At 34.6% G+C, this 116,561-nt stretch overlaps 2 protein-coding genes across 8 annotated transcripts; one reads left to right on the forward strand and one right to left on the reverse strand.

The window, feature by feature from the left end:
• Positions 1 to 302: 302 nt before the first annotated feature.
• Positions 303 to 20,140, reverse strand: LOC306861744 (palmitoyltransferase ZDHHC17-like). The gene is made up of 17 exons (XM_079404179.1): positions 20,010 to 20,140; positions 14,996 to 15,099; positions 13,566 to 13,688; positions 13,211 to 13,288; positions 11,211 to 11,355; positions 10,810 to 10,874; positions 10,570 to 10,732; positions 9,402 to 9,527; positions 9,179 to 9,321; positions 8,978 to 9,078; positions 6,322 to 6,446; positions 5,466 to 5,528; positions 5,224 to 5,317; positions 4,885 to 4,968; positions 4,103 to 4,260; positions 3,841 to 3,935; positions 303 to 3,057 (listed from the first exon to the last, which is right to left on the reverse strand). The coding sequence occupies exons 1-17, from the start codon at positions 20,070 to 20,072 to the stop codon at positions 2,919 to 2,921; spliced, it is 1,869 nt and encodes a 622-aa protein (XP_079260305.1). The 5' UTR covers positions 20,073 to 20,140; the 3' UTR covers positions 303 to 2,918.
• A 2,676-nt stretch (positions 20,141 to 22,816) lies between these two features.
• osbpl8 (oxysterol binding protein-like 8) lies at positions 22,817 to 103,446 on the forward strand. 7 transcript variants are annotated; one of them, XM_079403876.1, is made up of 24 exons: positions 22,817 to 23,110; positions 43,154 to 43,244; positions 55,432 to 55,468; positions 61,141 to 61,281; positions 81,279 to 81,349; positions 83,000 to 83,080; positions 83,198 to 83,299; positions 83,692 to 83,895; positions 85,956 to 86,040; positions 86,132 to 86,291; positions 90,073 to 90,298; positions 91,888 to 92,072; positions 93,270 to 93,351; positions 93,436 to 93,534; positions 93,615 to 93,711; positions 93,789 to 93,887; positions 95,139 to 95,236; positions 95,442 to 95,531; positions 95,778 to 95,914; positions 96,883 to 97,068; positions 98,471 to 98,627; positions 99,890 to 99,992; positions 100,067 to 100,172; positions 100,802 to 103,446. In XM_079403876.1, the coding sequence occupies exons 2-24, from the start codon at positions 43,200 to 43,202 to the stop codon at positions 100,932 to 100,934; spliced, it is 2,724 nt and encodes a 907-aa protein (XP_079260002.1). In that variant the 5' UTR covers positions 22,817 to 23,110; positions 43,154 to 43,199; the 3' UTR covers positions 100,935 to 103,446. The 7 variants fall into 7 exon arrangements, with proteins under 7 accessions (XP_079260002.1, XP_079260003.1, XP_079260008.1 ...); XM_079403877.1 differs by having other exon boundaries at positions 22,824 to 23,110; positions 98,471 to 98,558; XM_079403882.1 differs by lacking the exon at positions 55,432 to 55,468 and having other exon boundaries at positions 22,831 to 23,110; positions 98,471 to 98,558.
• The last annotated feature ends 13,115 nt before the right edge of the window (positions 103,447 to 116,561 follow it).

The following is a 116,561-nucleotide window of genomic DNA, read 5'->3' on the forward strand; positions in this document are numbered from 1 at the left end:
TTTTGAGTCCAATTTCCCAATTATAAGTACCATAATGTAAAACATTTTAAAATAAATTTTAAATTAGTAATTAGAATTTGGGGAAATGCTATCATTCAAATAATGGTCCTAAAAAATTAGGTTAATTTTCTTTATGCAGAATATTCCTTTTTGAACCCTCTACTGGCGTTAATGTTTCAAACAGTAGTCATTGTACGAGCATCTACATTTAGGAAACAAACATGTTACATGTAAAATAAACCCGTGTTTGTGCACTTTGCTTCTGCCGTGTGGTGATATTGAAAACTAACGCACAGGCCTTTCACCTTCGAAAGTTTTATTAATAAAGCCATTAAAATTGAACCATGCCCAATAAGTTACATCTGAAGCAGAGTAGGGTGACGTCCTGATCTCAGCTGAGGCACTGGAGATGAGCATGTGCTTTTCACATGGTGGGAAAACAGCCGGCCAAACCGTAAAGGCAGAGGAACAACAGAGTGAATATATTCTCTAAAAACAGTGTCACATGTATGAATGAATGACCGTCACTGTGCCTAATCCCAAAATTACAGCACAGGGCCCATCGACCGCGTCTGCTCACGTCTCCTTCTCTGGCATTTACAGTTTGTACATCCAGTGGTACAACAAACCCAGCAATGAAACATACAAAAGAAACCCTTTAGCCTGAATATTAATCAACGAGAATGGGACATTCAGATATAATACATCTGCAGAGCTCCGATTGGTCGCAGAGCATGAGGGACACGCAAGAACGATACACACATCGGGTTTAAAATGTAAAAACAAACAGAAAAGAATAAATAAAAAATAAAAAAACCCGGTTGCAAATACTGAACATTCACTATTTACAGACGGGGGGCGTCTTTCGGATGACAGGGTGATCACTATGTCCAGGCTTTACACATGCAGTGGAGACTTGCAAGGTCAAAGGTCTATACACAGCAGTGCCAGACGCCACTAAAAGCTACAGTCATACACTTTGATAGTCAATTTTTTTGTTTTTTCGCTTTTTGGTAAGATTAAAAAAATTAGGAGCAGCTTCAACTAACACAGACGAAAAAAAAAAAAAAAAACGAAAGTCACTCACAGAATAATGAATCTAGTTCATTTATGTACAGATGCACATTCTTTACATCAGTTCATCCTGTCAGCTGCTGCCACACCAACAGGAAGAGGAAATGGGGAGAGCAAAAGGGGGAGGAGCTTCCTCTTTTTACGTAAACATGAAGATCCCTCGGCGACACTGGGGAAACGAGCTTGCTTCAATAACGACGAACAAAACGAAGATATAGATCAGTGCATTGTAGGCAGACGAATAATGTCGCTGCCACACAAAAAAAAAGAAATAAAAAAATGTATAAGACAGAAGGAGCCCCTCTGGCGTGTTAAACGGCATCTTTAAGTTCATACAGCTATCAGGTCCACTTAATGGCTATTCAACAGCATTTCAACTTTAAATGTATGCACTTTCTAAACTACTCTACTCATAGATAAATATAGAGGTTCACATACGAGCGTGTTATTTCTTGTAAATGCAGAGGGAACCTGGATTAATCTCATAAATGCATCAAGAACGTGTCCAGGTCACATTTCAACCTAAAATGTGAACAAAACATAAGTGTGTGCATATGTGGATATATATGTTCTGCATTATTGTAACGTTATATTGATGTAAATTCAGCACATTTCTCTTTCCCAATGCTCATTACCATAATGCGGTTTTGTTGTAATTCTCATTGCAATATAGTATTTTTTTATTTTGCATTAAACAATGGCTATAATACAATGATTTAAAAAATAGCATAATTTAAAGGCAGTATAATATAAATACTTTGATATTTAAATACAGTAATGAGGAGGTTTTTGTGCATGAATGGTAATGAGAATTATGGAGAAAATGTATTTAATTTTCATGAAAACCACAATAAAATGCAAAAACAGGCTTCATTTTCTCTAAACAAAATATAATCCAATATTTTTTTTCTCTTTGATTTTTGGGTGAAATATGACCCGGCTTCATCTTCTTGACACGTTTCGTAGGGTTCACCCCACCTAAACTATTAAACATGCTGCAAATATAAAAACCCAAATGAAGACATGTAAAATGACCTCATGATACCATAATAACTCTTCGAAAAATACTACATTAATAGGTTCAAATAAATATGTTAAGTCACATTATTTAAACAGGGCATCTCTCTAGTCGTATGAATGCGTGTCAATAGGATGCCTGTTTTGATCTGAGTCATGATCAGACGAATCAAGGCAGCTTAAAGGAATCGTTCACCTACCGTTATTTACTAATCATCATGTCGTTCCAAACATGCGTATTACTTTCTACTCGTATGGAAAAGAGCAGCCTGAACATTCTGCTAAATATCTCTTTTTGTGTTCCACGTAAGACAGTCAGTCACATGGTTCTGATGCGACATGAGGATGAATAAATACTAATAAAAGTCTAATTTTGGCCAGAACAATTCCTTAAAACCACAAACGCTATTATCGCCTGATGCTTTTGCTATGCTAATTCTCATTCCTACACAGAGTTCCAGGTTGAACCAGGACTTGCGCACGACGAAGATCCGATATCACTTTAAAAGCAACAAAAAAGGGGTCACAGGAAGAAAACCAAGGTTAAAACGAAAAGCAGTCGATGTGCGAAACAAAACACAAACGTCTCTGCTGACCAATCGAGGATCCGCCTCTGTCTTTAAACTCCTCCTCTTCCTGCATCTCTGGTGCAGTGGGCGGGTGGAGTTGGTGACGGTAACCAATGACAGCATGCGTTATCCTGACTGGGTGAGGTTTGCAGTCTTGGTGAAGGAGATGGTCCCGGTTGAGCAGCACTTCAAGAAAACCTCTCCCCTCTTCTCCCTTTCGCTCCGTCTTCTCTCACGCTTTGTCGCCCCTTCACCGTGCTACACCAGCTGGTATCCTGAGCCGGACGTCTGGTCGTACTCTATTGTGTGCTGGGAAGTCCAGTCTACCACCACGGGCCGCAGCAGACCGCAGCAGCGCAGCTCGAAGAAATCTATGAGGTTCCTCATACAGCCGTGACTGAAAACAGAGGAGCAATGTTAGGGGAGCAACTTAAAAACAACTCATTCTGTCATAGTTCTGACTAAACCGTTCAGTTTAGCAATTTCAGTTTCAGTCATTTTGTTAGGAGGTTGTCATTTTTATTACTTATTATTCAAATAATTCTAAATAGTTTTTTCCCCCCCCATTTTAGTTTGTTTTTAGTTAATAATTTTAGTAGTTCAACTTATTATCTGAAAGTGTTATTACTATTTTGCTCATTAGCTTTTAGTTGTTTTGAACAGCATTTCTTTATAATGTTTTGGTTAAATGTATTTTTTGTGCATTATTCATTTTGAAATTTTTATTAGTCATTTGTTCCAATATTTGAATAGTTTTAATTGTTTTACTCAATATAATATAAAATGAACTAAAACTTAAGTAATCTTAGTATTTAAATGTATTATTAATGTAAACTTATTATCTGAAACAGTGTTATTTTTTCTATACCCTTTTTCTATAGATATTAGCATTATCATAATGGGGGACTTTTTGAATTAAAACATTCATTAGAGGTAATTCGCTTAATCGAATTGTATCTTTCTATAAATTATGGCATCTAAACAAGCACTAGTAGGTATATTTTCAAACAGTAAGTGTATATAGATTATATTCTACAGACTGTATTGATATATAAAGCATGCCTCTATAAAATATATTTAAGGTCACGGTCACTTGACAAACAAACCATCCTCCTCTATGTTCAGTGCCGTATAGATAAGCTGCTCCCAGCTCAACCTGAAATGAGTTTTAAGGACTCACTTGAAAGGGCTCTCGATGGACGTGGCTGTAACTTTAAAGTGCTTATATCTTCTGGCGTTCATGCGCTCGTTTGTAGTGATGCCCAGAACAGCGATCTATGGAGGACACATCAAAGATTCACATCAAACCACAAAAACTGTTCCAAACCCTAGTGAGCCGATTCAATTTCTACAGGTTAACATGCAGACTAAAACGGATTCTCAAGACCTAACAAAGGCAGCTTTCTTGCTTTTGTAACAGATCTGGATTGAGTGTGTCTTACCTGGTAGAGCTGGCACATGATGAGTACAGCGACCCACATCAAGTGAAACACACTGTTGATAAACATCCAGAACATCCACGGCGAGCAGGTGGCGATCTGGGTGATGTAGATCCAAAAGCCGTCTTTAGTGTAGCTGGTAGCACAGTGAATCCTCCAGTCTGCAGAAACAGACCACAATCACGTTCACTTCATCAATATTATACATACGTATGCTACTAATGCAAAAAAAAAATCAGGTAACAATAAGGTCTCATTTGTTAATATTAATTAAAGGGATAGTTCACCCAAAAATTCAAATTGACATCATTTACTCACCATCAAGTCATTCCAAACCTGTATGAGCTTATTTCTTCTGTTTAACATAAAAGAAGATATTTTGAAGAATGTTGGTAACCAAACAGCTGATGGTACCCACTGACTTCCATAGTATTTTTTTCCATACTATAGAAGTCAATGGCTACCGTCAACTGGTTACACGCATTCTCCAAAATATCTTCAGACAATGGTGACAAGACTTTCATATTTGGGTGAACTATCCCTTTAAAGCATTAACTAACATGGACTATGAATGAACTACATTAATGTTAACAGATACAACTTTGATTTTAATAATGAATTAGTAAATGTTGAATCTAAATGCTGTTTAAGTATTGTTCATGTTATCGAATGAAACCTGATTGTAGAGCGTAACAAAAATGAATACTATTTTCTTCTGAAATTGATCTACATGCATTTATCATCTCATTGATAGTATAAAACTATGCAAACCCAGGTGTACTTACAGCAAATGCATCCGTATATCATCCAACAGATCATGCACAACAGGAAGAACAAGTAGCCCATAAAGTAACGGTGGTTTCCACTTCCTGTCCGCACACAACGAGGAGAAAAACAGACAAATGAAAGGAATGAATCATATCTGCCGCTTTACATTCCCTCAACTATCTACCTTTGGCTCAAATTAGTCCAAGATTTGGATTATGGGATGCTAAATGGGCTTTCTTCACAATAGTGAACAATTTCCTGGCCAATCTCTGACTTTTCATGTTAATGTCAGGTGGAAAGCATGTGAGGCGGATGGTTGGTGGGACTTAATGTGGGTATATGACTGAAAAACTCACCTACGCAGTTGCCGACCCACGGGCAGTGGTGATCAAACTTGGCGATGCATCGATTGCAAACAGCGCAGTGTTTCGATCTGATTGGCTTCCGTATCTGTGGAGAACAGGCCGTTAAAGTGAGTGTTTTATGCACAGGCACCTAAATGGAAATTGCAATGCAAATCAGACTGTTGAGTTATCATCTTGCCAAAACTGACTGTGTTCAAGCAGCGGTGTGCAGAATGGAAGAGAGTCATAATTACCAAACAGGTGCTGCAGAATATGCTGAGATCCAGACAGCCTGTTTCTGCCAATTCAACTATAGTCTGAAGAGAGTAGAAGAGAAAACAGCAGAGCATTTTTACATTTTCTGAAGAAAATCAGAGTGGTGCTTTCCTGTGCATAAAGCATCAGTGTTCCGGATGGTTGCTTACTGGCACAAGTTAAAAAGCCCTGAATCATACCACTTGAAGATTTGGAGAAATGTAGCTTGCTCACCAATGGATCCTCTGCAGTGAATGGGTGCCGTTAGAATGAGAGTCCAAACAGCTGATAAAAACATCACAATAATCCACACCACTCCAGTCCATCAGTTAACATCTTGTGAAGCCAAAAGCTGAGTGTTTTTAAGAAACAAATCTATCAAGACATTTTAACAAATGGCCAAAATATACATCAATAAGTTGATTCTCTTTTGTCCTCACATCAAAATCCACCTACGTATTTATTTTGAACTGTTTTGGCTTGTAAACAGTTCTTGATCAGTGCATATTTCCCTCCTGATTCAGACGAGACAACATTTTCACTGGAGAAAGCAATATTATGGATTATGGACTTGTATTTTGTCCAGAAGCAACATCATCATGATGGATTTGTTTATTATAAACATGCATCTTTTGGCTTCACAAGACATTAATTGCTGGACTGGAGCGGTGTGGATTATTGTGATGCTTTTATCAGCTGTTTGGACTCTCATTCTGACGGCACCCATTCACTGCAGAGGATCCATTGGTGAACAAGTGATGGAATGCTTCATTTCTCCAAATCTGATGAAGAAACAAACTCATCTACATCTCAGATGGCCTGAGAGTAAATTTTATAAACAGTTTGAGATTTTACCTTTTTCTTCTGCTCCTCGGATGCTTTGATGATACCAGGGTCGGACTTCCAAGACTTGCCAAAGTTGTAGAAGAGAGCCAGACTGTTGAGCAGGAAGGGCAGGTGGACGGTGACGAAAGGGAGATGTGTGGAGAGTTAAGGAAGTTATGTTTAATATGGCACAGCAAAAGAATCAACAGGGTTAATACTTTTTTTGGACCAATTAATTGAATCAGACTGTTTTGAATGTATCGTTTAAAACCCACTGATTTAGTGAAAAAAAACTATTTAAAAGAATGATTTAATCACAAATCTTACGACAAAAAATAACTGAGCTAGTAGTCAATCAAACTGTGATCCTCTTAAGTCATGCAAACTCATAGTCCTAAGAAACTTCACTAATTTAGTAAATTAGTGAAATGTACCGTCTCTCATCCCGTTTAAACAGAACATACAGTTTGACAAATTACTTTTTGAATTGAGACCGAAAGTTCCGAGGAAATTGAGCTGTCACATTTCAATGATTTTTAAAAAAATGTAACATTTCCTGTTTAACTTGTGGCTTTGACATCTGGATGTAACACGAGCGTCTCCATCAACCAGAGGCAAACTATGTCCAAAAAGACATTGACAAATGCAGAAAATCTGTTTCTTCTGTAAGTGGGTCGGTGGTTTCGCTGAGCTGCATAAAGGCAACAATTACAGCAGGGAAAAAAAAATAAAAGCTAAATCCTCAGAGGAGATGCTCTATTGTTGGATGATAAAGGGGAGAGGGAAACAGATCCACCCAGAGCTCTCAGTCTGATTTCAGTGATTTCAGCTGCAGGGTTTGAGCGCATTGTTTCTATTCCTGAAGCACCTGGACACACGGCGGTTCTGTGCACACTAAACATCACTCCACAACCTCCAATTACAGCCACACGAACCACATTTCAGCAGCTTCATTCGAGATGCAGATCCAGACATGAGTCATGTCTTGAGCGGTTTGCTCAGGAGATGAGAAAATGCTTCAGCTTTGGGAAGAAATCCTATTTTACCAATAATGTTTGACAGCACCATAACCGCAGAAATGCAACATTGTCATTACCAGACAAGAACTTGGCTTTCTTGTGTTTGCACTTGCTTTCTCTCACACCTAATGGTGGGCGTCATGAACAGAATCTTATATCACAGTAGAAGTAATTATATATCACAGTCATCATTTATAGCACAATATAGTTATCTTTGCTGGAAATTCAACAAAAAACTGTCTATATATATTGAATAACTATAAATGAGTAATGCCAAATGTTGGACAATCCAGAAAAATAAATACATCACACATGGAAAGTGCTCCATCTTATTTGATTATTACTTCTTGATAAAATTGATGGGCACAAATTGATGGATCAGATTACTCATAACAAAGACCCCTTACGAAAATGTAAATCTACTGACAGTGTACTGACCCTCTGGCTATCCGAGATGTAGATGATATTGTTTGTTTATAGGAACAGATTTGGAAACATTTATTATTCCATCACTTGCTCACCAATGGATCCTCTGCAGTGAATGGGTGCCGTCAGAATAAGAGTCAAAACAGCTGATAAAAACATCTCAATAATTCACAAGGAATCCACAAGATGTTAACTGTGGATTATTGTGATGTTTTTATCAGCTTTTTGGTCTCCTATTCTGACGGCACCCATTCACTGCAGAGGATCCACTGGTGAACAAGTGATGGAATGCTACATTTCTCCAAATCTGTTCCTAATTGCATTTATTATTTTGCAAAACCTCATTTTGTGTCTCTCTCTCCTGTAAATAATGTAAAGCTTCACTCCGCACCAATAAGCGTATGGACATATCTACCAGTATTTGACACATTTCTACCATTGCACAATACATACTGTCAAGCCGCCCAGACCTTCTCTCACCCACACTATATCACTTAAAGTGTCAAATTCACTAAAATTATTGTGCGAGTCACTCCTGATAAGAATTTTCGTGGAAAATTAGGCATATTAGAAGATGATGCATCTGCCTAGAATTTTACACTTTAACACAACTTAAAACAACTTATCTCCAGAAAAACCCACTCAAGTTGGCGTCAGTAAACCGTGGGTGAAAGAGGGATATTTTCATCTCTTTTTGTTTTCATGAAGTGTGAATGGATGAAAAATTCAGATGCTGAAGCATACTGCTAAACTTCATATTTCTATCATCAGTTCCTTTCATTAAGTCCGTCACACCAACTGAACATTTAAACAAAAAAGCTTCTCTACCAGATCATTTTCAGATCTTTCAACACTGAAAAGTCAGATATTGCCATATAAATTGGGTCACTTCAGCAACCCAGTTTTAAGTTTCATGCCGGGAAAACAATAAAGACAGAAAAAGAAGGCGTTTTCAAAGGAAGATATACAATTCTTTAGCTCTTGGCTGACCTGGTTTCCTGCTGTCAGCGCTCTTATACGCATGTTCATCTGAGTCAACCAACATATAAATGGCATCTTTTATGCGAATTAAATCATTTTTATTTATGTGAATCACTGAGGCAAATGCTGGATTTGCTTTTGCTGATAAATTATGTTTTGTCAGAAGAACTAAAAACAGTATTCCGATTAAGTGGGTTGAATCAGCCTAACTGAGTTGCATCAGTTTCTTATCAAACTGAGGGAGCAACTGAAAAGGATATCATTCCAGAACCAATAAAACCAGGTGATGTACATCCAGAACTTAGTGGCCAGATAGATGCCCAGAGGAAGAGCACTATGCATGGAGTGATCGAAGAAAGCCCTAGAAGCAGAGATCAAATATTAGCGATGATGCTTCGCATTCACATCAGAATGCATTAAACGGCTGAGTAGCACCACAGATGGGTAATACGGCGTCGTACTTGGACAGAAACTGCACGATGAGCCACACCGCTGCATACATCGCACCCTTGATGAGCCAGGAGTCAATGTCCAGATCGGCAATAAATCCCACCAGCCAGATCACCAGGAACGGAGTTCCCAACATCACCTTCTGCCTGAACTCCTGTAGACGGACAGAGAAACGTCAGAGTGCACACAATACATTGTGATTTCTCCTTAATAGTAATTGATCGGTTGCTCTACCTTGTCCGTTTTGAGACGTTTCAGGTACGAGGGACTATCGTAACCTTTGGCTTGTCTGGCCTCCTGCAGATGATTTATCATCCACACATTTTTCCTCTGTTTGGCCAAATCCAGTGGTGTCTCCCCCTGCAACCAACAAATATTATTAGATGTCATGTACACCAGTCATCATTAATTAAATCTATAACTATTATACATTTGTGTTCACTGAAATAAAGCCAAAATAAAACGAAACTAGTAAATAAAAAATTAAACAAAAATTTAAAAAGTTTAAGTTCAACTTTTAAAATTACTAAAGTTGTTTTTTAATTACTAAAATAAAAATAGTTTTATTTTAGTTTTACCTTTAGAAATAAAACTAAAAGGTAAAACTAAAATAAAACTATTTAGAAATATATATATATATATATTAAAAAATCATACACGACAAAAGCATATAACCAAATTATTAAAAATAAACAATTTAAAATTAAATAAGAAAATACAAAAATTTATAAAAACTACAATAGTATATAAATAATACTACAATACCATTAAGCAGAAATTACACTATTTAATTTAAAGATATAACATACATTTAATAATTACTGCAATGTAATTAATTTGAATTTTAAATCATATTTACTGAAATAATTTGAAAATGAATTCATTTAAAATAATTGCTCATAAATAAGTAAAATAGACTGATTTATACTTTGCATAGCAACTTCTGATTCTGTAATACAATTATACTATTTTTCCCAAATCAAGAAGTTTAAAAATACAAAATAAAAGGAAGTAAACACTATAACCGAAAGTACGCGCTGTAATTTGTTAAGTCTGTGTGCACTAGGAATCATACTTTCACTAATTTTACATACAGCACACAGCAAAAAAGCATTTGTATCCGTAACAACTGGAGTTAGCGAGGTTTTGTGGCATTAAATATTTATTAAATATTAAAATACTTAAAAAGGTTTTACAGCATTTGCTGCTCAATTATCAGACAGAACGGTTATATAAAGAAGACATTAAATGGATAGAGAAGCAGAATGGTGTCAAAATAAAAGTTCTGCATTTAACACTTAGTGGCCAAAAAGAAAACTTTCTGGCCGATGCTGATAATAATAATTAAAAAAGTACCACCAATCTACACTCTTGATTTCAGTATGCTAGTGTAGGACTTCACCTTGATGTTCTGTGCGTCGACATTAGCATTGGCATCCAACAGCAGGCTGATGACGGTAGTGTTTCCAGCCAGAACCGCCCAGTGCAGAGCCGTGTTCTTATGATACTTATCACCCAGATTCACCGACACGTTAAACGTCAGCAACAGCCGTGTCGGGTCAACACTGCAGAAATCCCATCTAATTAACTTTACATCTCGCAACGGCAAAAGAATAAATTTCCTTTCACAAAACACACGCACCTGTGCATCCGATAAGCCGCCCACATCAAAGGGGTCATGCCATTCTGATCCATCATATCCACATCCTGGAAAATATGACACAGAGAAGACTTAAAAGAAAGATCAGACAGGGATCAAACGCAGTATCATCTTTCCTAGAGGTCAAACCTCCATGGATGGAAATGTCATAAACGCCCCCTGCAGGCTGAAAATGGAATAAGAACAACAAAATGCATGATAAATCGACTCTTTGGCATGTTAATAAACAGTATTGAGTGATAGGGCTGAGTAGCTCCACCCACAGTGAAATCTCACTGGCTCAAAATCGCAATCAAAATATTTTGATTGGCTGTGACTGCCAGCTTTTGTTTTGATGAGATCAGCACCCGACAGAGCGTTTTCTAAGCGTTAAACAAGTGTACCTGTCCTTTGGCAATGAGATACGCCACAATGGAGGTGTGTCCAAACTGAGTGGCCAGATGCACACAACTGCATCCCTCGCCATCGATGAGAGAAGGATCAGCGCCGTACTTCATTAACTGCACCACCATGGAGAGATGGCCCTGTCTAAATGAGAGAGAGCAGAGTTTTAATTAAACATCACACACACACTACATTCATGCAGTACTGGCATACTTGCACAATTTTTGCAGTGCGCACACTATGCACATTTTTGTATGCACTGAATAACTGGATAACCCATCACATCGCACAAACTGAGCACAATGCATCCCACAATGTAATGCACTACTATTTTACTACAGGGTTCCTTAAATCTTGCCCTGGAGAGCCAATGCGCTGCAGAGTTTAGCTCCAACCCTGATCAAACTCACCTACCTGTGATTTTCTAATGATCCTACAGACATTGATTAGCATCCTCAGGTGAGTTTGATTAGGTTTAGAGCTAAACTCTGCAGGAAAATGGATCTGTTGGGCCAGATTTGAGGATCCCTGTTTTAGTATAATATACAGGTATGTACTATTATTGTATTTATTTGTTTTACTTAAAAAAATCATTTTAAATTCATCTTATTTTTAGGTGAAGTTTTAGTAATTTCTGTTTTGTGTTTGTCATTTTTATTTCTATTTAGATTTCATTTAATAATTTAGTTTTTGCAATTTTACACAAAATAAATTTCAGCTAATTTTCTTTTCCGCCCTTCTAATATTTATATTTCAGCTTTATTTTAATTAAATATTTATTAATTTGAATTTAAGTTGCAGTAATATTGTTTTGCATTGTCATTTTTATAAGTTTTTATATATTTCTATTTGGCTTTAATTTAGTTATTTCAGTTTTAATTTTTATAAATTACACCTTTAAACTTTTTATTTCAGATAAGTTTCCTTTTTTCACAAGTTTCGCAAGTTTTTCCATCTAATATTTACATTTAATTTCAGCTTAACTTCAATTACTTAAAGATGGTTTAATTTTAGTTTAAGTAATTACTGTTTTGTTTGCCATTTTATTAGTTTTACTTTTTTATTTAAAATTTACTTAAACGTATTTCAGTTTTAGTTTTTGTAATTCAACTTCAACTTTTTATTTTAGATGATTTGTTTATCTAATATTTACATCAAATACACATAAGATAAATGACAATAGCTGTGCTGTGATTTCGGCTATACTTGCATATAAAATTAGAGAAGCAACATAATATCAGAATGAATCAGAATCCACGTTTATTGTTGAGTGTTCATGAGATGATATCTGTGTTTAACTGAAAGTGCTGCTCCTCTCCGCCACTCGCTGAACAGAGCAGATACACAGAGAGAGAGAGAGGGGTGTGCATGTGCTGGGACAGCAAGACCTCACGCTCGCGCGGCAGTACCAGCGAGTCTCAGAAACTAAATAAGGTTTGGGCAAACCCTAAAGATTTGTCGATAGGTGCTTTTTTGAAGAGGGGGGAAAAAGTCGCTAAGTTGCCAACACTGTGTATCTCCATTTCTCCAACTACAGGCTTTGGCATGGGTCAAACAAATGGGGAAAATTTGCGCTGCGTTAATCACGCGGTAATAAAATTAGTGCCATTAAAATTCATTTGCGTTGACGCGTTACTTTGACAGCACTAATTTCTACTTAAAATTGTTTCAGCTTTAGTTAGTGTAATTTGAGTACTTCAACTTAAAACATTTTATTTCAGCTAATTTTAAGTTTTTCATCATTTAAGTTTTTCAGTTTTTATTTAATTTCAGCTTTATTTCAACTACCCTTCCATCTCCAGTGAGACGAACAAACCAGAAAATTTGACGAACAAACCAGAAAAAAGTTTTAAAAAATCTGAAATACTTTCACAAATTAACTCTATGAGGTCATGAACCACATTTGTTCATACTAATTAATTAAATAGCAAGCAGTATACAGTATATACTAGGTGGTCTGCAATAAGCATTATGCTGGTATTTCATTTCAAACACACACCTTGTAGCCCAGTGCAGTGGTGTAGAGTTGAGATCTCCTCCCAGCTGGTCGACTATGGCACCTTTAGATATGTAGAACCTAAAAAGAGTGGACCGACAGACAGCATTCAGGAAACGAGGGAAGGTCTAGGATTTATCTTACAGTTGCAAAAGAGAGCAGCGTAAAATGAATGACTGCGCCAGAGCAGGCGCTTATTAAGAAGAGGATATGCACACAAAGCCTCGTAATGGGAATTTCAATAATAACGCTATCCATTCCTCTGTGAGCGCATGTGTGTGCTGTCTTAATAACGTGAGGGAAAAAAATCCAGGAGAGAGCGGAGAATATGTATAAAATGAATACGAGAGAGACCTACTTGACCAGGTCTATGCGGTTGTTGATTGCCCCCCAGTGCAGAAGTGTGACATTTTCTTTATCCGGCTGACGCACGTCATATCCGGCTTCCACCAGCTCACGGCATCGCTCGAATATCCCGTACCTGAGCACAAATACACCTCAAATTACACCATAAAACATCCCTGAACAGCAACTTTTATCCATTTTGCCAACATTGGTGTTCACTTTGTCAGATGTTTTTAATTAGTCTTAGTCCATGTGTCAAATGTCCTTTTGATTTGTTTTCATATTTAGTGAACCTGTCAGGTTTCAGTTGACTAAAGGTCCTGGAATTTTAATCTCGTTTTAGTCAAAAAATATAAACAAACAATCTACATTGAAATCTTGTCTCTCAAAAGCTAATTAATTCCAATAATTCTGAATTATATTCATGTCTTTCTATCAAAACATAAAAGTCTTTGTATTGTGGCACATAGATTGTGAAAGTGCATTTGCAACCTCAATCATAAAACAAGGTTGTGTAGCACTTCGTTTGCCAAAAAATAAAAATTTATTTAATTTTCACTAAAAGATTAAAGATTAAAAGATTAATTAAATGAAAGTTTAAGCCTTCGTTTGATTACCAGTAAAATTAAAATACACAGAATAAAAAAATCATATTGTAAAATAAATGCATAAATTAATTAAGTTTATATAGATACATTTTTATGAATTAATTGGACATGCTCTTTCAATTATTAAAATTTTATTAAACCATTAAAATGGAATCCAGAAAAATTCTAATGCAAAACACAGAATTTGGTAAATATAACATTTCATAGGGTCCTAAAAATGACATTTTTGGTAAATTTTTAATCAATTATTATGTTGTGTAAGTTTCATGATTTTTCATTATTAAACATGACTTCTGATTACTAAAATTTAATGTAACCGTTAAAACAGAGTCCAGAAAATTCAAAAGTAAAAAAAAAAAGTAAAAGAAGAGATAAAACAAAAAATTTTAACAGAAAAGAAAATAAAATAGAATTTTGAAAAACAATTAAAGATTTCATAGGGCTCTATAATGGGGGATTTAAACTTTTGACATCTGGCAACCTCAAACATGAACACTCTTGGAGGTCTATATTTTATTTCCTCTTTTATGTTGAAGGCAAAATAGAGAAATTTTGGATATACAGAGTTTTTATTAGTCATGGGAAAAAATAATTTTTTTTTTTGGTTATAGTTTTTGTTAATAAATTTAACACTGGCCAGCAAACACAAAAAACTGTAAAAAAAATGGAAAGTCTTTTGCGTTCACTGATACTATAGAATCATGTTGCTCATCTGATGTGGTTTTGACGACATGATCATCATCTAGTTGTAGTAGTTTCTGGGTGGGATATTTGTGATGGTCGTAACGTTCCGGTGTGTGTGTGTGTGTGTGTGTGTGTGTGTGTGTGGACTCACTGGGTGGCTTTGACGATGTCCCAAGTGCTGTAGTCGTCCACGTGGCTCTTGCGGCTGACGCTCTCGCTGTAGTCATGGTTATAGTGACTCTGGGGTTTAATTTCCTGTGGGAGAGAATCACAGTCAGTTCATCTCTATAGAGCCATCAGATAGACGGATGAGTGATGAATGGCACTGAGGATCCTAAACTCAACATGTCATACATAAGGTCAGTCTCCATGGTGATGACGAGCTTAAAAACAAACACACACACACACACACACACACACACACAGAAAGAGGCTTTTAAAGGCGCCATATCATGGAAAACAGGATTTTCTTGCTCTTTGATGCAACTAAATGTTTATCAAAACTGCGCGATTAATCATATTTCAACCATGATCGCAATTTTTGCTTGTCTCGATTATTTAAGCATAATCGTCTGTGATATTTGCGATATATCCAAACATGAATCTTTAATACATCATTTTATTGTAAGAATTTTTGTAATTTATATGACGAATTTCACTGTTTTAGCTCCAGAGAGACGCTTCTTAAGGTTTTACCAGTTTTCATTATAGTTTTTTTTATGTAAATTATAAATATAATGAATCAAGAAACTACATAGTCAAATAAATCCTGCTTATGAATTGACATTTTCCTTCTCTGTGCTTACATGAAAGTGCAAATGTGCAATATTGCTAATTAAATGTAAAAAAATTAATCTGAAATCAAAACAATCATGATTAATAACTTATTTTTGAGCAAAATAATTGTGATTATTAGTGATTACGTTTTCCAGAAAATCAGTATTTATTTATTAATTTTATTTATATATACACGTGTGTATGTGTATATATATATATATATATATATATATATATATCGGTCAACAGCAATTCACATTATATTTATTATACATATTTAACAAGTAGCCTACTGAATACTAGTATTCCTGAAAACATTAAAAACTAGCAAACTGAGAATCATATTTTCACCAGGTAATGTTAATTTTACATACAGTACAGTGACAAATGACATAAATATGACATATTAGCCAACTGGATGGAGCGCGCCACTTTTAAAATAAAAACTGGCAAAATATTGGCCGATATATCGATCAACAACTATTCATATCATATTTATAACGTATACTGTATGTTTACAGTATGCTAGTATTCCATTAAGAAAACGTGGTGCTAAATGTGGCATAAAAGCAGGGTAGAATAAACCGAGGAGCTCTCTGCTAGCAGATGTGCACTTAATCCAAATGCATAAGTCATACACATAGCATAAATGCTAAGGATGTAACAATTCACTCAACTCACGATTATAAATTACATGTATCCTTTTATTATTGCTTGGACAAAATGCTGCACATTTCTTTGTGAAATTGAAATATAACACTATCATAATATACTAATATAGCACTCTTTTGTTGGTTTTGATCGCTTATATCAGGGGGCGCCCAACCCTGTTCCTGGCGATCGACTGTCCTGCAAAGTTCAGCTCCAACTCCAATCAAACACACCTGCCTTTAATTTTCACGTGATCCTGAAGACCTTAATTAGTTGAGTTGGAGCTGAACTTTGCAGGACAGTCGATCGCCAGGAACAGGGTTGGGCGCCCCTGGCTTATATTGTCCTCATTTGTAAGTCGCTTTGGATAAAAGCATCTGCTAAATAACTAAATTTAAATATAATGTAAATAACAAAACTAAACAGAAATTTTAAAACAAGCCCCAAATCAAATAAATAAATAAGATACATAAAAGAAATCTCTTCATATAAACAAAATAAGGCTTTTTCTGCGCTCTATCCATTTAAAATGAGAGGCAACCTCTGCATTTTAATCATGAGCCAAACAAAGATGCTGCATACATGCAACGTGCCATTTTTAATCTAAATTAGATTGTATAATTTCGAAATCTGAAGCGAAAACAAAATGGTCTGACTTCAGTTTTCTGAAAACTATACATAAATATCTGAATAATAACAGAACCGGCAGACGAGCTGAATGCGACGCAGATTCAGTCTCTGCCAGCAGGGGGACTGCTCTTATGAATATGTATTATACAGAGGCAAGGTCAAAAGATAAAATACCATCTAAACTTTTCTAAAGACAGTAAGTTCCCCTCAGACATGCATTCATATTAACTTCACTAATTGAATCGTTTCACCATTTCAACGATCAGAGAAACAAGAGCAAGACGTTTCAGTCCAGACCGCCAAACAGAACTGATCAAATGAGCAGCAGAGAGAATCAGCATCACCGGCAGGCCTTTATAAAGATGTCTGATTGTTTCATTCAATAGTTTTGCGCCTGGGATCAGACAGAGCAGTTGGTCTAATTCAATACTAATGTTCCTCCTGCCAGTGAGGAAACGAGCGGTTACAGCATCTGTGGGACCATGTGACACACACTGGCTTCCTATTAAAACAGGAAGACATTAAGCATTCATCTCTGGAGAGCGTGTGCTTTATCAACAGCTTCTGTTAATTACGTTAGCCATTTACATCTTTAGTTCATGTCAACATCCGTAACGACATGTCTGGACTGAGCGTCAACAGCCATCGAGAAATTATATTCACACTGTCAATGCAATGCCACAGATATGCATCACACAGTACCTCGAAATTAAAGATATAATATTTTTATCTCAGAATAAACCATGTTTTTCATGACTAAACTCATTATTTGTAGTCAGATTTCACATTTCTTTGTCTATTTTTACATATAAAGCCACAAAAGCAGAAGTGCAAAAGAAATCAAACCCACAGGTCACTACGTAGAAATACAGCAGAAAAATTCAATGCCACAAAGCTAAATTTGTTGCACGCAAACAGTGGCATTTCCTCCAACAGGACGGGCATCTCATCGATGCACCAGTCAAAAGTCACAACATCATCTTTGCAGAAAACCTCAGGTCTGATCTGATGGGTGATGGTAAAGAACAGATGGCTGGCTCTTCGCTATATGACTGTGCGGCCCCAAAGCCACCCACCCAGGTGACAAAGGGCCAAAGCATCTGAAAGGAACGAGATCCTGTTGACTTTCCTCTAGCTAAAAGCATTGATTAACTAAAGACAAATGCACAGATTGCGTCTTTCATAGTAGAGGGGTTTCCTTCTGCTCTGGTGGGGTTTTCGCAGCACAATCAATGTTTTTTGTCATATTTTGTCATTTGGATTAATATTTTGAAATTTGAAATCTATTTTAATTTTATTTAAAGTTTTCGTAATTTTGTTGTGTGGTTTTGTCATTTTTTTTTAAAAAACTAACATTAGTATCATTGCAATACAACTACAATATATTGCTTTTTTTTTCAACATCGAGATATAGAATAGATGAGTATAATAGTTTTTTAATAGATTTTATTAATATATTTTCTATTTTTTATTTTCCTTTTAATTAAAGTTTTGCTGTCATTTTATAATTTTTTATATATTTTTTAAAACACTAACAAGACATCTGTTATTTTAATATATTAATGATACTGTACACTATTTACACTTAAACTATTCTTTAAAACCTATATACTACATATATTTTAAATCGATTTTTGCCATCTCTTTTTAAACATGTCTAGGTTTCTTTTCATTATTTAATTTTTTTTCAGTTTATTTATTTACTTTTTACTACATCAAAATGAAAAATGCTTCCTTGATATCTATCTGAAGCAAAACAAGTGTAACGTTTTAATTGAATTACATTTATCAACTTAACATTTTACATTTTAATCTTAGTTTTAACTTTACTAATCCTGCTTCCAGTATGAATGTACGTTAGGTTTTACTTCATGTCCCACATTTTTTCCACAATCAGCAAAAAAGCAACTGGAACAAATGCTCCATATTATAATATAACCTCTTGATAATCCATCACAAATCAAATTATGAGGACAGCTGAACTATTCATCTCCAACGGCCACATGCAATCTCTTTCATGGTTTCCTGTTCTAGCCTTGAAATCAATCACACAAACGTCATAACATTGTCTTCAGCTAATTTTGAGCAAATATTATGTAATATAAGCATTCACTACTGTTATTAAATTGTTTTAAGTCAGCCTTTGCCACCATGCTTGCTCTGCAGATCAGTATAAGCATTGGTCATTTAAAACAAAACATTGGTTGACTACACACACTGCAATAAAAGGTCTGCTGAGATCTTCCTTTCAGTCCAACAGGACGTTTCCATTCACTCAAACTACATGTGTGTGATCAGCTCTATGGTCAGTCTGCCTGGGCATGAATAATTTACTGCATGAGGTCTCATATGAGCAAGCTGTCTCACTACACACACCAGCAATGAGCTCAACTCTGGGCCTGCAATAAGAAAAAGTGTGCATTTTTGAGGTGTCATGTTATAATTTAGTCATTAACCTCAGAGAGGTGTCCTGTTTATTCATCATCCATTGCACATATAAAACTCTAGGTCTGCAAGAATTACATGTTTCATGCAAACCTCCCTACATCAACTGTCAATGTCATGTAAATCACCTGGTAATAACATTTAGAGAAAATATAAGAGCTGTAATATATAATATAAATATAAGACAGATGTGTCAATCTCAGTTTCACCAAAACGCACTCCGACAGACTTCTATAGTGTACTAAAGGCTTATTAATAAAACAATATGGCACAATCAATATTCAAATCTGAGGGTAAATCAATGCAAATGATTGTGAATGGTGTGTTATTTAAATGCAAACGCAGCACAAAACACTGGATATCTCCACAAATATACTAATGTCACGTTTGTCACTGCACGATATGGAATTAAAACACACCTCTGCCTTAAAATATGATTAGACATGCGATAAAACGACTACTACAAATATAATCTATGAATGTGAAAAGCTAGCGTTAGCTGCAATGCTATTACGCAGCAGTGGGGGGGATTTAACGTTAGCCCCTCTCCTTCACTGTGAGAATTTAGCGGGAGAAATAACGCTTTTACTAGCCCTGAAAACACTCCGGCTTCGTTTAGGATCGCTGCCGTGCTGCAGCTGGATAAAGGCTGTATTTTTTACCTCAGGATGGAGGATCGGGACGCATCCAGTTTCCTTCTTAAACTCATCCAGAGCGTCCGCCATCTTGCTGCTCGACCACGCGGAGCATCACGGGAAAAAAACATTTAGGGGGCGATAAACAGGAGAGAAGCGCGCGTGCACGAGGAAGCAGAGCGCTCGTGCACGTTAGATGTGACCCTGAACCACAAAAGCATTCATAAGGGTCAATTTAATGAAATTGAGATTTATTCATCAATGGAAAGCGGATAATATTCTAATAATATTGCATATTACTAATAAAAAAAACTTTACAGTTTGATTTATTTACAGTAGGATATTTACAAAATATCTTCACGGAACATGATCTTTACTTAATATCCCAATGATTTTTGGCATAAAAGAAAAATTTACCAAAAAATATTACTTATGACTGGTTATAAAATGAACAGAATAAAATGCTTTCGTATGTATATTATATTATTATATATTACACTAGTAATAACCTATAGTTATTAGTTAGTAGTATTAGTTATTAGTAATTGGCAAATACCAAATTATCACACAAAAGCTAGTTTTGAAATACCAATAATATACTATTGTTTTAAATAGCACAAATATAAAAGCAAGAGCTGATAAAAATGTAAAAACTGTATGTATTGAATGCAATGTAAGTCGCTTTAATAAAAGCATTTGCTAAATGCATAAATGTAAAATGCAAATGTAAAAAACAAATTTAATGTAACATTTAGATTTATTTTTATTTTTCCAGTTTTTCCAGAAAGTGCAAGTAATTAATGAAATCTGTATAAAATATAAAGTTGGTTTTGCTATGATTATACCAGTAATGGATATTGTTTTAATCATTTTTATAATTTTTTTTTATTAGTTTCAGTTTATGTAAAATAGCAATAATTTGTGTAAATTGCATGAAAATGTTGAAAAATGAATTACTACAATGTTTAGCGGACAAAAAAATGAATAAAATAAAGTATTTCCTGTTTTATAACCTATAAAACCAACAAATACATTCCCAAATATCAAAGAGACACCAGGAATTATGCAATTTTAAAAAAATCTAGAATTTTTACCCTAAATCTCCAAGATTGATCAAACAAAAAAACTGTTTTAAAACCAATAAATACATCTCCAAATACAGATATGATGAATGGTCATAAACTAATATTTTCCTTGGGTGTTTTAGGATAATTAGCCTACAAGACCAAAACAAATCCTCAGTTTGCAGATCACAGAAAGAGCAATATGTATCAATGCAACAATGCATAATTTAACATGTATTTTAATTTTCTCAGACAGACCGAACCCTCGCTTTATCCCAATCGATGTCATTTAATTCCTGCTCTAATAACAGATGCTATTACTGTCGATACATTACATCATCGACCTACATTATCACTTTTTTATTTTCATTTCTTTTAATTATTATTTTGTATTTTTTTTATTTTATTTAGAAATATATACTAGTCTACAGATCTGAACAAGTTCAACTGTAAGCAGGTCCATGTCAAATTTGACCTAAACAATGAAACCAGTTTACTTTCTTTTTTCTCTCTCTCTAAATATTTTGCTCATTCGTGGAATGCAATGCGGTTATGTAATAATTATGCATAAATACCTCATATTACAGTCATGAGAATTACTGTACATACACACATATATATATATATATATATATATATATATATATATATATATATATATAGTATGACTTTTTATTTCTCCTCTTTCCTACTGCTTGTTTCACTTCTGTTTCAGGTTTTATATAATAATTTCTAACTATGTGTAAGTTGTGTTTTTTTAGCATGTGTGTTTGGCAGTGTTATTTTTTTAAGGATTACTGAAACTACTGTCATTTGATTTGTATTTGTTATTTATTTAAATTTTAGTTAAATTATGTCTGAATTTATTATGTCTGTATAGGTCTTTAATTAAGTTTTTATAGTGATATAGTGATTTTAATACTTCAACAAACTAAATGGAAATGAAATAATATTTATATTGAATTTATAAATGTGTATATATATGTGTGTGTGTGTGTGTGTGTAAAGAACCTTTTGTTCTTTAATATTTTTAATTGTTTGTAGCTTTTATTTTTTGTTTTTCATTTAAATTTTATAATTTTGTAGTATGCATTTGTCATTTTTATTTAATTTCTTTATTTTTAAAATGTGTATAGGGGAGTATTTTAGTTTTGGATCTATTTTAGTTGTTTTAATACTACAATTGATTGCTTCTGTTTTCCTCATTTGTAAGTCGCTTTGGATAAAAGCGTCTGCTAAATGACTAAATAATAATAATAATAATAAATAATCATCAAATGCTTTATTTCCTTGTTTTGACACTCATTACAACACGGTGGCAGCCTTGGATTACTTACATTTTTCTAGTCTTTTCTATGTTTAATTTGTATGCTGTGTAAAACCAAAATAAAAGTAATGTGATAGAAAATGTCAAATCAGGTCCAAACAAAGAGTAAACTGCTAATATCTGTGTAAAATATTTTATGATACTGTACTGTACATGTCATAACCGTTTTTTTGTTACAAATAACCTACATATGATAGCGTTACATGATCATTTTGCGGTTTCACAAACCATTAGACTTTTAATTTGTTTTTAAAGACCCTCCGTGTACGTTAACAGACTCCGCCTGACGGCCGCCGTCAAAACAGCTGATCTGAGATCTGTCGGAATCTTTAAGTTAAAGTGACGTGATCCTGCGTTCCATCTCAGAGAACTGATCCTAGACCTGCTGCTTTCGCGTGCTTTTTATTTGTAACCCAATCGAACGTCGATCCCTCGAGCGCGGCAGGCAGAACTCAACGATCGCAGATAAACAGTCTCACAGAGGAAGGAAGACAGACGAGCGGCTGTATCGCAATTCAGGGCTTTTATATTGCATCAAAACGCGTTTATGGTTCACATTTAAAGCGTTACTGCGCGAATACCTGTCAATATGCGCCAAAACACGTCCGAGAAGTTTTAACCCATTTACTGATGGACTGACAGACGGATTCTCCTCAGACGACGCAATCTAAACAATTCACATTTTACCTCATTCTCTCAAGCAAAAGCCTCTGTTTTCCCTCAGGAGGACAATTAAGGTTAGTGCTTATGTTTTGTAATTCTGTATTTACACACATATAACCCGTGAACTGCTCTCTATGGGCTGTGTCCCAAAACCTAGTGAGCTCCCTATCTAGACAGCATATTTGTTGTTGGGAGGGAATCATAGATTCAAGCAACATATTTGAGCATTATAGACTGTTTCAAGCTGCCTATCTAGATTGTATATGGGTCACCAACAGCGTATTCACCATTACTACACAAAAATATATATCAAGTGCCAGTGTTTTGGACACGTCCATTATTGTAATACCATGGTATCTAAAATGAAACAATGATCTGGTCTAGTTAGGCAGCCCACTAGGTTTTAAAAGGCATGTTGCAGACACACATCCTCCATCATTTAGATCAGATTTCATGAGTATTTTGTACCTAAATGTCTTATAATCCTGATGAACAGGCAGAGTTCAGAGGTTTAATGCAGTGAGCATGTATGTTATGTAAGCTGACACACTCAGGCTGCTTTTGATGTGTTAACCTAAACAATCATATTTATCTATGCAGACATCCTTTTTAAATATTCACAAGAGTTAGGCAAAATACCATTGTTATGAAAGTGCGATCATAATAACATAATAACAAAAAAGTCCCATGGTATGACTGCACAGCATCACAATTGTTATAATATCAGATTTTATGCAATTTTACGAGATCCCTTAAAGTAACAGTTTGAACATTATATGGTAATATTGCAAAATTTTACATTTCATTCAGTGTTACTTGCTATATCTTTGTGAAATTTTCTTGCAAAGTTTTTTTTTTGTACTGTAGTAATTATGATAATTTGGAGGAAACATGATACATTTCTATCACTTGTCTGACTCAAATATATCTGGTGCAAAGTTGACCACAACATGTTGATTTATTGTTTTATTTACTCTATTATTAATGTTTTCATTGTGGTAAATCTCAAATTATCATAATAGTATTCTAATAACATATTATGGTACTACATTATAGTAATACAGTAACTAAACAGCAGCTTCACGGAAGAATTACAAGGTTTTAATTACATGAATTTGACCATGAAACATACTCTGATTGACACTGTTTAGCCTGTATTGTTGTTTCAGGCTCTGATGTCTGCGATTAGACAAGAAAAGATACACAACCGCACCAAAATCTTGTGTTTCTGTGTGTGTCTTTGACCTTTTGCGTAAAGGTTTGTTTCCACTTTCCCTTTTAGAGACAGATTGGTGTTCAGAAACCCGTGTGCACTTCCACATAGCTCTCTGTGTCGCTTTGTTGAAGTGAGCTTGTGAAATGTTAGGTGTAGCACCTGTTTCCTAACAATGCATGTATTTTAAGTTTAGCAGTAGCCACTGGTATCTAAACATGTAATCCTAAACCTGTATTGTTAGTGTGTCATGCACCTCTGATGTCAAACACTGACGTTTGAGATCTAAACTTCAGAAGCACATGATCTCTATGTCCTTGTCTCTGCATTATGCATCTTAAATTCAAAAGATTGTTTGGTTCGTATGAAAGCGTGCACGTGTACAACTCAAACAAAACATTATGAGAGACAGTGATCGTCATTTGCCTGTCAAATAGAGTTTCCATTCCTGTGTTGTTGTGCATTACTGACGCTGCTGGTGTGTTTGGCGTCTTATTTTGCATAGTGTTACCAGCTGAGGACACAATCCAGGTTGATACGCCATTGTTGTCCAACTATTTCTAAAGATGCAACTGCAAAATATATCTATTTTTTTATACAACCAATCAGTGTTGGGTTTAATGCATTATTAAGGAACTGTATTTAATATTTTTTTCTAAAAAGTAAAGTAAGGGATTACTCCTAATTAAAGTACACTTACTTCTGATGTAATTGCATTACGTGCTGTATAGACTATAGAACAATTCTGTGTGAAACAATAACATCTAACATTAATATTTATTTTTTCAGTTCTAACCTCCCTTAGGTACTTTGAGTTCAATAATAATTTATGCAGATTTATAGTATTTATATGAAAGAATTAAAGGAGCATTTCATGTCTACATTTGTAATGTTCAAGTGACCGAGGTTGATTGGGGATTATTAATAATTACCCTGTTGAAGATGTAATTACTAGCTAGTAATTGATTACTTTTTAGAGTGACTTACGCAACACTGCAACCACTTATGCTTCTGCTAAAAGATATTAATTATTGAGAATTATTGTTATAATGTCAGTATTGCTGCAGTTGCATTTATTAAATAATATAATATGTATTTATTTAACATTATTTATATAAAAATAATAACTTCATTATAATATAAATAGAATATTACATAATTATATTATATATATATATATATATATATATATAATTTTATTGTATTTTAAGGTTTATTTCATGCAAAAAATTAATTTGTTTTTATTTCCTAACAAATTAGAGTTAATATTTGGTTTTCAACAAACATACTCAATCAGTGTAGCCTGATTCATTATTCTAAGTTTCTTTGTTAATATTTAATCTTAATTGTAAAGGCCCAGCGTACAAATTCACAGTTTTTTTTGTCCGCCTGGTCACGAAGCATGTGCTCAGGTGCAAACCCTCTGCACCCCGACAGAGTCGCGACGCTTCATTTATATTAATGAGCTGTCCTGCTCCATAATCTCTCAAAACTGCCTTCATTTTTGCCTGAATACCAGTTCAAATGGAGTTTTAATCGTCATTAAATCCATCACCTTCATTATGGCTTCTCTCGTGTCCTTCACAAGGCTCTGAATGTCAAAGCTGTGAGGGGTGTTTGATATCCAAAGCATACGTTTCCTGATTTTGGAGGCTGAACGGAGTGTAATACCAGCCTCTGTACCTTGAGAAATGTATGAATCGATGTGCTTTTTGAGAAGGATGCGGTTTGTGTGTTATTGTTTAATGGGCAGATTCATAAACATAACGTGACATGCGACAGATGAAACAGAGATCAGGTGAGAACAGTAACTGTTTCTCGTGTGAACGGCGTGTCATGTTGATATCGAAACTCTTAAAACAGGAAATGCACAACATCTGATTAGGACTCTTCAGAGATGAAGGGTTTAATGTAGGGCTGCACGATAAATTGAAGTGAAATCGCAATCGCGATTAGGCAGAAGCTGTGATTTTCATGCGTATCTTTCAGTGAAGCACGGTTCTGTGATCAGCAGTAAATCTCCATCTGAAGGTCAGAGGTCGCTCTGAATTTACACCCCGAAGAAGAAACCCAGGAAATGCCAATCGCTGCAGCTGAATAAACAGCAGATTTAACTGCTTTCATTGATTCAACGTGACTAATAAACACATGACTACGACAATATATGGTTTATCCGAGTTCTTATCATCATAATTTTCATTATAATAAAGTATATCTATAATGCAATGCTAATCAACAATGCTAATACTATGAAATATGTTGCGTGCCTTATTCTGTGTAAGAAGCCACGTCATCTCACAGAAGGATTTATTTCAAACACTCGACTGACATTATGAAGTGAGTTTGGAGTAAAAACATGTTATGAAATGTGGTATTTTCACGTGCTTTCAGCATTTACTACACAGAGCCGTAGTTCACTGAGAAGCTACGCAAACAGCTGTCATTATCGCGAATGATTTCATAATCGTATGATTATATCGTCTGCAAATTTTTTTTTTTTTTTTTCGCAGCTTGTCAGAGAACTGTGGCTCTGTGTAGTAAATGCTGCTCCATCTGAAAGCACGTGATGGAGATTTACTACTAATCACAGAACCGGCTTTACTGACGAGATGTGCGTGACAATCGCATTGGATTAATTGTGCAGCCCTAGTTTAATGTTATAGAAAGGTTCTGATTTACATAAGATTTTTCTGTATAATTTGAGTGCCACGTGCCTGTGCGAAACGTGTTGACACGTTTGCGTTGTGCTTTTATCCAAAGTGACTTACAAATGGGAAAAATCTGTTTATCATAACAGCCAACAATATTTGCAGATTGCAGTGCAAAATGGCAGAATGCAAGTAAGTATAAACTTGATTAGTGCAGTAGTGAAGGGTGTTGTGGTTCTTAGGGCATTGCTGTATTGTTGCTAGGGTGGTTGCTAAGTGGTCAGTTATTTTTATTTAATTATTATTTTTTTTAATTATTGTATAATGTCAGTATTTATAGTTGAATATTTATTTATTTAAATGTTTTTTTCTTTTTTATTAATTTTGTTTGCACTTGCCTTTTTCATTTTTTTATTACATAATTATACACTTTTATTTGTTTTATTTAGAAAATGTGAAACTATCTCAATAAAATATATTAAGTTTTTTGTTTCATATTTTATTTTATTTCAGTTTGTTTATTTTATTTCAAGCAATGCAAATGTTTTTTATTTTTCTGAATAGTTTAATCTCTCTCTCTCTCTCTCTATTTCTCTCTCTCCATATATATATATATATACACACACACACACATATACAGTGTGTAATATATAAATATATATAATTTTATGCATTTTTATTTTAGTTTTAGTTTTATTTAGAAATTGGGAAATTCTGCATTGGAAGCTGACTAATATTTTTTTCATATTAATATTTTTTATTTCTTTTTTTTTTTTTTTCAGGCAACAAAAATGTATCTTTTCAATTAATGTAAATAAATACATGTATAACCACACACACGCAAACACTCCCATACATATACACAAATATCAGTTTAATTATATTAGACCTAACATTTCCTAACATGAGGCTAAATATGGGATGTTTCTGTAGCACAGCTCCAGGGTCATAAGTTGTTTGATTTATGATTAAGCACACAGCATGTCTTTTCTTGAGTCAGTCAGTCTTGTAAAGAGTCTGTGGTGTCATCTGAGGTTAATGGTGTGGACTTTCCTCCAGTGAAGTGAGCTTGTGTGGACAGAGCACAGTAAGAGCTGAGATGTTAGTCAGGAGTGAATAATGTGTTTCAACCTCAATTCTTTCTTTTTTTATGAACCATATGGTCTCCCATATGATAAACACAATTAAAACAATTAAGAATAATGATAAACACAATTAAAACACATGTAGCACCTCAATACCATGGTAAAAATGTAACTATATGGTTTTTAGGTAGCCTATTTGTATGAAAAACAGTAGTCTAAAAACTTTCTGTATAAATGCACACATGCTATAGTATATTAATCACAAATACATACACTATAATTATAAACCATTACTCCTGTAATAAAATGTGAATATCCCACATTTCTGCCACAATACCATGGTGCAGTGATTGTTACTACATCCATGGTAAATGATGGCTGCAAAGCCTTCTGGCTGTCTCGTTGCACACAGTGTTTCTCCTGTTTGGCTATAAACTAGTCATTTGTGTTCAGCGCTGAATTCAAGCGCTTCACACTGGATCTCACAGCGCTGTTTAATGCTCGCGTGACCGAGTAAACGCATCTGCTCTAGTGAGTTCGCGCTGTGTGCCGCGGTTCAAATGAGGCGCGCTGTTTCATTCCACTTTTAGCGCATGAACATTATATTGAACATTTATCGAACTCTTCATATCGTTTTATCAAGGAAAATTATATCACGATAATTATCGGTATCGAATTATCGCCTAGCCCTATTATAATGTGGTGAAAAGGAATCTTATTAATCTTATTTTATTATCTCCTTTTTGTCTTCATTGTTGAGGAATGGACTTTATGGTTTAGTAAATCTGTAAACACTTAAAGGTGAAGTGTGCCATTTCTGTGCCACTATAGTGAAATCAAGCGGAATTGGACATAATAAATAAAAATATTAATAAAAAATGAAAATATTATTAAGCAGCTGGGTTAATTTTTGTTTATATTTTCTTATATTTAACCTTTATTTAACCAGGCAACTCAATTCAGAACAGGTTCTTATTGTCAATAACATCCTGGCAAGTTATAGTTATGTTTTATTTTATATTTTGAGATTTCTTTTAGCCTAATTTATAATATTTGTTTTAATAGTATAGTTTTTTTATTTTTATATTATAGTATTTTTTCCAAATATGTGCTCTTGTCTTTTTTCTTTTTGAATTCATATTTATTGAAATTTTTGAAACATATATTTTGTTTTACAGTTCTACAGTGTGTTTGTGATTTAAAATGCGTTTTTCATTTTAGTCATTTTTTTAATTAGCTTTTTATTATTACAATTTCTGTTTGTTTAATTTATTTCTTGTTTCAGTTCTTATTTATTTAAATTTAGCAATTTTAGTGCTTCAACATTTTAGTTTTTCATGTATTGTTTATTTCAGCTTTATTCCAATAATAACCCTGGTCTTGATGAGTTCCATGAGTTTGGGGTGAAGGTCTGTGTTCATATGACCAACTGCAGATGGGGAGAGTATTTAAAACTTTATTTTTTCTCAATTCTGTTTGGTCACACTAATGGTGTATAAATGACTCTCTTACCTTGTTAGCAAAAAAGTGCCAATAAATTACCTGCATGATAAATGATTCCAAACAAAACACAGAGACGTTCCTTCTCCAGTCTCTGTGTGCCATGGTCGTGTCCTGACTGGTTCATCTGTGTGTCTGAGAGAGACATGTTGCTGCAATGCACTTTTAATTATCTGTGTTAAATATATCGTCATTGAGGGCTCGGTTGAGATGCTTGAAAGAAGAAAAAACACTCTTCTATGTTTTATAATTAACCTTACCTTAAACAATTTCTTTTGGTTGTTAAAAGTAGGTCAAACTACATGAGATGAATCTCAGTGTTAGCATGACTGAGGGTCGCGCTGATGATTGGTCCACATGTTAATTAGGTTTGGTTTGGACTGAAGGAATCCTGCTCTCCCGTATGGCACAGATTCCCAGCTGAGAGCTGTTGTTAGGGGCTCCTGGACGTGTTCTGTGGGCTGAACTAAATATAGCTCTCTCACAGAGGTGAATGTTAGGTGAACGCACAGAGAGAGGAGGTGCACATTCAAAAATAAAGCATTGATGGTTCCATGGAGAACCTTTAAAAATTTTAATTCCACAAAAGGTTCTTTAAAGTGACAAAAGGTTCTTAAGATTTTAAAAATGTTCTTCATTTAAAAAAAAAATTTTTAGCACAAAGAGCCATAAATCAAACTTGACTTAGGATTAGGGGCCTAAAATGACGCTTTTCTCACTTTTATGAACTGATATTGATCCTTAAATCCCAAGAATCGATCTTTGCTGTTACTTTTGATATGAAACAAAGCTTTCAAATTCGAATTTTATTACAAAAGTCAAAGAATAAAGACTGATTTGACACCCTTTAATATGTCGTGACAGATTACTGTAGCACCTCAGTTCAAGCGGCACGTGAACTGATCATCTCTTTCTCTTTACTACTAGTTATAGCAAGAAATAAACACGAATGAACATCAGAAATTGTTCAAATAAACAGAACAACAACAAAATGTTTCATGTTTGATGTAATCGCTCTATATGTGTTTTTTAACCACGGAAAGACAACCTTAAAACAGCTTGTAAACAATTTCATGTAATCCTACAAAAAATCCATTAAATGTCCATAGTTAGAAAAATTAAGCATTTTGGTAAATAAATGCACTTTTATATATTAACTTTTTCTTAACCTGTACCTAATTATTTAATGTATGATTGAATAAATATGTAATTAAAATGTTAAATTACATAAAGTTATGACATCCAGTGTTTAAATGTTTATATTTAAACAACAAACAGTAGAAACATAATTGTATCATTAAAAAATTATCATAATGAAGTTTATTCTAAAATAAATTGCCTTATGTGCATATAATTTAAATGTTTGTTTACAAATTACTTTAATAGTATAGTACTGTACTTTTTTCCTTGATCAATTGATATGCTGTACCTAATTGCCTGTATATCCAAATTAATCAATATCGAATCAAATTAAATCAAGATCAGAATTAAATCAAATCACGATCTTGTGAATCAAAATTGAATTTTGAAATTTGTCTCTATACCCATCAAACTATATTAAACAAAAAATAAAATAAAAACTACTAAAATATTTTTTGGAGTAAAAAAAAAAAAAATCTAATTCACATTTCAATGCAAAAATAAAACAAAAAATATACATTAGAAATGAGGATATGTTTTAATGGCAATTTTTGATTTTTTTTTTTCTTTCTTTCTTTGTTTTAACCCTACTTATGTGATATTGCATGGCAGGCCAAATCAAAGGTCATCATTTAGCTTGGTTTGTGCTACTCTCTTCTATGGCATCACTGTGAAACTATCATTTTTTGGAAAGAAAAGACCTGCTAAATGGGCTCAATCTCAACTTTTGGTTCCACCAGAATTTTATACAACATAACAGGACAGAAAATGCAAAAACGGTGCACAGTTGCATTAAAAATAGGCCGCAAAGCAGATGTTTTACGGAGCAATGAGACGGATGGTGCCTCTGAATGCATTACTTTGGGTGCGGTATGACTGCTATTCTACGCCCTCGTCCTCCCCTTCAGCGCTAAATAATCAAGTTTTATGTGGCCTTTTAAAGACACAACTGACACATAGACACAGAGGGTTGATTGTTGTTCTCGCCGTCTGTCTTTGTGAGATTATTGCTTCGCCTCGAGCAGAGGTTTAAAATCTCTTTAATTGAAAACTCGCTCAGGCCACTTTAAGACACATTGATGTGTGAATCTTCACTAATTGAATATCAAAGGATGAAGAGGCTGTTGTTTAGAAGCAAATCTTCGTAAGTATTTGCAGCTGGTGCCCTGAGGTGCTGGATGTTCGGCTTTTGTGTGGCTCTTATTACATAATTCAATTTCCTGGCTCCGTTATTAAATGAAGTCAACCTTTTGTTGCTGCTCATAAAAATGTCACATGGTGGTGTCACAAGACATCTTTCTGTCTGTCAGGGTGGGTGATTTGTGTTATCTGGGTTCATAACTCAGATTCTCGGTCTGGTTTTGTTTGTGAAGTTTTGTGGAAATTCACGTGAATGCTGATATTTACTTTACTTGTATGAAAAACCCAGTCTTTAATTGCTGTTGTGCCGACTTAAACTTTTAAAAAGCTGTTTCTCTCACTTCAGGCTGAATCAGTTTTTGTTGTGTGCCCTTTCCTAGTTCTTCTTTTCTTTTGTCTTATAATTAATTGTTAGTCAAGCATCACTTTTGGATGAGTAAATTTTCAGCAAATGTTAATTTCTAGATGTACTATTCCTTTAATATTCAGCTTTAAATCACTAACCCTGAGATTAAACAAAAGTGATTATAAGTGTGAGTACATTTCAATTTCGCATGAACTGTTCCTTTAAACATTGTTCTCCATATCTCATCCCCATTTTGTTCCATTTTTGTGATCACTACAAAATTAGTTGCAGCAGTTTTGATACAAATCTTGATCTTTAGGAAAAATGACTCCTCGTAGTCTCTCAGGACAAAAACACTAGAAGATCTTGGAAGTTAAGCCACTTAAAGTCATATAACAGTTGTCTAGTGGTCCATGTTCATTATAAGATTTAGATTTAGTCGACACTTGTTTATCCCTCAGTTTAGCTGTTGTGTCTGCTCTATAAATGCTTCAGTGGTGGGATGCTGTAATACGGTAGTTTTTGAAGAACAATTCACGATAAACAATCAGGGTGTGTAAGTGATGAGGTTACATCATGGAAACCCGCTCGGACGTGGGCAGAGATTTCTCCCTAGTAACACCGATCTGACCCGCTAATCTGTCTAAGCCTGGTGCTGAAAAGAGAAGGAGAATGAGAAAGCAGGAGAGAGTGACGGCGACGTGCTGACAGGCCGCAGCGGCCACGAATCATCAGCTCTGTGGAGCGAGCGGCGGCTCACACTGAGAGGTTGTAGGTTCAAGGGTTAATGCATGGACCATCAGCACTGGGTGCTTGAGAAAGATGTGATGTTGCTGTAAATCGCTATAGATAAAACTGAAACAAAAAATAAAATTAAGAAATAAATGTATTTTGTAATTGTACCATGTTGTATTTTTGTAAAAAATGTGTACGTTTTTGTAATGAATGATATTTTTATATTTAAATACATTTTATACATATATAATTCAAAATTTATAATTCTAAATAAAGATATTTATTATAATTTTATATTTTAATAGAAAAAAAGATGTATATGTAATATTTAAGGATATAAAATAAAAAAATAACTTATGCATTTATAGTTTTATATTATATTAATGCTAAGATAAATGAAATAAAACGTTATATATAATTATTCATATATAAAAAAATTTATTAAAAAGTTCTTTATTTCAGCATTAAATAATTATATTATTTCATATAATTTAGATTTCAAAATAGATTTGAGTAAAAATTGTGTATATAATAATACAATACAATATACATGTATATTTCTATATATAAGATTTATTTATAAAAACAAGCATGTGTATATAAAATGTACTATTTAATCATATAAAAACTAACAAAATAAATACATAAATCACACACACCATGGTTATGATGTCATGAGCTCATTAACGTATGAATTTTTCTATTTACATATTAATAACTATTCCAAATTTAGAAACGTATAATGTTGTTTAATTTTTAAAAGAGGTTAGCCAATGTCATTTACATACATAATTCTCAAAGTCCCATGAACAGCCTGATTAATTGTAAACGTTAAAGAGATGAAAAGGTTTTATTAGACAGTTGAAGTGGTCTTCAGGGGAGCGATGCTGCAGAAATGACTCATGAAGCATATTGTCAGACTGTGATCTGAATGAGCGTGTGAGCCGCTGTGCTTGTGTGAATCTGTATGTGTGATACGAACCGGTTTGTTCAGTGTCTCGGGGGGATAGATGAGTCGCTTGAGCTCACACAGGCAATCTGTATAGAGACGCTTGAAAAGAAGATATTTTTACTGAAAAACACACCATTTATCTACTGCTGCCACCTGGAACAGACACACACTTGTTCTGAGAGGAACAGCACAACAGTGGATTGTAGAGTTGATTAGAGTAGACTTATTAAAATGTCTGTTACTGAAATAATCGCTCTTATAGTCTTTGTATGGGGGCTTACTTAGAGGGATGTTTTGTCAGCTGAGCTCTTTAGACGTAAAATATATTCTTGAAGTACCCAATGAAAATTTTAAGTTGGTCACATAGTAAGCAAGTAAACATATATATATATATATATATATGTATATATATATATATATATATATATATATATATATATATATATATATATATATATATTCTTTTATTTAGAATTTAAAAATTCTGTAATATAGGGCTTCATGCCTAAAATTTATGTTGCAATTATTTTTTTCATATATTGTAATTGTGATTTGAACTGTAGTATGGCATTTCATCTCAGATGAAAACTTTATTTCTATATCAGGGTTGTTATAGATAACTTAAACTGAAAATAAAATTAAAACCATAAAAAAAAAATGTGTTACTTGAATGCAACAAAAGTAGTCAATGTACTAAAATAACTAAAACGGAAATAAAAATAAATAAAAGGTCAAAAATAACAAAATTACTAAAACAAAACTAAATTGCTAATTGGCTAACTAAAACATAAAATTAAAAACTGATTTAAATTAGTATTAAAACCAATATTAGTATCTCTATCTTAATGATACTAAAATATCCTAAAAGATAAATATAAATCATATACTGATTTCAGTTTTATTTAAATGTATTGTGCAAAAACAAAAACGACTAAACATGAAATGTACAACAAAATAACTTTAAAATTAAAAGAGAAAGTCTAAAAATAAACACTGATTGTATTATTAAAAACAATAATAGTATCTCAAAGATACTAAAATATAAATAATACTGAAATTTCAGTTCTTTTTCAATTTATCTTGCAGCCACATTTTTTATTTAAATTTTTTACATTTATTTTTAAGAGTTGTTGTGGCTTTTAGTCCGTATCTGTTAACTTTAAAGCCATCCATATTGTAATGCACTCCTAAAAAGTCACTTTGAGCAGATGATTCATCTTGCGCTTCAGGGCGTATGCCTATTTTTATCCAGTAAATGCTGTAGAATATGAATATAATGAGATGTTTTTTTTCATACCCTATACGTCTGAAAATCCAATTTCAAGCATTTAGGGTTTTGAAGATCATGATAAACATGAATGCGCTGAAGTATATAGTGCAAACCGAATCTGTGAAACTAAAGCATAACCCTCCTGTTAGAGAAGAAAGCCTCCAGCTGCAGAGAAACTGGTTCATGCAGATTGAATCAAATTAGACCGGCTACCTGAATGTGTTTTCATTCTCCGCCGTGGCAGAGGGTTGGACAGTTTCTCTCCCAGATTTGACGTCTCTCATGAGTTTGTCACGTATGTTCTCACAGATTGAATGTTAGCGTGTAGGTGGCAGTGTTGACGGTCACAGGCTGACGCCTAGATTTGCACTACAGCCGCTCGTGGGAAACTTACAGAAGGCTTTTTGCTTTATTATTCACTGTGAAATCACAAAGATAATTTAGGAATTGGTTTGATTCTGCTCTTCTGGTTTATTTGGCCCATTGTGGTTTTACTTCTACAAACAGATTTTCCATTTCCAGTTTTAGTATCTTGATTCCCTTTCTTCCGCTTTTGTGGTTTAATCTTAAAGCCTGAATTTAATTCATTGTGTTTTTAAAGCCTTGTTCACATAAACCAGTGGAAACCAAACTTGGTTTCCACTAACGAGTCGAATCAGGTGCGTTTAATAAGGGAAACATACAAAATGTGCAGAGATAGAGGTGATCTAGAAGCGCTGACCTAAAGCAGCTAATCCTTCATGTGTAATGATGTTATTTCTACACACTGACAGGGTATCAATACCTCAGATCAAGTCTAAATGTCCTTGAAAAATTGCTTTGATGGATCAATAGGAAGAAACAGACTCCTGGGATATTTTCTTTGTCTACAAGGTGCTTAAAATAGCTTTTTATAGTTAAAAAAGAGCACAAAATTATAATGTGGTGTGACTTGAGAGCATTAAAGGGGTCCTATTATGCTCCTTTTTACAAGATGTAAAATAAGTCTCTGATGTCCCCAGAGTGTGTATGTGAAGTTTTAGCTCAAAATACCCGACAGATTTGGGACATTTCCTTAGACAATGAAACTTAACCACAGTTACCCCGTTTCCACCAAGGCAGTTCCAGTGCTGGTTCAGAGATTCAAACCGGTTCTTTGTTTTTTGACACTCAAAGCACCAGCTCCGAACGGTTCGTAAGTAGCACCAAAACATTGCTGGGCTAGAAGGAAGAACCGCTTGCGTCAGGAGCTGGGGGTGGGGTTACCGTGACCAACAAGACGAACAGAAACTTTGACCGCCATATTTGAAATAGCAGCTAAACGCTAACATGCTTGATTCGCCGTGTTTGGATGCCGATGTAGGTTCGCAAAGCCATGAACATCAATAGCAACGCAACGTCCACCATTGCTGATAGTTTCTTTAGGCTTGTCCGGGATAGATCGGCGCTGCGTGGACCGTTCGGTGCGAGGCATATCGGGGTGCTGCGGGAGCGACTGGAAAGCAGACGGCTCTTTATGCTTTTGGATCGCTCTCGCGGTGCTTTAGTGTGTTGTGTGCCGATCGATCGATCTGCGTGGCGCTGATGCACCTCGAACAAGCCTGTTGTGCCGTGCTAGTGAACCGAAACATGAAACGTATTCAGTGACGTAAGCCCTGGCTCTGTATTGGCTCTCTAGCCTGTGGAAAAGCAACCGGTTCTTAAAGGGCTCGCCAGTCGAACCAACTAAGCACCGGCAATAGCACTGGCTCTGAACCAGCACCTGGAACAGCTTTGGTGGAAAAGGGGTAAGTGTCCTCAGTGGCTCAGATGGAGGGAGTCTATGGAGACTCCTATGTTCGTAGTGCATCCCAAAACACAACACTTGAAATGCCTCTTTGGCGCTGACATTGTACTGTATATCTCCAGCAGCTACAGCAAGTAATCAGTAATGGCAGAGTCGGACTGCTGCTTCTCACTCAGGGCTGTGTCTATGCTTATAGGGTAGCGTCACAAATGGGCGGGACTTTTCCCCCTCGGTGACGTGAACAGAGGGAGAATCTGAAACAGCTCGTTCTGAGAGAGTGAGTGGATTTTTACCATTATAGGCTGGTTGTTTTCACACACTGCGGCCACACAACTGTGTTCAAACACCTTATAAAAGTGATTTTTGCATAATAGGTCCCCTTTAAGCAGGGCTCTACACTCACTTTTCTATTTAGGAGCGCTTGTGCTCCTAATTTAAAAAATTTAGGAGCACCTTCAAATCAATACTCAAAAATTCTGATCAAAAATTAACCTTCTCATTACGAGGTGATATTTGACTCCTTAAAGTGATTTACAGGGAATTTAGTTTTTACCTTTGTAATGGCATTTTTCTAACTTTATTAAGATACCAATCAAATGAAATCAGTATTTAACCCTCTGGGGTCGGCTGTATTGCTGGCGATACCAGCTCTGTTTTTTTAAGATCAGTGCAAAAGACACTAAAAATACTCTGTTCATTTTGGTCACACAAATAAGTGTTATACATCAATCGACACTGTTAAGTGTCTACTTTTTTGTGTGTACACTCACGATTACAACAAAACTTTGTGGTTTTGGAAAAAAAAGAAAACAAACAGGGTGCGCTCTCTGTCTTCTCTGCGAACTGCTTTTAGAAACACGTCACTAAAATGAAGTGTAACTCAGCAAATGCTCAACACAGAAACATGGGATTTATATCTATAGAAAGCTTGAAGTTTTTTTGATATGTGATGCATTATTCAACTCTGCAAAAACATGTAAGCTCCCTCAGCACAAATACAAAAATGCTGACTGGTTCAGTCGCACTGGTGCTCCTAAATATTTTTTCCTAGTCGCACGCAGTAGTTTTCAGTCGCAAATGCACTGTAGAGCCCTGCCTTTAAGTTATTTTAAGAGTTTCTCTAATATAACTCCGATATGATTTGAGAAGTTTAATTCATTTTCATGAATCAGTTTATTTTGATCTGTTTCAGTGAATCTGTTCAAAATATTAATCATGATTTTTTTTTGCATTATCACAAAAACTAATTCATAAATGTCTGGCATTTTACAGTTATATATGATTTTTACATGTTTTAGTAAAAATGTATAGAACTACATGTTATTGTTTATTGCCATACATTATTATATTGATACATTTAAATAAAATTATTAAAAAGTCTTCCTTCAATTTGTTTTATGAAAACATGCCTTGATTATTTTTAACTACATTTTACTGTATTTAACATTTCAGTGGCTTTGATAAGTGGCGGTTGTTTTTAATTATATATGTTTTTACATTAAAAAAGGGCATTTATTTATTATTATAATTATTTCTTTATGGTTATGGATGGATGGATGGATATATATATAGATAATTTAATATATAAATAGTTTTATAAAATGCCTTGAGTATTTTTAACTACCCACCGCATGCATAAGAAAATCTGAACGAAACGAGCAGAACAGGTGTTAAATAAACAGAGAGGCGTTTAGAGAGCTAAATATTCCTCTCCGCTCCTGTTGTCTGGACCGCCTGCGGCTTCAATCGCTGTTCCCAGACCAGCACAACCCTCCACAGCCTTTCACCTCACCTTTCACCTTTGTGTTTCACTGAACGCATCGAAGTGTCCTTTGATGCTTGCAACTCTTTCCATTCCCTTTGGTCTGCAGTGTGTGTGTTTTTGTGTGTTTGCGGACCATTATCTCTGGTGGATGTGATATTTGTGTGATATCCCGAGCCTGCAGTTCAGATTCATTCAGATTCAACAGGTATGAATGTAGTTTAAGAAGCATGTCGGCACACTGTTGTGTGCCACTTTCTGGTTGTCGTTTGCGTCCTGCTGGTGTGTTAATGTGACAAGGTCACTCTAGTCTCACACATACGGTGTGTTGACTAGTCAGTAAGCTGTGAGTCTGAGACGGGAAATGGCCGATAGAACAGTGTTATTTTAGTATTCATATACTGTTATAGTTAACATTCATATTTTAAATTGGCTTCTATTTTATATTTTGTTTAGTACTTTGCATTTAATTTTTGTAAACATTTTTAGCTTAGTTGTAAATTTTAGTTTAGGTTATTTTCAGTTTTATTTTAATTTATTTATGCATTTGAATGGCTTTTATTTTTACTATATATAATAATAATAATAATAATATATTTTTTGTTTTAGTTTTTATTTTATTTTATTGTTTTTTATTTATTTATTTTATTTTAATAATATTTTGAATTGTCTTATTTTTATACACTTTTTTATTTTTGTTAAATTTGTTGTCGTTTTTAGGAAGTTATTTCAGTTTTACTTAAATTTTCAATTTTATTTTGAATAATATTTTGAACTGGCTTTTATTTTTATACTCATACTTTTAATTTTAATTTTGTTAACTTGTCATTTTAGTAATTTATTTAAATTTTGGTTTATTTTAGTATTGTTTTTATTTCATTTATTTATTTCATTTTGTAGTTAGTAATTCTAGTGAACATAAAATTTGAAATGTTCCTTTTGGCAGCTAAATGAAATAAATTTAAGTTGTTCATCTAATGTTTTGATTTATAATATATTTTATTTCTGCTTTGTTTCAATTAACAAAAATGTTTTGGTTTCCAAAAAGTTTATATATATATATATGTATATATATATACACAAAAAAAAGAATATATATATATATACATACACACACACACACACACACACACACACACACATAATAAAAAGGCAAGAAGAGCTCAGGTCAGTTAAAGGGTGTAAATCAAGCCTTGTCACGCTACACTGTTACAATTTCACAGCCCACAAGGCCTCCTGGACAGTCTCTATTTTCTCTCCCTCGTTTTTTTTCTTTCCCCTTCAATGACCTACTTTGCTAATTATAGATCAGAAGTTTCCGCCAACGAAAGTCTGAACAGTTGACAGGCCATGCGTTGAATCAGGGTCTGTGCGGCACCTGAGGACGTGTCTGTGTGTGTGGGCTGCTTGATTGACGGCATCATGGTCGGATAAAGAGACCGTTTTAACCGAGAAGAGCAAATTATCTGAAGTACCTGTGTGCCATCGATGTTTGCACTTCAATTAAGAGCTATTTGTGTCAGATATTGTCAAGAAATATGCTGGAAAAATGATGAGAGTTGTTAAGAAATGGCCAGTCATTTTGCAAAACAAGCTGCAGTTGGCCAGTCTTCAGGTCTCGTTCTGTCTAAGTGTCCAGTTTTCTAACAACAAATGTTGAGTGAAATTTTTTTGATTGTGTTTAATTATGATTAAGATGTTTGGATAAGCTTAAATCTTAAAAATCATAAAAATATTTAGTCCTAAATTTAATATTTATATCTTTTAGTTTCATATAAAAGTATTAGCCATATTGATGATACCGTTTTAACAAAGTGATTAGTTTTAAAAAACAAAATGAATAAACTAATATAATCCATATTTGCCAGTTACACAAATTAACAGGTAATATTTCCCTATATGCTAATAAACTGAATGTTTTAAAATGCACATCATCAATAAATCCAATATTTTACTGAATAAATGAAATTGTTTTCACAATGAATACATTAGATTTATGATGATTATAAACTATTTGCATACATGCATTTTTTAAATAAATATCAACTGAAGGTTTTTTATATATTTTATTTTTTCACTTTGTGTAGTTGCCATAGAAACACTTCTTATTTTTATTTAGTTTAACCTGATGTATTAAGATAATTAACACTAAAAAATCTATAAATATTAATAAAACCTTTATAGGCAATAATAATGACTAAAAAACGACAACATACAGAAAAATTACAACAATGAAAAAGGAAAATACAAAAATTCAATATGTTAATAAAAACTGTAATAGTGTATAAGTGATACTTAAAATAATCCCTGTGCAAAACGTACCTGTTTCTGCTATGTATCACATTGCTTTTGTTAGTTTATGTTAAAACTGTGTAATGCAAATGGAATGAAATTTTACATGCAATTCGAGGGTCACATGACGCTTTCATGAGCCAAGACGTACATTAGCTGAGCTCCGTGTAAATAACCTGTAATTTGCTGTTTTTCCTCTTCTTTTCTTGCATTTGGGGTAGTTTTTTCGTTAGTCGTTGGTCTGGAGATGTCACACAGTCGGAAACTCGCTTATCTTTCACCATCATCCTCGCCAATTAAGAAGAAAATAAAACCAGCGGCCGAGGAAAACAACATGGCGATCACTATAAAGCGATTTGAGGACATTTTGAAGGCTGATTTAGCAGCGATGCGCACCGAATTCGCCTCTCACATGACGACAATCCAGAATATATGCTCTAAAGTTGACTTTTTAATCGGGGAACAGAGAGAGCAGAAAAAAGTGATCGGCGAACACATTGGCCGTCTGGATGCCCTCGAGCAGCAGGTGACGGAGTTACAGGACCGCAGCAGACACAGTAATCTCCGGCTGCTGGGACTACCTGAGGGGACCGAGAAACATGACCCGATCGGCTTTCTCGGTCTCTGCCGGTCTGGATCCCATCACTTGCGGGCAGAGATATCGAGATCGAATACTCCAGAGCTTCAACGGATCACTCCAAACCGCGAGTGTTTCTCTTCAAGCTGTTACGCTACACTGAGAGGAATTTGATTCTTAATGAAGCGAGACGACGCAGTTCTGTAAAAGCGGGTGATGGTGCGATGTTGAGCTTTTTCCCCGACTTCTCTCCCGCGACGGAATTGAAAGAGGAATTGAAAGGTCTGCAGACCTTTCTTCAGTATCCAGCTACGCTGAAGATCGTCATGAAACCAAACTAATGCACTCACCGGACGAAGCGCGTCAATTCCTGAGCTCCATTCCCTCTCCTCATTCTCCTGGGATGGACGTGGCATAAGGGTTTGATAATACCAAGTGACTCGACTTCTGATTTACTGATCTAGAATGATCTTCATGGGACGATCGGCTACTGGCAGTTCTTCATGCTAAGAAACTTGGTATCACTAATGTACAGTTTTCAATGTACATGATGCAATTATTTACAGTATGTTTGTTTTCTCGTTATGGAGAGTATACGTCCATTTTATTTATTTTTTTAATTTATTGATTGATTGATTTTTTTTACCCCACTTTATCACTCGTGTGAATTTGAAGTTATTCTGTTCTCTTATAATAGGGCTAATGGCGGTGTTCTGAAGAACTATACTGGCTGTCATGTTACTGTCACTGATTAAGACAGGGGAGGGCGGCAGCCTGGGGTTTTCACCCCAGTCTACAAAAGTTTTTAATGGATTTAATGTTAATGGAAAGGCAGACTTGAGTTAATTCATTTGCAGTGGTATTCCTTTCTCTTATTTTTAGTTCACTTATTTGTTTGATAGTAATGACTGAAATTAATATACAAAGTTGTAATATCAATGGTTTAAATGGCCTCCATAAATGTACACATTTTTTGGGGGGAACTGTTGCAATGAAAAAAGGTTGAGATTGCTTTAATCCGGGAAGCTCAATGTGGAAGGATGATGTTCATGGATGCAGTGGTGAATGTTATGAGGTGGTCTCTTTTGCTGCGACTGTGTTTTGATAACTGTTAGAAGAAATTTAAATATTTCTATTTTAGACCGAAATGGTGATGATGCTGACAGAATTGCCTGTACATCCCTTGTGAAAAGTAATTCTCTCCACTGATAATTCTGTTATTTCTACTTAAGATATTTACTCTTTTCTCCTCAAACAATCATACAAACCCACGACAACGATCTGGTCTTAGGATATCAGTGGTGACTTACAAACTTTATTTTCTGATCAGATTTGGGAGAAGAGCCCAGATCATCGGATGATCCGTTTGGGATTTCTGCATGGACTTTGTCTGTCCCCTTTGGGGCGCTTCTGTGTGCGTGTGTCGCCTTCCCCATGTGGCGGTTTGTGTCCCTGGGGGGGGCACTCGGTGCATGTTTGCATTTAGTTTTTGGGGATATTGTTAAATCTTTTGTTTCTTCTTTTTGATGTGTAGTTTGTTTTGGATTTGTGTGTGGTTTGGGTCTTTATTTTTTCAATAAAAGCAATTGTTCACAAAAAAATATTTTTTTTTACATGCAATTCAAAAACAGAAATCCTAGTGCATGCAGCGTGACTCAGTTGTTTGAAGTAAATATGTTTGTGTCTCCGCAGACATGCAGAGCTGTGAACAACACTGACCGGCGGTGTCTGGACAAACATGGAACCTTGTGCTGAGTCTCAGGGAGATCCTGAGAGAACTCAGGTGAGTGATCTTTCTCACACACACACACACACACACACACACATTCATGTGGATATAATGAGCCATTAGAGCTCACACAGACCCGAACCAGCCTTAACATTGACAAGAACAAGGCTGCTGACACCAAACACACTTTAAAATCACCTCGCTCACACACTTTCTGTCCCATTAGCGACTACAAAAGACAGAAACACACCTCAGCTGTCAGAGCCTGTGAATAATGAACAGTACAAAGCACTAATGCATGCTGGGATACTTCTCATTGTCACAAAATAATATTATTAATAAAATTAAAGGAGATTAAGCCAGTTTTTTCACATTGTGAAGTCAGTTTTATTGATGTTTAAGACCTTTTTTTGAGCCCCTATTGCTTATTACTGTTAAAAATTTATTGCGTAAAAATGAATAATTATTGGTAAAAAAATTATTGTTAGAATTATAGATAATAATTAAATGAAATATTAATGTATTTAAGATTATATATTTATTTTTATACATTATTATAAATGTATTAATTTAAATATTAATAATATTAATATTAAACTATATATATATATATATATATATATCTCTTTTGCACTCGCGTCCACATGTTTAGAAAGCCATGTAAAATGAATGTAAGTTCAACTTTTAAAAAACATGTCTCGAGATGCTTTTTCCCCATCCCACTGCATCTCATGTTTTTAAATGAAAAAAAGTACTCTTTGTGATTGTTTTTCGGTCCTTTGTATTAAACTATACATACACACATGATGCTGTTTTGTTTCTAATTGTTTAAGCAACTTAATTAATTATATATGGTTTATAAACATTATTTTAAACATTATGCACTTTTTTCAAAGATAGTCGTGTTATTTTATTGCTTTGAATAAACACGCATTAGTAATATTTTGCTCGATGCGCCGTTTTGTGGCCTCAGGAGAGAAGCCAAAAGCTTTTTTTCCCCCTAACTGAAATCATGCCTTTTAAATTCGAATATAATTCGAATATGGATAATATTTAAATACAAAATTCGAATTTAGTTTTTCAGCCATTTTGACAGCCCTACATTTCACTAGTCTTCAGTTTCATCAAACTGACCCTGTGTCCTCTGATGTGTTATATGTGTATGTGTGTGTGTGTGTGTGTGTGTATATATATATATATATATATATATACACACACACACACACACACACACACACACACACACACACACACACACAAACATATATATATAAGGAAGCGCAGCATAACTTTACATCAGATGGAGAAAGACTTCGACTCACTAGTTGACAGGAAGCCTCTGCCGCTCGTTTCCTGTCTTTGGAGGCGGATAGACACAAACCCAGAGCAGCTTGTATCCGACAGCAGATGTCAGCCATGAACAGGATGTTTCGACTAAATACAGATGCACAAACACTAGTGGAAATGTGAGTTTGAGTTAGAAATACAGCAGAGAGACTAAGACGTTCACTCATCGTGACCTGCTGCAAACGCTCTTCAAAAAGTCTCACATTTATGGGAATTAATTTGTTTTTCCATTATTAGCACATTGTGTGTAATTACAGCTACTTAAGTTTAGGGTCTTTAGAGACCACCATCGATGCACTTCTGCTATTTATAGTCTGTCAATATCTCCGTATTGTTTCACTAATGAGTGCCGGTATAAAGTGAAGCTACATTGTGAATTAGTTCAGAACCTACGTGTTTTCTTAATGCACAGTCTCTATTTTCTGTAATGGCCTCATGATGTGGTTTAGAGCAAATAGTTTGTTTTCGAATGGATGAATGATGAATTATTAATACACAGATGATGGAAACTGGAAATGAGTCATGATGGGTTGGTGTAATTATCCAGATGTCAACTCAGGGTGGTTTATAAATATTTATCTAGTAGCCTAGATTTGAACATTTTGAGATGAAAGGCTAATAATGAAATCATTTATATATTTTAAGAGATCAAAATAATTAAGTATAATAATTTAATTACATGAATAATAATTAAATTAGTTCTAATAATTAATAATTAAATATAATAACTAAAAATTTAATTTCATAATGTAGCATTAAAATAAAATTAAACAAAATAGTCAAAATAAAACACTATTATTAAACACTGTATTTATATATATATTTTTTTTACTTGCATGTCATGTAACTATTAACTGACGTGAATGTGTTGTTAGGAAATATTAACTTTAAAATCTCTTTGAGTAAATATTTAATGTCAAAGAGATCTGGCTGACAAAAAAAAGAAAAAGAAAATTGTGAATTGCAATATGTCCCCAATGATAAAAGAGATTTTACATTGATTTAAATAGATTTTTGATTGATTTTCACACTGTTTTCTCTGAATCTGAACAGTTGATTTAGACCTACAGTTTAGACCCGATTTCACTCGTAACTTTATACTAAATGTCAGGTTACTGCATTTTGTCTTGGATTTGCGGTATGTCCTTATTTAAGATAGCTAGGTAAAGGTGTGTGTGTCCAGTTCACTGACTGACCAGCTGTGAGAAACATTGAGCAAACAGACGATTATCTAATGATCAACAGACAGGGAAGAGAAGCAGGGAGGAGCTGCGTGTGAGATGGAGGAGCGTGTGGGAGAACCAAGAGATTCATGTGTGTGTGTGTGTGTGTGTGTGATCTCTGTGTCCACGCAGACACTCCAGCTCGCTCACGGTAGGCTAGCGCTCCGTTTCTATCTGTTACTCGTGATAAATCCAGACGGATGATGGATGGCTGGGTGTAGACGGCGTTCTGCGTTGATATATGAGTGTCTTATTGGATCTTGTGTGAGTCTGTTGGCCTGTAGACGTGCAGATGGGAGTGTCGTGTGATTTGTGATGAACAGTTACTGAACTCTGATCAGCTGTGGGCTGCGGTAATGTTGCAACTTTAGATGCTGGAGTTTTACTATAGTGACAGCATTTGCATAGTGTGTGTGTGTGTGTGTTGTGACTGCTGGACACAAGACAGCTGTTGGCTAATCTGTGCCAGTGGTTTATCAGTGGATGTTCAGTCAAAGCATTATCAAACTGTTCAGAAAGCAGGCCTCTGTCCGTTTACAGCTGTGTGTGTGTGTGTGTGTGAACATCTTCACTATGGAAAGTCCCTTCTCATGCCATTGTGACCCAGTCTCACAGCCTGTGTGTAAATACAGCAACAGAAAACTAGATTTGTACATGTTCTGATGAAAATGTCAGTGGGGTTTGCCATGATGACATGATTCCCTTTAAATACGAGTGATAAAAATAGCGTTGTGCTGAAGAAATGTAAATATGTACTTCTCAGATTTATTTACCACTCCACCTTAACAAATAATAAGTTATTTGACAATTAAATATCATTTTAATTATTGATATATCATTTAAAAAATTCTGTAATTGACATTTTTTGTGATATTGGAGTATTGTAATATTTATTTGTTTGAGAATGATATATTTTTTTTACTTTTTCTTTTCTACTTTACTTTTTTATATGTTTCATATATGAATTATATACAGTGGTGGCCAAATGTATTAGACAGGGTTTCCGCGGGGTCTTAAAAAGTCTTAAATTGAGATATGGCTGAATGTGACGATTAAACTTCAAAAGGCTATGATTTCATTAAATAAACATGAGCGCTGAAAGTTCAAAGTCCGGTGCTGCGCTGCTTTGTGTACTGCCTTTACCGGGAAAACCGTTATATTTGTGCCAAACGCGATACATGCTGGCAGAGAATAATTATCGTCCTTGATAAAATCCCAGAAAATATCAAGATATCATTTTTTGTCAATATCGCACAGCCCTAATTCATGTTATTTAATTTATATAATAATTTATTGATAATAATTGTTTAAATCTATATAATAATTAATACTTTTGACTTATCCATTTTCTTAAAAATGCTTTTAAAGGCTGAAATGTAAAGTTGATCATTTTATAAACTTTTTGTTTTTGTGAAAACTTGTATCTGAATTGTAAATTATGCTTTCATTTTACAGTTTAATATGGTACTATAGACATTGCCTTACCCTGCTCATATGGTATTTATTTTATTTGTGCAGGTCTTAAAAAGTCTTAAAAATCCTGCAGAAACCCTGTTAGAACGCTTGACTTATTTAAGTTCAGGTTTCAGTTGTTTTTGTTGAATTGGCCATTACAATACTCATAAAACAAACTATTGCCAGAACTGCCTGCGACAGAAGGAATCTGGTGGTGATGGTGCAGTGGATAAGACACATGTCTTTGGTGTGAGAGACCCGGGTTTGAATCCACTGTGAGACACCAATGTGTCCCTGAGCAAGACACTTAACCCCTAGTTGCTCCAGAGGCGTGCGACCTCTGACATATATAGCAATTGTAAGTCGCTTTGGATAAAAGCGTCAGCTAAATGAATAAATGTAAATGTAAATGTAAATCTGCTGTAACATTGAAAATGATGGACTGTCCCCTCAAAGTCCAGACCTCAACCCCATCGAGCAAATTTGGGGCGAGAAAATATAGTGACACTATGCCAGAGAGATGTGCTGCTGTAATTGCTGCAAAAGGGGGACATGCCAAAGATTAAAGTTAAAAGTGAATAAAAACAGCACGACTCGCTTCATCTGATATTTGTTGTGATCAGAGCAACCATCTGCATGTTTCATGAACATTATGAAATTAAATCATATTTTGGAGGCATAAAAGGTCAATATTTTCAGATCTGTCAGGTGTTCTAATCATTTTGCCCACCGCTGTTTATATAAATATTGTTAGTTTTTTACATTTGAGAATTATTTTTTTTATATATTATTTAATAAACTATATTTACATTTACTTATTTGAGAGTTTGTCTCATATTTGATTCAGTATATCATAAGTATGTGAGCACTGTCTCTAGCCTGCTCTCACTCTCAGGCCAATGTCTAATGTAAATGCAAAACTGGATTTGTTTATTTTCCATCGTTATTTGTCCTGCTGCCGTCTGTTTGTTTCTTTGCCAGTAAAACTTCACCTTTCCTCCATCCCTCTTCTTCTGGCATCTTGTGTGTTTGTCACCTCCACCTCTTCCTCGTCAGCTGCGTGTGATGCTAAACGTCTGTCATTAGCAAGTGTTTGCTGACTCCTCTAACACCAGCTGACAGACGTCATTCGTCCATCCGATGCCTTTGCCTTCCCAGACTTCATTGATATTTTCACACTCCTGAAGTGGACGGAAAGAGGTTCGGTGACATTACCGTCCCATCGCCTTCACAATGTTCTCTCAAACAGAACACAATTTCAGGGAGATTTGAGGCTAAAATGTAGTCTGCCACACCATCTGAAACGGACCGGCGGTATATTAATGCTGACCGGAGAACAGTGAGACCACCGCGGAGGTAATAGGATCCACCCCAGGACCAGAGTGGCCCATTACCAGCCAATGAGGCGCATCTGAAAGCATCCCAGTGATGGACTTATACTCTATACAGCAGCTTTACCTTCCTCTCACCCTCTGTTCTCTTTCTCCCATCACTTTTTCCCTTTCTCTTTTAGCATTCTTGTTACAAAACACTTATTTGCTTATGTAACATGAGTTTTTGACTGTGAACGAGTCACACAGAACTCTTTGCAGATTATTTTCAGCATAATCTACAGCATTTGTTTCATGCTGGAAATTCATTTAGAAAATAGTTTTAGTGCATCTCTCAATTTGTTTACATGATTATTGGAATATTGATATCTAGTGAACAGGAAATGCATTTATAAGTAAGCAAATAGGGCTGTGAAAAAAAGATTAAAAGTTCATAGAAATATATGTGTATATATGCATATATGCTTCGTGCTGGTGAGGAGATAAAGTTTTCTTAAAGTTGGCAATTTATATATACATTTTTGTATGTATATATATTTTAGAATTTGAGTTTTTATATATTTTGAGAAATCAATATATTTTATATATTATTTAGATTGTTTTATATATTATTAAGAATGAATAATTAAAAAAAATGTATATTTATATTTAATATATAATAATATTAAAGTAAATAAATAGAAATTAAATAATTAAATATCTAAAAGTAGGCATCTGTGAGTCTGATTTTTGTAATTAAGGGTTTTTATAATTAACACCACAAATTAATAATACCAACATATAGCAATACTACAATAAAAAATATATATATATATACAGTTGGTCCAACTTTTTAAAAAAAAGTACAAAATCAAAATGCTTTTGCTGCCAGGATTTTTTTTTGATTTTGTACATTTTTAAAAGTTGGACCAACTGTATTTTAGTTTAGTTTAGTTTAGTTTAGTTTAGTCTTACTATATGTTGGTATTAGGAAGGAAGACCTAGAATTAATGATAATGAGCCAATTTTGAAACCAAACCGAACATGCAACTCGATTCGACCGCGACTTTAGATCAATATACTTTGTACATGACTGTCCCATAAACATTGTACCTTGCATTATGGTAAAGTGAAGAATAAATTGGCTTAAATTTATGTCTATATCTGTGCAGTTTTTCCTGTCACAATCGTTTTGTTTTTAATATTGTGTCCCGTTACAAGTAGTCCTTTTAAAAAGCTATTTTTGAATGCATATCTTATGCAGACAGCCTAATTATCCATGGCTTTTGTCAAGGGATGTGCAAAAATCACAAATTTCAAAACCAACTAGTCGGTGGTTTGCCTGAATGACTGCAAACCGAATTTTGCGCATTCCTAAAAGCTTTTGTGAGTCACAGTGCTTTAAAAGCGCTTTAATTTTCTTTAATTGCGCCCTCAGGACTGACTGTACCGCCTCCGGATGAACACTGCAACTCTTTCTAGGTGTTTTATAAAGCTTCAGCTCTGACTGTTGATGTTTCTGTGAATTTCCCAGCCTTTTTCTGTTGTTTTGTGACTTGGTGTTAAAGTCATGACAGTGCTGATCCGGCAGAAACGCCATGCTGTCGAGTCCCGGCCCGTCGACTGTGTTTGTACTCGAGCAGACACCGAATGCTCTTGAGTGTTTCGCATTAATCTCCCATGTGGATTTGCTGGAAAACACCCGAACACATCAGCTGTCGTCTTTGTTTCGCAAGCTGCTTGACTCATCTGAATTCACTCCCGAAGAAATATTAAACAGGCTGTAAATCAAAGTTTCATAAATTATTGGCAGCCGAATGTTAAACAAAACCACTGAGCCGAGTCTCAACAGCACTTTGTGGCCATTAATGTTAATCAGTGAGGTAAAAAATGCATTTGTTAAACATTATTCATTAGTCAGTCACATGCATCTTGAATTGCATAATAAATATGCAAGGTTGCAACATTCATTGCATGCATACACATCTGATCTTTATGCACACTGTGTGCGTATATTGACTTTGAAGCTCAGCAGAAACCATGCTGATGCAAGGCACCATGGGATTGATTGCATCGATGCTATTTGGATTGGAAGATCATTTAAATTCTCTTGCATGTCCATTTATTTTATATTTTGGTTTATTTGATCACGTCTCCAGCTCTGTTTGACCACATGCAAATTCATTCTGCAGAATTATGTTGATTTTCTCTCACATTTAGTGCTGCAAAGTGAATTAATAGATTCTGTGTGGCTGCTGATGAGCAATTCAATTGATTTGTACTTCCAGACAGAACCGTGTGTCATCACCATAATTTAGCATCAGACCAGCGCCGCAGGAGAACTAAATCTGTCCTGGAGGGACCTTGAAAATGTCTGTTTTGATTTATTATGTAGTCTGACTACAAACACTGTCATTCAAAACTTTGAGGCCAGTGAATGCTTTTGAAAGAAGTGTCTTATGTTCACCAAGGCTGGCTTTATTTCACAAAAAGGCATTATAAATTGTGGAATATTATTATGATTTAAAATAACTGTAATGTAATTTATTCCTGTGATCAAAGCTGTATTTTCAGCATCATTACTCCAGTCTTTAGTGTCACATGATCCTTCAGAAATCATTCTGATATGCTTATTTGCTGCTCAAGAAACCTTTCTGATTATTATCAATATTGAAAACGGCTGTGCTGCTTAATATCAGGATTTTATGATGAATAGAAAGTTCAAAAGAACAGCATTTATTTGAAATAGAAATATTATATAACATTACAAATGTCTTTGCTGTCACTTTGGATCTGTTTAATGCGTCCTTGCTGAATAATTTCTTTCAAAGAAAAAATGTCTCCAGTCATATCTGTGGCCTAATAAAAGCTGTTTAATTCTAGTTGGTAATGAACCGCCTCATGGGTGCCGACATCACATGACCAGCCTAATAATACTTGCTGTAACTCGCTAACCCTCCTATTATCAGATGCTTTTACTCACTGAATAAATGAATAAAGGCTGGCATTGAATCGTGCATTTCGACAGTGGTATTTAAACGGTTGCTTTTGCATGACGACTCTCCATATCATAACTGAGTGCAACGTTTACTGTTTAAATATTATAAAATGGAAATATTCATAAATAGCCAATGTCTTTAAAAAAGCTTTCAGTTTGTGATATTTATAGCAGATTACCTGTAGAATGTGACCTGGAGGAAATAATCAAGGTTTGGTTAAATAGATGATCGATACAGTATCTGAGAGCTTTCGAGGCATTCAGCGGGAAGTTGTTGCATTTTTATAGTTTTAGCACTCTTTTTTTGGGAAGCTGAATAGACAAACATGAGCAGTGCCATTAACACGGATGCTGGAGGAAACGGAGCAGACGTGGAGTTGTTTAAGGATTACCAAACAGATGCTTTCCAGGCTGCGCTATGAAAACATGCCGTCATCCGTGATAGAAACAGCCCTTTCTTAAAAAAAACTGAGATTGGCTTTGTTTTAGATATGTAGTATGTGTGCTTTATATTAAAGCTTTCACATTTTGTGTTCACATTAAATTGCCAGACGGTCTACTGCATTTGCTAAAATGTGAATTTGGGACATATATATATATATATATAGCATATCCCACAGCCTGTGTTATTTCAGTATGATCTATATACTATTATAATATTTTGAATTAGTTTTAGTTTTTATATTTTCAGTTTTCATTTGAATTCAAGTTTAGTCATTTTGTTGTATTGCCATTTTTAGTAGTTTTTGTTTATAATATAATATAAATTTGCCTTACAACATCAAACTAAAAGAAAAAGGCAAGTTCTGAAAGTTAGAGTAAAAAACGAAAATAATAGGGTTGGAAAAGTCATCAGTCTCCTGATTTAATACTTCATAGAGCTTTAATTACAGCCAGTAATCTTTTTATTAGTTTGCTGTAAGGCAAAATTTGCAAATAAAGCTGGATTTTTATTAATTTTTTTATTGTATAATATATATTTATAATATAAAGTAACTCTTTCAAACATGATTTTCTATAGGCACTGTATAGAGCATTTTCCTGTTAGTAAACATTGTGATGTTTTTCTGTGGGCGGAGCTTAGGTGGAGGTAGAAAGATTCCACTGACCGACCGCTTCACTAACTCTAGCTATGAAGTCTGTTTAGCTGGGTTTTTAACAATAACTGGAAAATTTACCTGCAGATGTAAGGTCACTCACTGTCTGGGACCGCGATTGTTATTTGAAAAGGTTCATTTTAACAGACGAAACCAGATTGGCCGACCCGCACATGCTTTTATTCAAAGGATGGAGGATCTGACAGTATTCCCTCCGGTTGAGTGACTCACATCTAACGTGTATAGTTAAGACAAACTCACAGTGTCTATCTAGTCATGAAGATGTATATATATTTCAGTTTCAGCAGGCAACTATTTTTACAGCTAACTTACATTTATTATTCCAGCCACAATTACTCATAACAATGTATATACAATTACATATGATTAAGCATATAAATCAGTTGTTTTACACACATGCACACAGACATTATTTCACACACGACATGGTGAGATGCATAAGAAATCTTTAGACGTGCCCATAACATACTTTATTGAACCTTTTCTGATAAGAATTGTGTGCTGCAAATCGTTTCTGTCCAGTCCGCTCGGTTTTTTTGTTTTTTTTTTGTCTGGTAGTAGCAGCAGCGTTAAAATTTCAATATTTCAAAATTCTGACTTTATTCTCGCAATTCCTAGATTATATCTCGCAATTCTGATAAGAAAAATCAACTCTCTTTTGAGTTTCTATCCCACACTTCTGCCCTCAGAATGGACAAACTCGCTATTGTTGAGTTAAATCAAGTTATAAAGTCCGAAAAACAAAATATAAAGTTGCAAAAAAAGTCTCAAAAAAGAAATGTGAGACAAACTAGGAAACGTTTTATGTAAAATGTTATAGGTTTAAATTCATGCTGTAACTGTAGGGCAAATATAATATGTTCCCAAATGAACTGCATATGTGAATATCATGTAGACCAATTGTTTAAATCAAATTTATGCTTTAAAAGTAGATTAATCATAGCAGGTTTCATTCATTAGTCTGTCCATTTAAACATCTGTGTTTAGCTTCAAATGGCGTTTTTGAAAGATTTGCATTCTGATCCTGACATCCAAAAGCACAACAATACATTTTATCTCTTATTCCGTGGATTTTTCCCGTTTCTCTCCGCTTGTTACCGTGTGTTTCTGCCACCAAAATGTGCACGCAGCTGCATTTTAAATATTTAAATATATTTTACATTTTCTTTCAAATTTTGAGTAATTTTGTGTGCTTTTGTCATTCATGTTTTTATTATCTTTATTATTATTTATTAGATTTTTTATTCATTTTAATTTTAGTCATAGGTTTATTCATTTTGTTGTGCTTTGTCAGTTTTAGTAGTTTTTTTATATTTCTATTTAGCTTTATTTTCTGAATAGCTGTCATATTTTCAGTTTTCATTTGAATTTTGGTTATAAGTTTAGTAATTTTATGAAAATTATAAAAAAAGAATTATAGTAGTAGTTTTTGATTTCTATTTAGCCTTATTTTATTTCAGTTTTAGTCATTTTAGTACTCCAACTAATAAGTAATAAAAATAATTTTTAACCATTTTAGTTTTTTTTCACAATAACAAAACTGCCCACAGTGCAGTGCAAAGTGAAACAGGCTTTTGGATTGATTCAGTGTTTTTTTCGTACTTAATCCCAGTAATGCTGAAAACAGCTTTGATACTGTCATAAGTGGTCAAACATCATAAATCCTTGAGCTTTTCTATCCGCTCTGACTGTTATTAAATTATATTTGTACAGAGCTAAAACATTTTAGCAGATTAGGTTCGCTGGTTTATCGTACATTCAGACAGACTGACATGATTAGTCTAGTTAGTTTTATGTTCAATATGCTCCTTTTTTATTATACAAGCAAATGAACAGCAATCCACATGATTTGAGGTGCGGTTTAAGTGTTTGTTCAGATCACTTACCCCAAGTATGATGCTTTACAAACACAGCTAATAATGTTTAAAGGAACTGGCATTAATGGTTCAACACTGTATAAACTGGTCACACACATTTCTGTATAGATTTCATTCAATTACAGCCGTCCATAGAGGCTCTAAAAGCTTTAGTAATCCATCAATAGCCTACATGACCTTAAACCGGCTTCATTTGATTAAACGGGACTCAATGTGGGTGCCAATTACTCCGGTGTGTTTGTTGTACCGTTTAATTGACAGATGTGCCGACCAATCAGAATCCCAGAGCTTTGTATTGTCGTGGCTTTGATCTCTGTTTACTATAATCTTTGCCAATCCACATTGTCCGGAGTGTGTGTGTGAGAGAGAGTGTGTGTGCGTGTGAGAGAGAGAGTGTGTGTGTGTGTGAGAGTGTGTGTGTGTGTGTGAGAGAGAGAGAGTGTGTGTGTGTGAGAGTGTGTGTGTGTGTGTGAGAGAGAGAGAGAGAGTGTGTGTGTGAGAGTGTGTGTGTGCGAGTGAGAGAGAGAGTGTGTGTGTGTGAGAGTGTGTGTGTGTGTGTGAGAGAGAGAGAGTGTGTGTGTGTGAGAGTGTGAGTGTGTGAGAGAGAGAGTGTGTGTGTGTGCGTGTGTTTGGCTCGTCTAACCCTCCCTGATTTTCTTCTGCTTAGTATTTTGTGCTCTGTTCAGTTGGATTTTGTTGCCAGTGTCTTATGTGTCCTTATGTGTGTGTCATTTTTAACTAATGCTGCTTTTCTTTTTTTCCCTGTTTGTCTTTGTCTTTTTTTCATGCCATCTGTCTGTCTGCTGCCAACGTGTCCCAACGCACAAAATCCCACCAACACCAAAACCAACACTGCCTGGTGGACCCTCGCTGTGTGTGTCTGTCTGTGACGTGTGTGTTTGTGTGTGTTCAGCATCATGCAGAGAGCAGAGAAAACCCTGTCACCCCAGGTAAGAAGCTGACATTCATCTGTGTGTGTGTCATCTGTGCTTCTGCGTGTCAAAGTCTGCATAGGCACTATGTTCGCGAATGTGATACTTAACGTTATATCCTGTAAAGCATGCTGTTTTTATAGTATGTGGAACAGAATCAACAATAAACGTTTTCTTCTTTCAAAACTGAATTGTTTTATAGTCACATGAACTTGCTACAATACATATTTTACAATTCATAGTTTAATTCATTGAGTGGTGGCCAAATATCATCTTGGAAATAAATTGTCATTTTGAATTATTAAATTAATTCAAATTAAATCAAATTTAAATTAATAAAAAATTGACAGCATGGTTGGAAGTGAAATGTCAATTTTTGGAAGTAAATTTATATAAAATTTATAAAGCTATATTTATAATTTATTATGCACAATTTCATCAATATACATTTTTATAATGTTTATATATGTATTATGATTGGAAATGAAAGATAAATAAATTTAGATAAAATGTACACATTTATATATCATTTATTTTACATAATTTTGTCAATTTATGTTTTTTATAATGTTTATATGTGGCAGCAAGATTGAATATGAAACAAAAGTTTTGGAAATAAATTTATGTAAAATGTATACATTTATATATAATTTATAATACAAAATTATAATGTGTAATTCATCAATATAGATTTTTATCACATTGTATGTTAAAATATATATATTTAAAAAAATCAACTTCTTACACACACACATCATTTATATATTTTTAATACAAATATATATTTATATGATATGTATATTAAATTAAATTCCAAACATACTCTCTATATGTGTGTGTAGACAATATTAAATTGTCTGCCCTCATATATTTTGATTGTGGCTGTGCTCCAGGTTGGTTATAGGCCTACTTCCAGTCTAGATTATTACCTTTCTGTCTATAAAAAGGGTTTTCCAATGAGAAGCTCCAATGATTTTATTACAAGGGCTCAGAATATTCGGTGTCTCTGATGTGCAGCAAACACGAAGCAAACATGCTCCGATGCTTTAAAGTCTGACATTGACATTTAATTTCCTATATGGTTTTTGACATTTGTGTGCAAACAGCGGAAGCGTAGATTAATGTGAAGCAGAGAATAGAGCTCGCGATAACTCTCAATTTGAGATCACGCGGCTATTTGGTTAATTGGCTCATTAGTAATCAGTTTCTTCACAGCCTCAGTGATGAGGATGAAATATTCATATTGCATCTCAAACGAGCATCTCTAATGAATGATTAGCATAAAGTGATTCAGCTCTGTCACTTCAGCTTCTCCTTTATTTGCTTTTGCATCAAATTAAGCGACCAACTCGTGTGTGTGTGTGTGTGTGTGTGTGCGTGCGTGCGTGCGTGTGTGTGTGTGTGTGTGCGTGTGCATGCGTGCGTGCGCGTGTGCGTGTACGTGCTGTTATACACGTGTAGCAACACAAGTACACACACATGCATATATTCACTAGAAGTGTGTATTTCACCCATGTTTTATGCTGCGTCATTGTGCAGATTTTCTCATGCATTAAATTTCCTCAGCTGCACAAACACACGCACACACACACAGACACACACAGACAATCAATAGTGACAATCAATTTTTGTAATCCTGTTGCAGTGCTGTAAGGTTGTGTGTGATGATGAAGAGATTATATTTGAAACAGTCATGTTAAACACTCACTTTACTCTGTTTTTAAAAACAGCACCTTCAGATTGAGAAAATAGATAGTAGTATTACAGATAACAGTTATTGCACAATACCATGTAATGATCTTATCTGTTTTTATTTATTGTGTTGGCCACTAGAGGGGGCACTGTACAACAATATGTGCATCAGTTAAACTAATGTGGAAGCTCATCAGTTTGCTCCAAGTACTCCAGAGTGCAATCTGGACGATTGGGACAGGGTGACACATTGGGGCGGGGCACATCCGTCCACCCCCAATTCCATTGGTTTATAACACGGCAAATCTTATTGGTGTAGACCCGAGAATGCTCGTTCCTTTGTTTACGATTTTGTAATTGATTTGGCCATATTGCAGAAATATTATGTGCTAACTCTCATCATAGAATCATAGGCCTATCTTAATTATTATCTGTTTAGTAACCATGGTACTTTTAGTCAGATGAAGTCATTGTTTACATTGATGACAGCACCTCCTGGTTCTTCAGGCTGAATAGCGCTTCATTCATATTTCCTTGAGGATCGGCAGGCCACGGATCAGCACTAAATTGGGATTTTATACGCAAATTATTGTATTTTAGAGATAACACGAGCATAAGCGGTTGATTTTACGTTTTAAAGCACAACCGTGTTTTGTTGTTGTTTAAAGAGATGAGTTACGTTGCTCAATGCATCACAAACTTGTATGTTAGAAATAGCTAATAAAATGTTTTCATGGTGTTTCCTTGTTTATATCTTAATAAAATATGTGAGCCTAGTAAATAATTGTCCGTGACATCAGATATTAAAAATCCAATTATTTCTGTATCCACGCCCTCATTGCGAGTTCTAATCTGTGTACGAATTTAGATTTAGTTATTAACACTTGATCATTGTAGCCATATAGACATGCATAACTATCAAATAGTAAATCACTTGGAGGTGTAAATCTGTGCAACAGGTACATGAGCACCTTTAATGAGTAAAAGAGACCTTCTCTATGATTAATACTTTTTTATTAAAAACTATAATAACTACTAAAAATCAACTAAAATTCCTGGTTCTTTTAAAAAGGACTGAGCCACAAAACCAGTAATTTAATTTGTGCATATAGTCTATAAAAGTATAATTAAAAATGTTGCAGAGAAAATGAACATTTATTGCTTAAATACACACTAAAGCACATTAATAATAATAGATTTAATAACAGCTGTTTTAGTAAACAAAAACATTTAAAATAGGCCTATATGCAAAAAAAAATTTTTTATTCCCATTATCCACACATAAAACCCCAATTCACGCTGATGGACTAGTTGGTATTATTGTCTTATTTGTCACCGCAGTTGTTCTTTAAAATAAAACCATTTGCAGGTTTGTCCTATGTCTTACTGAACTACAGTGTATTATCATCGTCAGTTTTTGCTTATCCACCGATCCTAAAATAAAGCTACATATAAATACACATTATACAAAACAGCTAAATCTCAAATAGTGGATCATTTTTTATCAACATTGCCCAGCTAAAACTGCTCAATGTTGAAGTATGTCTGCTTTGTGTACTGTGAAAAGTGCAATAATATCTGACTTCATTTAACGTGCAACCCACCTGTTGAGATTGAGGACCACTATTTACATTCATCACACAGAAACATAATTAATATTTCTCATAGGTGAGGCTATTTATAGCATAGGTAGGACTATATCATGGCCACGAATTAAGAATTTGTTCCCCAGACTTAATTCGTGAGTTGCACATATTAGCTCTGTTCTGCCTGAAGTACTCGGAGATGCCGCCACCAAGTGTTTGATAGGGACTTAATCTTAATTCATCATAAATAAAAAAAAAAAACCCCATTTGCTAATTGATTCTAACTAAAATCGCTGTTGTTAGCACTTAATATTTCTGTAGTACAGCCAAACAGCATAGATCATTGGTAAAATCGTATATAAAAGAATGCTCATGAGCAAACGTCTACACCAATAAGCTCTGCTGTATTATAAACCAATGAAATTGGGGGTGGGCGGAGCAACACGTGTCGCCCCGCCCCATCGTCCAGGGTGCCCTCTGGAGCTACTCGTTCGTTCAGACAGCAAAAATGGTGTATCTGACTCAAATGAAATCAATAGAAATCCGGTGTTTATAAACCCAAACCTTATGTGGTTTTAAATCCAAAGCAAAAAAAAAAAAAAAAAATCGATAAAATATCTCCATACTTCCCCAGTTGATGAATTATATTAAGAATTGCAAATATTTTTTGTATTACGAGTTTTCTGAAATGTTATGTGCAATAAGCAAATGATGCATTATCTAATTACATATGTGGGTTAAAGATGAAAAGGGATTTAAGTATCAAATCAATAAAAGTTTATTAGAATTATTCACTCATCAGAATGTTCTTTTTAAATGATTTTTTTCTGGGCAAAAATAAACACTATTATAAATTTTTACCATGATTTATAGATGACACCCACTAAAATGTCATCTTGTGTAACAATAGTTTAAATAACAATAAATCTTGTCAGATATCTTTAGAGCAAGAGTCATTGGATAACATTACAAGACTCTTAAGGATCGCATTGCAGCTCCCCAAAATACTAATTAATCGTCATTTTAAATCTTTACAAATATATCCTTCAGACCACTATAGGTTTAACCCATTTGTCATCTAATTTAAAATTTAATAAAATTTTGTTAATTGACAGCATGGTTTTGTGTATTTTAATAAGTATGTTACATTTTTACATGAATATTTCTGTTATGCTGAATGACGATTATTATTTCACCCATATTTTGACATTTTATTTTCACAAAAGTTATTTGAAACAGTAGATACTTTACTTCTATGTATATAAAATCAAATTGGGACGTCTCGTCTTTGACCCACATACTAATTTTTATACATTCTAGAAAATTAATCTGAACATTGGATAAAGCCAGGTTCAAAATTCTTGTTTCATTTTGTTGACACATTAGAGTTAAAGGTTTTTATAGAAGGGACTCTTTTTAACATTCTGTAAATAAAATAAAAAAATGTAATGAAAAATAAAATGTTGTATAAAATCAAATAAAACCACTTGAATGTTTCACACAGTTAATGTACGCGTCTCACAGTCTGAAGCGTCTGTTATAGCAAATCAACACATGCTGTTGTGAATAATTAAGAGAAACGTCTTCTCATAGGATAAGGACACGCAGTCATCAGTGTACTATAGTCCTTTTCCACGTCACAAATTGTGACGTCAACACGATGTAGATTTTAAACCCGGAAGATGAAAATACTGCAAAAAAGCTTAAAATTAACCAGTTTTCTCCAACTGTTAAAATTATCAGATGCTAACATTAGCTGTTATTTTTATGCGCATTTTGTAATATCGCATAAAAAAAAAACGCTGGATGGAAACGCCAAGATGTGCATAAATTAAAAAAAAACTTATTTATTTTTATCCGATAAGAAAAATGTGCATAAATAAACTAAAATGGAAACACATTTACTGAATAAATTCCTCCATGTGCATCGAAAAAGTCAAAGCATGTATATGTTGTTATGGTCATTCTGCCTGAGCAAAGTCTGTTGTCAAAGTATTTCTGTGTAATTGTCTTACACGACTGCGTTCCCAAACAGCAGGCATCCACCTCATCGTGTTTCACCTGCTCGCTCTGAGGTGCGAGTAATTTATTATTAATTATTATATTAAGTGGCTTCTCCTAGTTTTCTTAATGATATTTAGTGCCAGTTTATCAGGAAGCGACGTTTTTGTTCTCTTGGACTCGTTGGATGGAAACGGTGCTTTATTCACAAATATTTCAATTTATGTGATGTTCCAGTTTTGCACATAAATTGAATTCAAATCTTTGGATGGAAACATAGCTATTGTCTTCTTTGATGTGCAACACAAACACTACTGTAAAAGTAGTCTGGGGTTTCATGACCCTTTAAAATCAGATTCGGCATCAGTTGTTTCATGAATGTCTTCTGTTTATTCATCTTCTGTTCCACAGCTGCCTTAATGCCTGGTGACGATGCAGCGCTTCAGACCCCGGGAAGGATGAGTCAGCGTGGGAAGGAGGCGGGGCTGCACACGCCCAGTAAAGACCTGCTCACAAGCCCCTCCCTCAGCCCGGGCGTCAGCTACAGCCACGGTAAGAGATCAGCAGCAGATCTCCACAAGCCTCTATGGCCTGCAGGCTGTGTGGCCGTAACGCTTTAAAGGCCAAATCTACATGAAGGTGAAATCTGATCCCAGACCTGTGCAGTTTACATCAGCTTACATCAGCAGAAATGTGGTTTGAGAGGTGGGAAATGTTATTAGATTGAGCTGGAAGGTAAACAACACTCGTCTTTAAATAATAATTGAGGAGCAAAAAATCTTGTGTAAAATAACTTGTGTTTGTTTGCTGATTTTTATTGTATTTGTTATACTTGTATTTTTTTAATTGTTTTTGCCATGAACATAGCCTAAGATGCTGACATGTCATTAAATAAAATTATACTACTACTACTATTAAATCAGGTGCAATGTGTTCAGAAGCAGTTATTAAGAACGTAAATAGGATTGATTTTGAGTTGAGTGCTGACACGGTGACCAGTTTCACCACTAGAGGCGGCTGAAGTGTCACGAAATCAGACCAGAACAGAGTTTGTCGAGGATTGTGTGCAATCTTTCATTGTTTTGCTTCTAGTTATCAAGAATGCGACTGCCCTGGGTTCCCACATGCATGGAAGACTATACAGCAATCTTAAAAGTGCAATTTGGAAAGGTCACACATTTTCTGTAGTGAATCAATTTTCTTTGAATTATTTTAAATTAGATATTGCTTTTTGAGTGTTTCATTCATTGCCCCCATTAAAGTCAGCAGACGTTTTTATATTATTATGTTAATCTATTAATTACAGTGACTGAGACTGGCATACAATCAAGCAATCTCTATAATCAAGCATATACTATATTATTTTAAATATTTTAACTGTTTTATTTATCAATTTAATTTAAATTATAAATTTCAATAATTATATCAATAATTATGTATCGATTATAGTTAATAATGTTTGTGTGTGTATATAAATAATTTAATGCAGTTTTTTTGTTTACATAATATATATGTGTATACTGTGTATATTTATTATATATGTTTATATAAATACAAACGTATGCATGCATATATTTATGAAAAACATGTTATGTTATATGTTAAATATGTTTAGATATAATATAAAATATAAGAATATATATATATGCATGTAAATATTTTAAAAATATTTACTGTGTGTGTGTATTTATATATACAGAATAAATATACACATATTTTGCAAACAAAAAAGTTTTATTTTTGGATGCGATTAATCATTTGACAGCACTAATATAATTATACATATGTAGCTTAATAGATATAATTGATTAGTTTGATATAATAATTTATAATCTTTTTTATCATTGTTATATATTGTGTATGTGTATGAATGTATATAATTTGAATAGCTGTTTATTATCAATAATTGTGAGTGTGTGTGTGTGTGTGTGTGTATATGTACATTATTTCAGTAATTGTTAATTATTAATAATTATGTATTGATACGTTTTTTCCAATATAATTTTAGACTTTAGACATCCAAAGTCTAGTTAATTAGTAAAGTGATGCAGGTCAAAAGGTGCCTAAACCCTGACAGTCATGTACAGTCAAAGTTCAATATTGTGATGTTATGTAAAGTGTCCATGTGATATCATAATATCCCTGTGTCATATTTACAACCACCTGTGATACATACACACACACACACACACCAGGCTCACATCGCTACACTGCAGTTATTAAAGTTTTCTGAGGATTTTATCATGATGATTTTAATCTGATTAAATGCACCACATTGCTGTTTTTAGAGCTCGTCGTGGTCCCTGATTTAATCGCTCATGTTTTGAGACTTGTTTTCAGTTGCTCTGCAAGGCTAGATGCTGACACACGCGATCTCTTCTCCACAAAACCGCTGCTAGCCAAAACCTTTCAAAGCCATCGGACCTCTCGCATCTTGCCAGGTCTCCATAGCAACAGCAATTTCCCCTCTCCATCACTTTGAATGCACATTCACCCTTTCTTTTTAGTCTGGGATGAAACACTCCTTTTGGGCGTGTTCTGTAGCTCAGAGATGTATAATAGAAAGTGTCTTTGCGAGTTCATCTTGCAGATGTGGGCCACGTTTCACTCAATTATTCAGTGCCAGCAGCGGCAACCCGACACGAGACGCGCCGCAGATTTCTCCCGGTGAGAATGCACCCGGAATAGCATCAGTACGGCAAACGATATGTGCACAAATCCTCTTTACTAGCCTCCTTGCATTGTTTGAGACGAGAGCAGGTGTGGATTTAACATGGATTACATACAGCAAATGAGGTTAAAACGCATAGTGTGCAGCTCAGCCAATCAGAAGCTGCTTTACCTACATGTTCCGTCATACCAGCCAATCAGATGCTTGGTCATTTGCATAAGGGAGGACGGGTGTGAGCATGCCTTTCACATATCGTCCTCTGTTTGGGAATATCATGGTGGTTTTGTGGGCTAATGAATGTTTGTGAATGGAGAAGGTTGGACGTAAAACTCCTGAATGCATGAGTGTGGCGGTTAATTGATTAATTAATCTTCTTGCACACAAGGCAAGTACTTAGACTAGTGCTCTAATGTTTAGTTAGTGCGTATTTAGTATAATTAGATGAGAATGTTGTGTCCTCCTACGCTTGCAATAGTACCTGGTGAGAACAGAATTCAAGCATAGTTTCATTGGGCATTGGTAAATCTGCTCGTTAAAGTGGAAAATTGTGGTTGTTTTGTGTATCATTACAAGTAGTTTCCTAAAGGGGAGTATTCAGCTTAGAAGATGACTTGAGATGGGTTTCTTAGGTTGTTTGGGCGGTTTGTTTAGTAGCGTTAAATGTACTCTGACTCATTTAAGCTTATTCGTTAGGCTGCTAATCCAGGCTCATAGCCAGGTTGCATAAGGCTTCCAAAGCCCACCTTTAGTGCAGGTCTTGAGCGTATTGTGTCTGAAAGCATCTTATCTGCTGCTTTTGCTTATTTTATCACTCACTTTGAGTCTTATATTTGAGCTTCTTCAACCAACTTCATCAGGTACTTCTTGGGATGCTTGTTAAACAGTATTCACATTGTTTTTGTAAATAAATTCATAAGCCACAATTTATATAAAAAAAACTTTTTTAATCAATGTACGATACCATTGAGCTGATATTAGAGTACGTTTTTTTCATTCATAAGTATTGATATTGCATGTATCAGCTGATTTAACATTACTGTGCCTGATCTTGTTTTCCTTAAACAAAATCCTAATTTGCTGCTTATTAGTAGTTAGTAAACTAGTTGTTAAGTTTTGGTATGGAGTAGAGATTAAGGGATCTAAAATACGGTCATGCAGAATAAGGCATTAATATGTGTTTTATAAGTACTAATAAACAGCCAAAATGCTAGAAATATGCATGCAAATAAACAACTAGTTAATAGTGAGAACTGGTCCTTAAATTGAAGTGTTACCATAAACTTTGCTGTCATCTAAAGTAAATTTTTAACACTTAACACTAAAAATATAATAACATTATTAGATGTAATCTGTAGCAAATCTCAAATATAATTAATTTTTTATAATATTGTGATGACTAGCATTACTTATACTATTTAAAATGATTAATTGTAGTTTTTAGTGCTTTGTTTTTTAATTATATAGATAAAATCATATAGAATTTTAATACGGACCACTTATTGTTTATATTACGTTTGATATTACATTGCATGCTATTTAGAAATTTTGATTATCTTTGTTCTCATCTAAGGCTCACTTAATGGGAATCTTTAATGCTAAACATGAATAATTTAATATTTTAAAAATCTAATCTATATCAAATCTCAAATTATAAAATATAAATTTTTCATACTATACATTATAATGTTGTGATGCCTAAAGTAGAGAATTTAAAGCAATTTAGTTTAGTTTTATTTTTTATATTTTAGATATAATAAATTATTTAACATATAATAATAAATTATTTATATTACATTATTATGCTTTTAAGATCATGTGAAACAAATTGCCATGTGTGTCTAAACTTTAACTGGTCGTCATTCATTATCATCGTCAGCTGGGTAAACTACACAGTAGAACAATTATTTTCCATTTATTGGAATATGTTTTACAAGGAAACACTATTTCAGTCTTTCTACATCTTTAATTTGTGTTACATGCCAATTCTTTGTGATTACTTGTGAAATTTACTAGCATTTTCTCAGCATTTTTTGTTTTTCAGTGTAGTCAGCCACTAGTTACAGAATCATCTTTGTGAACAATACAATGGTCTGGATCATTAACCACTCTAGTTCAGTTTAACCTGATGGGTTACTCATTTAGTTGAGTGGGAAACAGTTCAAACCGTAACTGAATACCCACACCTGTTTAGGTTACTACAAACACACTCTGAGATACTGTTGCTAGGGATGAAGCACAGAAAACTGAGCGAATGAACAGTGAACACTTGTTTATGAGAAGGAAACAAAGGATAAATAACACTGGTTTCTATGAATGAAGTTTAGAACGAGAGACAAAGGAATTAAAGGAACTTCGCTTGAGTACAAAGCAAACATCGGATGGCTTTTTATGGAAAGATTAACATGCTGTTGACCTCAGGTGTTTTTCCATATAGTTTGTGTGTATGTGTGTGTGTGTGTGTCTGTCCATCCGCAGCAGATAAACAGACCCCTGTCTCCACTGCCGTCATCAGCGCGAAGCTTACGGCTCACAGCTAAAGTGGGCATGTTTCCCACCCATCTTTGGCTGCTGGAACGTCGCCTGCCGTGTTTGAGTGTGCTCGGTGGCTTTACAGATTACCAGCAGTGATACCCGCTGAAATTAGCCGCTGGCACGTCACTAGTATTACTTCATTCAGAGACACAATCAGCCCTTAAAGACTCTCCTGATGGGCACAAGACCAGATGGCTGGAGTCCAGTAAACAATTAAACAGCCAAATTATCCCAAACTGACTCCTATGGATGGATAGATAGAGATAGATAGATGGATAGAAAGGCAGATCGATAGATGGATAGATAGATGATAGACAGACAGACAGATTTAGATGATAGACAGACAGATAGACAGATGGATAGAAAGGCAGATGGATTGATAGATCGATAAATGGATAGATAGATAAAGAGACAGACAGACAGATCTCAGTCTGGTTTTGCGCTCTTTTAATCGAGGTCTCAGGTTGTTAAATGCTTCATAAATGAAGCATAACTTCCATTCAGCACAGGATAATGAGCAGTAGGCTTTGAATTATACATCCGCCATCGCATCTTAATTACTTATGTTAATGAGGGCATCATTCACAGCCATCCTGCAGTCTCATCTGCTTCTTTTTGGTGAGGCTGTTGCCTAGCAACTTCAGAGTGACATCAGCAGAGCCCGGGAGGAACGCTCCGATTGGTTACAACGCCCGATGTGAATTCCGATTGGATGGAGAAAAGAGGAATCTGGAGTGTTTAAAAGCTGCTTGAACTTCTTTAACCTTTCGTTTGACTCCTCTGGAGCTCTTCTCCAGTTCATTGACCAAAAACAGGCTGAAATTACAGTACAAGCCGTACCAAGAAACAGGCAGCGCTTCACTAGAAGTCCCAGCGGTCTGCAGGCCTCCTCCTGTGAGTTACTTGTTGACATTTCACTCCAAACAAACAGCTTCTAAATTGACTTGAAGGAAATCAGTTTTCCCTTTGGATCCTACTGCGACTAAACGCTCCTTTGGAGATGCATTGCTTGTTAGTGCTGTTTTGCTTACTGCTATTGCATGGTACAAGCACTCATAGTTAAGTTGATTCCCAGTACTGTGATTTCCATTGCATCACTGAATGCATTATGCAGATTTTGGCCATTATGCATATGTGTATTTAATTAGTCCTGTTTGCTGATGTAAGCTTAAACTTCAGCATGTGATGTTTCTTGTCTGTTACTTTAAGTCAGTGCTGTTTGATTTGGCTTTGTAACGATCCTAGTTACTGTAAGTCCTATCTGAGTTTTCATGAGAGCTGCATCTTCACGCAGCTCCAGCTTCTCCCAGAAGCCTTTGCAGTGTCAGATTTAGCAGTTCATAGTGTGATCAGGTTGGATGTGTGTCTGTATCCAGAGATGCCAATGGCTTGATTCTGTTTTCACGAGCGCTGTTAGAGAAGCAGGCGTGTGTATGTGTGTGTGTTTATGTGTGTGTTTTTGAGATTCAGTGTCCTTCATAAAGCATTCTCTGTGAGCGAGCTGAGAGACCGAGACAGAAAGAGAAAATCAGATCTGAGTCATGGACACATGAAATGATTCACAAACAGTCATAAAGTGAATCTGACAAAACCTTATTCATGTGTTAATAGAAAGGCAGATGGATTGATAGATCGATAGATGGATAGATAGATAGATAAAGAGATAGATAGATAGATAGATAGATAGACAGACAGACAGATCTCAGTCTGGTTTTGCGCTCTTTTAATTGAGGTCTCAGGTTGTTAAATGCATAGTTCAAAGTATATTTTGCATAAAGCCATCAATATTTTTTTTGTGTGGCATTTAAACGCATTAAGGACAATTTTCATTTCCATAATGCATACAAGTCTTATTCTTATTACTGTAATGGGAAATGCATTATTTAAAGTATTTATACATCATGATAGTATTTATTGTATTGGCATCTAATTTATGCTGATTTCTAAAATGTTATAGTGCTGTTAAGATATAATAATAATCATCATATTAACATTATTAATAATTTATTCATATTCATATGGTAATTTATGATATGCATTTTATATGTAATATGTAACTTATTATTACTATATTGTTTTTGTTTAAAAAATATATCAGTATATAAATAATAATAAATGTATACATATTTATATACTGTGTGTGTGTGTGTGTGTATACACACACACACACACACACACACAGTATCTCACAGAAGTGAGTAAACCCCTCACATTTTTGTAAATATATTTTATTATATCTTTTCATGTGACAACACTGAAGAAATGACACTTTGCTACAATGTAAAGTAGTGAGTGTACAGCTTGTATAACAGTAGGGATGTAACGGTATGAAAATTTATCACGATTATAGTGACCAAAGTTATCACGGTTATCAGTATTATCACGGTATTGTTAAAATGTGGAGATGTTCAAAAAGTATCGACACATAAATCACTTTAGTTTTATATTTAAAAATCAACAAACAGCAAATAAATTGATTCTGATTCTAAAATGACTTTCTGTTTGCATAATCACTAAAACAATAACATTACCAATGATGTTCGGATTTTAAATGACAACTTGACTGACAACAGTTTAATAGCATGTTCAAATATCTAATGTAAATGGGATTTACATTAGATTGGGGCAGTCGTGGCCTAATGGATAGAGAGTTGGACTTGTAACCCGAAGGTCGTGGGTTTGCGTCTCGGGTCCGGCAGGGATTGTAGGTGGGGGAGTATTTATTTATCGTGAGTTATTCAAATCGTGGTAATCGAATATGGTTTTAATGATAATTAAAATATGAAACTGTAATACTTACCGTGGGGAATTTTATCATGATTTATCGTCAAACCAGTAATCGTTACATCCCTATAGTAAATTGGCTGTCCCCTCAAAATAACTCAACACACAGCCATTAATATCTAAACCGCTGGCCACAAAAGGGAGTACACCCTTAAGTGAAAATGTCCAAATTGGGCCCAAATTGTCAATATCTTGTGTGGCCACCATTATTTTCCAGGACTGCCTTAACCGTCTTGGGCATGGAGTTCACCAGAGCTTCACAGGTTGCCACTGGAGTCCTCTTCCACTCCTCCATGACGACATCACGGAGCTGGTTGATGTTAGATACCCCACAGATGCTCAATAGGGTTTAGGGCTGGAGACATGCTTGGCCAGTCCATCACCTTTACCCTCAGCTTCTTTAGCAAGGCAGTGGTCGTCTGGAGGTGTGTTTGGGGTCGTTATCATGTTGGAACCCCCTGCGGCCCAGTCTCTGCTTCAGTATGTCACAGTACATGCTGGCATTCATGGTTCCCTCAATGAACTGTAGCTCCCCAGTGCCATGCAGCCCCAGACCATGAAACTCCCACCACCATGCTTGACTCTAGGCAAGACACACTTGTCTTTGTACTCCTCACCTGGCTGCCGCCACACACGCTTGACACCATCTGAACCAAATAAGTTTATCTTAGTCTCCTCAGACCACAGGACATGGTTCCAGTAATCCATGCCCTTAGTCTGCTTGTCTTCAGCAAACTGTTTGCGGGCTTTCTTGTGCATCCTCTTTAGAAGAGGCTTCCTTCTGGGACGACAGCCATGCAGACCAATTTGATGCAGTGTGCAGCGTATGGTCTGAGCACTGACAGGCTGACCCCCCCACCCCTTCAACCTCTGCAGCAATGCTGGCAGCACTCATACATCTATTTCTCAAACACAACCTCTGGATATGACACTGAGCACGTGCACTCAACTTCTCTGGTCGACCATGGCGAGGCCTGTTCTGAGAGGAACCTGTCCTGTTAAACCGCTGTATGGTCTTGGCCACCGTGCTGCAGCTCAGTTTCAGGGTCTTGGCAATCTTCTTATAGCCTACGCCATCTTTATGTAGAGCAACAATTCTTTTTTTCAGAGAGTTCTTTGCCATGAGGTGCCATGTTGAACTTCCAGTGACCAGTATGAGAGAGTGAGAGCGATAACACCCAAATTTAACACACCTGCTCCCCATTCACACCTGAGACCTTGTAACACTAGCGAGTCACATGACACCGGGTAGAGAAAATGGCTAACTGGGCCCAATTTGGACATTTTCACTTAGGGGTGTACTCACTTTTGTGGCCAGCGGATAAAAGACATTAATGGCCGTGTGTTCTTATTTTGAGGGGACAGCCAATTTACACTTTTATACAAGCTGTACACTCACTACTTTACATTGTAGCAAAGTGTCATTTCTTCAGTGTTGTCACATGAAAAGATATAATAAAATATTTACAAAAATGCGAGGGGTTTACTCACTTCTGTGAGATACTGTAAATATAGATAATATAGATAAATATAGATAAAATAAAAAAAAATAATAATAAAAGTCATGCATCATTTTGCTTAGATAAATACTATATATAAATATTATTTATTTATTATTTTTATTTAAATTATTCATACTATGTATTATTAAATGTTATGGATAACTGTTGTTTTTTTGTTTAAATAATTTTTATTATTTTATATTTTCTGTGAAACACACACACATAATGTTTCACATAATAAAACTAAATATATATACACACACACACATACAATAAATGAAATATATAAAACAAAAATAATGTTTAGTTTTTTTTTGTTTTGTTTTTAGATGAATAATAAGCTCAGAATTCACCACAAACATAATGCAATCAGATCAGAATCAAACTCAAAAAAATAACAACAACATGCGTTACAGGTGTCTAGTGATGTCGCAGCTCAAAGCTTTTTTTTTTTTTTCAGTGCCGTTCAAGAATGTGAGCCGCGGCGCTCTCTCTCTCTCACACACACACACAGTGGCTGTAGAGCGAGAGGGAGGAGCAGGAGTGAGTAACAGAGACAGAGCGTGAGTGTATCTTCAGAGCGCTCGGTCAGCTGTAGTACTAGCGGCAGTGGAGTATGTGTGTAGAGCAGAGCTGAATGTGTGTGTGGTGACCGTCGAATTACCGTCGCAGCCCCTCAGCCTCACCCTCTTCAGGGTGAGGCCGCCCTCATGATGAAGCAAGATGGGATCCTGGGCCGCCGCCGGTTCTCCACCTGTGGAGGAACCATCTCGGGCCGCCCGGCTCATCCCGACGGACGCAAACTCATACGCAACGCCTCGTTTGGGGGCTACAATGAGCTGTCTGTCTGCTTGCCAGGTGGGTCCATCTCAGGAAACTTTTACGTGTTTTATTTGTTTGGCAGGTAGTTTCGATCAATGCATTTGTGCCAGGATGGGTAACTGTAGCCGCAGCCTATGAAGTTTTATTGTTTTGGCAGCTTGCTGTCGACTGAATGGGTGTTTGACTCCGGACGGCTCTCCAAACTAAAGTGCTTCCATTAACTCACAGCATCTGTTATTCAGTGCATCACTGTCCTTATGTTGCATTATGTTCATTTCAACCTTCAATAAAACATCTTGCTATTTATTAAATGCTAATTTTTTTCAGTATTCTTGTGGATGGGAATCGTAAGGAATTTAACTATTACGATTTAAAAAGTAAATAATTTATCCTAACTATATAGTCAGCAATATAGTAAACAAAAAGGTTATTTTAGTGTATTGTTGAGTATGTAGTTACAATAAATTACTTGCTAATTATTAAAAGAATAATGAAAACATTAAAGCAGAGCCAAAATTGTAATAGTATATATTATTTATAAAAACAATATATTTTTTTTTATTAACAGTATATAATAATATTAATAACACAGACATAAAATATATGTATAATTTTAGTAATCTACTTTTTCATTAATAATATTAATAAAAAAATAAAATTTGTAAAATTCATACTGGTTTCATGGTTTTGTTAATAATATTATAATATTGTATTAATATTTATTATTATTAATATATATTGGTTTTGTGTGTTTTATTAATAATATTATTCTATGAATATTTATTCTTATTCATAACATACCTGTATGATTACAATGTTGGTTCCACGTAACGTCTTTATTATTATTTAAATAATGAATAATTTATCCTTTAATTTAATAATAAAAAAGACAAAACCAATAAAAATGTTCGGTAATATAGTTTAAAATATATTTTTAATATATACTTATTGAATTAATATTTGTATAATAATACAAATATTTTATTTAATTATATTTCATTTAATGTTTTATAAATGTATTGTAATAATTAGGGTAATTAATTGCATTGGGTAATAAAGTATTATAATTAAGTAATGTACGCAATAATGGTTCTGTTTATTTGAAGTTTCTTGTTGAACAGGACCGATTCAACCAGCCTGAATTAGACTGAATGATCAGTTTGAGACTGATTTTTGTCTATAAATATAAATTGTCTTTATATTTAGAGTAATTTACTACAGTGTTGTAACTACATTACCAGAAGAATGACATTCAAGAACCAAATCATTTAGTTCCAGTGTTATTTAAAAAGTCTAAATGTTCCGAATAAGAACCGGTCCTCAGTTCCGTAGTTCTCTGGACCCTCATTTGATGGGAATCATAAGGGTGGAAATAGAGTAAATCAGGTCTGTTTTTGCTTTGTCGTCTGCTCAAGCTCAGTAGATCGAGCTGTTCAGCAGGACGCAGATGTTTCTGCTGCAGATATCGAGCAGTTTCAGCTCTCAGTGAATCTGACTCATGTCAGCGCGGCCTGCGCTCCATTTATCCCTCATGATTATGATTGGAAGAAGAGAGGGATGCATTAAATGCTCTTATTTATGCTCTGGATGTACCCGACATGCATGCTTCAGAGAGAGTGTTTTTATTTTAAAACTCATATCTGTACGATTACCCAGCATTTTCATTATCCTTATCCTTTTTTTAGCATTTTAATGGAATTGAATGAGCAGATATTAGCTAATGGACCCAGAGTGCATTGCATTGAGGCAAATCTTGTGTGCGCGTCACGTTCACCTGTTTGAAAATCAGCAGGGTTCGCTCACAGGGTAATGGCTTTGATTTAATACTGTATCGCTCACATCCAGCTCGATGTGTCATTATAGTGGATATAGTGGATGCAGAGCTCGAAAGCAAACGCTCACTTTTTTCATTTTTTATTCATTTTTCCATAAGCCTAACTAAACAAAACCTATAAAAAGATCTATACATCATCTGAAAGCTGAATAAATAAGCTTTCCATTGTATTTCCATTGTACAATGTATGGTTTGTTAGGATAGGACAATATTTGGCCGAGATACAACTATTTGAAAATCTGGAATCTGAGGGTGCAAAAAAATCTAAATATTGAGAAAATCTCCTTTAAAGTTGTTCAAATTAAGTTCTTAGCAATGCATATTACTAATCAAAAATGTTAATGTAAATATATAAAAGTTTTTATATATTTACAGTAGGAAATTTACTAAATATATTAATGGAACATGATCTTTACTTATCCTAATGATTTTTGGCATAAAAGAAAAATCAATAATTTTGTCCCATACAATGTATTTTTGGCTAATGCTACAAATATACCCCAGCGACTTAAGACTGCTTTTGTGCTCCAGGGTCACATATTACTAAAAAATAGAATATATTTTTAATACACATTAACAATGTTTATATATTTATCATCAATTTACTTTGTTTTAATCTCATAAATTTTAACTAACTGAATAATGATTGTTCCACAACTATCGCTATATTTTAACCATATTCATGCTTTTCCACTGAATAGCTGTAATTGTTTTCACAGTTGATTTATGCTGATTTTATATTTAAAAAAAATAAATTTCTTAAATTAAATTAATTTTAAAAAAGTTTATTTTTGTGTTTTTAATTATTTTATTTAATTATAATTTTTTTATTTTTTTGCAAAAAGCTTACCTATTTCTTAGGAGTTTCTTAAATCATATGTGTGTGCGTACTCTTTTTCTTTTTTTTTTTTTTTTTTTTTTTTTTTTTTTTGAACAGCTAGATTATGTTAGTATGTTATACTGTTGGGCAGGGCTTCAATGTTATCCATTGCAATTTGATTTAATGATGAAAAGTGTCCTTGATGACATCATCTGACAAGGAAAGTTGTAGGTGCAGCAAGTAATTATATGCTGTTGAAAGGTTATTATTATTATTTTTTTAATTTGAGTAACATGCACAATAACACCAGAAATATGTTTTTAAGAAACTGTTTTTGTGTCATATTCAATTCACATAGCTACTTTCTCCCACATAACCAATAAACACTTTTGTTTAATGAAGTTGACAGAAGCATATGTCATTGCGAAACCTCAGAGCACTTGATTTGTCTTTAAAGGTTCATGCATTTTCACCAAAACTGATTTTGAAGGGTATTTTTTACTTCCGGAACAAGCTGAGCTTTATTATCCCACAGATTAATTTTTCAGCGTGCCGCTCCGGATCTGCACTTTACTGTATGAGCTTGCAGATAAGCACAGATATGTGACTAATATTAATAGACGCTGTGTGCAGAAACACAGGTGCATTTCCCGTCCTGACACCTGTGCGCTGACCGGATGACTCGCCATAACACTGCATTTATCTTACATGCTGCAAAGACGTGGCGATTGTGCTTTATTCTGCATTAATGAGGTTGTGATGCTCACATTGTCAGGTGTAGAGGGTAAAAACGAGAGTTTTAACTCTGTGCTGTTCTGAAAATCCTTTACCAAATTTCATGTTCCCAGGTAAAAATGACCAGCCTTTTAAATAGTGCTTGTAAAATCTCTTTTTATGCTATATTATTAGCAAATCTTGGATTCAATCTTTTTGTCACCTTGTATTCTTTCTTTTAGCACAGGTTTTGTATTTCTTTTTTTTAAATGATTGATCGTAGGCCTCATTGATCTAAGCTCATGCACCTCAGTTTTTGAATGAAAAAATAAATATTTTTGCACAATTTTGGCAATATTCACTCAAAACTGAGGTGCTTGAGCTCATATTTGGTATTAATATAGCATAATGAGTTTTTTTCTTGGTAGGCCATCCATTTTTGACCAACACCACAAGTATAACAGGGTGTAAAAGTGTGAACATGATTTTAGAATATAGCATAATAATTATTATTATTATTAGTAGTAGTAGTTGTAGTTGTAGTACTATTTGTTGTTTAGTATTTATTTATTTAATAATTATATATTCTTTAGTGATTAGACAACCAAATTGCAACTATTATGAATATTTAATAATTACAAAAATAACATTATTATTATATAAAATAGCAAATAATTTATATTATGTTACATTATATTATGATGAAAATCAATATCGTTGTTGTTATTATTAAAAAATATTACAATGATAAATAAAAATGATTACAACAAAAATTGCAACAAAAAAAGTCCAAAAAATTTTGTTAATTTTTTTTGTAACAAATTTTTGCCTTACACCACCAGTGTAACAAGGTGGGAAAAAGTCCCAAAAAAGTACAAAACTTTTTTACACAGTTTTTTGGGGAAGTTGTTATACCCTGTGTCAACAAAGTCAGTAGGTTTTAGTCCAATGTGATGACATTAACTAGCATTTTGAAGAAATGAAAATCCTCTCCGGGTCCAAATGATCCGAACACAGCCGTTTAAGTCTGGTTTTAGTGTGTAGAATCACTCACATGAAGTATGAAGTGTTAAACAGATAGTTTGTCTGTTTCTAGACGATGCTCTCTGCCCTTCAGATGGACTGAAGCTCGTGAGGGTGACCGGGTGGAATTACACCCGTCTCTGCCAGTTTGTCGTAGTCAAGGACGCTGCAGGAGTGTGGAAATATCCCACACACACACACACACACACACACACACGTCACTGTCTCACCGCAGACAAACACAGATACATGCATTCATGCTCAATACTTTCATGTGTTTAAAGGGTTCAGGCTTCATGTCGGGGTCCCGATCACCTCATCTGGGTTGTTTTTGTTTGCATTACTCAAATATAATGCAGACACACAGGAGTCAGTGATCACGGCAGTGATAGTTTTATCTGTGCTTGGACTCTCTGTCCGTCTGTCCGTCTGCAGGCACGTGTGCTGAATGTTTGATAAGCAGGTGAACGTCTGCAGTGCTGCTGTCTGAAAGAGATCTGGCAGTGCTTTTTAGTCCGAGGCTGATGATCAGTCTGTCTGTGAGCTCCTGCTTTGTGTGGATTATTACTCACACAGCGTCATGGCTTATTAAACACACAGTGTCACCTCTCGCTCTCTGTTATGACAGACAACAATTACAAAGGATCTAGACTCAGAGATGTGTTAGAGGATGTCAGTCTAATATGCAGAAAAATCCCAGTATGCAAAGACATATTGTCACGGTGCACACAGCAGGGAGGAACAAGTAACACGCAGACGAGGATGTAACTCAAATAATAACAGTCTTTAATGAAGACCACAAGGCAGGGCTGACACAGACAGAAACACCGGGGAGTAACGAGTAGACCAGACGACATTACACTGAACAGACAGGACTATAAATACACAGGATAATCAGACCAACACGGCTGGACAAGAATTAACTAATGATTACATTTAACAAGGACAGGAAACAAACCAAATATGGACACAAGAGGCAGGAACACATGACACACACAACAGAGGACTGACATATGACTGGTAATTTCAAAATATTGCATTATTATACATAATAATATAACATTTTCATAATACAAGTTTTTGTTTAACGATTTTTATTTAATATTATAATATATTTATTTATAATAAACCAATTCATGTTGTAAATTAAAACACCACAATAATAAATTAATTATACTACAATAAAAATCATTATTAATGTTATTATTAAATATTCATAACACAAGGTTTTTTTTTGTTGTAGTCTAATGATTTGTAATTTAATAAAATAATTGTATTATTATAAATTACTACAAAAATTAATATGAATATCATTATTAAATAAATATTCAACTTTTTTTGTAGTCTAATGATTTTTATAGTCATTTGAGAAAATGGAATAAAACAAATGATTAATCTGTTCTTCATATCCGTTATCAGAACAATTACAAATGATTTGTTTTGGTAAAAAAAACAACTGTATTTTAGACTTCCATCAGAAGTGCAGTTGTGCATTTTTAAATGCATTGTAAATGTATTGAGTTTTAGAGATGTGTTTTATGAATAAATCTAAACTGACAGGGAGGAGGAATTTAAAGGTCGATCATGCTTGTTTTTGGTTTTAAGGAGAGACATGAAGTCAGAGATTGAACATTACTCTTGAATCTCACTCATAAAAAGTGTTGCTGCGTCCCAATTCGCCTACTTATACTATGCCCTAAAAGTATGTACTCTTTTTGTGAAGGAAAAGTACATTCTTTTGAGTATGTAGCAAAAGAGTAGTCGAGATTTGGGACATACTACTTCGTCATAGCTGCTTCTTTAACGGGCGCTCTGTTGCTTAGTTACGTCCTGTAACTGTTTAAACTGCCCTGTCAATCATCTTGTGACAGTTAACATCATCCTACCGTATTGGAGCCACATCATGCCGAGATCTCTGCTCATGTGTTTGCATAATGATGATGCATTTAAAAGTTTATGACCAAACATATCATTATAAAAGTTCACGATGTTGCTGCGGATAACATTAAATAAATATTTTTTCATCAGGTTAGATATTGATTATTTATCACTCAAACCCCTTTCTCTACCTGTCCGTCGGTCACGCATATCTGCCATGTTTGTAGTTTTTTAACACTTTTTATACATGTTTGTAGTTCTAATCTAATCGACCATCCGGGAATCTTTGGCACATACTATTTTCGAATACTATTTAGGATGCTGTGTGTGTGTGTGTGTTTTCACTTTTATCAATAGGATAGTTTTTCCAGTTCCAGTCAGATTTTGAAGTAAACATCCTGATACTCTTGAGCCTGTTGTTAAATGAAAGCATGGTTAATGCAGATTTATGCAGCGCAGAATAGGTCGCTAATATGCTAATAGACGAGTTATGCTGATGCTCTCATCAGGTTGAGGACATGTGGATTTTTCTGCGTATGATTAACATGTTTAAGAGCTCTTGAAGTGGCTTGTTGTTCCGAGATGAACACAATGCTTGGTCCGGTTTATGGTGGAGAAACGGGAAACAATAGACTTGATTACCCGATCGATGGGTCGTCATTTACATCCGCAGTTCACTTGATCCAAAAACATCAGGTGAGACTATAATGCTATAATCTTGAGACTTGATGAAGAGACTTGAAAACAGTCCCATTCTGTCAAAAAAAAAAAAAAGCACAATTTTCCTTTATTAAAGTCTCTTACGTGATTCATATAGCAGGAAAGAGTCGCCTGCTGTTATTAAAGTTGTCAGTGGGTCTTTTTAGCAGATATACTGAAAAAAACAATTACCGTATTTACTTTGAAGGAATTTCTAGCTCAGAAATTGCTAGTGAATTTCACAAATAAACAGCAAATAACACATTGAATTGTGAAATTTTTAAGTAAAAGACCTAAATAATATTTCCTTATAAAACATACTCCAACTTTGTTATATTTACATCTTCGAAAAATCATTTTTTACGCATTTAAAATGTTGCAGTCTTTCTCTTCAGGGGAAAACACACCAAAAATATACATGTTCTGCAGGGACGTATGCACTGTTTTGTCTAATAAAACTGCTTTCTGGACCGGGAATGCCTTTAAATAACAAATAGCACTTTATAAAAAGGTTTGTGATTCATCCCGCCCATCCTAGAAAAGTCAAAATGTCAGTAGACCAACATAGAAATCTACATTTATTAAGCTGTTTTATGGGGTCTTCAATCATAATTTTTGTTAACTTGTAAACTTTTTTCTTCCACTCCAGCTAGACAAAGCCGAGACAATGACTCTGTCGAGTAGAGATGTTATATAAAGTGACAGTTGTGCTATACTTGTCTGAGAAACTCACTAGTCTTGACAGAGTGACATTGACGGATCGTCCTTGGCCTTATCTAATGAAACTCTTTTAGTTTTTTGCTAATGATGAAGTGTTATACTTTCCTCAAGGCCTTAGATATGAGACACGTCCGTTCTCCCATCACAGCACAGTGAGTTATTAAAACACAAACACATATACTTGCAATAAACATAAACTGAAAAAAGTATAAAATTAGTTTATTTCAGCTATATTTCAGTTATATTTATATATATTGTTTACACCTGTTATTTTCAGGTTTAGGAGCAGTTTGTGTTGTTCAGAGATCAGATGCAGTGGCGTGTGTGTGTGTGTGTGTGTGTGTGTGTGTGTGTGTGTGCGCGCGCGTGCGCGTGTGTGAGTGTGTGAGTGTGTGTGTGTGTGTGTGTGTGAGTGTGTGAGTGTGCGAGTGTGTGCGAGTGTGCAAGTGTGCGTGTGTGAGTGTGTGTGTGTGTGCGTGTGTGTGTGTGAGTGTGTGTGTGTGTGTGCGAGTGTGCGAGTGTGCGAGTGAGTGTGTGCGTGTGAGTGTGCGTGTGAGTGTGTGTGTGAGTGTGTGTGTGAGTGTGAGTGTGTGTGCGTGCGTGTGTGTGTGTGCGTGCGTGTGTGTGCGTGTGTGTGTGTGTGTGCGTGTGTGTGCGTGTGTGTGCGCGCGCGTGTGTGTGTGTGTTTATGTGGTTTATGAGGACACAAATTTGTATAATGACATGGGTATGACAGAGGTATTATAATATGAAGGTGGTTTATGAGGACACTGCCTATGTCCCCGTAATTCAAAAGGCTTAAAAAACATACTAAATGGTGTTTTTTTGAAAATCTAAAAATGCACAAAGTCTCCTGTGAGGGCTAAGTTTAGGTGTTGGGTTGGTGTAGGGCAATAGCACACACAGTTTGTTCAGTATAAAAACCATTACGCCTATGGAGAGTCCCCATAAACCACAAAAACCAATGTGTGTGTGTGTGTGTGTGTGTGTGTGTGTGTGTGTGTGTGTGTGTGTTCCAGCTGTTGTGAATCTCTGACTCACGGCACTCAGTCACACAGATATTTTCTCAGGGTCGCGGGACTGAAATAATCCCAGATTCTGCTCCATCTGAAATCAGCCTCGGCTCTTGAAAGAAGCAGACTCTGAAAGCCACTCTGGGATCAGAATTTATACCTGAGAGTAGATTTAACTTTGAAAATACAGGTTTTCTGATGACACAGACCAGAGTTGATGAATATGGAGCAGGTGTAGCTGATAAAATACTGAAGTGTCTCTGAAAGTACCACTACTTACCAAACTAAATATATTGTTGTTATTTTTATGTATTTATTTTTGTTTTGTTGCTTTGTTTTTGCTGGTAAAGATAATATTTTTAAATTATTGTATATATTTAAAAAAAATATATATATACATTATTGTATATAATTAATTGTATTATATAATTACATTTGCCATGATTATAGCCTTTGATTCTGATATGGTGTTAAATAAATAAATAAACCACTATTTATTGCATTTTCTGCGCTGACACTTGTTTTATATTAGCAACGTGTAAGCAACCTCTCATGAATCATTAGACTTGTGGATGATATCAAGAATTGTGAAATTTCACTGGTGTTGGTATCATGAGAATCCTTCATGTATATTTGTGTGTGTATATGTATTATCACTAATATTTGTTTCTATTTCTTTTTATTGCATCATAACATAGCATGACATATTCAACCTTATTTGGTGATGAATTTTACACAGAAAGGGATTTTTTTTTTAATACATATTTTTTATATGTACAGCAGTGTTATTTAGTATCATTGAGATACTATTACAGTTTTTATTAATATTTTGAATCAGTTTTTTATTTTATTTTACAGTTTAATTTTAAAGTTACTTAATTACTTAGTTTTAGTAATTTTGTTGTGTTATTTTGTCATTTTATTAGTTTTTTTATTAAGATGTTTATAGTTTTTATTAATTTAAATTTTTATTTTTAGTAATTTTAGTACTTCAAATGAAACTAAAATGAGAACTATTGCCCTGGCAACTAGTTAAAATAAAATTTGCTTTATTACTATATATTATTATTATTATGATTATTATTATGTTTTTGTCAATTTTTTTAGATTACTGGGCATCAGGGTTATTATAATTAACTAAAACTGAAACTGACATTAAAACTATTTATTATATTTCAGTTCATGTTTTTCAAGTATAAAAAATTATTTTGGGACAAATAAACACATTTATTAAAAATAAATAAATAAAAATGGCAAAAAAACACAACAAAATGACTAATACTTTAAAATTTCAATTAAAATGAAAAATATAATAAAAACTCTAAATATGAGTATTATTTTATGAGAAGTATATTGATGATATTAATGACATTAATACAGTAAGTGGGGGGGGGGCTCTAGCACACACTGATTATAGCAATATATGCACATACATTATAAACATGATGATTTGTGTTGTTCACATCTGTTATTCTCAGATAAAGGCTAAATATCAGCCTAACCTGTGGAGCTGAATCATAATGTCTTGTGTTTGCAGGTTTTGATCGTGGCAAAGACGAAATCCTGCCTCTGAAAGAAGACTCCTCACACTCCATATCCAAGAGCAAGGTAAACTCACACTCCTGTTTATCCTCCCTACCCATGATCCTCTGGGGCTGGAATCGGATCGATACGGGTCACCAGGTCCTCCAGCGGTCATCAGCCTGTGTTTATTAATTATACATAGTCAAGAGCGTCTCAGAGGTGAAGGGATAGCAGGAGGGGCGAGTGCTGATTAGCAGTGCCTCAGAAATAACCCAGTTAGCATCCCACACTGGCAGCATTGATACAGCTAGTCTGGGCCAAATAAAGCCAGATTCGTGACCGCACATAAACGCTAAATCTCAGTCGGTCTGTCACCGCGTCTCGTTGCGTCACAGGTTTGCGTGAGTCACTCTGGTGGGTTTTGGACGTCATTGATGTGCTGTTACATCCAGACAGACCATAAGAGAAGACGCACTCGAAATCCAGAATAAATCCCAAATCACAGAGCTGTCAAACACGAGCGTCAGAGCGCTTTCAAAAGGCTAATTAACCCACGTTCACATAGAGATATTTCAACTAATCTGCTTTGAAAAGCTGCGGTGTGAAATTAAACATTAAAAGTTCAGACCCACCTGGAAGGTGAACTGAGAAAATGTTCAGACTGTACATGCTTCTTGTTAGTTATTAAACTGTATTTTGTATTAAATTGTATTTTTTGTTATACTTAGTATTTATTTCAAGTAATGTCATTATGTTTTTGTCATTTTTTTAATATATGTCTGCATCATTTTTATTAATTTTTAATTCAGTTTTACTAAAACTAAAAAAAAGAAGAGAAATGTTGTGGCTGAATATAGCTGAAATACGTTTTTTTTATTAATATTTATTATTAAAAATGTTTAATATTTAATTTTTATTGTTATATATTTTAGATATTTATATATATTTTTATTTAATATGTATATATCTGAAATACAAGTTATTGTTTATTTTATTTCAAGTTACAGAAATGTATTTTTTGTTCTGGTTTTAATTTTATTTTCAGTTTTAACATTAATAACCCTTATGTATGTATGTATATTTTATCTATTTATTAACTTAAAGTTTTAGTAATTTTGTTGTGCTTTATCATTTACATTAGTGTTTTTTTTTTATATGTCTGCATTGTTTTTTATTAATTTTTAATTCAGTTAAAACAATATGAAAACAAAATATAAATTGAGAAATGTTGTAGTTAAATGTAAGTTTTTTTTATTAATATTTAATGCTAATGTTTAATATTTAATTATTATATATTAATAATAATAATTACATATTAAATAATTTATATATTATATTATATTTATATATTATTATATATTATATTATATTTATATATTATTATATATTATATTATATTTATATATTATTAATATATATATATATATATATATATATATATATATATATATATATATATATATACACACACACACACACACACACACACAAACACAGTTTAATATTTGTAATATATAAAATAAATTTTCTGTTTGAATACTTTTAATCAATTAATTAATTAATAAAAAAAAATGTATATTTTATATTTATTTGTGCGTGTGTGTGTATGTATAAATAATGTATGTATATGTATGGATTATGCCACATTAATTTAGGCCAACCTAAGGCTCAGCTCATAATATCATAATGTACATGATCCCTTATAAATGACTAACCCTTATGTTGGTTTTGCAGTCGGAAACCAAGCTCTATAATGGCTCAGATAAAGACGTATCAGCGTCTGGAAACAAACTTACTAAGAAGGAGTCTCTCAAGGTACAGCTACACTCATTAATTAATCAATACAGGCTTTCAGTGCATTTTTTATATATGCATTCTGATTACTAATGATAATGACTAATAATGTGATGTTTTGCATGCATGTCTGTTCAGGTTCAAAAGAAGAACTACAGAGAAGAGAAGAAACGCGCCACTAAAGAGCTGCTCAGTACCATCACTGATCCGTCTGTCATTGTCATGGCCGACTGGCTCAAGGTTTGCCATTGAAATGTGTTTATTCTTACTGAATAATAATGCATGCTTTATAATGCATGTCCATTTAATGCACATCTCTGCATAAATGGTCTCAAAATTGTCTCATTTTTCAATTAAATCTGTTGAAGTGCATCCAGAGCTGACCTATGCATGAAGTTTTGGTAGTAAATCCAAAGAGACGAAAGCATGATTAAAAAGTGAACGGCACTTGTCAGTCTTTCTGTCACTGCAGGGGTAAACAACTTTTGCTAATAATCACAGTAATACTCACATTGATGATAATATGTGAAAAAAGAGCTACAGGGTCTGGAGGAAAGGAGGTTAAATCGATCTTAGCTTTGGATCAAGCAATCAAACGTCCAGTCCTGTACAAGTCTCTTTTTCTCTTTCAGATCCGAGGCACGCTGAAGAGCTGGACCAAGCTGTGGTGTGTGCTGAAGCCAGGGGTCCTGCTCATCTATAAGACCAATAAGAATGGCCAGTGGGTCGGGACCGTCCTGCTCAACGCCTGCGAGCTCATCGAGAGACCCTCCAAGAAGGACGGCTTCTGCTTCAAGCTCTTCCACCCGCTTGAACAGTCCATCTGGGCCGTCAAGGTACACCGTAAACTCAGCCGGAGCCATTCAGATTAAGATGAACATTTTTGGATTTTCATTATTTGCATTATGAGGTTTTTAAAGGAGTTCTAATTATTTGGGGGTCCTAATTCAAAATTAAATAAAAAGTAGATATCAGGGTTCCCACGGGTCATGGAATTTCTGGAATATCATGGAATTTTAAAAGGTTTATTCCAGACATTGAAAGTCAGGGAATTTTATAGCCGCGTCTCTGACACGCACGACATCTCTCTCTGCGTCTTTCTTGTGCCTGAATGGGCAAATGCATACAAAAGTATAAAAATACCCGTCTTGGCAAGTAACTTTGTAGCTTTAACCATGATTAATCTATATTTAATTTTTACAGTGGAGTACATGCATCCGTTCGACTGGCAATTTTTTTTTTTTTTAATTAGAGCATCTTCTGTTCTGTGCACACAAAATGCACTGCAATCATTTTCCCAAATGCCATTTGTATGTAAATATTCAGTTATTATTATAATTAGTCTGTAAACGGCCATTAACAGAGGCCAGAGACACTGAAGACGGAAGCAAAGAGGAGAAAGTACCATATCAGGCAGAACAAGATCACTGTTCACGATGCGCAAAATAGAGGAATCCTATTGGATTTTATATGAATGTGTTTCTGAGGGGAACTGGCTGTTTTCAGAAAACTTTACATGGCGTACATCTTACCTCACATTAAATGAGTGTTAATACGCACAGCACTGCTGGTTTACAGCGTAACCAAGGAAACGCTGTATCACTGTTCCATAAAGGTATCAGAGAGTCTCATTCAGTCCGCTGTTTGTTTCATTCACGTAGCATAATTTCACCATTCTGTTTTTACTTTTACTATTTCTGTACCTACCTTGAATTTCATTTCTATCTTTGTGCTATATATTTAATTTTGCTATTACTTGCAATTTGTTTGAACTTTATGTTAGTTAGGCTAGGTAACGGGTAAAATCAAAAAAAGTGCTCGGCACAACAGCGGCCTGTTTTTCTGTTCATTATAGGTCATGGAAATTCAGCTTTTTAGTCAATGAAAGTCAGGGAAAAGTCAGGGAATTTGACATTTGGCTTAGAGTGGGAACCCTGAGATATATTAAAAGTTCTAAAAAACAAATGTGTTAAATGCATAATAAAAAAAATAATTAGTAATATTATTTGTATATTTAATACATAATAAAAATATAAAATTAATATTGAATATAATATAAAAATAAAATAGATATATACAACACAACTTTTTTAGGATTCTATAGAAATAATTTAATAAAGTTTTAAAATATACATTTTAAAATTTGTATTATTGAAAATTGTATTATTGAGTTTATAATGTTTTTGTTTTTTTTCTAATTTTATATTAAAATGTTTTTATTATAAAAAAATAAAATGTTAATATTTTTAATGTTTCATGCATTTTTATATTAAATTGTTTATATTATAATATATTATAACATTTTTGGAAACTTTTTTTCAGGATTCTTCAGAAAGAACTGAATAGAAAGTTTAAATGATAATATTTTAATATTTGTATTTTATTATTGAAACTTTTTAATGTTTTATGTTTTTAATATAATTTTTTATAAAATACTTTTTTATAATAAAACAATATTTTAATGTTTTGATATTTCATATTTTATATTAAAATATTTTTATTATAATTTTTTATAAATATATTTACAGGATTCTTCAGAAATAATTTAATAGAAGGTTCAAAAGAACAGCATTTATTTATTTATGAATGAATTAATCTTTGGAAAGTTATGTCTTTAGTGTCACTTTTGATCAATTTAATTCATCCTCACTGAATAAAAGTATTAATTTCTTTATTAAAACGTCGGTTAAACTGTGTGTATTAAATACAATTAAATAAATATATATTTTAAAATAAAATGTATAAAAACAGTAATAAAAATAACAAAAAATAAAATAATAAAAAAATAAGAATATGTGCAATATGGGCTTTTTAATATTCATCAAATGTTTAATATTACTTATATTCGCTTTTTGGTGTGGATGAAGTGTTTATGATGTTCATGTTTGTGTCTCAGGGTCCTAAAGGAGAAGCCGTGGGCTCCATCACTCAGCCGTTACCCAGCAGCCACCTGATCTTCAGAGCAGCTTCAGAATCAGACGGTGAGACACAAACACACAGAAGTTACTTACAGAAAGAGCACTGTGTGTTACTGCAGCATCAGTCATTATAAACCTTGTGTCATGTGTGCAGGCCGCTGTTGGATGGACGCTCTTGAACTGGCTCTGAAATGCTCGAGTTTGCTGAAGCGAACGATGATCCGAGAGGGCAAAGAGGAGACGACGCAGACCGCAGAGCACTCGCATATCAACTTCTACAGTCTGCTGAGGGCACACAACATGCAGGGCTTTCAGTAAGACACACACATTAACACAGCCAGCTGTCATCTTACCGGCTCCTCAGATTAATATTTTATTCAGCGCTGATAAAAAGTGACACTCGCATATTCATTTTTAATGTCAGATGTTCAGCGGCGGAGTGCATTCACTTTAAATCTTAAGTGAGAGTTCAGTCTTGTGCAACAGCGATCGAGTACTCGAGTACTTGGCCGTGACAGCGATGAGCGATCATGAAAACGATGATCGTGGGAAAAAAAAAATCTGATTGGTTATAGCAGCAGTTTGGGCGGCACCCTGAGCTCTGATTGTTTAGCTTGCAAGAGCATATGCGGTTCAAGAGAAGAGAGCTTTGAAGTCACGTAGTGATGTCTGGGTTAGCTACATATCTGATTAATCTAATATAGGATGCGTTGCGATATTAACATTTTATTTACATGCAGCTGAATGCGCTGCATATTACCAGTATTTAGTTTCATGCTCAAATGCAATGCCTGATATTGAGTTATTTGGGATGGTCATATTGCTTTTAGATGTTTCTTTTTCAAAAATACTGATCCTGTAATAATGCAGTAGGGATTTTTCTCGTCATATTTGTTCAACAGTAGGCAAACTTCAATTAAAATTATTTTCGTACTTCGTATGGCTTTGAAAACACACAGGCGATTTTAGGAATCACTTGATAATGTAGATGAAAATATAGCACAAATCTGCCATAAACATGAATGACATAAGCATTATAATGAGAACTTTATAGGATGTGAATTCTGGCCTTGCCTGTGTTTCGCATCACGGCGGGAGCTCTCTCTTTCTCTCTCTCTCTCTCTCTCTCTCTCGCTATAGGGCGTAACTTAAAGTTCACTGGCATATGCATCCTTTTGTGCAGATACAAGTTGTAATGTTACGTTTATGTTATGTATCTAAGTTATCTGATTAATATCATAGGAAGTGTCATAGAACGGGTTTCAGTTTATTGGCATAAAGTCAGCTTCACCTCAGGCAGCTATTCTTTTTTAGATGCTTCTTTTTTTTTTATAACATTGCTGCATCATAATCTAACATCTAATTGTGTTCATGTTTTCATGTCATATTTTTATTTTTAACATTCATTTTCATAACAGTCTTCAGATATTTTCATTATCTCCATTACGGCCATGCCCCGCTCCCCGAGTACTCGATTAATCTTTTTTGAAACCTATCGATGATCGAAATAAGAAATTGCCAAAAGTTCCCATCCCTACTATATTCATCCACGGGCGAACTTCAGGGCTGCGGCAAATGTTATATACGATGTTGTTGATCGGCTGGAAAACATTGCATCAGACGCTCCTAAATTTGTATTGGGGAATTTTAATGGTTGTTCTATAGCGCATGTACTGCCTAATATTTATCAGTATATTTCTTGCCCCACTAGAGGAGAAAGGGTGCTTGACTTGTGCTTTGGAAATATTAAGAATGGATAAGGGGTACTCAAATCCTCCCTTGGCTGATTCAGACCACGATGTGATACGTCTGGTTCCTCTTCCTCTTCTGTGGACTGTCTTAGAGGTTGTTTTGATTGTACAGCATGGCATGTCTTTAATGTCATTAAAACAAAATGTATTAAAAGGTATCCAAACGATAAGCCATGAATAAACGGGGAATAAAAAGCAGCATTTAAGAAGAAAAAGCAAGCTTTTCAGATAGGTGAGAGAGCACAGGTTAAAGTAATGCATAAAGAAATTAAGCAAATTATTATTAGGTGTAAACATAATTATAAGCGAGAAAGATGAGGGATAATAATTTAAGGCAGGCATGGCAGGGAGTGTATACAATGATAGGACAGGAGAAGAGTAAATCATTTATGGGTAATCATGGGGACGATTTGGCTTTCACAAATGAATTAAATACATTTTTTGGCAGATTTGAGACATCAAACTTTAAAACTGAAGTTGAATGTAGGGCAAAAGGTAATTATAACATCGGAAGAAGTTCGTAGGACCTTTATAAGGGTTAATACAAGGAAAGCAGCGGGATAGAATAATTGGAAGGGTACTAAGGGAGTGTAGGGAGGAGCTGAGTGTTATTTACAGTCATCTGTTTCAAGTGTCTGTGGATGCTTGCGCTGTACCCACTTCCTGGAAATTTTCATTTATAGTGCCTGTGGCAAAAATATCAAAACCAGTTGTTTTAAATGATTATTGTCTGGTAGCTCTGACATCTATTGTCATGAAGATTTTTGAAAAAATAGTGTTGGAACGTGTTCTTTCTGATGTGCGAGACAAACTTGATCCTTTACAATATGCATATAGGAGGAGGAGGAGCACAGAAGATGCCCTCTTGTATATGCTGCATAGACTTTATAGTCACCTTGATCAACCTAAACGATATGCTTGTGTTGTGTTTATAGATTTCTCCTCTGCATTTAATACTATACGACCACATATTCTAATGGAAAGATTGTTTAAGCTGGGTGTGAATAGTAGACTCATTAGATGGGTTGAGTCATTTTTGACTAATAGAGTACAGTGTGAAATAAAATGAAGCACTGGTTCATTAGTGCATACATAACGGTCGGAGTGCAGGCTGTTTGATAAGAACAAAGCCCAGATATGCTGTTCTGAAAGGATGTCGGGAACGGGATATTGTTAGACCGCCCGCTCCGGTTCAAATTGCACCAGAGTTACCGACCGCAACCGCGTTTTATTCGTGAATTTAATCCCGCGTCGCAAGAACTCTGATTGGGTTCTGATTGAATGCAGACCTCTAGTTTGATGCTGGTTCTATTAATTGGTATTTACTGTAATCTGTTGATGGTTTGTTTGGATTTTTTCTTTTTTTTTTTTTTTTTTTTTTTTACATTTATTTATGAGCTTTTTATGCCTTTATTTGGACAGGACAGTGTAGAGTAGACAGGAAAGTTTTGGGTGAAGAGAGAGTGGAGCGGGATCGGCAAAGGACCACGAGTCAGGATTCGAACTCGTGTCGCCGTGAGCGCAGTATGTCGGCGCACTAACCGCAAGGCTATTGGCGCCGACATTTGTTTGGATTTGTTAATTATTGATAAGTTAAAATTAAAAATAAGTTGAAATAATGCGAATAATGTTAAAAATCATTTAATTAAAAATCAATCTTCCTACTTTGGAAATAAAGTTTTTACTTCCAAAACTATAAATTGTCTTTTAAAAATTTTTTTTTTTTTTTTAAGAGAAAATGTTTAAATTTTTTAATAATTTCTTTATATAAAATTTTTGTATTTATTTTTTTATATTTATTTAAATTTAATTGTATGTCATTTATTTTAAAATAATTTTAATATGAGTTCAAATAATGCCAATAGGTTGCTTCAACAAAAGTATATCCTATTAAAAATCAATCTCCCTATTTGGAAGTTTTTATTTCCAAAACTATAAATTGCCATAAAAAAATCAAGTGTTTTAAAGAAGAAAAAAAAAGATATATAGAAGTATATATATATATATATATATATATATATATATATATATATATATATATATATATATATATATATACATATATATATATATATATATATAATTAATTATAATTATTATTATTTATTTATTTATTTAAAATAAGAATAATCACTTTAAAAAACAATTTGTCCACATATGGAGTGTAAAAGCAAATTAAGACATCTAGTAATCAAATCAGATTTTAGTTTGTTTTATTACATGAACTGACTGTTTCACTCTGTATGCACATATTGACTGAAACTAAAGTAGTTAAAGCATCACTGGACACCGATTAATGCAAGTCCTGTGTTTGTATACTAACTGAGTTTGTGTGATCCGTCAGGTTTAACGACAGCGACCAGTTTAAGGATCCTGACCTGTACTCGGATAAGTCGGACCGTGAGAACGAGCAGGAGCAGGAGGAGTGGGAAAACGAGGTGATGGAGAAAAGTGAAGAGAGTGACAGCGACACGTCAGAGCGGCAGGAAGACTCGTACATTGACCTGGATCCCAACGAGGCGCTGCGGGAAACGACGTACCTCGAGCAGAGCCACGAGGAGCTGGGAGAGGTGCGTGAGCAACGCAGTTCCTCATCTTAAAACACTGTAAATTATGACATTATCATCATGAATTATTAAGGTCCTCATATGCGTTTGGCTGGAGTGGAGTGTTACAGATGCTAACACAATATTCAGACAGCTATTTATTACAGCAGACAGCTGGGAGATGAACAGTAAGTCTGTGGTGGATATGACACAATCTGTTCATCCAAGCTGTGTGTGTGTGTGTAGGTGTGTACTTGTTTATGCAACATTGAGGGGACCAAATGTCCCCACAAGGATAATAAAACCTGAATTTTTTTGACTTTGTGGGGAACGGCCTGCAGTCCACACGAGGGAGAATTTTTTTTTTCAAAATAGTAAATGATGTTTATCTGAAAGTGTAACAATGCAAACAGGTTTTCTGTAAGGGGTAGGTTTAGGGTTAGAGGAAAAAAATATTGTTTGGGCAGTATAAGAGTAATAGAAGTCTATAGAAAGTCCCCACAATTCACAGAAACAAACGTGTGTGTGCAGGGCCTAAAATTAACACTCGCCAAACGCCAAATGAGAGTAAAAATCAGTGTTGGCGAGTACATGTAACAGTGTCAGTCGCCAAATATAACAATGCAATGTAGTGAAAAACAACAGCCAGTTTTTAAAGAGATTTGCTGTTTCTGACGTAAGCAAATGAAACAATCTTTCCGAAGACGAGCTCATCTTGATTAGCGGTTCATAAGCGACGAGCGAATCAAATAATAGATACAAACGTGATAAGGTCAGAGCAGTGTGATGCCAGCTTGTCCCTAGACACGGTTCAAATAATTTCTGCCTGAGAAGATATTATTGCTTCATTTCAAAAGATTAACTTTTCTCTTCTTTATTCTTCATAACCCGAGAATGTGGCGAGATATACCTGAGGTTACGCCGCCTCAACGGTGCAGTGAAGTAGGCTATGTTCGTCTGTACCATGGCCTGTACACATACACCGAGCCACTTGAAAAAAAATGCACCACATACGCACTGCAAATTGAGTATGTGTGAAACAGGTGTAACACCATGGACTGCTCCGTTTGCTGAAAACATGCAAAGGACAAGAATCTCAACGTTTTTAGGACAAAAAAAAGATAAATCAATAAATCTGTTTGTTGTTTTAAGTAAAGTAAAGGACAAATTAAAAACACTGTAAATATGTTTAGTCATTGTAGTAGTAATAACTGCAAAAAGAGTTTCATGGCCGGTAAAAAATAATTTTGCCCGGTAAACTTTATCAGGTCACCAGCCATTGGCAGGTGTGGCAAAAAGTTAGTTTTAGGCACTGTGTGTGTGTGTGTGTGTGTACCTGGTATTATCACGTTATGGGACCAAATGTCCCCACAAGGAAAGTAATACCAGTAAATTTTGACCTTGTGGGGACATTTTTTAGGTCCCCATGAGGAAACAAGCTTATAAATCATACAGAATGAAGTTTTTTGAAAATCTAAAAATGCAGAAAGTTTCCTGTGAGGGGTAGGTTTAGGTGTAGGGCTATAGAAAATACAGTTTGTACAGTATAAAACGCCTATGGAATGTCCCCATAAAACATGTAAACACAACGTTTGTGTGTGTTTGTGTTTCAGGCTGGCGAAGCGGCTCAGACAGAGACGGTATCAGAGGAGAATAAATCTCTGATCTGGACTCTCCTGAAGCAGGTTCGGCCCGGCATGGACCTGTCCAAAGTGGTGCTGCCCACCTTCATCCTGGAGCCACGGTCCTTCCTGGACAAACTGTCCGATTACTACTATCACGCCGACTTCCTGTCCGAGTAAGAGACGCACAAACACACAGACGCTCAGCTCAGAGTATTCAGATGCTCCTTTATATTCACAGATAAACAAACGAAAACTAATACATATCATGATTGAGAATAAAGCTGAAAAATATATACATTTTAGATGAAAATCTTACAATAGAAAACAAAATGAATATTAGAAATAAAAATTGAAGTACTAGTATTAGTAAAACTGATTTTTTTTTTTAGCTAAATATAAATTCTAAAATGACAAAAGAACATAAAATTGTTAAAACAAACTAAAAATGAAAATATGACAATTCAAATTTAAAAGTAAAAGTAAACTTCTATAATAGTATATAAATAATGAATAAAATGACATTTGGAAAGGCGCATACATGGAATTGCTCTCTATCTATTGTTCCAAATTAGTCTCTTATTAGGGACAATAAATTGTGTAAAAAACATAATTGATAAAAAAAATAATGAAATGATTGAAAAATTATTTTATGAAAAAATATCTTATTTTATTTTTGGTTTATTATGGTAAACTATATTTCGTTTATTTAGTTTGGTTTATTATTGTTATTTTATTTTTGGTTAATTTATTTAAATTAAATTAAATAATTAATCATTTATATTAAAATAATTTTAGCATAGTTATGGATTAAAAATGAAGTGGACCAAACATGGTAAAATCACACTAAATAATATTAAATGAATAAATTACATTTACAATAATAATAATAAACTATAATAATAAAAATCATTTAAACTCACTAATTCACAATATTGAACAATTTGTCCACATGGAGTTCTCAGTGTAAAGGCAAAATAAAATGTCAAAACAAATTATATTTTGATATTGTTGAAATACTATTATAGTTTTTTGTAGTATTTATTTCTAGTAATACTTTGAATTAGATTTTATTAATGTTTTCACATTAATTTTATTTCAAGGTTTATTAATTTTGTTGTTTGTCTTTTTTTAATGTCTAAATAATATTTATTAATTTTGATTTATTAGCTTATTTATTTTAGTACCAAACGAAAATTAGAAAAAAAAATCACTTTGTTTTATTTTAAGAAACGGAAATGGTTTTTATGGTTTTAGTGTTAGTTACCATTAATAATAACCCTGGGAAAAATACACACAAAGGCATCAAATCAGATTTTAGGTGGTTTTATTACAGTAACTTTACCGTAATTGTGTTTTGTTGAACTCATCAGAGCGGCGGTGGAGGAAAACGCTTATAACCGTATGAAGAAAGTGGTCAAATGGTATATTTCTGGATTCTACAAGAAGCCAAAGGTAAAGACGCATTCACTAACAGCCCTTCAGATATCTGGAATATGTCATTTCCCATCATATTTTCACCATTTTTGTCACTTACAGGGGTTGAAGAAACCGTATAACCCCATTATTGGAGAAACATTTCGCTGTTTATGGATCCACACCAAAACCAACAGCAAAACCTTCTATATCTCCGAACAGGTAAAGCAGCCAAATCCTCTTTAGTTCCAGTCAGTTTCTACTGAGCTTCACACCAACATTACGTGTCTGTCCTCCTCCAGGTATCCCATCATCCTCCGGTTTCAGCCTTTTACGTCAGCAACAGGAAGGATGGCTTTTGTCTCAGCGGCAGCATCCTGGCCAAGTCCAAGTTTTACGGTAAGAAGATACGATGATAAATCACGTCATTATGTGCAACACGTGTCTGATTGTGAGTTTGTTGGTGTGTTTCTCAGGAAACTCTCTATCGGCCATTTTGGACGGTGAAGCCAGGCTGTCGTTTCTGAACAGAGGAGAGGATTACGTGATGAATATGCCCTACGCACACTGCAAAGGTCTGTCTACACACACACACACACACACACACACACACACACACACACACACAGCTAACAGCCCAGACTCTGTATTTGAATCCAGCGCTCATACTACGCCACTAACACCCGTCCCCTGTGTGTCTTCTGTAGGGACACATCTAGGTATGTTTACATATTGAGTATCTCGTTTGGACTCGTTTAGATACGTGCGCAGTCTAGACTTTTACATTTAGTTAACATATGAGAGTTTGGTAACACTTTATCTCTCAATAATAACTATAAAAACATTATTGCATTATATACACTCAACAGACGATTAGATAATGTGCATTTAAATTGATAAACAAATATTATTTATAGCATATATATATATATATATATATATATATATATATATATATATATATATATATATATATATATATATATATGCTATAAATAATATTTGTTTATAATATATATTATTGTAAATAATTGTAATGAATGTTTAATTATATTAATGTACATTTGTAATGTTATAAAGAAATTATATTGTAAAATAAAATAAATTAATAGAAATGAAATGAAAATTAAAATAAATGTCTATGTGTGTGTGTATGTATATATATATATGTGTGTGTGTGTGTATGTGTGTGCATATATATATATATATATATATATATATATTTATAACTAGTAATAGAATTGTTACTACTAATTAGTAACAGCAACATATTTATAATTGTTATATATTATATAGCTTTGTTATATATTATGTTTTCTTATTATTTAATTGTAATTATAATAATTGTTTATTTATTATTATTAAATTGTGTGTGTGCATGTTTTACAATTATAAATATATGTATATATATTCTATATTTAATAAGTGTATTGTATTATATGTGAGTATATTATATAATTTAATTATAGTAATGATAATAATTTTATTATAATTAATACAAATTAATAATAATTTTATTATTAAAATACATATTGAATTTTTTTTCCTCCATTTATTTTATTTATTTTAGCTGTTAATCTTGTTAATGTCTAATTGTTCAAATAAAGTGTTACCAAAGACCCATCTCTTGAAGACTGAGGTCTAGCTTAGCGAGCGTCATGTTTTTCCGTCTGTCTGTCCAGTGATTTGTGCGTTGTTGTAAGACAATTTTATAAGAGAGCATGTGCAAATAATATAGCTCTTACACACACAGGTGTATTCACTAAAACTCAGATAGACCACTGACGCAGATTAACTCACATGCTGTGTGTGTGTGTGTGTCTCAGGGATCCTGTATGGGACTATGACTCTGGAGATGGGCGGTCAGGTGTCCATCGCCTGCGAGAAGACGGGCTACAGCGCTCAGCTGGAGTTCAGACTCAAGGTGTGTGTGTGTTTATACACTCATGTCAGGGTGTTTTCAAGCTTTTGTGACATTCAGAAGAACAGCGAGGCGCCGACAGAAAGGCCACACACATCACATCCATATCAAACTGAATGCCACACCGATAACGGCACAACATCCACAAATGAACGATGCTTTGTGTGACTCGATTCAATGGCATGACTGATATTTCCTTGTCCATCAGCCGTTCCTCGGCAGCAGTGATATCTTGAATCAGATCAGCGGGAAGATCAAGCTCGGGAAGGAGGTGCTGGCGACACTTGAGGGTCACTGGGTGAGTATAATAGTCAAAAACCAGACCATCTACACATAAAAATCACTAGAAATCAGCAGTAAATGTCACATAGAAATCCGAAAATGTGTTTGGTCACTTTACATGTTAATCAAATTGTCTAAGTGGGCGGTTCTTAGCAAATAGTGACACATCTGGCTAGATTTTTAGCAGATCTAATTGTATTTGAAGTTTCTTAGATGTCTTTTAGAGGTCAGATGTCATTGTTTGTGTGTGTGTGTTTTACAGGACAGTGAAGTCTTCATCAATGATAAGAAGACGGGTGAGATGGAGACGTTCTGGAACCCAACGCCAGACCTGAGGCAGATCCGTCTGATCCGCTGCATCGTCCCTCCTGAAGAACAGGGCGAGTTTGAGTCTGAGAGGTAACCATGCTCGTCACCTCATTTACGCAGTGCAGAAAACATAAAATGTCATGGGAATTGGGCCATTTTTGATGAATAAATCAAAAGTAGGGCTGCATAATGAACCAACGTGTGAAATGGACTAGTGTGTGTGAATATTAATCCACAAAAAGACTATTAAACTGCAAAATACTACTACTAAAAATAATAATAAAATTATTCATACATTTTTCATCCATGCTTTAATTCTAAAAATGGATAAAATAAAAAAACAATTTATTATTAATTCAATTGTTCATGGTTTTATGCATTAATTTGTTTACCACAGTTTTTATTACATTTGTATAAAATCATAAATACAGGAAAAAATAAAACACAACACAGAATCTCTGAATACATTGTATAGGGCCCTATTATTGTCAAAAAATTTAATAAATTATTAAATTGTTTGAGCTTTATGAATTCACTTGATTAGACATGATTTTGATTAATATTTTATTAAATGGTTCGTATAACCATTAAAAAAGGAATCTAGAAATATGATTTTATATATTTTTTATTATAATTAAAATGGAATCCAGAAAAATTTAAACAAAAAACAATGAAAAAAAAGAATGATTTTTTTTAAATGGAATCCAGAAACATTAAACCATAAAAAAATTAAAAGAATCCTGAAAAATTATTTTAATATTTTTAAATTATGAAATCTTTAATTGTTGTTTTAAATTAATAAATGTATTATTATATAATTCAATTAAAAATGGAATCCAGAAAAAAATAAAACTGAAAAAAGGTGTCGTGAAAATTTATTTTATGTTTAAGAAAAAACTAAAAGATTACAATCCACCTAGAAAAATGTAAAAAAAATAAATAAAAACTAAATGGATTTAATAGGGCTCTGCGTGATCACTAACGCTCAGTAACATGAGAAATAACCCCTAAGTAGGAAAATGAACACATTTTCAGAAGTGTTTCTGTGCCATCTTCAGGCTGTGGCAACATGTGACACGAGCCATCAATAACAAGGACCAGACAGAGGCGACCAATGAGAAGTTCATCCTGGAGGAGGCTCAGAGGAAGGCGGCACGTGAGCGCAAGGCTAAGTGTGAGGAGTGGATGCCCGCTCTGTTCGAGCAGGACCCGGTCACCGGAGAGTGGCATTACCGCTACGCCGAGTAAGTCATGCCTGCCTGCTCGTTTCCTAACACCTGTTTCACAATACTCCTTCTGCAGTGCGTATGCAGTCCGTGTGCGTTATGTATGCTGTGCAGAAGCAGCACAGATTCATCGTGCTTTCACACAGAACACGTTTGCAGTCCGCTCCTGATCCACAGCTGTTTGCCACAAACACAACATTTGTGACCCTGCAGCACAAATCCAGTCATAAGTAGCACAGGTATATTTGTAGCAACAGCCAACAATACATCGTATGGGTCAAAATTATCGTTTTTTTATATATATTAATTAAAATCATGTTCCATGAAGATATTGTCAATTTCCTACTGTAAATATATCAAAACATAATTTTTGATTAGTAATATGCATTGCTAAGAACTTCATTTGGACAACTTTAAATACGATTTTCTTAAAGGGGTCATATAATGCTACATGCACTTTTACAAGTAGTTTGAACTGAAATGTGTTGGCAGTGTGTGTACACAACCGCCCTATAATGATAAAAATCCACCCAGTGTTTTTTTTTTTAATCTACTAAAATCTTTTCCCCTTCCTCAAATCGAGCCGATCTCTGTGTGACGTCACACGGACGAAGGCCCTCCCACGATAGTTTGATTGACATTAGGTTTTAGCACAGACTGCACTGGTGAGCTGAGTGAGCTGTCATCAGTTGTTTCACCGCCGGAGCAGATGTAGACAAGAATGACCCCTAAGCGACTGAGGCGTTCTGTTATTGGATGTAATAATGAACATAGCACTGGTCATTTACTCTGAGCCGCTGAACAGGTTTACGTTTGGTTCTGAAGGGAATGCGCCCTCGATCTACCTAAATGCGTCTATGTTCGCACGAATCATTCGTGATCCAGCTTCACCTCCAGAAGAAGTGAGTACAAGGTTTTTTGAATGAATCTTTGCAAATCGCCTTTCCTAATAATGTGCCGATGAATGCGGCTAAAGTAAACAATCCCTCAGAGAGTGGCTCGGAGGGGCGGAGTCAGCAGAGCTCATTAACATTTAAAGGAGAATGACACAATGCCGCTTGCTCTGACAAGAGCTGTTTTTGACAGTGTAAAAAAGGTACTTTCCTTATGTTTAAAAAGCAATTCTGCAGTTCATAAATAACTTTGTTTTTCTACCTCTACAAATGCCATATTGCCTTGTCCATCTAAAAGTGCACTTTTCCTTGTTTTAAACATAGCCAAAAAGCCAAATATGTTGACTGTGAAACATAGTAGGCTTTAATTAATTGTAATAATCCGTTAACATGGGTGTGGAAAAAAATATGCACCGCACATGCACTGCAGACGGAGTATGTGTGAAACAGGCTTAACATCTGCTGCCCCCTGCTGGACAGAAAGTGCATTGTTTACTTTGAGGACTGTGTGTTTTTCTGTGTCCTAGCACTCGTCCGTGGGATCCGCTCAACGATCTGATTCAGTTCGAGAAAGACGGCTGTATTCAGACCAAAGTGCGCCACAGGACGCCTATGGTACGTTCAGCCAGTGTAGTTAGTCTCAGTACCCAGCAGGGCTCCCGGAGGGACAATTACCTGAGTCAGGTACGTCCTTCTGTCCCCACCCCTCTCTCATTCTACCCACAATCCCTCTCTCTGCTTCCATCTCATCACCGTCTGCCGCCGCCTGCGCTCTCTGTTCATTCTTCAACCAACCAATCCCCATTCTGCAAAGCAACCAATCATCTGCTGCCTGACCTGGTCACATGACCGCTGTCTCATTTTCAGCTTTTGTTTTTTCTTTGTGCTCTTTGGCGTTTGCAAGTGACTTTTGCATGCATGCCTGTGTGATCTTTGTTTGTTTTTTTGGTTGCATCAGGCATGCGTCTTTGCAACTAGGGTCCAAAATTAACATTGGTTTGTGAATCTTTGTATGTGAAAACATTTGTATGGAAATGCTGCTTTATTCACAATATTTTTAGTGGTATTCTGAAAGATTTTAATAAATAATAATAATAAAAAGGATTAGAAATTATATTTGCATTTACATAAAAAATATACTAATAAATAAAAATGATTAGAAATTAAAAAATTATCAAATGAAATTTGCATTGACATAAATAATAAATGCAGTAATAAATAATTAGAAATTAAATTTTAATTATACAAAAATAAATGTAATAAAAATTCTTATTTATCGTAGGAGATCATATTAAAAAGTAAATGCATGGAATAATAAAAATAGAAATTAAATATGCAGTTAAATAAAAAATGTAATCCTAAATAAAAAATTATTAGAAGTTAAATTTGCATTCAAATAAATAATGTAATAAAAATTTGACTAAATTTATATTTAAATAAGTGCAATAATAAAAAAAATAATTAGAGATTAAATATGCATCTAAATAACAAATTTAAAAAATAAATACAGATAATTAGAAATTAAATTTAGATAAATAAAAATTACATTTAAATAAGTTTAATATTTAAATAAATGTAATAACAGAAATAACTAAAAATGTAGTTTGCTTTTAAATAAATAATAAATCTAATAATAAAAACAATAGAAATCAAATTTGCAACTCGGATGAAAACATAGCTAGTGACAAAAATATATCAGAGGAAAGACTGATCAATAATCCCATTATTGTAGGGATAATAGTATCTTTTTTAACCCAAAATACAGCTTTATGGCCAGTATTTCATATGTATGGCTGGTAAAATTGTTCTTGCGGAAAAAAGTTAATTTTGGACCTTTTAAAGCCTTTCAAAAATGCCTATGAATCACATACACAATTCAGACTGTCTTAACCATAACATAAAGACTGAAACATGTCCTGCTCTTGTCGGTGTGTGTGTTTGATTAGGTGACAGGACCAAAGCGGAAACATAAGAGTGACAAACTTAAAAGTCCAGAAAGTGGCTGCTCGTCTCCAGAGCCAGACTGCCAGGACTCTTCAGGCAGCGAGAGTACGTCGAACACACAAACACACACATAAACATGCTAATAACACTCCAAAAACTCATCATGAACTTCCATTCAGGGCACAAGAGCAAACACAACAGCCGCCTCAGAAAGAAAGGAACCGATCTGAGTGAAATCCAAAGTGCCATTGAGTCGATCAGACAAACCCAGGAAGACATTAACAGGTGAAACGGCTTCTCACCTCATACTTAATAAATTTATTATTTTTCAGGATGTAATGATATTATCAATATTGGGATATTGCGATAGTCTCGATATTATCGTGGTCACATGACGATATGAAACAATAGGTCTTCAGGGCAAAGAGTGTAGTTTTTAAAATATATTTAAACTTCTTATTCTAACATAAAAGGTCTTTAAAGTTGTGTTTTGGGTCATTATGCTTTGGCACAGTATCTGTCCAACGAACTAAAACGGAAAGCACAATATGGCTTAATGCCTTCATCAAGTCTGTTTCAAAGCGAAGCGCTTCCTAAAACACCAGTGTGAATGTAATTTAGACTGAGACCGTAGATCACAAATAAAAAGAGGGTCGAGTCCCCTTTAAAGTTCAATTCACTGATTTACTTAAGTTTTCTTAGTTTGAGAGCTCTTAAAGTGCATTCGATAGAATAATTTAACTTTAAAATGTACAAAATTCTCACTTTTTTATGTCTTTTTTTAGATATTGCAATAAATATCGTATCTTGAGATTTTGATATCATTGCATCCCTAATTATTATTTTAAAAATTATCAATAAATGCTTGAAAAATGACAATATTAACTTTGGTTTGTCTGGCCACGGGCGTCCAGGAGCATCAACGCTATGAGGAGTCGAGTGGCGAATCAGTCGTCGACGGAAAGTTCATTCCTGACGCAGCGAGACTTGGCCATCATCCTCTTCCTCATCTTCCTCCAGGTCCTTCTCAACTTCATCTTTAAGTGATGACCCAGAAACCTCACTCCATCCCTTCAGCACTCCATCCTTCAGTCAGTATCGCCGCGCGTCACAGACAATTTGCGATCGCTGCAAAAGGACAGCCAATATCGGACTGAAGTGCATTGTGGGATGTTTTAGAAATGGCTGTTTACTTTTATTCTTCAAAATGAGGAAATCTCATCAGCCTCATAACCTTTTAGGCCGTTGTTTTAATTGATTTTAATGTAATTTTTACCCTTCATCAGCGCCCCCTGCTGTAGCGGAGGACTTCAGTCGACATACTAATTAAATATTATAAAATCTAGGTAATTTTTTCCCCCTAAAATTAGGAAAAAAATATATTTTTCTTAACAAAACCCATATTCTACACATTCGTTTTCTATTTGTTTCATTTTTATGAATTTGTGTTGTGATTGCTGCGAAAGAATGACCAATATCGGACTGAAGTGCATTGTGGGATGTTTTAGAAATGACTGTTTACTTTTATTCTTCACAAAGAGAAAATCTCATCAGCCTCTTAACCATTTAGACCAGTGCTTTATTTATTTTAATAATATTTTTACCCTTCATCAGCGCCCCCTGCTGTAGCGGAGGACGTCAGTCGATATCCAAACTAAATATTATAAATCTAGGTCATTTTTTCCACCTAAAATTAAGAAATATATATATATATATTGCTTAACAAAAACCCTATTCTACACATTTGTTTTATATTAGTTTTGTTTTTATGAATTTGTATTTCGATTGCTGCGAAATGATGGCCAATACCAGGCTGAAGTGCATTGTGGGATGTTTTAGAAATGACTGTTTACTTCTTTTCTTCAAAACGAGGAAATCTCATCAGCCTCTTAACCATTTAGACCAGTGCTTTATTTATTTTTATTAAAAAAACATATCCTCCATCAGCGCCCCCTGCTGTAGCGGAGGACGTCAGTCGATATACAAACTAAATATTATAAATCCAGGTCATTTTTCCCCCCTAAAATTAGGAAAAATATGTATTTTACTTAACAAAACTCCAGTTCTACATATTTTGCATTGTGCTATTATTTTCACGACAAATAAGCACATTTCACCCCATGACTAAAGTGCAAAAAAAAAAAATCTTGTTCTCATTACTGTTATCCAAAAAAATATGAATTTTTATTATTATTTGTACGTAATGGTATTCATTGCACTGCCTGATTTAAATACAATTTTACCGACACTTATAGCAATGAAAATATGGAAATGCTCTCCTATTTTGATTTCTTAACATTTTTCGAGGACTGAAACACGACCTGGATTTTTTCCCCAAGTTTCACTCACATATAAAACTTAAAAGGGTTCAATACTTCTGATGTTACTTGTATTTTATGACAATTTTATTAAACGAATGAAGGATGTTGCGAGTTGAGGTCAAATTTTGTATTATTTCAAACCGTTTCCGGGAACAATTTCACTATAAATCTCAGTTTGAACAGCACAGTGTGTGGATCCTGCATTTCATATGTTCCTAAATGGTGTTTGAAGGTAATAATGTTTAATTTATTTGAACGATACCGAAGCGTGTACAGTATAGCGAGCGTCACATTTAATATTACTCTGAGGAAACCGTAGATCTAGGCGTAGTAAACCTGTAGCAGGAAATACTGTTGCGTACTTTTGTAGTTGCTTGACTCTCGTCTGCCACTGTTACATCAGACTAGATGTACGATTAACAAGCCAAATAGTCTGAGAGTAGATTAGCGAGTAAACGTCACTTCTGTATATAGTCAAGAACCGATTTCCTTTTGTACTTCTAGAGAAACGCCGTCAGTCACCCATAGCCCACGTGTCTTTGTTGTCTTTTGTACGCTCACACAGCGTCCAATCAGATGTTTGAATGTGCTCATGTCGACAATAACTATTTAAAAAACCACGTGCCTTTCCAAGCGGGTCTTGCAGCCGGAGTTTGAGGGATTTTGAGCCTGACTGTTGAATTCCTACCATGGTTTGTCTTTCTTTCTCACTTCGGGTGAATGTGCCATATTCAGACGTTTGCGGCTCTGTGTTTTAGATTCGTCCCGGAGCTCGACGCTGCCATAGATCTGCGTGTCTTTAGCCATGCGTCTGCCTCCGAACCAGGGATCAAACTCCACATGCATCGCGTTCAGTGTTCGTCTTCATGCTTCTAGACCAGAGGTTCCCCCGCCCCAACACGGCACATTTTGCGTGTCTCCTTTGTCTGACGCACCCATTTCAAGTCTGTGAGTCTTTACTAATGAGCAGGTGACCTGAATCAGGTGTGTTTGATTAAGGAGACATGCAGAATGTGCAGGAAGGGTGTTGGGGGTCCTCCAGGAATGTGGTTGAGAACCACTGTTCTAGACCGGTTTTTTTTTCTTTTTAAAAAGTGTTTTTACTCCAGTTGATCTTTGTTGGATTTTTTCCTGCAGCTGTCTCTATGTACAGATGATGCTTTATTTGTAATACAGAAATAACTTCCTGTAAGTTTATTGTCACCTGTGACATATCACCAAATAAATGAAAAAGACCGAACTCCTGCTTCTCCTTTCTTTGCACGTGTCGGTATTGATTTATATTATTGTATCAGGGTTATTCTAGTAATGATGTTTTAATTTAGTTTTTATTTTTATATTATTTTAGTTTAGTTTTTTCAGTTTCAGTGTATTTCTTTTTTTATTATTTTAGTTTATATTTTATTATTTTTACTTTTTATTATATTTATATTTTATTTTATTGTTATTTTTCATTTAATTTATTTAAGGCTTATTTTTTTATTTTTACTTTGTAAATTTTTTACACTATCATTGTTTCTCAGTTTATTTTTCAGAGTATTATTTTATTTAGTTTACTTTTATTATTATTATTAATAATATTTAAAAAATATATAATAATATTTTTTACATTTATTTCATAGTTGATGTGCTAACTAGTCCAATTTAAATATTTATAAATACTAAAATTGTGTTAAATATTTTAGCACAGTCTAATAATTGTGTTCAGTTGAGTTTTATATTAAAAACTAAAATTAATTGTGTACCTTTTAAGTTACAGAGACACAAAATATTTTATTAATGTATTTTCTATTATAATTGGCCATTTATTGAAAACAAAGTAATTTGTGGTGCTTTTAAATTTGATTTTTTTTTTCCTACTATAAAATACCATTTATTTAAAACATAAATTAACTTGTGGCACTTTTAAGTTGGAGTCATATATTTTAAGGTTTTAATATATATTTTTATTATAATAGACCACGTATCAAAACAATTAAATTTGTGGCCATTTCAAGTTTTAAAAAAATAAAAAATTAACTAAAGTCTTTCATTAATGATATCGTTTTGTGTAACTGATAAGGACAGATGTGTTCACTCTGTGATGATTTCAGGGAATGTGCCAGAAAATTCCTCCTGCTGTCATTTTAGATGCATTTACTCTAATAACCAGCAGAGGGCGCTCATAGACTTCTTCAATTGAGTGACTAGCATTACGAAACCTCACCTCAAACTACAAACTGTAAAGTTATATATTGTAAAACATCGTTTGCTCAGACTGTTCTCTCAGTGAAAGGTGTCAATTTTTTAATTCATTGCCTGACTATTTAAAATCTATTATTGCAAATTATATTCATTTAAAAAAGCCACTAAATCTCGGTTGATACATCAACAAACGTGTAGTCATGTTTAGTGCACTTATATTATAACTGGAGCCTGTCATCGGGATGACGTCACAACCCTGGTGCTCGTGCACGAGAGTCCCAGCTCCTTCATCTGCAGAGAGAGCATCCAGACATCAGTCAGCCCAAGAAGACCGTAGTGCTTTTGTTGTAGGCCGATGCATTAGAAGACCCTTCTAACTGAACTTCAAGTATGTAAACTGATATTTTAAAATCCTTTAGTTTAGGCTACAGAATGAGCACATGCTAAACACAATCACGTGACTGTAGGTGGTTTTCAAGACGCTTTGTACTTAGTATTATTGATATACTAATAGGCCTATAGTTTCAGGTGATATTTTGAATGCAATTTAATTTTTTTTATTTTTCACTTTAATTTTGTAACTAATTTGTTTATTAGTTTTAGCTGTTTTATTGCTTATTTCTGCCAGAGGTTAAAATAAATAAAATATATGAATAGTTAATTTGCAAAAACAGATAACTGTAATAATAAAACAGATTAAAACAATTTTCAAAAATCATGTTTGTTTTGTATCCTGCATTCCAATGAATATCCATCAAACTGCAGTTGGGTTGTTTTGATTAAATAATAGGCCTAATAACTAAAAAAAATGCAGCTAACTAATACAATGAAACGCAATAAAAAACTGAGCCTAAAAAAAATCTGTTTTCGCAAATACACTGTTTCAGGTAACTTTTATTTTGATGTATATCCACCTTATTTTTCCCGTAAGAGACGGTGCGGCCGTTAGTAAATTTTATGGGTCTGGCTTCCAGTCTCCATCTGCGTCCAGCTATTTTTAGCTTCATATTGCAAATTGCTGTGTCTTACCACATATTATTTTAATGCATTATCTTAATTATGAACACAGTTTTACCATCTACTGTTATTCTTTTTGTTATTCCCCTAGCAGCTCATGAAAGTCTCTCCCATGAGCTTATCCTTCCACATTGAAGAATTATATTATATATAAACATATATATCTTCAATAAGACACGTGATTATCCAATTATGTCTCATTCTTATTAAGAGGTTTGTTTGAATCATTAAACTGAGCAATATGCTTGACTTAGCATCTATTTTTCATGACTGATCAAAAGGACGATTACTGGGTAAGTGTTGCTTTGATAAATGTGTGCAGAGAGACTGAATCATGTCGTTGATTCTGACTGTATTGTTTACACGAGGACTGTTGAAGTACGTGAAGTGGGTCCTGATTTAGAGCTGAATGCTGAACGATGCTGTTGTTTACTGAACGTGTGAAAGACAGGAAGGTGATCGTCTAAAAAGTTAGTCTGAATTTGGCCACTTTGAGCAGACGTGAAATTTGAAGGGTATTTAGCATAGCAAGGTGGTTGCTAGGGTGTCGTTAGGTGGTCTAGACAGAGTGTAACTGATTACATAATCAGATTCCAAAATATGAAGTACTTGTAATTAGAGTATTTTAAAATACTCGTAATTTCTTAGGGATTAATACTGAGCCCCTAAAGGGACATTGTCAAAAAATGAAGACTTTCGCGTGCACACGAGAAACTATCGCGTGCTCACGAGAAAACTATCGCGTGCTCACGAGAAACTATACTTTCTCGTGAGCACAGCACGCGAAAGTTTCTCGTGCGCACGCGATAGTTTCTCGTGTGCACGCGAAAGTCTTAATTTTTTATTTTTTTGCCAATGTCCCTTTAGGGGCTCAGTAGGGATTACATATTATTTACATATTAATTTTTTTTTTCATCTTTTAAATTTTCCTTTCCAAAAGAGTCTACCACATATATACACTCAGAAAGTCTTTTTTTTTGGACATTCACACAGAGATCAGTCAATAGTCAGGTGACTACACAGCATTTAACCACAGGATTTACAAAAATCATTTCAGGTTTAAGAAGTGTTTCAACATTGCATGAACACATTGCTTTTTATTTGAATTATCACTCAGTCGGTTATTTTACCATGCATTACTTTGGAAGGCTTTAGTCTTTAAAACATATTAAAATGCACAGACTGACCAACTTTTATTTGTCATCTGATCCTCTAACACCTAATGCATTTTTATTTGAAGTACCCCTGAGATTTTAAAATAAATGTTTTAATAGTGAATGTGGTTACGGTGGCATGCAGGTAAATACATCAAATATTTCATTTTTTCTGTACGTGTTATATTTTGATAATTAATTTTTTTATTTTTATGATTTAATTAATCATTAGCTTTTCATTAAACTCATAACCCCCCTGCACAAACCCAGTTTGGGAAACCTTGATGTAATATATATGCATTATTTAATGCACTTCTTGTTGTTGATAACAACAAAGTAGAATATATTTTCTTACTCTTTGTGTTTTTATATCAATATAGTACAAAATTATGAAAATTTAAATCAATATGATAAACAAGTTAGGTTAAAAGTAATCTAAAAGTAATCTGTTTATATTACCTAAAATGTGTAATGTAATGGATTACTAACTACATTTTTTGTCATGTAATTTGGAATCAGTAACAGATTATAATTTGTAAGTAATCTTCCCAGCTCTGGGTCTCTGGCTTCGATACAGTGCAGTCAGAACAGGCAGTTTTTCTTTATCAGGCTGATAGAAATGTGAAATAAGAGCGCTGAATGTGGAAAGATAATCTGCACTCAATTATTAATAGCGAGGCAAGAGACAGTTTCCTTCAGGTCCGGTGTTCAGAGCGCTCAACTCGTTGCTAAGAAACCGTCTCAGCCAGCATCTCAAGACGTTGGGGCTTTTGTCTGATCCTGCAGGACATACGGAGACACGAAACAGATGAAATCCACACAAAACAGGACAAATAGAGTCAAGCGTGCCGAGGAGAGCGACGCAGACACGTTATTACATAATCGCATCATCTCACATGCAGCTCCCATCCTGTGCTTTACATAACAGAGCAAAATACACCCAGTTTATTTGAAGCACAAAAAGGCTTAGCCTGATCATCTCATTTGGGTTTCAAATAGACATTTTATGCATCTCATTGCTCTGATATCAAATGCACAGGATAGGGAGGGATTCTCCAACACCTTTTAAAGTTATGTAATCACTAACACACACACACACACACACACTACATCCTCTCAAGAACAGGAAAACATGCAGCACAAAACACACTTTGGTTGCTAGGTAAGTGTTATTAAAGTATTTCCTCTCCTTTTGATGCTTGTTGCATGTTAAAAAACAAATAGCTGAAAAACCATGATCTACTACATGCCTTCTGTCATCTGATGGATAGTTTAGAGGGTTTTTTATCAAGTAAAAGGTCTTGTACAAACGTCTTTTTCCTGTCAAATCTGATTTTTATAAAGTAAATGTAAGAGTAACTTTAGTATTATTTCAATTTAAGCACTTACTGGACTGAAGCAGCTCGGCTTTTCTTGAATGAATCATTTTGTAGAAAAATCTCTGCGTCTCAAATCTGATCATCAGGATCTTTTGAGGAGCGTTTGTTTCCAGAAGCTTTACTTTCACTGTTCCTCAGCGGAGGAATGACCTTCACAAGCCTCCAAAACATCTCACATCTTCTGAGGAGCGTTTATTTCTTCATCAGCATTGGATTGCATTGCATTATATCAATCTTATTTTACTAAGACATGTTATATAGAGTGGCCACTGATATTTATAGCATTTTATGTAAGTATCTGCTGTTATAAAGGTCTCATTGATTTACATTACAAGCATCAGAATTTCATCACTTTTTGGCCATATTAATATTAGCATCTGCACCAAATTGCATAGTTTTGCTCACTTTGGGCCTCTGAATGAAACTGAGCTGATTTTTTCCTCCATATTCCGTCTATATCAGACTATAGGAGCCATAAGAGCTTGTAATTGCTCAACAAAAACACATATGCAAACTTGAATAATTTTTTTTATTTAAATTTAAACTTTTAGAATACATTTGTTTTCTGTTTAATATATATTTTTTTAATTTTCTAAATGTTTTTTTATTAGTTTATTTATTTTTTGTCTAAAGGTTCAATAAGATGTTCCATTAAAAAAAGAAAAAGCAAAAAAAAAGAGTTTTTTCTGACTGTTATTTAATATGCCGGGTTTTACAGGCTTTTACAGGGTTAATATTGCACTATTATCACTATTTTTTTCTAGCTATCTGTGATCTGGGCTGCGTTTCCCAAAAGCATCGTAACCTTAAGTTGATCATAGCTCCATTGGTTTCAATCAGTCTACGAGGCCAGATCAGACCTGCTGACATTTCTCTCTTACAGTCTGCGACAGTAGAGGTTCAGGTCATTGGGTTTGACCTCTTCTGTTTCTCCTCTTTTATCTGACACTGAACGCACTTTAGCAGGGATTCTCCCTCCCTGAACACACACACACACACACACACACACACACACACACACACACACACACACGTCTGTTTAAAAAGCAGGAATGTCCCCGGCCGTCATGAGAGCGCTGCCTCAGCAGAGGCTTTATCCTGGCTGGAATCGCAGCAGATAAAAGAAGTGCTGTGGCCGAGCTCTCTTTCAGCTCAGGGATTTACACAGCATTAGCACAGACGTCTGTCACAATAGCACCAACACATCTGCTTCAGCCTCTGATGAGCAAACATATATTCAGACTGTTTGCTCTCACAGCGCTGGGCTCTTGTGATGGTTATAAATAGCGGATGAGTTGCTAAATGAGGTCATTATTAGCTGCCAACTGCACTTTCCTACTCTCTGTGGCCCAAGTTGAAACGAGCAGGATGTGCTTCAGTCGTCCATTTGCTCCATTTCATAGTCTGTGTAGATGACTAAAGCATTTGGATTCCGTCATCCTGATTCACGCCTGTCAGGAGATGGTCCTCACTGCAGAACACAAGATCCAGGGGGCGTGGTTGGATCTAGATCCAACTCCTCCCACCTTACATACACCTGAACCTATTTTTTTTAAATGTCATTCAGAGAACATTCAAAAGTAACATTCCCATAATGTTTGCAAAAGCATAAAATGTAATGTTCTCATTAACTTCTGTATAACATATGTAGAAAAAAGTTTTTAAAGGGATAGTTCACCCAAAAATGAAAATTCTGTCATCATTTAGTCATCATCAAGTAGTTCCAAACCTGTTTGAATGTCTTTGTTCTGCTGAACATAAAGGAAGATTAGTGTGACCGAACAACCTGGCTTGTTCATTTCGCTGCTGGACAGTGACACTCTGTACCTTCAGCTCTTCAAATGACACGGAGCGAAGCGTTCTCCAGTGTCACTTCACATTTGTCTCTCCCCCGCCTTTCGCTTAGGAATAGAGAGAGTGGGTGAGCCAGAACGACTGAAAGAAATAAAGAGTATTCTTCAGAAGAGCCAGATTCTGGCTGGCACAGACAAGATGGCAAGAGAGAGCGAATCTCCACGGGCAGCTCGGATGAAACGCACAATATTGCACATTCTGCCCACCTAAAACAAAAAAGAAACTCTGAATACATTTATTCTTCAGCATGTTCGAGCTCTTACTGTCTGTTGATTAAGTCAAGAGCAGATCTCTGGAAGACCTTGTATTATCGAAATGGCAGTATATTTGAACTCGCATATACGCTAGTGTAAACGTTTTTAATATAGTGTTTTAGACTGATTTTATAATTATTTCAAGCAGAAAAGTAAGCCGTTTAGTTTAATTTTATGGCCTATGCTCCATTCTTTGCCCATTAATACCTCAGATATAGGTCACAAACGACTTAGTCAACCTAAACATGATCTTAATAAACAATAGGCCTACAAAAATTTGATGTTCGTAACTTACTTTTAGCTCCATTAAAGTAACACTCCATTTTTTTTTTTTGGAAATAGGCTAATTTTCCAGATGCTAACGGTCTAATCCGATTCAATGATCTATGCTAAGCTAAGCTAAAAGTGCTACCGCCAGACCCGGAGATCGGCTGAATGGATTCAAAAACGGTACAACTCCACCGTTTAACTCTTGGGGTATTGTAAAATAAGCCTATTTCCAAAAAAAGTGGAGTGTTCCTTTAATCAAATCGTCCAATTTCTCGGCTTGAGTGAAACCAAACTAATTCAATGACTCTGAATGAATCACTGAATCAGTAAACTGTTCACTTAATGGGTGCGTCTCAAACGGAAGGCTGCGTCCTTCCTAGTTCAGTCCTTCAGAGTCTTGTAGACTAGAGTCCTCCTCAGCATATAAATGCTAGAATAGTAAGTGCGCGTGGCTACGTCACACATGTTCCCGCCCTCACCGGCACGACACAAAAATACTAATAAAACTTAGTTCTGGACTAATACAAATCTTTATATTATTTGGCTTTCTATTAATGCAATACAGTGAATCACAGCTGTCTACAGTCTCCCCGTGGCTTAAGTTATTGGCAGTTATAGCATTTATTGAGTAACTTACAGCAAAACAAAAAATAACATCTATGCTTTCATGTCCGAAAACGTTCTTTTGGTCTAACATTTCATAATAAATTCTCATTAATGACTCGTTTTTCGTCAGTTTATTTTCATGAAATGGATTGGGTACAAAGGATTGTGGGTGATTGAAGATCGCAAAGGATACATCCCGTGCATCCTTCAAATTCAGCTGAATGAAGGATGTGAAACGAAGGCTGCCTTCCAAGGATGCTTCCGATTGAGGTGGCCTTCAGCTACGTTTGATGACGTGGCAGCCGAGAAATACAGCCTTCCGTTTGAGAAACACCGGATAACATCTACAATCGGATCAGTCCAACTCGCAAATGAACCGTTGTGAGAACAATCCAACAGGTTCACAACTCATAAGAATGATTTGTTCGCAATTGGGCATTCTCAATTTCTTCAGTTCAAAATAATGAGGAGACGATTCATAAGTTTATTTCACTTATTTTCTTGCAATTTTATATATGCTCCATCCTTCAACTCAAAATACCCATTATTAGGCCTACTTCAGATTTACTTCACAAACAACAGTACAGTCAACCTGATTTCATTCGCAATAAACGATACTAAAAGCACAATCAGTCAAATGGTTCAAATATTCAAGCATCACGTTTCTCCTGATTCTCAGAGCCAATCCTCCCTATATGCAAAGAACGCATGTTAGGGCCCCAAAACACCAGGGGGCCTCCTTCCTCTCAAAGATGATTTAATTTTAAGTTTTGTTTTTAAATTTTGCCAGCGGTTATGAAAACATGAATGTTTCTTTAATGCGGTGCGCTGTCGTAAGATCCAAATCAGTCAACTCATGTAACGTGACTGTCGTATGCAGTCTCCATGCTGTTCTCGCTCGATACTAAAACAAGAGTTCAAAACGCACTGAGCTGCTGTTGTGAAACACGGACAAATATTTGCACTTTGCATACGTCAAAATGTCTGAAATGATTTTGCACTAAACACAGTCAGTTCTTTCTTAAGCGAACATAAACAGTTTGAAAAGTAATTGAATGTCAGTATATTAGATCTGTGCATTTCTCGACAGCATCCTACTGTATAAACCTGATGCGGTCTGTCATCATCTGTTCATCAAACAACAAAAGAAAATGAGATCATTATTCACTGCTCTTCACTGAATAATGTTCATAACTCTGCAGTGCTTTGTACATTTGATTACTTTAATAAATACTACATTTTTTATTTTAGTTTCTGTTGTATTTGCCCTATTGTTTGTAATTTTCTACCTTTTGTATTACTGTTTTTGTTTAATACTCACTGTTGTTTGTTGACAGTGAAGCTGCTCTGGGGTTGGGGAGTATTTTGGGGCCCTGATCCAACAGGTTCATGAAAAGAATGATTCGTTCGTGAATCACGCTCGATTTATTCAGTTTAAAATTAGGATTCATGTTAATTCTGCTTGTTTTCGTGCTATTTTAGATCCTTCAGCTCAAAATAGCTTACACAATAATACCTCATTATTAAAAAATATAAAAAGTCATTTTTATTGAATGTAAAAAGTAAATGATTATGCTTTGAAAAGTAGTAAAGAGTAAAAGCATCCCAAAATGAAAATTAGCCTATAGGCCTACTTAAAATCACGTCATCTTCAAAACCAAAAACTTCACCCAAACAATAAAAGATTCAGGCTATTAATAAATTGCTTGTTTTTAAGATGGTTTTTGTCTGATGGTTTGAAAAGAATCTGCTATATTTGTGTTGCCATTTGATTGTCTAACATAAAAACTGGTTTCTGAAGCAAAACCAGCTGAGATCCATTGAATCATATGATAGATGTTCTTCACCAGCCATCCAAGTACATTGTGACATTAACATGCTGTGCATAAAAGGACTATTTGTCCATTAATTAGTCCATAATTACCACCACAGAAATGTGTTGATTCATGTGGCATATGGACTTTGCAGACTCCGAGTTAAATGAATTATTCATGGCAAACAGAAAACACTCCGGTGTGAAGGACTCTTTGAATGGTGATGCAGCATTCAAGCTGCTCTTTCATGCTGATGCTGACAGCTATTTTCAGCCCAGGGTTCATGAGCAAACGCTCCGTATGCTGCTGAGCCGCTTCATCAGACAGATCTGTGTTTGTCAAGCATATTTCGCCCTGTGTACAGAGGAAGGAAGGAAGGAGGTCAGTTTCTAGATGCAACTCCTACCTGCAGCCGAGGAGAGAAGTGTGTGAGAGTGCAAAAACCAAATCTACATGAATTAGTCATGAGGTGCTGGCCGGTCACATCTCACGACATCTACAGAGGAAACACCTTCTGATACAGCAGAAATACCACCAGAAATAACAACCCTCATCTGTGCTGCTCACCCACTCTACTAACATGCTTCTGCTCCAGCCCACACTGAACTCCAGCAGCCAAACACTGACGGCCATTTATCCACTTGAGAAAGCTGAGGAGTGAAGGTATGGCTAGAAGCAATACATCCCTGCTGGCCAATGTCATAGCTATACCACCTGTCTTAAAAATGTCTAATAAAGTGTATTTTTATTCCAAGCAATATACTGAAATATTGTTTCAGTATATTGCTTTTATTAATAATATTGTTTTTTGTTTTATTTGTTCTTTTAATTTATGTTAGCACTTGAAAGCTCATAACATATTGTTTATTTCTTATATCTTATTTTATTTAAATTTATTATAGCACTTGAATGCTTTATTTTATTTTATTTTTGTATATATATATATATATATATATATATATATATATATATATTTTGGCCTAGCTAATTCCCATGTGTTCTCATGTAACTTATGCTTGAATGCTCACTATTTAATTTAATTTAACTCTTTAATTTAACTCTTTAATTTAATTTAATTTAATTTAATTTAATTTAATTTAATTTAATTTAATTTAATTTAATTTAATTTAATTTAACCGGCCCAGTTAATGCCCATGTGTGTTCTCAGGTAACTTATGCTAGAATGCACATTATCATTCTTATTTTTTATTTATTTTTTTATTTTTTAAGTCTGATCCAACTAATGCCCCTGTTTGCATGCTCCTGTCATAAAGACCATTGCACTCTTCGTATTTTTTGTAACATCCACAGTAGACAAAATGCCACACTGTGCAAGTTATATTTTGGTTTTGTATCCAAAAGGAGAAATACTTCAACAAAACTGCCATCTCCTCCTCTTGAGTCAGTAGTGAGTTGCAGTGGAGAGCAGCTGCTGCTTTATTCACACTGATGATGCAAACACGATACAATTATATGCAAATAATACAATGGGAAAAGAAACCGGCATAAACATTGAAAAGAAAATGCATTTCACATGCAAAAGGTTTGATCTCTCAAAATTACAATATTTTAGCCACACTGATTGGCTATCTTAAGCTCCTGTAACAGTGATGTCATATTTCCTCATCTCGGCCGGGCGTGTTGCCATGGGGATGGTGCAGTACCACTCCGCCAGTCCTCCAAAAGCTCTAGGATTATCCCATCATCCCGTCTGGCAGGGGGAATCCTGTTTACACTCTTCGGAAGGCCGTCGATATTTGAACACATGCCATCTTCCTCATTCTGCTTCTACGTGCAGATACACAAAGGTGTGATGTTTCCACGCCTCCCACCTGCAGAGCATTAAAATCCCCTGGAAGTGCTTCAGGAGGGGGTGGATGGAGACCTTCTTGTTGTGTTTGTGCAGTGGGCGCTCTGTGAAAGTCCTGTGCCGCTGGATTATGTTGCATTGAGGGCCATGTAACATTGACAAATCAAACAAGGCTTCTGCTGTGTCTGTTATTATTGAACCTCATCTGCTCTATCCTGACAAACAACTTGTGTCAAATCTTTGAGCCACAAACAGATCATGTGCACATGCATCATCACATCCAGTGAAGAACATGTAGACCCGTGTTGGGTCATAGATACTCTTAACAGGCATCAGTGGTATCAAAGAGAATAGTACTGCTACTTGTTTATGTAATGTATTATATGTGACCCTGGAGCACAAAGCCAGTCTTAAGTCGCTGGGGTATATTTGTAGCAATAGCCAAAAATACACTGTATGGGTTAAAATTATTGATTTTTCTTTTATGCCAAAAATCATTAGATATTAAGTAAAGATAATATTCCATGAAGATATTTTGTAAATTTCCTACTGTAAATATATTAAAACGTATTTTTTGATTAGTAATATGCATTTGGACAACTTTAAAGGCGATTTTCTCAATATTTAGATTTTCCAGATATTCAAATAGTTGTATCTCAGCCAAATATTGTCCTATCATAACAAACATTATTTATTCAGCTTTCATTTGTTGTATAAATCTCAATTTCAAAAAATTGACACTTATGACTGGTTTTGTGGTCCAGGGTCACATATATCTTGTTTGTACAATATATTATGCATGTCTGACCAAATGAGGTTTCTTAATTATTATAATTTTTGCATTTTTTTATGTTATATTATTTGTTGTTTTATTTTATTTTTATTCTCAGGTAAGCTTGAATGCTCATTATTTTATTTGTTGTTATTTTATTTTATAAGGCTGTTTGTATAATATATTATGCATGCATTCTATTAATGTTTATTTAATTTTAATTCATGCTAACAATATTTCAACCTTTTCTGAAAAACAAAACATGAGTGGTGGCTGAAATTGCATTTGCATTCAGTTGGTTTGAATTCGGTTTTATTTCTATTTTGAGTGTTTGTTTCATTTTTTGTTATGTTATGTTTAATTTATTTTTTGTTTTATTTTAACGTATGAAAATCAAATTTTTTCTTTTGGCAACTAGATTAAATAAAATAAGAATTTCTAAAATGCACATACAATTATTTAAAAAAATATTTTATTATTATTATATTTTATGAATATTTACATTAATATTTAATATTTCAGTTAATCTTTAAGTAACAGCATTTTTAAGTAACCTGAAGCACGAGCCTCAGTAGTTAGATCTAAATCATGAAGGCTTGTTTTGCTCACATTGATCAGGTGTTTTGTATCTATTTGTATATGTCTATGAAGCATGTGTTTGGGTGAACACCTGTCCTCGTCTCTCTTATGTAACCCTGTCACTAAGTTATAGTGTCAGTGTGTGCGAGTGTTACACAGATACAGCCGCTGACGGGTTAACTGTGTCTCTGTCACTGCATTAATTTTTAAAAACTGTGGGCATCTATATGTCAGCTCCTCTTACTGTCAGCAGGATATCGAGTGGGCAGGGTTGAAGTCTCAGCGCTAGATGATAGTTACAGAGGAACAATAAAGGATGAGAGGGCGACACGCGCTTTCATTCCCCAAGTCACAGATGCTATTAGCTGAAATATTCAGTTTAATAAGAGTTCAGCGCACAAGTCATATGAACAATGCTTGAATGGAATGCCTGAATCCCATCTGATTTTATTTGAGAAATTCCTTTAAAGGGATAGTTCACCAAAAAATGAATATTCTGTCATTTACTCCCCCTGAAGTTGTTTCAAACCTGTATGAGTTTCTTTCTTCTGTTGAACACAAAAAATGGTGTTTTAAAGAATGCTGGTAACCAAACGGTCAGCAGTTTTGTCAGCAGAAGAAAGAAACACAGGTTTGGAACAAGTTCAGGGGGAGTAAATG

This window comes from Barbus barbus (genome assembly GCF_936440315.1).
Source record: "Barbus barbus genome assembly, chromosome: 42".
NCBI lineage: Eukaryota > Metazoa > Chordata > Actinopteri > Cypriniformes > Cyprinidae > Barbus > Barbus barbus.

Excerpts from the sequence above, each read along its gene's own strand:
- LOC306861744 (XM_079404179.1), bottom strand. The coding sequence starts at position 20,072 with ATGGCGGACGCTCTGGATGAGTTTAAGAAGGAAACTGGATGCGTCCCG. Across the intron at positions 15,100-20,009 it reads TCCCGATCCTCCATCCTGAG|GAAATTAAACCCCAGAGTCA; the intron begins GTAAAAAATACA and ends TCTCTCCCACAG. Across the intron at positions 9,322-9,401 it reads AACGTCTCAAAACGGACAAG|GAGTTCAGGCAGAAGGTGAT; the intron begins GTAGAGCAACCG and ends GTCCGTCTACAG.
- osbpl8 (XM_079403876.1), top strand. The coding sequence starts at position 43,200 with ATGGAACCTTGTGCTGAGTCTCAGGGAGATCCTGAGAGAACTCAG. Across the intron at positions 90,299-91,887 it reads GCCACGAGGAGCTGGGAGAG|GCTGGCGAAGCGGCTCAGAC; the intron begins GTGCGTGAGCAA and ends TTTGTGTTTCAG. Across the intron at positions 92,073-93,269 it reads CACGCCGACTTCCTGTCCGA|AGCGGCGGTGGAGGAAAACG; the intron begins GTAAGAGACGCA and ends TGAACTCATCAG.